General features: G+C 39.0%; 1 protein-coding gene and 1 long non-coding RNA gene across 5 annotated transcripts; one reads left to right on the top strand and one right to left on the bottom strand.

Annotated features, from left to right (window-relative positions):
- Nucleotides 1-71,029: 71,029 nt before the first annotated feature.
- PCMTD1 (protein-L-isoaspartate (D-aspartate) O-methyltransferase domain containing 1) lies at nucleotides 71,030-140,317 on the bottom strand. 4 transcript variants are annotated; one of them, XM_012790044.2, is made up of 6 exons: nucleotides 140,136-140,314; nucleotides 109,712-110,113; nucleotides 94,927-95,029; nucleotides 83,168-83,339; nucleotides 82,270-82,393; nucleotides 71,030-74,152 (listed from the first exon to the last, which is right to left on the bottom strand). In XM_012790044.2, the coding sequence occupies exons 2-6, from the start codon at nucleotides 110,016-110,018 to the stop codon at nucleotides 73,785-73,787; spliced, it is 1,074 nt and encodes a 357-aa protein (XP_012645498.1). In that variant the 5' UTR covers nucleotides 110,019-110,113; nucleotides 140,136-140,314; the 3' UTR covers nucleotides 71,030-73,784. The 4 variants fall into 4 exon arrangements, with proteins under 4 accessions (XP_012645498.1, XP_012645501.1, XP_012645499.1 ...); XM_012790047.3 differs by lacking the exon at nucleotides 109,712-110,113 and having other exon boundaries at nucleotides 140,136-140,317; XM_012790045.3 differs by lacking the exons at nucleotides 109,712-110,113; nucleotides 140,136-140,314 and adding an exon at nucleotides 102,562-107,766.
- Nucleotides 140,318-140,463: 146 nt separating this feature from the next.
- On the top strand, nucleotides 140,464-141,496 carry LOC109731089 (uncharacterized). Its single transcript, XR_002224392.2, has 2 exons — nucleotides 140,464-140,942; nucleotides 141,350-141,496. It is a non-coding gene; the product is annotated as an uncharacterized LOC109731089 (long non-coding RNA).
- The last annotated feature ends 2,683 nt before the right edge of the window (nucleotides 141,497-144,179 follow it).

The raw sequence follows: 144,179 nt of genomic DNA, 5'->3' as shown, positions 1-144,179 counted from the left end.
GGGGATCTAAACAATCCCTAATAAGATTCCAAAGAGAAAAAGCATCCACTGGAACCTTCTCAGGTCCGTGGGCTGAGTAATAGTCCTGCAATTTAACTCCTACTTTCTTCCATGTATCTAAATTTACTGTTCCTTCCTCGGGGAACCAAGGACATACTTCTTCTACAAAACTTAAAAAATTTTCTAACTGCTTTTTTCCTATTTTAACACTTCGGGCCCGAAGCATACTCTTTAACACTTGTACAAACAACATCCTACTAGTTCCTTGTCCCATAATTTCTTACTCCCGTCAATTACACTCTCTGCCCAACTCACCTTTCTTTCTGTCTCGGCCGGCCTTCCACGGGCAGCTGCCTTCACCGAATCCCCGTGTCACCAAGTGCCACCAAAGGCCCTCCTGGAGAGAGGGTTCCCCGTACGGGCCACCACCTGCCGGAGCCAGCCGGCGACGTGCGGCACCTGGAGTTAGGGGGCGAGGCTGAGAAATGAAGAGACAACAAAAAGATGGGGACGGGAGGACGGAGTCCTTGCTGACTGCCGCGCCTCGTTTATTTTAGTTGCTGTATTTATACAGATAAGAACAAAGGAGAAGCAAAATGCATTGGAACAGGTGGTGCATGTCTTCATTAAACCAGAAAACAAAACAGTTCTTGTTTCTTTTAACCTTACGTCACTTTGATAGCCCTTTCCCTCGCTTAAGCAGTTTTCTAATCTACAACTTAACTTTTTTCTGATATCAAAAAAGCTACAAATACTCAACTATGATCACTCAGACAGTTCAAGGAAAGAGCACCCAAGCGTAATTAACAATTCTGAGAAAGGAGTGTGCAGGGCCTAGGGGGGGCTATAAGCTACGAGGGCTGTGTGCACAGGATTACTTCAGTGACCTTCTATAACTGCTACTGTTATCTCCAGCACCCTCTGTGAGCTAGAAGAAAGGCCAAGAATGTCAGAGCTATGAGTTAAGGCGCCAGGTGCTGTGTCTCAAGGACCCCAGTGTTCCGGGCAGCAACCGCACTTTAACTCTCCCGTGTTCGGGACAGCTCCCAACACCTACCAATTTCAAACAAGTATTCCTCCAAACACAAGGCGAAAATACCAGAGAAAACCATCTGGTATTTTCTAGGTTGACACCTAATAAATCAAGCAAAGACAGTATTTTCTACTCTGCTTTTGAAAACCTCCGAGGAAAATTAAGACAGTGTTAAGTGAAGCATGCAGTCACTGAGACTCAAAATGATATTACTTGGCAAAATTAGAGCTGCCTGAATTTGAAATGATGAAAGGTAAATACAGCAAACCTCCTGGAAGTCTCACGTTCAAAACATTGAACTAAATAAACATTATGGGGTAGGAGAGATTGGGCAGATATTAGTCAAAGGACATAAAATCTCAGACAGGGGAAATAAATTCAGGAGAACTATTGTACAACATGGTGACTACAGTTAATAACAATGTATTGTACACCTGAAAATTACTCATAAAGTAGATTTTAAGTGTTATCACCACAAAAAAGAGGTATATATGTGAGGTAATGCATATGTTAATTAGCTTGATTTAGCCATTCCACAATGCATAAATATTTTAAAACACCATAGATATAAATAATTTTTGTCAATTTAGAATAAATTTTAAAATCAATTAAAAATTAAATATAAAATAATCATGTAATCGTTTCTTCAACTTGATAGCCTAAAAAAAGTTGTGACTATTTCTGGAGAGGTTTGGGGGTGGTATCCCCCAAAATGCTATCTTTCTCCCTACACACCTTCTACCACACCCTAAACCCAATGAATGTTAGTAATGGAAGCCTGTACCCTGAGGTAGCCGAAATTCCTTAACTGAGCTAGACAGGCTAATGGGTAGACGGGCACACCAACAGCCGGACTCAAGCATTATAAAAGCAACCTATGTAACCTAAAACATTTGTGCCCCTTTAATATTTTGAAATATAAAAATGATAATACAATTGACATTTTTTTCTGTGATTTTAGGTCTAAAACTAAGGGGAGGACTTCAAGAATATTTATTCTCCTCAAGAAACAGAGTTGTGAGAAGAGTAACGCACACTTGCACACAGCACACTTGCACACACAGAATGTAGCGTTCTGTGCACGTGCGTGCACACGGACCTGGCCACGCCAGCGCTGCCGCTCTCGGCCTTTGAGGCCCGTCAGGGCAGGTGTACAGAACAAATGCTAAGATCATCGTTTCCTTCATCCGGTATTTTGTTCAACAAATATTCATTGCTTAGCATCTTAACTGTAATAAAACCTTTTTGAAAGCAAGAGAGTCTTGAAAAAGATAAAACTAATGGAAGGAAGCAATTCAAAAACTTCTTTTGAGTGTAACTGTTTATGAAGTTTCAACTTTCCCACTGGTACTTTTAATGCTTAAAATGAAGTTTTTTAATCTATAAGAGTAACTGCTCTTTAGATACCAAAACAATTCTAAAAACTTAATTGGCACAACACAAGGGTTTCTGACTGATTTTCACAGTGTCCTGTCTGGGTTGCCCTTTCCCTGCCAAGGACGTGTCCCCTCTGTGCTCGTCTCCAGTCGTGACCTCTCACCGAGCTTCCGGCTTGATTTTCCAACTGCCATCAAGACATCCTCGTTTCTGACCCAAAGCCACTGTCTCCTTTCCACACTGCCCTTATTTTAAATAAAAAAGTAAAACTCTCCTTTTCTACTACTGGAAACATCATGTGTCCTCTACTCCAAACCTGTATAGTAGTTTTAGCTGTAACAACATTCGATTTTATTCCATTTCATCCTGTTCTTTTGTGATTTCCTATGTGGCAAACACATGTACCCAAACACGAGTGGTGCCACGCGAGACTCAGGCGTCCCCGCGGGCAACGCCAAGGCCGTCGTGTTCAGGCCCCAGGCCCTGCAACCGAGAGTCCGGACACCCAGCAGGCTTTCGTGGCGGGTCTGCAATGGTGGAGGGATGCGCACTGCTAGAGGCCCGCCAGCACCGAGCTCTTACTCTCCTCCTCCGCGTGCCCTGGTGGAGAGCTTCCCCCGCGACAGGCAGCAAGCCCCGTGGTCTTGACGGCTCCCTCCCTGGGTGCCAGCTCGTAGCCCAGCCTCACGTGCTCTGCCTTTGAGACATGCCTCCTCCTCCTCCTCCTCCGCCTGCCCTGCCAATGCCTGAAGGACTTCCACAGTCGGCCTGGTTGCCTTTCTGCGAAGTCCGCTGTCAGACCCCTCGGCACTCCTTTCTTCCCGACTCCCGTCCCGGATCCCACCAATCCTGTTGCTCTGCTACTGCGCTGTCTAGACGTGGGCGTGGCTAAGACTTGCCCTCCCTTAACACCTGCCTCCCCCGACTCGCCAAGTCCTCAGTGACCGACAGGGTACTCACAGCCCTGGCTCCCCGGCCCTCCACCTCACCCCCAGCCTCACTCCCCTCTCCCTCCTGTGCTCTGTCCTCTCGTCACACCGATGATGGAGTGGCCACTGGCCGAGGGTCTTGGTCTGGGAGCGGAGTCTGCCTTGCGTATTAGGCAGACAGACCGAGTCAGCTAGGCCTCTGCCCGCTGGACCCCACAGGGACCCCCAACGGGCTGCGCTCGTCCTCCTACCCACGCACACGACAGATACAGGGCCTTTAAAAGCATGTCTCATGGACCTTCTTCCTAAAATCTATCATTGTCTTCCCATTGCTTTTAGAATTGTTTTTGAAATGGAAATTTAATGTGATTCATGAGACCCTGCCCCTCCAAGCCAGCCCCATCTCCAGGCTCAGCTCACCTGGGCCCTTCAGCCAAGCAACTGTCTTCTGTTTTCCCAGTGTGCTCCGCTCTTCCCAGTGTGTGACTCTCGTGCATGCCACTCCTCTGCCGAGAGCACTTCGCTCGCCTCCCCGGGCGAAGTCCCCTTTCCCTCACGCCGTCTGGACAGCAGCGCACATCCGCACGCAGCCCGCGCAGCCCACAGGAACTCTGCAAACCACTCTGCGCTCCTAAATTTGACCATATAAAAGAAATGGAAGACTTCCTAAAGAAATCACAAACTACCAAAACTTGGAGATAAAATAGACAAACTAAGTGGTCCTGTGAGAAACTAATTTTGTATAACAATTTAGAAATTTCCAAGAAAGAAATATCCAGGACCAGACGGTTTCACTGGAGAATTCTAACAACATTTAAGAACAAATCAACACCAACGTTACACAGTCTCTTCCAAGACATAGAAGACTAGAGAATGCATTGCTACTCACTCAATGAAACCAGTGTTGCCCTGAAAACAAAAACTATACAAAGGTAGTACAAAAAAGAAAACTACAGAAAAGTATCTCTTATGAATTTAGACACAAAAATTCTTGGCAGAATATTAGCAAATCAAATCCAGCAAACTATAAAAAGAATTGTATGCCAGGATCAACTGGGATTTGTTTCAAGTGTACAGGGCTGGCTCAACATTAAAAAAAATCAATTATTATAACCAATTGCATCAAAACACTAAAGAAAAAATTATATAATCATATCATTTGACTCAGAAAAAGTATTTGAACAGAAAAAAATCCAACATCTGTTCATTATAAAACTCTAAGCAAACTACAAACAGAGAGGAAGTCAATGCAAAAAGAGCATCTATAAAAGTCCTACAGTTAACACAATGGCTAATGATAAGACTCATTCTCCTAAAATTCCAGAACAAGCAAAACATTTTCCCTAAGATTAGGAACAAGAGAATCACCACTCTTATTTAACATAGTATTAGAAGTTCTAACCAGTTCAAAAAAGCAAGATAAAGAAATAAAAGCATACACATTGGAAAGAAAAAATAAAACTGTCATTATTTGTAAATGACATGATTGTCTACATAGAAAATCCAAGGAATCTACAAACGAAGTCAAAAAAAAAAAAAAAAAAACACTCAGTATTGAGAAGATGGCAGACGAGAAACACCGCCAGACAGAGTGTCTCTGCAGAAAAGACAGATTCTAGCAGAAATTAGAAAAACGAAGCAAGAAGATGAGCACACAGCGGACGAGGGCCGGAAGGAGGGGTACTGGAGACCACACATGGGAGACTCCATGGGAGGAGGCTTCGGAGGAGAAGTGGAAGCTGAGACCGCCGGAGAAGCCCAGAGACGACCGGGAAGGGTAGGTGGATCAGTCACCTTTCCCCTCCCCTGCATCTGGGACTGCTGTTCGGCTCCCCAGCGGGTGGAGAGACGTGCGGACACCAGCCCAGAGACGGCCGCCGCCAGCGAGCAGTGAGCCTGCAGCAGACATGACACCAGGCTCCCGACTCCCTCGGGCATCTCTCTGTGCACACCCCGAGCCGCATGGCAGGAGCCATATTGCCTCCTTCTCCCCTCCCCCGACCCTATCCATGGCTGCCCAGAGAGACAATACAGCCACCAGCCGGAGGCACCTCCAGGGAATGGGACCTTCCCTTTTGGGGCCCTACAGCTGACTAAGGGGAATTAGACTGTGAGCTCCCTACCCACCAGCCCTCCCAGGTGCTGCTGGCATGGTGTTCCCAGGAGAATGGTGCAGACCCTAGGCTGAGAGACATAGACCCAGCATGGGCTCCCTGTGGGCGAATTGGCACCGGCACTCCTCTCTCTGGTGGGGATATAGTGTGAACTCTGGGGCCCAGATGTCAGACCTGCAGACCAGATCCCGTGCACCAAGGTCTCGCATTGCCCTGGGCACAGAAGGGATATACACGAACAGCCTACTGAGGTGTGTGTGCATTCAGGAGCAGATCAGCATCCTAGAGGGCAACCCTCCTCCCAGAAGGAGGCTGTGCCCCCAGCACATGTGGCGTTTCTGGGCAGGGAAACTCCCCGCCGGCATCACAGTCTGGGGAGGCCTGGTGGCGTGTGTCTGGCCTGCTGGCAGAGGCCCAGGAAGAGCTGCGTAGTTGGGGAGGGTGGAAAGAAGCAAGGCCCGCTCCAGACTGCGTGTCTCAGTCAGCCCCACCCCGACACACAGATTTTCTGATTGAGCTGGGCCATTAAAGCCCCTCCCTGACAGCTTTTCCTGGAAGCAGAGAACAGAACTTTGACCCCTGCTAATGACATTGGTGGTGCCTGAGGGCAGGCTTACCCAACCCAGCTCTGCCCAGACTCTCCAAGACCAGCCCTCACTGAGGGAGAGAAAAGGACACACCTGGAAGTCCCAGGACCCCACCCACCACCTGAGGCAATAGAGCGCCTCTCTACAGGAACAAGAGCTGATAACAGGATACAAAAACAACAGTGAAGCCTCTTCCTCCAAGCAAGTGCCATCTACTGACAGGGAGGACATCCTGCACAGCCTTTTCAAGACAACTAATGACTCATTATACAGGGAGTGGTCGAATCTCACAGACATCACCTACCAGATCAGAAACTAAAAAAGGCATGTGAATACCCAAATAAAAACCTAAAGAAAAGAAACAACAACTGATTGACATGGGAAGAAATCAGGGAAGGAACTCAGGAAATATGAAGAAACAAACAGAAAACACACGCCCAAAAAGGAGCACCAGCCCCCTAGAAACTGACACCAACTAAAATCAGGCAACCAAAATGACAGAAGAGGAATTTAGTATGTTGAGCATAAGAACACTCACTGACCTGCAAGAACAACTCAATAACCAACACAAAGAAACCACAAAAAGCCTCCAGGACCTAGAACAAAAGTTGACTAAAGAAATAGACACAGTGAAGAATAGTTTAACTGAACTAATGGAAATGAAGAATCAATACAGGGAACTACAAAATACAGTGGAAAGTCTCAAGAACAGGGCATATCAAACAGAAGAAAGAATCTCAGAGATTGAAGATAACACCCTCCAACTAAATAAAACAGTTACAGAGATAGAGCAGAGAAACAAGAGAAAAGAGAAAAGCCTACAAAAGAAGTGGGATTATGTGAAGAAACCTAATGTGAGGGTCATAGGGTTACCAGAAGGGGAAGAAGACAACACTCAAGGGTTGGACCAGCTATTTGAAGATATAATAGAGGAAAATTTCCCAGGCCTTGCTAAAAATCTCAATATACAAGTTCAAGAAGCTCAGAGGACCCCTGGGAGATTCAATGCAAACAGGAAGACGTAACGACATGAAGTCATCAGACTGACCAAAATATCAACTAAAGAGGCCCTTCTAAGAGCTGTAGGTTAAAGAAGCAAGTAACATACAAGGGAAAGCCAATTCGAATAACACCAGACTTCTCTACTGAGACTTTACAAGCAAGGAGCGACTGGGGCCCCATTCTCATTCTTCTGAATCAAAACAATGCCCAGCCTAGAATCTTATTCCCTGAAAAACTAAGCTTCTTATATGAAGGAAAAATAAAGACATTCTCAGATAAGCCAAGTCTCAGAGAATTCACCAAGACAAGACCAGCCCTACAAGAAGTACTCAAAATAGTGTTACGCACGGAACACCATAATAAAAACTCACGAATATAAAAACAACCAAAACTCAAAGATTAAAGGCCAGATATTACAATGGCTCAAGACAGAAATCAGAGCAACAACATCCAACCCAACAGAATAAACAGTAATCTACCTTACCTATCAGTTCTCTCAATAAATGTGAATGGCTTAAACTCTGCACTCAAGAGACATAGGCTGGCTGAATGGATAAGAAAATAAAGGCCAAGTATATGCTGTCTTCAGGAAACACATCGTACCTGTAAGGATGCATAGAGACTAAAAGTAAAAGGGTGGAGATCAGTATTCCAGGCAAGTGGAAGCCAAAAGAAGGCTGGTGTGGCAGTTCTAATTTCAGACGATTTAGTTTTTAAACCAACAAAAGTAGTGAAACACAAAGAGGGTCATTATATAATGGTGAAGGCCCACTTCAACAAGAAGAGATAAAAATTTTAAATATATATGCACCCAACTTAGGTGCACCCAGATTCATAAAGCAAAGCTTACTGGAGCTAAACAAATCGATTAATAGCATTGCATAATCTCCAGAGATTTCAACACCCCAGTGATGGCACAAGACAGATCCTCCAAACAGAAAATTAATAAAGAAATAATGGACTTAAAGAAAACTCTAGAACAATTGGGTCTGACTGACATTTATAGGAAATTCTACCACAAATCCACTGAATATACATTCTTCTCATCAGCTCACGGGACATTCTCTAAGATTGACCATATCCTAGGACACAAAGTAAACCTCAAGAAATTTAAAAAAATAGAAATCATACCATATATCTTCTCAGATCACAGTGGAATAAAAATAAAAATCAACCCTAACAGAAACTCACATATCTACACAAAAACGTGGAAATTAAACAACCTCCTACCAAATAAGCTCCATCAGGAAAAAAAAAGGAGATATCACAACTGATCCCAAAGAGATACAACATATAATTTATGAATACTACAAAAATCTTCATTCACACAAACTGGAAAAAGTGGAGGAAATGGACTAATTTCTAAAAACACGCAGTCTCCCTAGGCTCAACCAGGAAGAAATAGATTCCCTGAACAGACCAATCTCAAGAGCTGAAATAGAAACAGCAATTAAAAATCTCCCTAAAAAGCAAAGACGTGGTCCAGATTATTTCACACCCAAATTTTACCACACTTACAAAGAAGAACTAGTACCTATCTTGCAAAAGCTATTCCACAACATCGAGAAGAATGGAAACCTCCCCGACACCTTTTATGAAGCGAATGCTACTCTGATACCAAAACCATGAAAGCATGTGACAAATAAAGAAAACTATAGATCAATATCCCTAATGAATATAGATGCAAAAATTTTCAACAAAATCTTAGCTAACCGAATCCAGATGCTTATCAAAAAAATAATCCATCATGACCAAGTGGGCTTCATCTCAGGGATGCAGGGATGGTTCAACATACATAAATTTATAAATGCAATTCACCACATAAACAGAAGCAAAAACAATGACCACATGATTCTTTCAATAGATGCAGGAAAAGCTTTTGACAAAATTCAACACCCTTTCATGATACACGAACACTTAATAAAATAGCCATAGAAGGGACATACCTAAATATGATACAAGTCATATATGACAGACCCATAGCCAACATCATACTGAATGAGGAAAAATTTAAAGCATTCCCACTTAGAACTGGAACCAGACAAGGCTGCCCACTATCTCCACTTCTATTCCACATAATGCTGGAAGTCCTGGCTTCAGCCATTAGACAGGAAAGTGGAATTAAAGGTATCCAAATAGGGGCAGAAGAGGTCAAACTTTCACTGTTTGCTGATGATATGATATTATATTTAGAAAACCCCAAAGATTCATCCAAGAAACTCCTGGAACTGATAAATGAATTCAGTAAAGTCTCAGGATACAAAATCAATACACAGAAATCAGAGGCATTCATACACACCAACAACAATTTAATTGAGAACCAAATTAAAGACTCAATTCCCTTCACAATAGCAACAAAGAAATAAAGTACCAGGAATATACTTAACCAAGGAGGTAAAAGACGGCTACAGGGAGAACTATGAAACACTGAGGAAGGAAATAGCAGAGGATGTAAACAGATGGAAATCCATACCATGCTCGTGGATTGGCAGACTCAACATCATTAAAATGTCTATACTACCCAAACTGATCTACAGATTCAATGCAATACCTATTAAAATCCCATCAGCATTCTTCACAGATATAGAAAAAATAATTTTACTCTTCGTATGGAACCAAAGAAGACCCTGAATATCAAAAGCAATTCTAGGCAACAAAAACAAAATGGGAGGTATTAATATGCCAGATATCAAACTATACTACAAAGCTGTAGTAATTAAATCAATATGGTATTGGCACAAAAATAGGAATATTGACCAGTGGAACAGATCTGAGAATCCTGATATAAAACCATCCTCATATAGCCATCTAATCTTTGACAAAGCAGAGAAAAACATATGCTGGGGAAAAGAATCCCTTTTCAATAAATGGTGCTGGGAAAACTGGATAGCCACCTGTAGAAGGCTAAAGCAGGACCCACACCTTTCACCTCTCACAAAAATCAACTCACGCTGGATAACAGACTTAAACCTAAGGTGTAAAACTATTAGAATTCTAGAGGAAAATGTTGGAAACACTCTCCTTGGCATCGGCCTAGGCAAAGAGTTTATGAAGAAGTCCCCAAAGGCAATCACAGCAGCAACAAAAATAAATAAATGGGACATGATCAAACTACAAAGCTTCTGCACAGCCAAAGAAATATTCATGAAAGTAAACAGACAACCCACAGAATGGGAGAAAATTTTTGCATCCTATGCATCCGATAAGGGGCTGGTGACTAGAATATACTTAGGACTCACGAAAATCAGCAAGAAAAAATCAAATAACCCTATTAAAAAGTGGGCAAAGGACTTGAACAGAAACTTTTCTAAAGAAGACAGAAGAATGGCCAACACACATATTAAAAAATGCTCAACATCTCTAATCATCAGGGAAATGCAAATCAAAACCACAATGAGATATCACTTAACTCCAGTGAGAATGGCCTTTATCAAAAAGTCTCCAAAAAATAAATGCTGACGTGGATGCGGAGGGAGAGGAACACTCCTACACTGCTGGTGGGACTGCAAACTAGTTCAACCTCTGTGGAAAGCAATATGGAGATACCTTAAAGCGATACTAGTGAATCTACCATTTGATCCAGCAATCCCATTGCTGGGCATCTACCCAAAAGATCCAATGACACTCTACAAAAAAGACAGCTGCACCTGAATGTTTATAGCAGCACAATTCATAATTGCAAGGCTGTGGAAACAGCCCAAGTACCCATCAATCCAAGAATGGATTAATACAATGTGGTATATGTATACCATGGAGTACTATTCAGCTCTAAGAAACAACAGTGATATAGCATATCTTATATTTTCCTGGTTAGATCTGGAACCCATACTATTAAGTGAAGTTTCTCAAGAATGAAAAAACAAGCACCACATATACTCACTAGCAAACTGGTATTAACTGAGCAGCACCTAAGTGCACACATAGGTACTACAGTAATAGGGTATTGGGCAGGTGGGAGGGGGCAGGGGGGTGAGTATATACATATATAATGAGTGAGATGTGCACCATCTGGGGGATGGTCATGCTGGAGACTCAGACTTGTGGGGGCAGGAGGGGAATGGGCATTTATTGAAACCTTAAAATCTGTACCCCCATAATATGCCGAAAAAAAAAATACTCCTAGAAGTATAGATAATATCAGCAAGATTGCAGGATACATGATGATTAAACAAAAATTACTTGCATCTCTATATGCTAACAATAAACATGTAGGAAACAAAATTAAAAACACATTTACCATGACTCCAAAGAAAACTGAAATACTTAAATATAAATATGAAAAAACATGTAGAAAATCTGTATCCTGAAAATTCAAAAATACTGATTAAAAATATTAATAAATACCTAAATAAATGGAAAGATATACAGTGTGGATTGAAAGACTCAACATGGTAAAAATATCACTTCTTTCTTAATTATCTAGGTTTAATGCAATTCCTATCAAAATTCAGCAAGGTTCTTTTTATAACAGACAAGTTTATTCTGCAGTTTACATAAGAGGACACAGGATCTCAATATCTAAAAAGACAGTTAAAATTTTTTTGAAAAAGAAGAATAAAGTGTGTAGAATCAGTCTAGGAATATTAAAGACTATTGTGTAGCTATACTAACCAGACATCATGGTTTTGGAGGGGGGGATAGACATATAGGTCAATGAAATAGTATAGGGAACCCAAAAATAGATCCACACAAATACATCCAAATGATTTTTGACATCAGAATAATTAAAATAAAAAATTTTGGTAACACCAAATGTTGGTGAAGATTTGGGTGAACTGAACCACTCACATATTGCTGGTGAGTCTAAATTGTTACAATTCTGGCAAAGAGTGTGGCAGTTTCTCATAAAACTAAACATGCACTTACCATTGACCTAGCAATTGCTCTATTTGGCATTTTTGCTAAAGAAATGAAAGCATATGTACACAACAACACCTGGAAAATTCACAGCTGCTTTATTGAGAACACCCACTGGAAACAACCAAATGTGCTTTTGGTATTTAACCAAAGGGTTAAACCAATGGTGGCAGGCTCCTGCCATGGAATACGGCCCAGCAATTAAAAAGCACACGCCACACGCCACATGCCATAGCGTGGCTGGATCTCAAAGGAATTTGCTGAATCAAAATGCATGATTCCACTAATACAGCATTCTTGAAATGACATTATTAAAGAGACAAAGAACAGATTAATGGCTGCCAGGAGTTGGGGCATGGGCCGGTGAGTAGAAGAAGGAGCACAGGGATCCTTAGGACAGGACTGCTCTGTATTTGGACTGTGTGGTGATCACAGGTCTACTCGTGAAAAAAATTGAGTAGAACTAAATACACACATTGGAGTGGGGAGAATTGCCAACGTGTAAAACTGGTAAAGTCTGCATAACATCCACAGATTATGTCAATGTTAATTTCTCCATTGTGATACTGCACTATAGATTTGTTACATGTTACCCTTAGGGGATGTTGGGCCACTAGCATACCAGATCTCTGTATTATTTCTTACAGCTTCCTGGGAATCCACAATGATCTCACACAGTTTTTAAAATGTAGAAATGAAAGGGGACAACACATCAAGACATCAAGGAAATGTTTATATACACACACACACACACACACACACATATACATATATCTCAGAGAACAAGATGGCAGAAGTAAAATCAGATAGAGAGGCTCTAACAAGTTTCATGGACAGTGACTATTTGGCTTGCCACAGTAAGTAGCTCATCATTGTCACATGAAAATGAAAAGAGAATGTTTCTTGACAGAAGGAAATTTGGGCAAACCTGAAGAACTTGCCAGAAACTGCAGAGACAATCAAATGCAGAATGGTGAAAGATGACAGGTTTCAGAACAAGTGGAGTCTGTTGTAGATGCATAATTTAATGAAGTGTTTCCTGAAATTTAATAGATTCTAAAATATAAGTGGAACAATAGTCATTCGGTTCCAAAAAATATGTATACAACATTATCAATTCACAAAAGGGCAAAGGAAACACACAAAATGCTCTTTCCACTTCATTGAAATTAGTTTTTTGCAATTCCCTTAGAAATGAAACAGAAGTGCCTTTAAAGTTATAGTACCTGGGATCCCAAATGACAACCAAACTAGAAACAAGGAGACAACTTCCACTTTTGATATTTCCTATTTTTGTTTTTGTTTGTTTGTTTTGGGATGTTTTTCTTGATCAGTTGGGGCGATCAGGAATAAATGCTGGGGTCTTATTTTTTCAATATGTCAAGAGGAAAAGAAAGCAGAATCTCTTAACTCCAGATGGAAAAGGCATTTGCTGATCTGACACTGCTAGTTAATTTTAAAGACGTTTATGGCACAACAAAATTGTTGTTAAACCCAATTATTTGTTATTTTGTTTTCTATTATATACTTAGAGGAAATCCCAAATGCCTATAGGATAACTTTAATATAAAACTGTCTCTAGACAATTGTCATCTAATGTTAATAGAACGTATCTTACAGGATCTTCCATCAGTAGTTCAATGGTATGTCAAGGTTAAGCTTGTAGCTTCCAAAAAGCCTCAAACACCACTCAGTGCAGAATAATACAAAACAAAACAACCAAATGGGAGAAAGCCAATCAAACACACAGTGATGGCCGCAACCAACCCCTGACTCTGTTGGTCCGGCTCCTCCACCGTGCTTCTATTTAGAATCCGGTTGATGTCTCTAGCAAGGCTTTAGAAATAAGAAATTATCTTCAAATTTATATTCTTTTCGAAAGCTATGATCAAGAGGAGATCTGAAGTAAAATAGCAGATTCTTTCACCTCCAGATCATCTGATCTAAACCAGAAGGCCAAGTGCCCCCTGCTGCCAGAGCCACCCAGCACTGTCCCCTTCCTGACACACAGTGATGACCCCGGGCAGAGAGCACAAAGCACCGTGCTAGATACCAGCTCCAGGTAAAACTATTCTAAGCAACCACTCGAAAAGCAGACACCACCACCTCCCGCAACCACCTTAAATTCTCACACGGACTTAAAGCTGCGCCCTCTGCCCCAGCTGCTGCATCTTCTGTGTTGTGGCAGTTCATCAGCACAGAGAGGTCAGGCAGCAAAACTAAAATCGACACTCTATCTTTATCGACACAATCAGACTCCGTTACGGCACCAGAGGAAGGGCAGAAACTTTAAATAACGATGAAGAGGACGCGAGGCAGAGCACGGCACTTCAGGCACGCCGGCCTGCAGAGGGTCTGTCCCAGGGTGTGTGCTGAGACGTCACAGCCTCACAGGCGGCACCAATGCTGCTGCGATCAGCAGAGTTAATGTACAGGAACGTTCCTTCCATGACCAAATGCTATGTTATAATAATAATTATTATTAACTGAATAAAGATCCCCCAAAATGTCCACATCCACATTCCTGGAACCTGTGAAGAGTATGTTACCTTGTGTGACATAAAGGACTTTGCGGATGTGGCCGCAAGGAGGATCTCGGGAGGGGAGATCTCCCTGGACTACCCAGGCAGTCCCGGTGTACCCGCAGGGTCCTTACAGGAGGGGGTGGGAAGTGAGAGAAGATGGGGGACAGAGGCATGGAGGCGAGATGACACAGGCGCCGACTGTGGACACAGAGGCCCCGAGCTGGTGGCACACGCCTCTCTAGGAGCTGGAAGCAGCAAGCAGCAGACCCTCCCTGGAACCTCTACAAAGACCAGCTCTGCCAACACCCGACGGGAGCCCAGCAAAACTGACTTCGGACTTCTGCCTCGAGAACTGTAAGAGAATAAACGTGTTGTTTTAAGCCACTAAGTGTGTGGTAGTGTGTTATGATAGCAATTAATTAGGAAACTAATACAACGAATACTAATAATGCCAACAACAGCTAGCCCTTATAAAGAGCTTAATGTAGGCCAGGCATTGTGTTAGCTGCCTTGCCTGTATTCCATATATTAAATCCTCACAACAATCCTCTTGCTGCAACATGGATGAACTTTGAAGCCGTTATGCTTGGTGAAACAGGCCGGTCACAGAAGAACAGGCACTGCAGGCCTCGCTCATATGCGGTCCCTGGAGCGTTCAGAGCCACAGAGGCAGAGAGTGGAATGGTTTTGCCAGGGGCTGGGGGCGGGAAGATGAGAGTTGTTTAATGAAAAAGTTCTGGAGATGGGTGGTGGAGATGGTTGCACGAGAACATTAAATGTACTTAATGCCACCGAATTGTACACTTAAAAATACAAGGTGTCCCCAAAGTCTCCATACAAGGAAACATTTTGTAAAGTTTTGTAATGAATATTTTGTAAATAGAGATACATTTAGCTACAATTTTATTTTCCCTATGTATGGTAACTTTTGGGACACCCTGTGGTAAAGATGACAAATTTTGCTATGTGTACTGTTCCATACATTTTAAAATCCTATTATATAATGACATACTTTCACAGTCTAGGAAAGAAGATGCTGTGGAAAGGAGCCAGCTGTGAGCTGAGCAGACCAAGCCCCGTGTCCATGCGGCCACTCACCGGTCACCCTCGTCCCTTAACCCTGGGGGCCCCTGGTTCCACACCGGGAAAGTGAGGGCCCAGGCTAGAGCCAGCAACTCCCAAAATAAACCCGCTCATCCATCTGTGAGCAAATTAATAATGGGAAAACAATTGTAAAAACAGCCACCATTGTGATTATTATGTTTATTATTAATTATTAAACATATGTCTCTCCAAATGAATTAGCCCAACCCAAGGAAATGCGGTCTAAGTGAAAGATGGTGTCCTAATGGTATTCCCGGGAAGAACTCTTCCACGATCACAGTGTTTCCATGCCTCTATTGGAAATTGTAGATTTATAGTATTATCATGGAATTTTTACGCTTCTTGAATGTAAATTTGCCCAGCACTGTTTAAACGAGGCTTCTCTACAACAGAGCCCAGAATGGGGGGCAAGTCCTGGGGCCCGGGGCACCGCACCGCCCCATCACCCACGCCTCCCTGGGCATGTCACCCAGTGCTCTCCTTTCTAAAGTGGGCACAGTGAAGAACTTTTCTCATGAGTTTATTATGAGGATCAAATGAGTTAATACATATAAGGTTCTTAGATGACTGTCGAGCACATGATACAGACTATACATTTTTATTACTCTATCATTATAACTACTCCAAGCATACGAACCTATTTCCATATTATTTAATGCAAGTCAATGATGGAAATATATTCCATTAACATTTTAGCTATTACTAATTAATAGACAAATTAACACTGCTCAGTAAGTTAAAAGATAAAACATAGTTACAAAAGCTACTGTAAGATACTGGGCTATAAGGACAATGGACACCTTCCAGCTTCTGTTTACTGCTTGTTTGCCTACCGCAAGGCATTATGGGTACGTTATGGGATGCAGAGGAAAAAAACAAAGAACGCGGAAACCGGAGTCTCTCAGCTAGGACCCGGAACAGGTTGGAGCCTATCAGGGGCAGGATGAAGTAAGAATCACTGTGGGGGCGGATGCATGACCAGTATGTAAACAACTGAGTTATAAAAGGGGACTAACACACAAAGGAGGGTCCCTGCCCGGAGAAGAGGCCACTGCACTGGCACTCTGGGGGCTTGGACCCTAGCTTGAGCTAGACAATAAAACTCCTTTTGATAATTACAGCCTCGGTGACTCTGTCTCTCTGTCCTGCGGCCTTGTGAATCTCAAATATAACATTATAACATAAATATCTATAAAATATGCAAAAAGCTTCTAACCATCATTTAAAAAAATCAGAACAACTATATACCCAATAGGAATGAACTGTCGGGCTAGCAAAAGTCGGGATTGCATCAGCACTTTCAGGAAGATGCTGCGGTATCGGACCCAGGCAAAGCTGCACCACCTGGCAAGCCCCCAACCCAGGTCTTCCTATTCCAAAGGGTATTTTGCTTCCTTTCTTGTGAAATGAAATACCATCTGCCTCTAGGAAATGTGGAGCTGGTGCAGGTGTGTTGAATTTAGCTATTAAAATATTTTAGAAATACATTACATAAAGCCAACTTGATTTACAAATTCAGAATGACTGCATTGATAATGAATGTGTGTCTCCCTCTCTTTCTCTTCCCTTATGTCCTCTTCTCCTCCCAGGCAACGTCCCCTTAGGTGAGGATCCGTAACGCAGAACCGACTTGTTAAAAATATCCCAGGCCCTGCTGAGAATGACATAAAGTATAATATTGCCTCCAACGTACTTAACCAATCAAAGTTTATGCATCCTAATCACAACACCCTGACAAAGAAGGAGAAAATATACAAAGGATGCAAAGCAGAGGACATGTCAATGCCTTTATGAATATGAACCACATCAATATTTATGATCATAATTCTTTCCAGTTTCAATCTGCATTAGATGCTGCAAGTGGGTTAAATCACCCAGATCCAGCCTAGGGCATCAGCTTCCCAGCAAACATGACAGAAGAGCCAACAGAAAGCAGAATCCCTTTCACTGCACTGTCTCCTCAAAGTTCAGTTTTGTTGTTCAACATAGACACATAGACAACCGTCTCAAAACCACAGTTTGCCTTCCCCATTACAGTGGCCCCCTTACCCATGGCTTTGCTTTCCAGTCAACTACGGTCAACGCCACCCAAAGACAGGTGAATACAGCACAACGAGGTATTAGCAGAGAGAGAGGCCACATTGACATAACTTTTATGATAATATATTGCTATAATTGTTCTCTTGTATTATTAATTATTGTTATTAATTTCTTACTGTGCCTAATTTATAAATTAAACTGTATCATAGGTATGTATGTACAGGAAAAAACATAGTACATGGAGAGCTCAGGTCTATCTGCGATTTCACGCCTCCCTTGGGGGCGGGACCGTGCCCTGCGGGTAGGGAAGGCCACTGAAACAGGCAGCCTAGGCAGGAGCCCTTCCCTAGCCAGGGGCAAGAGCTGCAATTGCTCTGCCAGTTCTCAACTTTCTGCTAAGGCAGAAAAAAATGCAGAGTCTATCCAGAGTTAGCTAAAAAAAAAAAAAAAGTTTTAGTCTTCATAGAGAAGAAATGTTTTCAGATGGTTACAAAGATTTTTCAAACACAAATATCATTGCTCCTATTTTGCCAAGAAAACATTGAGAGACCTCATGATGGGTCATATAAACATGTTCTGGGTAGCAAAATAGTCTGCCTCAGTCAGACTATGCTAAATATGTAAGCAGATCTGCTGTAATCCTAATTGTTTGAAAGCTTAAAATTACTGACAAAATACAATTTACAATGACATGAGACAATATAGACGTACATCACCATTACAGACCATGTTTTTAAGATCGTATACTATTAAATCTCACTTTTCTGAGCAACTTCTTTATATATTTATTTCCTGTTGAAGTATCTTTTGTTTTTGTTCTAAATTTTTACAACTATTTCCAACGAACTGCCTCTCTGTGACACGTGAGTAAATGAATTGGGATGTTTCTTTCATACTGTGCTGGGCCTCATGTTTTCTCTAAGCTTCACTGCATGTATTAGATGACTCTGTCTGCTCCTAAGTAACTATAGATCCCAGAGGTCTGATAAGACAAAAAGAAAATTCGTATTACAGTATTTGGTCTAATTCAAAACCAAACCCTCCAATGACACCATCTTATCATGCCCAGAATCAACAAAGAACAAACTCTCAGAAAAAGACCCTGGGTGGGGGATGGGAGGCTTGCCTCAGTACTTTCTGACTTCCTCATAATTCTACCCAGTGCTTAATAATCTCAAAAAGAAAATAAAGGTTTAGAAAAGTAAATTCTTATTGTTAGGATTCTATGTTCACTCCAATCTCTCCTCTTTATCATCCAAGAGAAGTACTTTGGTATTTCAACTCAGGCAAAGAAGGGCTACTCGAACTCAGACCACGTGCTCCGGCGCTGTGAGCCAAGCCCCCTCACGCCTCCTGCCGTCTCCTGCCACCCGGGTCTTGGTGGATTTGGGTGGGCCCACATCTTCACAGTAAAGTCTGCTGTCACGTGGTTCGCTTTCTCAATGCCCACCTTATTTGACATTACCATTCATGCCTTCAGTGACACTTGTACTATAATAATAACGCACCAAGGGAATCTGCCTGGCCGTGAGGGAAAAATCTTGGCTTTGACTGCAGATAGAAGTTAATTTGGCGGTCACATCTCAGTTCCTCGTGAATACTTTCCCCGTTACAAAGGCTGCTGCTGCACAAAGAATGGGCAACCGCCACCATGGGGAGTACCCAGGGGGTGTCTGCAAACTGGGTAGCTGAGGTGGCCCAGAATGAGACAGAGGTGTCTGCCCGAGTCCTGGGGGAAGGCTTTGTAGTGACTGCCAACACTGGGCCGCCTCCAGCCGGTGCCACCAGCCCTTTGCATTGGGAAGCATTTGCCCATATACAGCTGAAGAGTAGATAAGGAATAGCACAATTATTATTCAGAGCACAAATCTGTCCCACAAACAGATTTCTCTTGACCATGTAAAATCTGACAGAGAACATAGTTTTCAGAGAAATCGAATCCCCTATCTATTGCCCATTTAAGTTCATCCAAAGCCATAAAGTGCTTTCAGCTATCTTTTTATAAAAAGATATTCTTGAATACTGATCACTCATTTTCCTCTTTAAGAGAACATCACATGATTTTCCAGGTAGGAAACAACAAATACCAGGTAAAATCCTTAACAAAGAATGTCTTCTTCAAGTAAAGAGTAAAGACCCACAGGAATTGTTATAATCCCTCTATTTCCACCAGTTGGAAAATGAGACTGTATTTCAAGTGTTCATACACTGACATAATTTCATTTAGAATTGCTTCTTAATTAAAAAAGAAGAGCATCTCTTTTATGTTTTCATTCCAGTCCCTAATATTACACAATCATCTGTAAATAGGAACGCAATGAAGTACTTTCAGCTGTATGTCTCACACTCAAAGGCTCATTGGTGATCGGGTTCATTTTTCACCTGAAGCAAGCAGAATAAAAAGAACAGAGAGAAATTCAGCTGAGCTCAAATTGGGAAGATTCCTTTACAAGGAAGGAAAAATGAAAAAGAAATAAGGCACTTAAAGGGATATAAAGCTTGCTGAGAAAATTATAGCAACTAAAAGCCGGTAGCCTACAGCAGGCAGGGCAAAAGTAGTTCCAAAAGCAGATTGACAATTAAATAAGCAAGGCTGAAAGATGCTGACCCAAGGCTGGCTGTACCGCAGCTAGGCTCCACACACCTCCCTCACACACAGTGTACTGTGAACCAAAAGAAAATCGTGAGTCCCCCAGCTGATTGAATGGGCCTCTTGGCCAAGGAGACCTCAGAAATACCCTAAAGCTGAGTCACCGGCCATGGAAGGGAGGTCAGACATGCCTGTCACGCCCCTCCCTTCTTGGACATATTCTCTGTAACTCCTTAACAGGCCTAAGGCTATGCAAGGCAGAGCTTAAACCACATCTGCAGCCCATCAATTTATGAGTTTAGCTAATGTCCTGTGGCTTGTCTCTAGTTAGCAGACATCCTTACCTTAAAACATTCCAAGCCTTTAGACAAAGCTTCATTTCTTTAATCAATTACAAATCAAAGAATCTTTAAACCCACCTACAACATGTAATTCCCGTCTCCATGAATGTATAACACCAAACTGTAGCCCAAGCTACCACACGCGTTTTCTCAGGACCTCTTGAGGCCATGTGCTCCGGGCTGGTCACACACATTCAGCTCAGAATAAACGTCTTTAAATTACTTGGCAGAGTTCGCTGTTTTCCCACTAATATACATTACTTTGTTTGGATTTATAAAAGACCCCCTTAACCTCAATCAATTAATACATGTCTGGCTCGAGAACTTTGTGTTTTTTTTTTTTTATTTCAGCATATTACAGGGGTACAGATTTTAAGGTTTCAATGAATGCCCTTTCCCCCTCCTCCCCCCACAAGTCTGAGTTTCCAGCACGACCATCCCCAAGATGGTGCACATCTCACTCATCATGTATGTATATACCCGCCCCCTCCCCCCTGCACAATACCCTATTACTGTAGTACCTATGTGTGCACTTAGGTGCTGCTCAGTTAATACCAGTTTGCTGGTGACTATATGTGGTGCTTGTTTTTCCATTCTTGGGAAACTTCACTTAATAGTATGGGTTCCAGCTCTAAACAGGAAAATATAAGATGTGCTATATCACTGTTGTTTCTTAGAGCTGAATAGTACTTCATGGTATACATATACCACATTGTATTAATCCATTCTTGGATTGATGGGCACTTGGGCTGTTTCCACAGCCTTGCAATTATGAATTGTGCTGCTATAAACATTCAGGTGCAGCTGTCTTTTTTGTAGAGTGTCATTGGATCTTTTGGGTAGATGCCCAGCAATGGGATTGCTGGATCAAATGGTAGATTCACTAGTATCGCTTTAAGGTATCTCCATATTGCTTTCCACAGATGTTGAACTAGTTTGCAGTCCCACCAGCAGTGTAGGAGTGTTCCTCTCCCTCCGCATCCACACCAGCATTTATTGTTTGGAGACTTTTTGATAAAGGCCATTCTCACTGGAGTTAAGTGATATCTCATTGTGGTTTTGATTTGCATTTCCCTGATGATTAGAGATGTTGAGCATTTCTTCATATGTTTGTTGGCCATTCTACTATCTTCTTTAGAAAAGTTTCTGTTCATGTCCTTTGCCCACTTTTTAATTGGGTTATTTGATTTTTTCTTGCTGATTTTCGTGAGTTCTAAGTATATTCTAGTTATCAGCCCTTTATTGGATGCGTAGGATGCAAAATTTTCTCCCATTCTGTAGGTTGTCCGATTACTTTCATGACTATTTCTTTGGCTGTGTAGAAGCTTTTTAATTTGATCATGTCCCGTTTATTTATTGTTGTTGCTGCTGTGATTGCCTTTGGGGACTTCTTCATAATCTCTTTGCCTAGGCCGATGTCTAGGAGAGTGTTTCCAACATTTTCCTCTAGAATTCTAATAGTTTCATACCTTAGGTTTAAGTCTGTTATCCAGTGTGAGTTGATTTTTGTGAGAGGTGAAAGGTGTGGGTCCTGCTTTAGCCTTCTACAGGTGGCTATCCAGTTTTCCCAGCACCATTTATTGAAAAGGGATTCTTTTCCCCAGCATATGTTTTTGTCTGCTTTGTCAAAGATTAGATGGCTATATGAGGATGGTTTTATATCAGGATTCTCAGATCTGTTCCACTGGTCAATATTCCTATTTTTGTGCCAATACCATATTGATTTAATTACTACAGCTTTGTAGTATAGTTTGATATTTGGCATATTAATGCCTCCCATTTTGTTTTTGTTGCCTAGAATTGCTTTTGATATTCAGGGTCTTCTTTGGTTCCATACGAAGAGTAAAATTATTTTTCCTATATCTGTGAAGAATGCTGATGGGATTTTAATAGGTATTGCATTGAATCTGTAGATCAGTTTGGGTAGTATAGACATTTTAATGATGTTGAGTCTGCCAATCCATGAGCATGGTATGGATTTCCATCTGTTTACATCCTCTGCTATTTCCTTCCTCAGTGTTTCATAGTTCTCCCTGTAGAGGTCTTTTACCTCCTTGGTTAAGTATATTCCTGGTATTTTATTTCTTTGTTGCTATTGTGAAGGGAATTGAGTCTTTAATTGGGTTCTCAATTAGATTGTTGTTGGTGTATATGAATGCCTCTGATTTCTGTGTATTGATTTTTGTATCCTGAGACTTTACTAAATTCATTTATCAGTTCCAGGAGTTTCTTGGTTGAATCTTCAGGGTTTTCTAAATATAATATCATATCATCAGCAAACGGTGAAAGTTTGACCTATTCTGTCCCTATTTGGATACCTTTAATTCCACTTTCCTGTCTAATTGCTGAAACCAGGACTTCCAGCATTATGTGGAATAGAAGTGGAGATAGTGAGCAGCCTTGTCTGGTTCCAGTTCTAAGTGGGAATGCTTTAAATTTTTCCCCATTCAGTATGATGTTGGCTATGGGTCTGTCATATATGGCTTGTATCATTTTTAGGTATGTCCCTTCTATGCCTATTTTATTCAGTGTTTGTGTATCATGAAAGGGTGTTGAATTTTGTCAAAAGCTTTTTCTATATCTATTGAAAGAATCATGTGGTCATTGTTTTTGCTTCTGTTTATGTGGTGAACTGTATTTATAAATTTATGTATGTTGAACCATCCCTGCATCCCTAGGATGAGCCAACTTGGTCGTGATGGATTATTTTTTTGATAAACGTCTGGATTCAGTTAGCAAAGATTTTGTTGAAAATTTTTTCATCTATATTTATTAGGGATTTTGGTCTATGGTTTTCTTTTTTTGTTGCATCCTTTCCTGGTTTTGGTATCAGAGTAATATTCACTTCATAAAAGGTGTCGGGGAGGTTTCCGTTCTTCTCGATATTGTGGAATAGTTTCTGCAAGATAGGTACTAGTTCTTCTTTGTAAGTGTGGTAAAATTCGGGTGTGAAACCATCTGGACCAGGACTTATCTTTTTAGGGAGATTTTTAATTGCTGTGTCTATTTCAGCTCTTAAGATTGGTCTGTTCAGGGAACCTATTTCTTCCTGGTTGAGCCTAGGGAGGCTGTGTATTTCTAGAAATTTGTCTATTTCCTCTAGATTTTCCAGTTTGTGTGAATGAAGATTTTTGTAGTACTCATAAATTATATCTTGTATCTCTTTGGGATTGGTTGTGATATCTCCTTTTTTGTCCCTGATGGAGCTTATTAGAAGTATCTCTTTTCTGCTTTTCAGTAGCTTAGCCAATGGCATGTCAATTTTGTTTATTTTTTCAAAGAACCAACTTTTTGTTTTATTAATCTCCTGAATGGCTTCCCTGTTTTCAATTTCATTTAGTTCTGATTTGATCTTGTTGATTTCACTTCTTCTGCAGGGTTTGGGGCTGGTCTGTTCTTCTTTTTTCCAGCTCTTTGAGTCGTTTCGTTAGATTGTCTATTTGTGATCTTTTTGACTTTTGGTTATAGACATTTATGGAGATAAACTTTCCTCTCAGAACTGCTTTAGCTGTGTCCCAGAGGATTTGATAATTTGTCTCTCCATTGTCATTTTGTTCATAGAATTTTTTTATTTCCATCTTGATTTCTTCATTTATGAAGTAATCATTTAGTAGGAGGTTGTTTAATTTCCACGTTTTTGTGTAGATATGTGAGTTTCTGTTAGGGTTGATTTTTACTTTTATTCCACTGTGATCTGAGAAGATATATGGTATGATTTCTATTTTTTTAAATTTCTTGAGGTTTACTTTGTGTCCTAGGATATGGTCAATCTTAGAGAATGTCCCGTGAGCTGATGAGAAGAACGTATATTCAGTGGATTTGGGGTAGAATGTCCTGTAAATGTCAGTCGGACCCAATTGTTCTAGAGTTTTCTTTAAGTCCATTATTTCTTTATTAATTTTCTGTTTGGAGGATCTGTCTTGTGCCATCACTGGGGTGTTGAAATCTCCAGAGATTATGGAATGCTATTAATCGATTTGCTTAGCACCAGTAAGCTTTGCTTTATGAATCTGGGTGCACCTAAGTTGGGTGCATATTTATTTAAAATTTTTATCTCTTCTTGTTGAAGTGTGCCCTTCACCATTATATAATGACCCTCTTTGTCTTTCACTACTTTTGTTGGTTTAAAAACTAAATCGTCTGAAATTAGAACTGCCAAGCCAGCCTTCTTTTGGCTTCCACTTGCCTGGAATACTGATCTCCACCCTTTTACTTTTAGTCTATATGCATCCTTGCAGGTTAGATGTGTTTCCTGAGGACAGTATATACTTGGCCTTTATTTTCTTATCCATTCAGCCAGCCTATGTCTCTTGAGTGCAGAGTTTAAGCCATTCACATTTATTGAGAGAACTGATAGGTAAGGTAGATTACTGTTTATTCTGTTGGGTTGGATGTTGTTGCTCTGGTTTCTGTCTTGAGCCATTGTAATATCTGGCCTTTAATCTTTGAGTTTTGGTTGTTTTTATCTTTGTGAGTTTTTATTATGGTGTTCTGTGCGTAACACTGTTTTGAGTACTTCTTGTAGGGCTGGTCTTGTCTTGGTGAATTCTCTGAGACTTGGCTTATCTGAGAATGTCTTTATTTTTCCTTCATATAAGAAGCTTAGTTTTTCAGGGAATAAGATTCTAGGCTGGGTATTGTTTTGATTCAGAAGAATGAGAATGGGGTCCCAGTCGCCCCTTGCTTGTAAAGTCTCAGTAGAGAAGTCTGGTGTTATTCGAATTGGCTTTCCCTTGTATGTTACTTGCTTCTTTCGTCTTACAGCTCTTAGAAGGGCCTCTTTAGTTGATATTTTGGTCAGTCTGATGACTGCATGTTGTGATGTCTTCCTGTTTGCATTGAATCTCCCAGGGGTCCTCTGAGCTTCTTGAACTTGTATATTGAGATTTTTAGCAAGGCCTGGGAAATTTTCCTCTATTATATCTTCAAATCGCTGGTCCAACCCTTGAGTGTTGTCTTCTTCCCCTTCTAGTAACCCTATGACCCTCACATTAGATTTCTTCACATAATCCCACTTCTCTTGTAGGCTTTGCTCTTTTATCTTGTTTCTCTGCTCTATCTCTGTAACTGTTTTATTTAGTTGGAGGGTGTTATCTTCAATCTCTGAGATTCTTTCTTCTGTTTGATATGCCCTGTTCTTGAGACTTTCCACTGTATTTTGTAGTTCCCTGTATTGATTCTTCATTTCCATTAGTTCAGTTAAACTATTCTTCACTGTGTCTATTTCTTTAGTCAACTTTTGTTCTAGGTCCTGGAGGCTTTTTGTGGTTTCTTTGTGTTGGTTATTGAGTTGTTCTTGCAGGTCGTTGAATTTTCTGATGATCCACATTAAAAATTCCTCTTCTATCATTTTGGTTGCCTGATTTTGATTGGTGTCTGTTTCTAGGGGGCTGGTGCTCCTCTTTGCGGGTGTGATTTCTGTTTGGTTCTTCATATTTCCCGAGTTCCTTCGCTGCTTTCTTCCCATGTCAATCAGTTGTTGTTTCTTTCCTTTAGGTTTTCATTTGGGTAGTCACACTTTGTTTAGTTTCTGAGCCGGCAGGTGGTGTCTGTGGGTGAGATTCGACCACTCCCTGTATAATGAGTCATTAGTTGTCCTGAAAAGGGTGTGCAGGATGCCCTCCCTGTTAGCAGGTGGCGCTTGCTTGGAGGAACAGGCTACGCTGTTGTTTTTATGTCCTGTAACCAGCTCTTGTTCCTCAAGAGAGGCACTCTAGTCCCTCAGGTGGTGGGTGGGGCTCTGGGACTTCCAGGTGTGTCCTTTTCTCCCCCTCAGTGAGGACTGGTCTGGGATCGAGTCTGGGCAGAGCTGGGTTGAGTAAGCCTGCCCTCAGGCACCACCAATGTCATTAGCAGGGGTCAAAGTTCTGTTCTCTGCTTCCAGGAAAAGCTGTCATGGAGGAGCTGGAATGGCCCCACTCAGTCAGAGAGTCTGCGTGTGGGGGTGAGGCTGTCTGAGACCCACAATCTGGAGTGGGCCTCATTTCTTTCCACCCTCCCCTACTCTGCAGCTACTCCTGGGCCTCTGCCAGCAGGCCAGACCTCACACCACCAGGCCTCCTCTGCCTGTGATGCCGGCCGGGAGGTTCCCTGCGCAGGAACGCCACCTGGGCTGGGTGCAGGGCCTCCCTTTGGGCGGAAGGTTGCACTCTATGACACTAATCTGCCCCTGAAGGCACACACACCTCAGTAGGCTGTTCAAGGATATCCCTTCTGTCCCCTGGGCAATGCGAGAGCTTGGTGCTTGGGATCTGGTCTGCAGGTCTGATCTCTGGGTCCCAGAGTTCAAACTATATTCCCACCAGGGAGAGGAGTGCCAGTCCCAATTCACCCACAGGGATCCCAAGCTGGGTCTATGTCTCTCAGTCTCAGGGTCTGCCCAGTTCTCCTGGGATCACCGTGCCAGCAGCACCTGGGAGGGCTGGCGGGTAGGGAGCTCACAGTCTGAGTTCCCCTTAGTCAGCTGTAGGGTCCCAAAAGGGAAGGTCCCATTCCCTGTAGGTGACTCCAGCTGGCGGCTGTATTGTCTCTCTGGGCAGCCTCAAGTAGGGTCGGGGGAGGGGAGAAGGAGGCAATATGGCGCCTGCTGTGCGGCTCCGGTCTGTGCACAGGGAGGTGCCCCAGGGATTTGGGAGCCTGGTGCCGCGTCCGCTACTGGCTTACCGCTCGCTGGCGGCAGCCATCTCTGGGCTGGTGTCCGCAGGTCTCTCCACCCGCTGAGGAGCCCACCAGCTGTCCGTGATGCAGGGGAGGGGAAACAGCCTATTCATACACCCCTCCCGCTGGTTTTTGGACTGCTCCAGAGGTCTCTGCTTCCAGTTCTCCTCAGAGACCTCCTCCTGTGGAGTCTCCCGTGGTTTCAGGTACCCCTCCTTCCAACCCTCGTCCTATGTAGGCTCGTTTTCTTGCTTCTTTCTTCTAATTTCTGCTAGAATCTGTCTTTTCTGCAGACACTCTGTCTGGCAGTGTTTCTCGTCCGCCATCTTGATTCCCTTTCGGAACTTTGCATTTTGATTATCAAGCCACTAAGGATCTGAGACTTATTTCTGTTTTTATCTGTTAGCTATGTTGATAACAAGCCACAAATATTTATACAGAAAGTTTTATAAAAACTGTTATGTATTTAATACAAGGTTAAATAATTTGCAGCAGAAAGATAAAAGCCAGTACTATTTCACGTATGTGGAGGGATAGAGATTTTGCTATAGGAATTTATTTATACTAGTCTCTTAGAAATATAGATTGTCAGTAACAACAGAAGAAAATGTAAAGAACACCCAGTGCCAGATCCTGTGGGCAGCTGGGAGTGTGGCCGTGTGTGCCCTCGGGGAGCTGCTGCTAGGTTGGGGGTGCTGGGAGCACACACAAGTGACTCCTGTGAAAATAAACAATTCCAAATTTTAGCTGTTGGAACGTTAATAAAATATTTTGAGACTTAAGAGAATGTGGCCACATCACCTAAACAGGCAGTTGTAACCTAGGCAGCCCATAACCTCTGTTCTCTGATTATAGACTCCTTTCTTCCTCACCTTCAGGAGCAGGTTTTGAAAAACGCTATAAACGACTAAAGGGCACCAGAGAAGACCCCTTCCCTCCTCGCTGTTGATCGTCATTATTGATTAACTTCCCTGTTACCTTTCTCACACAAAGACTCCATGACTATCACATTGTCTAAGATGGAATGTTAAATACAATAAATTGGAAAGGAAAAGAAAACAAACCGTAACTATGTAAATTGTTGTAACTCATAAGCCAGCCTTGTTCAAGAAATGTTATTACCCTACTAAACTTACTTGTTTTCTGCCTATATAAGCAAGACCTTGCCTTTCAACTTTGGAGCACAGAGCTTATTTCTCTAGAGGCTGTATTTTGGATGGCCATCACAGCTTTTCATCGGCCTGGCAGGGCGGATTGCACCTGTAATCCCAGCACTTTGGGAGGATCACTGAAGGCCAGGAGTTCAAGACCAGCCTAAGCAACATAGTGGTACCCCATCTCTACAAAAAGCACAAAAATTAGCTGGGTGCGGAGGTGCATGCTGGTAGTCCCAGCTACTTGGGAGACTGAGGAAGGAGAATCACTGGAGCCCAGGAGTTTGAGGCTGCAGTGAGCTATGATTGCACCACTGCCTGGGCAACAGAGTGAGACCTTGTCTCTAATAAATAAATAGATAGATAAATAAATAAATGCTTTTTTTAAAAAGAAAAAATCCCTTCAAAATGGAGTCTTGATCTTTTTTCTTATTTCAGGTTGACACCTGCTATCAGGTGCAGCCCCCATGTCAAGTCTACACAAGGGCATCGAGGAAGCAGGAACAGGCAATATGCATTCACTCGGCGAAGACTGACGAAGCGCTCACTCTGCACAGTTGCTGAGAACACGAGAGAGCGCACACTGGGGGTGGCGCTGCCTCCACTGAGGCGCCCTGACATCTGGACAGTCGGACAAAGGCACGAATGGATTCCACACCATTCATCTAAACAGTGAGACGTCGTAAACCAAACCGTAAATACAATATATTCTTCCCTCCTATCTTGACACGGCACCTTCATAACAGCACAACGTCCAGGTGGTAGAGACACGGTCCCATATAAATGATGATGGAACAGAACGACTGTGGCCAGTGTTGAGATGTCCCGTGATGTGCTTGTGACGGTGAACGAGAAGACGGACATCACGCGTGAGTGTGCAACTATTTATTCCATAGAAAGCATGTTTTACTTTCATGTCAACAAAATCATTAATTATGTGTTCGCAATCAAGATTTTCCACATAATTTTGCTCCTTGAAAGTAATGCCAAATTAGGCCTTATTTCTTAAGTCACTGTAGTTCTTAGAAATTTTTTTTCAGTTTGGAAAAATTTCATTCTGATAAGGTTGCAGCAGCTTTCAATAAAATTCATTTTTAGGCAATACTTAGACTCAGAAAAAAATGGATTTTACACATAGAATTGTAAGGGCACTTTGCAAATGAAAAATTATCATTATCCTAGAAAATACTACAACATTTTAAAATTTATAAGACAAATTTGTATTACATGTGTTATAATCTCATCATCTCTTAAAGAAATATCTGGATCTGCACAATATTTATTCACTTTTTTCAAATTTTTCTTTGGTGGAATATTTCATAGAAATCCAAAAAGAACAATATGTTTCTTGGTTTATTCAAATCTCTCTGTAATTAAGACATACCTCAATTTATAATGGTCAGAAAACAGTTTGAACAGAAATTAGTTTGGGTATTATTTGTATATGAGCCATCATCGGCACACAAATATTTCTGTTTCCTTTTTCTAATTTCCTTATATTTTATAGGTATGTTACTTTAGATGCATCACATAAAATACCTTTCAATATAGAAAAACATTTCTCTCAAATTTATTTTATATAATTTCTTCTCTTACTTCACTATGCATTAAAAGATAATTTCATTTTGACTTTATTATTCTATATATTTTTAATTTGTTTTATTTTTTCATCTATCATACCTGTTCAGACATTCTAACCACAAATTCCAAAACTATTTCTACTATACTTAGAAATTATCCATCAGGAAATATTAGACAGCTAAGATAAAAAAAAAGCATCATTATGTTTGACTAAATATTGGACATTTGTATTAATATTTTTAGAACATCATACCAGTGTTTTATATTGGCTATTACTTCTTTTTATTAAATAGTACTAATTGCTATGTGTTCAGAATTTTTTTCAGTTCTGGTAATTGTATAATATGTACTTTTCTCTTTGTTAGGGATTTTTTTATAGTCTCTTAATCAAGACCCTAAGCGCTTCCATCACAGATAACTTTGCTGCCCAAAGCTGGTCCTGAAGATTGGCCATAAAACCTGTAACAGTAGTAACAAGTACATAGTATCTTTGAATTTAAAATAAGGGCCAGCTTCTGTAGACTTGTTTTTCATCCAATAAAAAATTGCAGTCATTAATCTGAATCCGATCTTCTGTAGAAGCAACCCTCCTGACATCAAGGATTAAAAGGAATCCTCCAAGCCCTGCTTGCAAAAGACAGCAGAGCTTGTCCTGGTGCCCTGCCCCGCGGCGGGCGGGGGGCAGTGTGCCCTGCGTCTCACCGCCCGGCAGAGCTGCACCTGCTGCTCTGAGTTCGGAAGCTGACGCGAACACTTGTGTTATTGATTCTCATTATTTTGATCAGCATTTCCATCTTTACTTAGTAAAGAACATAACCTTTCATGGTGTTTATCAGACCTTATCAAATTGTGGATTTGACAAAAAAAAATGTCTTGCTCATTTTCGTTGTTTTGACCAGTAGTAAAAGTCTAAATAATTTGCAGGGTCCAATTGGCTTGCTTTCATCATTTTGATCAGTAATTAAGTCTGAAAAATGTGCCATGTCTCTTCGCAAATTTTATATAGATCATGCTTGACAGAAGCCTATTCTCTCATTGTTTCAGGATTTTTAAAATTTAAGCAGATTGCCTCTAAATGTTTCCAGTCTCTTCCTGCTGCTTTTCCTTCCCTTTTCTGAGCTTTATTTTTATCTTCTATTTCTAGCCCTATCTTGACAAGTGCTTATTCTTGGTGATCTAAGAATTTTTTTAAAATGTAATTGATTCAAGGACTACAAAATTTGAATATAGTTTTATAAAAATACAAATTAAGTGTAAAAAACTGAATAAATTATTTTTCACATGTAATTTGAAAAAAGTTATTTTTCTTTTCAAATAATCTAGACTGTCTAATAAAATTAAAGGCAAATGTAGGCCGGGCGCGGTGGCTCAAGCCTGTAATCCTAGCACTCTGGGAGGCCGAGGCGGGCGAATTGCTCGAGGTCAGGAGTTCGAAACCAGCCTGAGCAAGAGCGAGACCCCGTCTCTACTATAAATAGAAAGAAATTAATTGGCCAACTAATATATATATATATATAAAATTAGCCGGGCGTGGTGGCGCATGCCTGTAGTCCCAGCTACTCGGGAGGCTGAGGCAGAAGGATTGCTTGAGCCCAAGAGTTTGAGGTTGCTGTGAGCTAGGCTGACGCCATGGCACTCACTCTAGCCTGGGCAACAAAGCGAGACTCTGTCTCAAAAAAAAAAAAAAAAAGGCAAATGTAAATAACTGATATCAAATTTTAAATCAAATTTACTAAAATCAAGCTAAAATCTTTTCCTATTTATTAAGATGAACTCAATCTTATTAAATATTTTTACAAAAGTAAATCTATTTGTAATTAAACATTTGAGATCTATCTAGTCACCAGTGGAGGGAATCTGCATCACATGTCTCACTGTTAAGGCTAACCATGCATATATACGAATATTGTGAATTTGAGAATAAGACGAATTGTCTAATATTCCTAAGCCACCATGTACAACCATCGAAATTCCGTGCCGATTCATGAGTACTTTCAGAAGAGAAGCGTGGTTCACGAAGAGAAGCCTGGAAATGGATATTCAACGGTACTGGAAAATAATACTCTGCAAGGATTCGATGGTTTTCAAGACATCTGAAGCAGGGACTTGAGGAGTGAACGCATTTGCGTTTCCCTTACCTCCGCCTTTCCCCAGCTTAATCCTGCCCTGTCCAAAGCAGTCACTGTCCGGTGGTGTTGCCACCTGTGTCATTCAGAAATCCGGGCAGCATTTGGAAACTTAATGTCACCTTTTGCTCTGTGGACAAAGGGAAGAGACGTGGAGGAGCATTTCCTGGGGCGCGAGAGCAGGTGCAGGTACTGGCCCCGGGCCAGCACTCAGCGCCGGGCACAGTCGCAGGGAAAACCATGAAGCGCTCCACGGATATCGGAGGGAGAGACGGAGTGAAGGGGCTAGAAAATTCTCCGCAGGAGATAATTACTAACAGGTCACGTCTCCATTTAAAATTACCTCTAGAAATGACCGTTCACTCGTCATGTTTTAATAGCAACTCTGCAGAAAACTGAAAGAGAGAAAAGGCAGTGACAGCACAAAATTGCACTGTGCTTGCAAGTCCCCGCCCGCTCCGCTCTCCTAGACAGAGGTCTGAGCAATTAACTTAACCTGGCTTTTCGTGTCCTGCACTGTGGAACACCCTGCTTGGTGACAGGTCCTTACAGAGGTAAAGCAGCCAAGGCACGTGCACGTGGGGACCCAGTGCCCTTAGTGAAGCCTGCGGGTTGGGCGCTGCCTGCTGAGAGGGTCCGGGTGGGACCCCTACGCGCTGCTCAAACTTCTCTGCCAATTTTGGGGGCTGCTTTTCTTCAGGGAGAGGAAAAACTTAAATTTCTTAACATTTCGTTTGGAACTCAAGCCACTCTTGTTGCCATTCATATTTTATAAACAAAAATGCACTTTGATATGTTAACATTTAAAAGTCCATCAAACACTGACTCCTTGTCAATACTAATTTGGAAACTTCTCGTCCTTAACAAGGATAAGGAGTATGAGTGTAGACTTACAGAAGTACAGGTTAATTTTTGACTTTGATGCTCTAACTCCGCATTCCAGCTGGTGGTTTAGTTTGACTCGCTAGACCAGTGGGAAGGAATAAGAAAGTTAGTGAAGTTACTAAAGCTAATGAAGTTAGTATGATTTACTGAGCTCAAAAAAAAGTATGGTGAAAGTACAATAGATAGCATCATGTAGAAATAAAATGGGACTTTGTAGTAGGGTGTGAGACAAACGTGCACTGACTGACGTACTCAAAAGAGAACTCTGCGGTATGATGAGGTGCTTGAACTTTCTAACTCCATATAAGATTAATGTCTTGGAGTGTGATTTAGATCACCTTGGATTTGAGTAGCATGTCTTCCATAAAGTAGTTTTTATAATAAAGTGGGCCAGTGGCATTTGGAAACTTCAGCATTTACTACTCAGAAGCGCCAGTAGTGGGCGCCCATGGAGATCTCGGGTAGCTTTGAAATTCCCTTTGTCTCTTTACATAAGAGTAATACTGTGTGCTCTGGCTCCTGGTGAGCCCTTGTCCCCAACCAACAGCCATTGTTAGCCTGAAGGAAATCACTTCGACATTTCAGTAGGTCCTCGAATTGAGTAAGAGACAATACCTGATATTTACAAATGTCGGGGTTCTCTAAGGTCTCGGGGCGTCTGCTGAAAATGTATTATGAAGAACAGTTCCTAGAGGATAAGGGCTCTGTTCCTGCCACTTGCTAATCTGATTACTTTTTTGTTTCATTCATCTGTAAAATGGGGTGAGGAATAATTTCTGTTACACGCAATTCTTTTGAGGATTAAATGAAACTTTACACATGAATCACTGAGCTCATATCCATTGCTCAAAAACCGTCAGCCCATTATTTTTATTATTATTACCTCTAATAAATATTTAGAGTATGCCACACAGTAGTTGCATATGTATGCATAAGCACAGATACATATATTTTTTTATATATATTTATAATAAAAAGCTAAGATTTAAAGCTCGTAATAGACTTGACCATGTCAGAGTTAAAATTAAAACTCAGGTTTTCTAAGAAGTATTCCTTTTCAAAAATGTTCCTACTTCTATATGTGATGATGGTACTTTATCTGAATTATTTTCACTTATTTCAGTGCCTCTAGAATTTACTGTCTGAGAAGAAGCATTCCAAAAATACTTATTCAAAAAAATTAAATATAACAGAAAATTTTAATTGAAATCATTTCTTTTGCTAGATTAAAATGATTCCTTTACACTTAACACTCATAATGTATTGCATGCATGCACACATGCTAATTTTTAAATAAGTGTGCATTCTTTAGAAACTTTGAAATATTTGTATACTCTGCAGAGCAACTAGGGGGCAGAGAATCTTAGAGTGCAGGATTAACAGAGAACATGGGAAGTGAAAGTGAAGAACACACTGAGTGAACAGAGCTCTGCTTATAAAAGCGCCATTTCCAGACGACTTCACAGGCATGTGGCCATTGAATATGAGGAGCTGGAAGAAGCTATAGAGACAACCCAACCCTCTCAATCCCCCCATGAGAAAACAAAGGTAATGAAGAGAAGGCATAACAGCTTTATTGAGATATAATTTATATAAAAGTTCATCCATTTAAATGTACAATTTAGTGGTTCCCAGCATATGGACATGGCTGTGATGGCTGCACGACCATCACCATCATGACATTTTAGGATATTTCCAGCACCCCGTGAGGAAACTCCATATTCATTAGCAATAACTCCCCGTTTTCCTGTACCCCACCCCCTCACAGTCACTAACCTGCTTTTCTGTCTCTATGACTTGCCTATTCTGGACATTAATAAAAATGAAATCATACAATATGTGGTGTCTTGTGACTGGCTTCCTTTACTTAGCAAAATGTTTCCAAGTGCCATCCATGCTGTAGCATGAGCTAGTACCTCATTCCTTTGTACTGCCAAGTCATATTCCTTCCTCTTCAATTTCTTGGAAAAGCTTGTGAATAATTGTTATTAATTATCCTTTAAATTTGTTGTAGAATTCACCAGTGAAGCCATCTGGGCCTGGGGTGTAAATATGAAAATTCTTAAAAATTACTAATTCAGTCTTATTATATATCTACTTAGATTTTTAAAATTCTTCCTGAGTCTGTTTTGGTGGTTTGTATCATTCTAGGAATTTGTCCATTTCATCCCAGTTATGGAATTTATTTGTTCACAGTATCCCTTAAATTTTTTTTTTTATTTTTGTAAGGTCAGAAGTAATGTCCTCTCTTTCATTCCTGACTCTAGTAATTTGAGTCTTCTCTTTTTTCTTGGTCAGTCTAGCTAAAGGTTTGTCAATTTTGTTGATCTTTTTAAATAATCAACTTTTGGTTTTGTTGATTTTTTTCTAGTCCCTATTTCATTTATTTCAGCTATGATCTTTATTATTTCCTTCCTTCTGCTTGTTTTGGGTTTAGTTTGTTCTTCTTTTGCTAATTGTTTTTAAGGTGGAAGTTTAGGTTGTTGATTGGAGATCTTTATTCTTTTTACTGTAGGCATTCATAACTACAAATATCCCCCTGGCTAAGACCAGAGCTCCATCCCATAAGTGTTGCTATGTTAAACTTTCACTTTCATTCGTTACAAAGTATTTCCAAATTTCCACTGGGATTTCTTCTCTGACCATTGTTTATTTAGCTGTGTTTTCCTTAATTTTCACATATTTGTGAATTCCCCAAATTTCTTTCTATTATTGATTTCAAATTCCATTCCAGGTGGTTAGAGATCACATTTTATATATCTAATACTTCAATCATTTTCAATTTATTGAGGCTTGTTTTGTGGACTAACATACACACTCCCTACCCTACAGTATGTTTTGTGGCGAGAACGTGCACCCTGCTGTAGCTGAGTGGAGTGTTCTGTAGATGTCTGTTAGGTCTAGCTGCTTTAGGGTGCTGTTCAAGTTTTCTATTTACTTGATCTTCTGCTTAGTTATTCTGTCCATTTTGAAGTCTTGAAGGTTCCAACTATTATTGTTGAATTGTCTATTTCTCCCTTCAACTCAATCAGTTTTTGTTGCGTGTGTTTTGGAGCTCAGTTACTGGGTGTGTATATAATTATTGCGTCTTCCTGATGGATAAACCCTTTCATCATTTTAAAATATCCTGTTTTGTCTCTAGCAAAAATCTGTCCTCAATTCTATTATGTCTGATATTACATGGCCACTCCAGCTCTCTTTTGTTTACTGCTTGTATACTACATTTTTCCATTCATTTCCTTTCAACCTATTTGTATCTCTAAAGCCAAAGTGTATCTCAGTGATATCATATAGTTGGATAGTGACTTTTTTTAATCTATTCTGCCAATCTCTGCTTTTTGATTGGAGTGTTTAATCCATTTATACTAATAAATAATTAATAATTAGTAAAATTATTAAGGTAGGATGATATTATCCTACTTTATATTATTAATATTATTATACATAAGTAAGATAAGATGGGATTTAAATCTGCCATTTTACCTTTTATTTTCTATACGTCTCATGTCTCTTGTTTCCCTATTCCTCCATTACTACCTTTTAATTCCTTTGTTTATTCTTTTACTATATTTTGGAGTTATTTTCTTAATGATTACTCTGAGGAATACAGTTAACTCCCTAACTTAAAACAAACTACAAACTAGTTTGCCTTAATACCATCTTCATTTCAATAGTATACAAAAATTTTACTCTACAGCTCTGTTCTCTTCCTTTGTACTATCATGCAAATTTTACCTCTAAATATTATAAGCCCATCCACACAGTTTTGCAATTGTTTTATCTAGTTTTCTTTTAAATCAGATAGGAGAAGAAATGAGTTACTAACAAAAATACATTATACTTTTACCTATGTAGTATCCTTTGTGGCACTCTTTATTTCTTTGTGTGGACATTTCAGCCTGAAAATATCCGTTTATCATATTTTGTAGAGCTTCTAGTAGTGAGGAATTCCCTCAATATTTGTTTATTTTGGAAGTCTTTTAATTTCTCCTTCATTTTTGAAGGGAATTTTTCCTGGTAATTTCCTGGTAATTATTGCTTGACAGTATTTTCCTTTCCACACTTTGAATATATCATCCCATTGCCTTTAGTCACCCTGGCTTCTGTTAATACATACGCTGTTAATCTTATGGAATATCCCTTGTGTATGATGCATATTTTTGGTTTTTTTAAAGACTATTTGTCTGTGGTATTCAACAGATTGAGTATGGTGTATCCAGAGGTGGATTTCTGAGTTTATTCTATTTGAAGTTTGTTAAACTTGTTGATGTCTATAATTGTTTTCCATCAAATTTTGGAATTTTTGGCATTATTTCTTTCAACTTTTAAAAAATATTCTGTCCCTTTCCCTCCTCTCCTTTTAGAACTCCTGTCACATGCATGTGGGCACACATGTAGCTCTTTAGGCTCTGTACATTTTTCTTTGCTCTTTTTTTATTTTCTTCATTTCAGACAAGATAATTTAGATCATTTTCATAAACCTGTCGTCAAGTTCACTGATTCTTTATTCTCCCTGCTCAAAACTTATTCAGCTTCTCTAGTTAATTTTTCATTTCAGGTTTTGCATATTTCAACTTGAAAAAAATATATGTGGTTCTTTTTAATAATGGATATCTCTAGTGATACTCTCTAGTAAGACATCATTCCTATAATGTCTTCTAATTCTTTAGATATGGTTTCCTTTAGTTCTGGGAACATATTTATAATAGCTATTAATAATTTAAAGTCTTTATCTAGTAAATCTAACATCTGAGCTTATGGACAATTTCTATTGAATGCTTTTGGTTTCCCTTTCCCTGAGCCACAATTTCCTCTTTCCTTCCTGTTTCTTTGCTACCTTCCCTCCCGTTCTCCCTTTTTGAAAACTCAACATTTAACACAATATAATGTGGCAACTCTGGAAATCAGAGCCCCCTCCCTGGTTTTGTTGTGGTTAGTGATTTTCTTGGACTAATTTCGTAAAGTCTATATTCTTGCTGTGTGAGGCCACTTGAACTTTCTGCTCAGTTAGCTAATCATTAGTTAGCTAATGACTGGTCAGAGATTTTCTTAAATGCCTTTTTTTTTTCTTGAGACAAAGTCTCACTTTGTTGCCTAAGCTAGAGTGAGTGCCATGGCGTCAGCCTAGCTCTCAGCAACTTCAATCTCCTGGGCTCAAGCGATCCTCCTGCCTCAGCCTCCCGAGTAGCTGGGACTACAGGCATGCACCACCATGCGAGGCTAATTTTTTGTATATATATTTTTAGTTGGTCAATTAATTTCTTTCTATTTTTTTTTTTTAGTAGAGACAGGATCTCGCTCAGGCTGGTTTCAAACTCCTGACCTCGAGCAATCTGCCTGCCTCGGCCTCCCAGAGTGCTAGGATTACAGGCGTGAGCCACCGCGCCCGGCTTCTTAAATACCTTGAGCCAAGAAGTCTCCCACACTTCCCCCATGGGCCGCACACTAACCACAACAAAACCAGGGAGGGGGCTTTGATTTCCAGAGTTGCTACATTATATTGTGTTAAATGTTGAGTTTTCAAAAAGGGAGAATGGGAGGGAAGGAAAAAGTGATGGGGGTAGGTAAAGAAACAGGAAGGAAAGAGGAAATTGTGGCTCAGGGAAAGGGAAACCAAAAGCATTCAACAGAAATTGTCCATAAGCTCAGATGTTAGATTTACTAGATAAAGACTTTAAATGTGTGTGTGTGTGTCTGTCTTGAGGAGTGCCTTCAATACTCTGGCAGTTCATTACTGTGCTTTAGCCTTCACTTCCTGTTTTGCAGGGCCTCAAGGTCACCCACAGGTAATCTTTTTCAAATCTTTCTGGGACTGTTGCTTTTCAAGGCTAGGTGGAACTGAAGAGAAAGGGAGGAATAGAGCAAGTGAAAACCTCTCAAAGCAAAGACTTCACTTTGCATCACGAGGCAAAGCAGTGAATAAAGCCCCCTATTCCTGTTGAGCTTCAGTCACTTTTGTGTAAATCTTTCTTGGATTGTTGCAAGCCTTTAGTTAATTTACCAGTGTTATTGTTGCTTTTATGGAGAAGTGAATTTTGGAAGTTCCTACTCTGCCATTCCAATGGTGCTTCCTCTGGCCAAGAGAATTTAACTGACTTGTTCAAGGTCAAAGCCAGTTGATAATTGAGTCTTTATAAGAACCTGTGTTTTATACCAAATTTGGTGACCTTTCTGCTATATTAGAAGTTATAAGAAGTTAGTTTCACTCTATTCAAGTTTATATATGAGTGCAACTTCCAGGGGAAAAAGAACTTGAGAAAATTCACAATGTCAATAAAAAGCAAGTTTGGAATTTTCAGATAATTATGCTAATACAAGACTGGAACAGCTTCCTCAACATTCAAAACAAGCCACAAAGAATTTAAAGGATGAAAGAAAAAGGAATTTCTGAGTGCTAAGCTGAGTTCAGCCTTCCAGACACGGATATGCATAAACACACACACACTCCAATGATAACTCAAATGATAACTGCAAAATACAGAACTGTGCATGGCCAGCAACCACCATTCTATATATTATAAATCAGAGCAAAAAGAATGAATAAGAATGCACATCACTGGCAAACAGAAGAATTGTGAAATTAACTGCACATTTCCTGGTTGAGTCATATCAAAGCTCAAATAATATTACCCCATTCATTCATTCTGCCAAACATTTAATGGTTTACCAGGTACCACAGTTCACATGTGAAGAAATGCTGACTGCTCCTCAGAACTGTACTGGAGGCCAGAGCAGGTGGGAATGCAGCTTGCATCCACTCTAGTAACACTGGTTCAACAGTCATCATTTCTCCAAAAAGCAGCTCAAGTATTGGAAAAGCTTGATGATCTCAAAGCAGCTCTGGGCTCCTGCTACCTACCTTGACTCACGTTCCAACTCAGGACTGGATGAGCCACTAGCTAACTTCCCATCTCCGGATTTGTTGCTGAGCAGACTGTATTCTGGTTCAGGATATCTGGTGTTTGGTGCCGCCCTCACAGATCTCACCCCATTCTCTGGGTGGCCTTGAGTAGCCTGGGGTGACGCCTTCCTCCTTCTTCCCCCACCAGAGAACTACGAGCCTCTGCAAATCCCATCTGATCATGCCTCCTTCTTCAACACTTCCTTTTCCTGTGATACATGTTTTGACACTTAATAATGGATATTTTCATTAAAAGGTATCTAGAACCACCATGCATTCCTTCTTTTAACAAGCTTTCATTGAAAAGCTATCTATTATCAAGGTGGCAAAGACAGTCTCTGCCTGCACGGAGCTAATATTGCCACAGAGAAAACAGAGGCTGCAAGGACACTGGCTTAGCTGGGGGGGCCTCACGCAGGGGCCCGAGTGTCCTGACTTCTGCTCTGAAGGAGATTTTTCCTCTCGTTTTTTGCTTGTTACAGAATGTCCCTGGCTTTTCGCCCCATTGGTCGCTGAATGCAGGAGGAAGCAAACTCCGTGTAATCCTTTCTGTGTCTCCTGCTCTCTCCTCTGGGCTCTTGACCAGACACAGCGGGCCTGCAGCAGGCGTGGACAGGCCAACCACTCGTTCCCTCTGAAATCAAGGAGGCTACCCCACATTTCTGAACCAGCCAAAACACCCTTTTATCTTCAGTGAGGTAGATATCTTCACAGCAAATTAAAGGGGCAATGAATGAAAATGTGAAAGTCAGGGGAAATATTTTAGGATGCCTTGGGCCGGTGAGCTACGTGCTGATGCTCTCCACGCAGACGGGGCCACTCTGCAGCAGCTGCCAGAGAAACGCTGGCTCTTATGTCTAAGAGTAAAACCTCCGTGACCACGACCGCTGCTGCACACACCATCTCCCCCAAAGCAAAGCGCTGCTCCGCCAGCTGTTACAGGCGCGCGGGCGGCGGCAGCAGTGACTGCAGATCTTGGAAGCCTAAAGACAATGACATCCACTCGCTAGCAAGTAACTCTCAGTCTTGTCTCTGGAAGCCAAAGACAACAGCAGAATTAAGGAGTGTTTCAAAACCATGGCTTACATTTTGGTTTTCAAAAATGTGTCTAAAACAAAAATATGTCTAGCCACATCTCTCAAGTGACACAAGAAACATTCTGTGCTCCTGATAAATTTCAACACCACAGAGAATGTTAAGGGAAAGTCTCAAAACAAACAGAGCCATCCGCAGCCGTGCAAGGTGGCAAACACCATATGAGCCCACTCATTCACGGACAGCAAGTGAATTAGGGTGGTTACAAAGAACACACTTTCCTATCTACACCAGGGTCTTGCAATCTAATGAAAAACTACGCATGTAAGTAATGAATAATGACCAATCTGTCTGCTGCAGCCCTCACAAGGCCTGCGGTGGGAACACAGGCCAAGCGCCCTAAGAACACCAGGTGGCAGGAGCTCTCCCTCGGCCACCAAAGCCCCTAAGTTATCTTTGGGGACAGTTAAGGGAAGGAGACCTGCAAGTGTGTCACTGGTTCTGAGGACATTCCTTGAGCACAGAGGAGAGACAGAAGGAGACAGAAAGACAGAGAGGGTGGAGGGGGAGGGAGTGGGAAGGCAGGGAGGTGAGAGGTGGTGTGAGCAGAGGGGCGGGTCCCAGGGAGTGAGCAAGGCGAGGGGACCACAGAGGACCCTCCCAGGAGCTCCTGCGGGCTCTGCCTCCTCGTGAGCCGCCCCCTTCCCGCTGGACGGACCGAGCCGGTGCCTGTGCTTCCGGAATGTCATGTAGAGTCAGAGGCCTGGTGGGTTTTTCAGGATCTGATTAGCTTTTTTAAGAAGAAAATTCTGGTAGCAACTTGAAGGGCGAATGGGAGAGCCTGGAGCAAAGGTGGCCTCTGCAGACTCGGCAGCCCCAGGCGCGGGAGCACAGCGGCAGGAGCGGGAAGGCAGGGGCCACGGTGCCAGGCCCTGCCCCAGCAGCTGGGGAGGGATTCGCTCTGAGCAGGGGCCTGAGGAACGCGGCTTTGGGACTGGTCGCATGCTGCCCTCAGGCCAGGGCAGCCTAGCGACTTGGGGTCTTGTGAAGTCTGTGTAGAGGGCAGGCAGGGGAGAAGCTGAGGAAGTGGGGCCGTGACCGGATGGCATGGCCCTGTCCTGTAATGGGGAGGCACTGAGCTCATCGGGTTAGAGTCACCATGGAACCAAGAGGACCCAGGAACCAACCAGAGGGGTGCCCCAGGAGTGGAGGGTTCCAGCTTGGAAGATGGAGAGGTCACTGACCCCATTAAGGGCCATGAACAAAGAAATTCGACATTGCATTTATTGCACAGCTAATGAGCCTGCTATGGTTCTAGGAAAATGACACCTACTTTTACCCTTATGACAACCCAGCAATGCTCAAGGATTTGAAAGGTAAGATGTAGCCTGGAATATGAAGAGAATGGGCTAAGATAGCTTGGAATAAAGAGGATTAGAAACAGCAGGATGATAATAAAATCAACTGTTGATATACACAAATTCACACATTTGGAAACAAAAGCAATAGCTAACTTTTTTTCATGTGCCAGACGCCATGCTAAGCCCTCTACATATATTCTCTTATTTAATCCTCACAATGAGGTAAATACTTTTGTTAACCACCCCCCTTTCTTCCACACTGGAGGTCAGGGCTGGTAAGGCAGGGCGCCGGGGTTCCGGCCTCGCCTGTGGCTCTAGAGCCTGTGGTGCAGGCAGCGCAGCGCCCCACGCTGCACTCGGCCACCGGGCGCGGGCGGCGCGGCAGCGCAGGGCCTGGGAGAAGAAGGGCCTGCGCGGAGAAGGGCCTGCGCGGAGAAGGGCCTGCGCGGAGAAGGGCCTGGGAGAAGAAGGGCCTGGGAGAAGAAGGGCCTGCGCGGAGAAGGGCCTGCGCGGAGAAGGGCCTGCGCGGAGAAGGGCCTGGGAGAAGAAGGGCCTGGGAGAAGAAGGGCCTGCGCGGAGAAGGGCCTGGGAGAAGAAGGGCCTGGGAGAAGAAGGGCCTGCGCGGAGAAGGGCCTGGGAGAAGAAGGGCCTGCGCGGAGAAGGGCCTGCGCGGAGAAGGGCCTGGGAGAAGAAGGGCCTGCGCGGAGAAGGGCCTGGGAGAAGAAGGGCCTGGGAGAAGAAGGGCCTGCGCGGAGAAGGGCCTGGGAGAAGAAGGGCCTGGGAGAAGAAGGGCCTGGGAGAAGAAGGGCCTGCGCGGAGAAGGGCCTGCGCGGAGAAGGGCCGGCTCGCGGGGAGGGCACCACGGAGCAGTGCAGAGAAGCTGGCACCAAGGGCAGCCCAGGACCCCGCCCTCCTGGGAGCGCCTTCCAGAGGTTTCACGAGTTTCCATCCCAGGAAACAAGAAGTGTCTGTGTGGAGACTCTTCTGAGTGGTCAGAGGTAGCCAGATTACTTTGCTGTGGTTTTACAAGCTATTTACTATTTATTAAGTTACTATTTATTAAGTTACTATTAACTTATTTATTAAGTTAAGTTACTATTTATTAAGTTAAGTTATTATGATATTGGCAGAAATAAAGGAAAATAATTATTTATTTACACAGCTTTCCTATTCATTAGTATCTATCCGTCCACAAAAACCATTAGTGCAAACTTACCGATTACTAAATAAGATCCGATTACTCAACCAAGAAGACTAAGCAGTTTAAGAGTGAAAACAAAGCTCATGAAATTGTGTACTGTGTATCCTCAGTAAAGAAGCAGCAATGTGGAGAGTGGGTAGAAAATCAGTTATTTTAATATTTACTAACTTTATCATGAAATTAATCAACCAAAAAAAAAAAATACTAAAACAAACTTGGACTGCTCCATTCATTGCCATCCAAATGGGCACTGTTGTCGAGTTCCTGTGCAGCACATTGCTCTGTTCTTCACAGGGTTCATCAGTGTCACCTGACAGAGACTCTCTCCTTGGTCATACCTAAGATGACTCTCCTGAGTCCTCTTCTGAAGGAAGCTTCATCCTTGGGCCTTTTCAGAAGAGCATTGCCTGGTCCCACTGTAGCGAGAATGCCCACCAGGATGTCCCCCCTACGGACCGCCCAGGCTGTCCACCGGGCTGCTGCATGCAGCGTCCAGTGCCTCTCCCTCCTCTGCTGCCACAGTCTTGACACCTGCCACAGTGGTCCTGAACGAAGCCTTCGGTATGATTTTAACATGTGTCAAGATACTTTTTTCTTTAACTCTCCCCCTTCTCTTTTGTTCTGGTTTTAAACTGTTTGTTAGCCCAGGAACACATGTGGGCATAGACACTCCAGAATATATGCTTCTTTCCCCCTTACAGCTTGCAACTTAAGATATGTCACTGCAGGTTACACAGATCCCAATTCATACTTTTAATAGTTTTACATTAAAGTAAAAGTGAAGCAAATATATGAAGTGAACTACATTAATAACTCATTTCCTATATGATGTCTTATAGCTACATTCCCACTTTATATATGTGAAATGGATAATAGTCTCTAAAATTTGTTACATATCACTGTTTTCTACCAAGATGGGAAAAACTTCTGATTTTCCAGCATTGACCTAGTAGTATGAACGTAAGCAAATTCTCTCAGCCTGTTTCCACATTCCTAAGGCAGGAATAACATTATTATATACCTTATAAGATTGTTGTGAAAATTAAAAGTGTCAATATATGTCAAGTGCTTGGGGTGACACTGGAATGCAGTAATTCTCAGTAAATATGAGCGGCACAAACATGATCCAAAGGAAGAATCAAACTCATGGCTGCCATGCACTGCCACGTGCTGGGTTAAATACCATCGTCCATTAACAGAAGGAAGGGGCCAAATTTATTTTTCAACCTTACATTCTTCTCAAGTATCAGTTGATTGACTTTTTTTTTTTTTTTCTGCAGATTTAGTCAGAACCAAGCACACAGGCTTCATAAAGTCAGCCCAGATGTCTTGAGATTATTCTTTGGTGTGTATTGGGAACAGAAATCTAGAGGCAGGGATGAGAGCCATAGATATTAACGATATTCACAAGCTTTCAGTAAATTAACAAAGAAATGAAGCCAGTCTCACCTTGTCTTCCTGCACAAGAATTTTTCACTGCCGAGAATCTCACGATGTGTGTTTTTGGAGGCGGCTACCAGGCTGCTCTTGTGTCTGCTGCAGTGGCGGCTGCAGCTCCTCACTCGAATTCTCTGCTGTCACGGAATAATCCATCACATTGTCAATCTACTTAATATCCTGATTCTCTTCATCACTCTCTACACACATTTTTACAAAGTCACAATTTACTAGTTGAGTGGTTACTATGGATCAGATGCTCTCTAGGGATTTCATGTTCATTATTTCATACTCCCAACTTTTCCAGTTATTGATAGATATTATTGTTATTGTTATAGAGAAAGAAACAGGCTCCAAGTGGCTGAGCATCATGTCCTTAGTGATGGCTGGGAAGAGGCAGAGCCGAGATCCAAGCTCAAGCTGGCTACATGTCAAAACCCAGTGCGCTCTCTGCTTTGCAGCCTCCCATATTTTCACTCTTAAATGCAAGATAATGATACTTCCTAAAATACCTCTTAGGTCTTCTTCCTGGCATTCCAATCGCTGCCAGAAGCTATATTTTATTTCTGATTCAGTTCTTGCAAGTATTCTTCTTTTCCAATATTATGCTCTTTTACTTTCTAAAGAACATACTGAATTTGCTATTTACAAATCTGAGATTTTAAAACTGACAATCTAGGAAGAGGCTTCACGTTACTGATTAGTTTTCACTGGCTCTTGAGTTTATTAGCTTTTAGGAGGCATCACCCAGATATGGCTCAGATATGATTCTAAAACACTATATATCCACTTGTAATGAAAACAAAGAAAAATTTTAAAATAAATAACCACTAATAAAAAATGGGGGGTAGAGTAAAAAGATAATACTATAGTGAGACCACAGATAAATATTAATATGTTATGTTTATAGATTGTTAGTTTCTCATCAGCACGCAAGCTCTACGTAATTAAAACATGCCCTCCTCTGTGCACACAATAACCCCCTTCTGAGTGTCCTGTAGGCCAAGGCGTGAGCAAAGGAAGGCCACACATATGGCAATCTGGCAGGGCGGAGACACCCACCTGGACACCTGTGTGAGTTTCTAGCATGTCGGAGAGAGAACTGCTATCTAACCCAAATGGCTTCTCACAAAATCCCAGACGTAGGGGGCCTCTGGCAGTCAGAGTGAGGAAAGGAATCAAAGCAGGCCCAATGGAGACGGCAGAGCCCAGCAATGTGGGGGGTGGGGGTGGATCTGGGGCCACCTGTGGTCACCTGCCCATTACCTGGAGAAAGTCATGTGCCCAGAGAAGTGAGGCCCTGGCAGCAGGACAAGCAGAGATGGACAGTGCTGATGGCATAGAGCTCCAAGTTCTGGTCAACCAAATATGTGTACCAAAAATTCCATCTTGTGTGTTTTGCTTTGACAGGGGTGCTTGTCACCGGCAGCCAGAAGGCTCCCAGATAATAGTTGGCTGTCTGACCTCGTTTATTCGGCTGTGATCATTACAGCTGTGCAACTTGGATCAAGTGTGATCGTGCACAAACACAAGGCAGGCGGTGCTGTCACCAGGCAGCTGTGGGCTGCAAGGTGGCATCTCATGCCTCGCCTATCACAGCACTGTCCCCAGATTCATATCATTGTCATCGCCAGGGAGCTCGCTGGAAATGCAGGAGCTCAGGACCCCTGAGACTGACTGATCTAGACATGCTTTTTAGCGAGACTGCCCAGGAATCTGCATGCACAATGAAGCCTAAGAAACACTAAGGTGGATAGCTTGGAATGCCGTCAAAGTGAAAATAATATATATTTTCTCCAAGAAAATTCTCAGACACCGAGAATACATGTGTCAATCTCCATGATTCCAAGGACCTCAGGTGAAGAAATAACATTCTAGGAGAATGTATGCATTCCCATTTATCCTAAACTGATAAACCCTTAAAAATCAGGTGTGAGGATGTAACAAATCACCATAAATTGGGTGGCTTATAAACAACATCGCCTCTGCATCTTCACATAATGAAAGGCCAAGGGAGCCTTCTGGGATCTATTTTATAAGGGCACTAATACTACTTATGAGGGCTTTGTCCTCATGACCTGACCATTTCCCAAAGGCCCACCTCCTGAAACCATCACAAGGGGGGTTAGGAATTCAAAATATGAATTTTGGAGATTATAAGCACTTAGGGGTCTAGAACATGTAGGTTAAATACACTGTGGAAAGGAGACCTCTATACATCAAAAGGGTGTTTCCTGTCTTAGGAGTGTGGAAAGAGAAAGATGCAACCTCTCCTCAGCGAGCCCTGTGTAGATGCCTGGCCACGTACGTGCATGTGGCCTTGATCTGCTGTTTTCAACCACATGTCGAAAAGTGTTAAACAACATGTGCACACCTTCTGGGCCACCACAGAAGGGCTACTGATGCAGATGGCCCTGGACTGCAACGTCACAGCCAGTCAGAACGGCAAGATCCACTGGGACACACCCATTCTGGGGTCACATCTGCTTCCCTATGACTCTTCCTCCGGTTACATATCATTCAGTATCTTGCATTGGTTCACTGTACATTTCTTCTGATTCTCACTTATTGTCTTCTACTCATCCCTCCTTCTTAGTGGAAGCTCCCACTTCTGTTTAGTGGCATATAGTTATAGTCACACAAAATATGTCCCTTAGGATCCTCACCCTCCAGAGACAGGAAAGGGCCAGAAAAAACGTGTTGGCAGAGGGCAGACGTGGGGGGTCCCGCCAGGCAGGGCGCCTGCTGTCTGCTGCTCACGTGGGCTCAGAAACTCGTTGCTTCTTGCTTTTAAATCTCCATTTTCAGATCCTATCTTCTGATGTCAAATCCAACTCAGAGCAAGAACAACAGCAAGAACAGAGGTGCATGTGTGTGGAGGCTCATTGCCCCCGCCAGCCTTCCCTCTCTCCTGCTTGGTCACTTCCAGCACATCCGGAGCTGCCACCTCCTCACCAAGCGCGTCCCAGTTATCTACCGCTACATGGAGAACCACAGTGTGGATCAGAAATTCGGTGCGCTTGTCTTTGCTCATTGGTGTCTGGGGTCTCAGATGATAAGAGAAAGGGCTGACCTCAGGGGACCGTTGCCGGGCATTCCCACCCATGGCGTCAGGAGGCTGGGCCGGGCTCCAGAAGCAAGCCCTCCAGCACAAGGGCGGTGCCGCCCGCCTGCGGGCTTCCCCTCACCCTGTGGGTTAAAGCAGTCAGGGCACCTCCAGCTTCCAGGAGAGAGGCTCAGGTCCAGTGCTGTAGGGCACGAAGGTCAAAGAGTTAGCCACCGTGCTCCAGAGCCGAAAAAGAGAGGTGCTGTGCCCTGCCACATCTGGGCACGGTGCTGCTCCCGCAAGGCCCTTCTCCTGCAGGACTCGTCGCGGCCTCAGTGGGCCTACTCTCACTCTCTGTAGACCACTGGCTCCTTACACACTTACTCGTGGCTTCCTCCCTCGTTCTTGCCACAGCGCAGGGCTCGCAGTGCTCACTGCTCAGATAGTTCTTGAATAAATTGTCCTACATGAGAATATTGACCTATGGTTCTCAATCTCTTTCACATACATCGAATGATGCCAAATAATCTCTCTAGCATGTGCTTACGCATAGACTGTGCTCCCATAGACTGAAGAATTTCCAGCTAACGTCTTTAAGACATGCTGTATGTCTGGTAGCATATGTAGCCAAGATCACCCAACAAACTTCTGGGGCTTTAAAATAACCCTGCCCCATAAAATTTCCTTTACAAGCAGAAAATTCACTTCAGTGGTTTACAAATGCCCCGAATATGTCATACAATTTCCTTACTGAACATTCTCTCTGTACACAATTTAAGAAGCAGGACAATCTGAGATTTTAATATTAATAGAGCAAATTGACTTATAACAAAGGGTACAGCATTCTTGGATTTGCAGTGGCTGATGGTTCGGCAATCGGCAGTACCCGCACACATATGTAATTTTATAAATTTTAAGTTAAAAAATGCAGTATTGTATTATAATGGGTATAGTTTCCTCTTGGGTAAAAAATGTCAAGATAAGTTTAAAATTAGTGTAGGTTTAAGTTGGAGATCACTGGATTCCAGTTTCTTCTGCCCCAAGATGAGTTCTTCAGCCATGAGTAGCTGGTGCCTCAGCAGCTGCCACGTAGCTGTGCACGGCACTGACTTCACACAGGGAAGTGCCGTAGGACATTCACGTGATGTGTGCCCAGCCTGAAACGCCAGGAACCACGGGACATTGCAGAAAATCTCCTCATGTTGCGGAGTCCAATAATGCGTAATGTTGTTACTAATAGAGAATAAAGTGGTTTAGAATAGTTGTCCTTAGGGAAGATATATGTAATAGAACAAAAACTGAATAACTTATCCCTGCTAGATGCTTTTGATTGGCCTCCTGGAACATTCTTATTCCTATAAAACTTAGTGGAGTTCACCCAAGCAGTATGGAGTCAGAAGTCAAAAAGATAATGGGATGGGATACTCTGAACTTCAGGTTTTTTCCTATTTATGCATTATTATAACCACATCATATAGAAATATACTCTACTATCTTTGATATGCATAAAAGAGGGTAAACTAATGGAAAGCCATTACTGAAACATACACATCCGAACGTGGGGGAAGGAGATTTCTATGTAACCAGGAGAAATGCCATACGTAATAGGAATTCTGAACTAAAGGAGCTTAATTAGCAAAATAGTTGAGTTCCTAACACTAGCATCGCCACAAAACAATCGACGGTATGTTTAGTAAGGTTTAGAAGGAATCTCATTGGGAAAGAATTGTTAAAAATGGAATTGAAACATTTTAAATCAGTAGTGCTAAAATTGTGCTTTTTAGATAGATCTAGAGGTTCAGTTCTTGCAATTTTAAAGTAATGACTGCCTCTCTTTTCTGAAAGATAAACAAATTCTGAATAAATATTTTCTGTCTCAAAAAAATCAATTAAAAATGTAAATTATCAGGCATTTTTTAATAGATTATGGCATAATATAAATACTCAGAAATCTCTGGTCAACATACTTTTAGTTTAAACAAACTATAAAGTGTTATGAGAACGAAAGCACTAAAAGACTTTCCTTTTTTTCTAGCAAGAAGTGGACATATTTGATAAATAATTTTACCTTCTCTGTCAACTCCTGAGAAGATGTTTCAATGAGACATCACTTTCATATTTGCTAATATGTGCAAAATCCATGTAAAAACACTAAGGAGCCAAACTGTGTATGCTACCAGTCAAAAACTATTTCTCCTTGATAAATTATGCTTTTTTATTATTTTTGTGAATTCTTAACACAGATCAGCATAATACACTCATACTAGAATCTCAGTCATGGATTTGGTCTGCTTCTTTCACATTTGTTATAAGGGCAATGCAAAATCACAGTAAGCAGCAAAGTAGCCTTGGGGCCTTTGGACAGTTCATAAATATTACATAGAAAATACGACAGTTGGATGGCCTGGTTGGTGTACCCCTCTCATTATTGTCAATCTTAGCATCTTCCGTCTCTTTTTATATGAGCATTGCTCCTAATTTTGCATCAATATTGTAAAAAACAAGTACAGTATGCTTCTAGGAATAAAATGTAAAAGAATGTCCGAGCCCATATTAATGTATGCTTGTTCATCAGAGGTGCACATTTTAGGAGGCACAGAATTTTTTTCTGCAGTTAGAAACCATTATTCTGCATTGCTTCCCTTTACAATGTTCCAAATTTCATAGCATAGAATGATACATGTAGAAGAAAATATGTTTTACTATCTAAAACAATTAAAAACACAAAATGTTTCATTTAACCTCTCTTTTTAGTAGAAAATATACTACTATTAAAATTAAACTATCTTCATATATATTTTTTACTTCTTGGAATAACTTAAATACCCCCAAATATAATGTTTCTATGATCATAAAATTATAAATGAACAACCAAGGCACATTTCAAACGTCACCGATCATACATTTCTCTCAGGCAAATATTCTCCAGTGAAAACCCGGGCTTACCATCAAGACGTTTAGTGGAATTAAGTACTTTACACAAAACAATCTGTTTGTAGCATGTACTTGATCATATTACTTTATACTCTGCTAAACCCACCCGCACTTTAAATCCAGATTCCACTGTTTTGGTTTTAATACAAACAACATAATGCTGGTTGTTTGTACTGGCCAAAGAACGAATTCATTAGATGGTGCTTGAGGACATGCATGTTTAAAGCGTATTTCAAAGGAACAAAGTGGAATTTTATTATTATGGTTAACACAATAACTATCATTAATAAATGTACAGAGATCTCATTTTATTGCACTTCACTTTGTTGTGTGTGCTTCGCAGCTATTGCATTTTTTACAACTTGAAGGTTTCTGGCAACCCTGCATGGAGCAAGTCTACCAGTGCCATTTTTCCAAAAGCATGTGCTCACTTTGTGTCTCTGTGTCACAGTTTGGTAATTCTTACAATATTTCAACTTTATTATTATTATATCTGTTACGGTGATCCGTGACCTTTGATGTTACTATTGTAATTGTTTGGGGTCACCAAGAAGTACATCCCTCTAAGACAGTGAACTTAATCAAGCTTGTGTGTATTCTTCCTGCCCCACCAGCGGGCTGTGCCCAGTCTCTCCCCCTTCTTTGGGCCTCACTACTCCCTGAGACACAACAATATTGAAATTAGGCCAGTTCAAAGCCCAACAATGGCCTCTAAGTGTTCAAGCAAAAAGAAGGGTCAACATATTTTTCACTTTAAATCAAACACTAGAAATGATTAAGCTTGGCGAGAAAGGCGTGTCGAAAGCTTAATGCTTCCCCTGTTCTGTGAGGCAAATTCCAGGGTCTCCACAGTCCCTGGACAATGTTGTGGAGGTTGGCCTATAGCTTTTTCTTCTTCTCATTGTACCCAGTGTTTTTTCTGTGTTTTATGTTACTCATAAGATGGTTTAGTTTACTCAAAATTGGAGATCCTTCACTGATAAATATGTTAATATTTCTAGAAAAGATTTGTCCTCAGAATGCCCTGCCAGAGAGGAAAGTTTCAGTTTCTCTCTTTTTCCAGGAAGGATTAGCTTCGAGTTTAACAACCGCAGGTGGTGAACACAGGTGAGAATGGGCACGACCCAATTCTTCAGGGACGAGCAGTGGTCGGCATTCAGTAGCGCCAGGGCAGCTGCTGGGTACAGTCTTCATTTTATATAATAGATTGAGGGAAAAAAGAAAACCCAGAGGCTTGGGGCTTAAATGATTTGCCCAAAATCATATGCCTGCTTAGTGCCAGAAGAAAACAGGTATTCTCACTTGTGGCTTTCCATGATGTCACGCCTCTGCAATGTAAAATCACATCAGAATAAATCGCACAAAAGGAACCAGGCGCTACCATGTGCCGACAACCCTCTAGAGGCGAGAGCAAGAGACAGAACATTCTTATCAGCCACCTGCGTTCACGTGGTCACCTGGTATTCTGCCGGCCGCCAAGCGACCTGTGAGGTAACGCTCGCCTCAGAGCAAATATTAAATTGCTTTAAAAATTTGCCTTTAAATTCTAATGTAGTTTGTTAATACTTTGGCGAAAGGCTCTGCCACTTTATTACGATAAAGGAGAAAGCCTTTTTTCCCCTAAGGCTAGGTCCTGACTTGCCAGCCTTTTCTTGTTTCCTCTTCTCAAACCGGGAGCAGCGGGGACGACGGTCCCCATCATGCTTCCCACGAGGCAGAGAGATCCGGGCTCCTCGACGCTGTGTCCGCACAGCAGTGACCGAGGCCTGCTCTGTGCGCCGAGGCCGGCGGGCGCGCAGGGCAGGGCGAGGCCGGGCGCAGAGGCCGGCGGGCGCGCAGGGCAGGGCGAGGCCGGGCGCCGAGGCCGGCGGGCGCGCAGGGCAGGGCGAGGCCGGGCGCAGAGGCCGGCGGGCGCGCAGGGCAGGGCGAGGCCGGGCGCAGAGGCTGGGCGGGCGCGCAGGGCAGGGCGAGGCCGGGCGCGGAGGCCGGCGGGCGCGCAGGGCAGGGCGAGGCCGCGGAGCCGGCAGGCGAGACGCAGGTGGCTGCCGAGCCCCGGCGGAGCGCAGCGCGGGAAGCAGCGAGTCCCGTTCCTGCTGCGTGGCGTTGACAGACGAGACTGTCCCGGGCAGAGGGGCAAGAGGAGCCGTGGGGACCTGCCGCGGGAAGCCGGTGACGCGGGGGCAGGCGCGGACCGCGGGAAAGCTGCAGTCGGCTCTGCCCGGCCTCAGGGCTCTCCGCGCCCGGGCCACTTGGTCGCCTAAGCGCGGCTCCCTTTGCACTCAACGCAGCCGCCCACGCCACGCCACGCCACCCCTGCCTACGCTGCTCTCCTGCTTCCACCTGTCTGTCCTTAAAAGCGGGTCCCTGCGTGGCTCGGGTCCTTCACGTGGCTCAGCTCCCGCGGCCAGTACCCCTGCCTCGCCGCGCGCACGGAGAACCCGCCCGCCCCGCCCGGCCTCACAGCGCGAAGACCGCCGCCACGTCCTGCGCGAGACTGCAAGCTCCGCGGAGCAGGGCTTGGCATGCATGGTCCCAGCAAGGAGCAGATGCAAAGCTGAAAATCTAAAATGATAGAATGACAGAGACGACACCTGCCTCCCAGGGGCCGTGAGAACTGGCCCGCGCCTACGTCTCCTGCTCGCAGGCGAGCCCTGTGCATAGGAAGCACCTGCTGCAAGGAAGCAACGGTGGCGTCATTAGTGTCGCCAGACCCCTCACCTAACAGACGCCGCCGGGTACTCTAGATTCCAGACGGTTCATGAGCTGGGGACACAGTGCCAACAAAGACAGAGTGGTCCCTTCTTCTGTGGAGCTTAGAGGGCCATGGGGAAAACATTAAATAAGTAAATCCAAACGTTGATTAAAGTTGTCAGGAAGCAAGTACAGCATGCCACTGAAGCATACCGCAGCAGGCCCTAGCCTTTTAAAACATTTATGTGTGCTTTCCCTCAAATCTCCAGTCTGAGGGCTTCCTGCTCAGATGCAAACAGACCGCCGGGAGGCTGGCTTTCTTTGCAGTCTTTCTCCAGCCGCCTCTCCAAAGCTAAGGCTGGCTTCACTCCTCTCCTACACCCAAGAGATTTTAACTCGAAAGTTAAAACTTTTCCCAACTTTCCCCCTCTCCCTTGCTCCTGGGTACTTTCTAGATCTCCACGTTTCCTGGTCCTTTCTAGACCACCACACTATACCCCCCACCCCCGGGGGTTCTCTTTCATTTTTTAAAAACTCCAAAGCTCCAGGCTCCTACAGCTGTGTGTGCAAAAAAACCCAAAACAAACAAACAAAAACAAAGAAAGCCCCTGAAGATTCAGCTTCTTCCCCACACATATCTCCCAAGAGGAACATGAGGGGAGCCTTTTCCTACAGCACAAGTCTCAGAATCCTGACAAATACACACTAGAAATTGAAGGAAAAAATACAATTTCCAAGCCATGCCATTAACTGGTATGAAACTTCATCCAACTCCATGAAGTTCACGGCTAGGAGGACAGGACGGGGACCGTGCCTGTGTCATCAGCAAGGCCTTGGAGGATCCTCCCTCTCACTATTCACACAAGCTGCCTGCCCAAACATGGCGGTGGCTTTGGGCCACAGCAAGATTTATATCAAAATGAGTGTGACTCTATACCGGAAAAACCAACTCTCAGAATTCTATCAGAAGATTACCATCCCTTAAACCTACTCTCTAGGCTAATGATTTCATTCCCACATCTCTCTCAACCCTGTAAAAACCTTAGTTTGAGAAAAAAAATAACATTTTCTGAATATGAAATCATCAGTTCAGGCACTTAGAAATTTAGTAAAGTCATGCTAAGAGTGAGTGTTCCTAGTGCTTTCTCAACAAAAGTTAACATTTTAGTTTCAAGAGACAGTAGTGGATCATTTTTGTAAACTTTGCAAATGACATTTTGTTGTACCATGCCTTATTTTTGAAAAAGAGAAACAGAACACTTTGGAATTGACTACTTCCACCTCTGGGCTTTAATGGACATGATAATACTAGTACTAATAGCAGCAGCTAACATTTAAATAGTTCCTGGCACTGGTAAGTAAGCATTATTTTACAGAGGAGGAAACTGACACCAGAGAACTGAAATTCCGTGCCCAAGGACGCACAGCTAATAAACTGTGAAAGGAGATCTCAAGGGCAGGCAGCCTGGCCCTGGGATGTGGGATCTGAACCACTGGGCCTTACAGCCCATCTAGTTACCTAGATCCTGGAGCCTGAATGTTTTAGGCAAAAGTTAAACTTGCTAAGATCCCTCCTCTTACACAAAGAAACACCAATAAATCATGCAGTCATGTGCCTTTGATGGGATTTATTCTAAGCGGGCCTAGGCTCACATTCACAACTGTGTGGTCCAAACTAGCCAGGACTGTGGGTGTAAGTACCTTCCAAACTGTGCAGAGATGGCATGCAACCATTCGGGATGGCACCTTAACAAACACCTGCTCAAAGCTTGAAGGTCATAAAAGGAAAAACCATTCTGTAATGGTATGAGAATGCCCAGGGACCAGGGCAACCAAAGATAGCTGTGACACCTTTAGCCAGGTGTCTTTCTGCTGTCCCAAACCAATCTTGGTCAAATCCACTGAAGGAAAGAGTACAGAAGGGTACACAAGAAGTTCTGCACAAGTTATCCACTTCTGCACAAGTTATCCACTTCTCTTAGTGCCTACAGCTCTAAAAATAGTGTTCATGCAGATTCCCACTAGTAGAATCAGCTAGCTTCCAACTCTTGATACAGTTCAGGTTAGTACTAATCTTTCACTACTTTACTAGATAATGGCAAATAAAAATTCATAATGGATATGAAATCTTCAGGGTTTGATAATTAATGAGGGCTGTTAGATGTCGGATTTTTTTGCACAGGCTCCATCCTCAGAACTTTGTCGTCCAGGGACCAGGATTCAGCTACTGATTGTAAACCTGTTGATGTCACACTTAGAGAGAAAAAGGTATTCATTTCTTTTTACAGAATCTCAGTTTCTCTTCTTTTGCTTTCAAAAAGTTCAGAGATTAACCTTAGAAGAAAAATAGGATCAGAAATAGAACAAGTACAAAAAGAGAACACCAATGATGTAGAAAAAGTAGGTGGGAAACATTAATTTTTACCTTCTCTCTTAACTAAGAATAGCAATCCGCTACTCAAAATCTCTGCTGAACAAATGTGAGGTATAAGGACACAAGATGATTATCATCATAACGAATACTGGGAAGTTAGAAGTATAATTGGTGGCACTGTTTTGATGGGATGTGCCTCGACAGCTGTCCAGGATTCTCATGGGAACTGAGCTATAACCCTGCTTGGCGACTGCTTCTAGTTGACTTGGAACATTTTAAAAGTAAATACTCAACATGGCAACCGCTTTTCAACTGTGCTTGTCCTAGAGTTGGCCAAAATGTAGGCCACCGCAAAATCTGCCCTCGCCAACAGGGCAGGGGAGCCAGGAAAGGGACAGCGCAGGCCGAGGCGTTTTCTGCTCCAGGTGCGAAAACAAACCGCTCACTGTGCATCCGCACCTGCTTTAAACCAAGGGCACCAACTAGAGAAACAGATTTGGGGAAGTTCCTCCCTTCCTGCCCCGCCCCGCTCGGCATCACAGGATGAAGCACCCATCGGCACTCAAATCTTTCATGTCTACTTGTCAGAATATATCTGCCTTCTAATTCTCTCTCCTTTCCCTCAATTTCCCCAGAGAAGTCTGTCTTTGGGGCCTATTTTCCTCTCTGAGCGAGTACAGGCCACGTGCCCCAGGGGAGTGGGCGGCAGGTGAGGGTCACACTAAGGCCGGCGGTCCGCGGCCCTCAGCTTCCTCGCCAGCGGGCCCTGAGGGTTAGGATAAAAGATGCTCTCTATCTTCCCTGCCCTGGAGGGACCCAGTCTGTCGGGAAGACAAGTTAATAACCTTACCTCCATGTGGCACGTTCCCTGATGCGGATAGGGCGGGACAGGCGGTTCACCAGACCGCGAGGGCTCCCTGGGGGCGGGCTGGCTCGTCTGCGGGCAGGCGCAGGCAAGGGCAGACGGCAGGTGTGGCTGCGCTGCAGGCTCAGGAACCGGGACAGGCCCCTTGGCTTCCTGCACTTCTCGACTTTCTGCTGTGCCTTCATCAAACATGATCCACTCAGGTTCTAATTGTATTATGGGCTAGACCAGTAGGCACTACTTTAATAAGTTGACTCATTTGTCCTATTTTTTAATTGATAAGGGCACAACGCTCCTATAAGACGAAATGGATACCTTTCATGAGAGCCTCAGCTGACCTAATGAGGGCAGATCACGGCAGATGCCAGGAACTGTTAGCTGTTGGGAACCTAACTTTGGGGTACCTGTAGGGTTTTCCAAACCATGCCTGCAGGCAGCTGCCTTTTCTAACTCCTCATGGGGTCACACTCCAGGTGACATGGATAGACGAATCATTACCATCTACGTCCTTACTCTTGTAACTCACGTGCACAAAATATTATGGATGTCTATGATAGCCTATCTAACCATTAGCACTCTGCAGCATTTGAGATTAAATGAGGGGTTTTAGATTTGTTTGGTTAAGAAAAAATGAAGTTAGTAAACTCAGGAATTTTTAAAAGTTATCTTTATTGGGAATCATGTTCAAGTTTCTTTTTTAATTTTAAAATGCAAGCATAAAACAGTCATAATTGCACAGTTATTGCACAGTATCTGTTGTTTTTTACTATTCAGACAAAGAATCACAGGAGAGGACCCACAGTTATGAAACTAATCAGAAGGAACAGTAGAGCAAGATGGGGCTTAACCATAACTCCGAGTTTTTCCACTTCATGGTCTGGAGTTTGACAATAAATGTGCTCTGTCATTTGTTGTGGCTACTCTGTTGCCTTAAAAGAAAAAAGGCAAAACACTTCAGTGCTTTCATTCTGCACTTGGAAAGGGTCCTGTGATTCGAATTTGGGTCTGACATGGCCAGTTTTATGGAATAGCAAGGAGGACTGACCTGCCAAGCGCTGGAACATGAGCGCAGAAAGGACCACTCAGGCTGAGGAACGCACCAGGATGTGTGAGTTATATTGGTGCCTATTTGGTTTTGATTAACACTTAGATAACTCAAATGTAAGTCACCTTAATTTAACATGTCATTGAATAAAACAAAACGTTATAAATATTATTTGTAAAAGATGTCAATGAAGCAAAGGAATACATTTATGAAAACGTCTAGTGGCCAAGGCTCCACTAGTATTCTCCACGTTGTTCTAACATTTCTCTCTCCCTTCGGAGCCGGAAGCGCCAGCGTCAGACTCGCTCTCCCCTGGCCGGGACAGCTGTGCGGCAGCGGCGGCCTCCCGTGCGGGACACTGGGCGTGGAGGCCTCCCGCTGTCCTGCGGGCCTCGCTGCCTCCGGGGAAGGAGGCCGAGCCCTGCGCGGCGAGCTGGACACGAAGCTGCTCACACGGACTTCTTAGCCAGCACTCCTCTTTGCAAACTGCGAGGTCCCACAGAAAACCTGTCCATCTCGCTTCTCTCGTGTCCTCCTCCTTCCTGCACCACACAACACGTCCCTGTCCTTTAAAAAAATAAACAGACCAACAAAACAGCAGAATTCTTTTGACACTCACCTTCTCTTCCAGCTTCTTGGAGGTGAAATTTGTACTCTCCTGCTTCAACGTCTGCAGATTTGACCACCCTCCTCTCTCTTGAAATGGGGGTGCTCTTTTCCGCACTCCTCCGTGTTTGCCCCGTTCTTCTCTCCTTTCCTCCCAGGGCCGCCGCGTTGCGCAGTGGCAAGGGCACGGCCCACACGACTACAGGTGGCGGTCCTGGTGCCTGCTCTCATGTTCGTTTGCTTGAATGTGGGGCTTAGAGCCCTAGCCTATGTAGCCTTTGCTTATTCTGCAGGCGCCCTGGGAAACCTCATTTCTTCCCTCTGACGCATGCACACTCTTATCTCCATGGCTACCGGAGCTGCCCTCTTGCCTTTCTCTCCCTCCTGGGCTTACCGTATTTCTGAGCCCTATCCACCTGGCAAAACTCAACAAATTCTCTCAATTTTTCAAAATCTTTCCTCCTCTTTTGTCACTTAATTTCACTGTATATATTGCCCATCTAGTTGACAAACCAGGACATTCACTCTCCCGTCTCACTCCATACATGCAAAACAGAATTGGTCCTGCCCGTCACTCGGCTTGTCATGCACGTACCGGCTCTCCAACGAGAACAGGGCCCAATGCTTTGCTGTCTCTCTTCCCAAAGCTGTTACTGAATAATACTTCCCTTTTCCTCATTTACAGAATCTTCCACAGGGAATGGAATGCAGAACTTAGTGTGGGAAGCCCTGTTCTAGGCCACTAACTTAATCAGCTTCGCCATAGAAGCGCAGGCTGTTGTGGGAACTCCTGCGGCCGCCAGCGGGGATCCTGCACCGCTGACCTAAAGCACTTCACCTACACATCCTTGTTTCTCGAAGGATGACTTCCAAGTCCCTAGTGTGGGTCACACCCTGGCCAGGGGGACAGCCGAGGGCCTGCACCCCTCACCCCCTCCACCTGCCCGCTCCTCACCGTCCTGCATTCACTCTCCAGCTTGGACTCCATCAACACTCCCCTGGCCTTCCTTCCAGATCAGCCTCTCCAGCCCCCTCCCCAGGACTGTACTGGCCTGGCCGAGTCAGGAGCGTGCGAGGCTGTGTGCTGTAGCAGTGCACTCTGACTTGGTAGGAAGGCAGTTAAATAGTAAATGCAGTGCAACTTTCAGTTCCAATTCTGTGCCCGAGAGGTCAGCTGCTGGGGACAGTGTGAATGTTGGTACGGTTCAGCTCCGTTGGTACGGTGAGTCGCATTGTGCATCCCTTTAATAACGCCGAGTGGGGGGAGGTCCAGGGAGTTCATGCCTCCTTGCTCTGCTAAGTGATAACTCAGAGCCACTAAGTTATGTCAGTTACAAAAAAAAAAAAATCATTTCAAAGTCAAAGTAACCTCTAAGGGTTAAATTTTTTAAAAAATAAGCTAGAATGGAAACTGGAAAGAGCTGAAGGAATCCTGTATTCTTCTTGAACAAGATGAAATTTTTGTCAGCTGGATACATTTTTTCACAGCTGAACTTAAGTCATTTCCCATTCCCCACTCCTGCCTTTTCCTCCGAGTTTTGTCTTATTTGGAGGGCAAGGAAAGCTTTTTACATAAAGGAAGTGCCTTTAAATATTTAGAATTTCACACTATACACACTTTTGTATTTAAGACTTTTCGGGAAAGTCCTCAATGATTAAAACAGCCATAAGCTTAAAATGTCTGTACTGTAATTGATGTGCTCTTTAGAGTACGTTCTATTTGCAGTCCCTCCTCTGAGGCTCCATCTCCACACTGCTGAGAATTCTAAGAACATCCCATTTCTTAACCAGTAACTAAGGTTAGGAAAGGACAACCTAGTGACCCTGGGGTGAAATGGAGTCAACTAAAGCTAACCAAGTACTATTGCTAATTATTCAATAGGCTCCCTAAAGACATTGTGTTCACTGCTAGAAACTTCTTGTTTGCAAATTCCAAATTCCAGTTCTGAAAGATTTGCTTTACTAAAATACAGTGTGAAGAATGAGATTTTCTCAATGGTAGTAAATGATATTAGTTTTGAATATACAATAATATCCTTATAGATGGGATGAAATTAAAATTGGGGGAATAGTCATGCATTTTTCTAAACTTAAAACCCTGATCAACCATAATCAATCTTTAAAATTAGTAAAGTCTTCTTAGCTATGGTTCAGGAAAATAGTTTCAGTATTCAGGTTAGAATTTTTCAAACATGCAAAAACGAAAAAATCTATATTTTCATAGATACTACAACTAACATTCACTAAGCACTTCGGCTGTTTACAGTGCTAAATATGTTATTTACACTGTTTCAGGTTATGTTGACAATACATATATATACTCAAGTGTGATTTAGCAAAAGCTATGGACTCTGCTGTTAGGAAGAATTTCCAGCCTCCATTTACCTTAGCTTTCAAAGGTTAATTGACTTTTTCTTTTTCATTGTTAGCTTAATGAAGTCAGTCATGGTCCTTCATGATATTGCATACATAAAAAGGTAAATCCTATGTCAATGATTTTTAGCTCAAAAGGAGGACTGGTTTACATGTATTTCTCAGCTTTTGCACCATCTCCCTGAACAGAGGATACACGCTAAAGATCCTGTGCTAAAGGCACACTACAAGTATGTGTGGTTGGGCTTGTAAACTTTTGCCTTTCCATTTTTAAAATCTTAATGAGCTGCTAATATTTAAAAGCTAGGGGATTTTATTTTTGACTTCTGTATGTCCTTGAAAATATGGCCCAATTCCCAGAGGGCATCCGTAACCAAGCAGCCGCTGCCCCGTTAGCAAGCGGGGCCTCTGCCTTCCTCATGGTCTCCACACGCTCCCAGCTGGAGGCCAGGGCTCTTCAGCGTCCTACTCACACGGCAGTTTGTCCTTCGCCCCCTATCTCCCTCGAATTATTTTGCCGGCCAGGTCCTGGAGGTATTTGACTTTGCAGCTCTTGTCCTTAATTGTAGATGGGATACTAATAGCCAAAATTTCCATACTGTTTACCAGGGAGAGACAATTTTCTAAGTATGTAAAATGCATTAACCGATTTAATCTTCAAAATAATTGACAAGGTGAACGCTACTAGCATTTCAATTTTACAGATTAGGAAACTGAGACATCACTAAGCTGGGAACTCACCCAAGGCAACACACACTCCTGGCGCGGCGGCACCACTCACAGGCAGGGACCTGGCTCGGAGCCTGAGAACCCAACCGCCAGGCTCCCTTTGCACACACAGCAGAAGGCTCCTCACAACATTGACGATGTCCTTTCAATTCTGCTCCCTACCTTGAGAAGTGTGTGTCTAATGGGTGCTAATCTTTTCTTTGAAACAGCTACGAAATTTAGCAAAATTTAGGTTAAGGTTGGGCCTTCGGTAGCTCCGTGAACTTGATTACACACGCTCCCTGTTGCTAAAGCTTTGCTCTTATTTGCCAAGAATAACTGTTATTACAAAATGACAAATGGGTGGTTCTGAGTCTGATGGCAGCTCTACTTGGACAGCCATAAGTAACGGTACCAAGTTCAAGAATCTGTCTTTTTAGTTTTTACAGTAAGACTTTACATGCATATTAAATTAATAAAATGCTTCACACAAATGAAAATCTATAGATCGTATATTATTTTCTATGTAACTGCCACCAGCTTGGACTTTTCATTACCAAGCTAAATCCTCATTTCATGATTATGAGTGAAAAATCTATGGGTGATGACCCTTCTTAAACATTCTTATCTCGAAACTCCAGAAATGATGCTATTTCTCTCTGCTGAAGAATGGACTTGAAATACTGAAGGCAGTTCTGTCTTCCACGAACATGACATGATCCACAAAAAATTTATCATGGAGTAGTAAACTCCCAGAATCTGCATGATCTTTCAGCATTTTTCCTTTTCTTCTCTTGTGGCATAAAGTTTGCAAATTATGATAATAAAAGATTTGTTCTAATTATCTAATTATGATCAAATAGATATAATCTAGTTTAATCTACACATCAATTACATGATTCAGCTTTATCTCCATATTAAAGACAAGGAGGTAGGATTTGAACTCAGGTCTGACTCCCAAATTTTGGTTTATCCTACCATCCCATAATGCCTCCTAGATGTTGATTAGCCTGAATAGCTGCTCAACAAGGCTTTTAAGCACTCAAGAGCTCTCCTGGACACTTGAGGCCTGTCCTGGGCACAGACAGTGCTCTCAGTGCTGGGCTGAGGACATCACCCCCCGGAGGTGCGCACACTGGGCAGTCTGCCGCACAGGACCAACTGGAGCCACACCCCAAAGTTAAATTGGTTCTTTCCTAATGGACAGACACATGCTGACCAATTAAGAGTTCCAGAGGTTTGGGAGTAGAGGATGAAAAGGAATATACTGAGAACCTATGCAGGAAAATTACTGAAGGAAGAATAAAGATGAGAATTTTCAATGGTAAGTTCTGGAAGAGGCTGAAAAAGAGAACTGTACCCAGAACAAATACATTCATGTCAAGTCACCATTGCTCACATTTTTCAGTCTAACGGAACAGAGCCACGAAATTTTTTAAAAGGTGAAAAACCCCTTCTCTATATACCAGCAGGGAAAGCCTCCGGGACCCCAACTCAGAGGGCGGAAGCCCGGCAGAGGCCGCGGCACTCGCGCTGACGGGTGGGGCTGTGCGAGCTTGCAGGACTGGTCCGCCGTGGGGGCTGAGGAGCGGCCCAGTCAGGTGCGTGCAGCGGGCGGTGCTCCGAGCAAAGGCACCGCTGGGGCAGGGCAGCCCCGCTGGCACCGCCCCGCCAGGAGGAAGCCAGTGGCCCAGCGGAGAAGCTGGGGCTCCACCCGCCATCCGCCGCAGGACAGGACGGGTCCGCAGGAGGGACGCTGCAACTGTGACAGCTGCAACTGTGACAGGGCGGTCACCTCCTGTTGGCTGAGCCACGCCTGGGAGCGGTGGTGGAAAGCGGCTCCCAGGGAAAAGGCCCCCTGGCCAATCCAGGAGGGAGGTCACATTACAGGGCTGCACGACACTCCCAGGGATGAGAACCTTGTCAGTGCAAAAGCCTCTTTCCAAAACAAATGTGCTTTTTAGGCAGCCTAATACAAATATAAACTTTTCCAAAGTTGCTTCCACTGCACATTTCATGAAAACCCCTGCCTCCTAGCCCCTAGGTGGCCCTTCAAAGATCAAGTTGATTATTTATTGAAACCATGCAGAATAGCTTTTCTTTCATTTATCTGGTAACATTACCAAATCCTAAAGGGCGGGTAGAGTTATAGTTATCTAGGTGCACATATTCCTTCCTTACTCCGAAGTATAATTTGAAAAAAATGGTTCATTTCCTTCTATATATTCTACTGCTGAGACCCAACACACTTCAACTGGCTACTTCTGATTTCTTCCTTTAAATATTCAATATTTAAAACTGTGTGTTTAAAACCATGAACTCGTGCACCTACTTGTAGAGGGACAACGACGGGACAGACGGCCTGAGTGCAGCTCGGAAAGGAGAGCAGGCGGGGCCGCGGGACGTGGTGGCTGCAGCAGCCCCGCTGGTCACAGACCCTTCATCGGCAGTTGGAACTGGCCACATTTCCCCAAACCAGCGGCCCCTCTTAGGAAGCACGTGTAAAAACAGCACATTTCAATAAATATGCTTTGCAGTTAAACACCTACTTTTTGGTCATTCTGTAAGCAGGTATTTAAAAAAATATTTTTTTGTTTTATCTCTAAAGACTAACATTTTCATACAAATCTCTTTTAGAAAATATAATAGAAAAACAAATTAAAACTTGCATAGTCAATCTCGTATGATCTGACTGGGAAACCCATCCAGTGAGTAAAGAACTCGTGTTGTCAAATTTCTCAGCCTTATGAGGATAAAGTAAATTTATCCTTCTCTCTGCAGTAATGTTTTTGGTACCTTTACATTCTACTGTAGGTGAATACTGCCCTCTTTTGGCAAAATGATCACATTTAAATGTGATTTAGGGAGGATTCAAATACAAAATGATCTGAAGAAACAAATTACTTTCCATGAACAAGAATGATTTTAAATTAAACTTTTAAGTATGTTTGATATTGTTCGTGTGTCTCTTTCATTGTCTAAGGATCCCAATAAACCAAAAAAAAAAAAAAAAAAAAGCAAATTGCTTCCTTAATCCCATCCATTTGGTTAACCAGTGTCTGATTTGGAGGACAAGATAAAGACCTGCAGGTTTGTGCCTTATGTTTTCAGTTTAAAATATAAATATTACCTTATATTTGTAAAGCATTTTCCAGAAGGAAAGATGAAAAACTTTCCACTTTAGAAACCTAATGGATGATGAATGAAAAAAAAAAAACAAACTACTGATTACCACGGTGAATAGAGGGCCAAGAACAGCAAGGCACAAAACACCACGCCTGCGACATGGCCTGCTACTGACCGCAGGTCCTTCTGGACGATGCCTTAGGACAACACTCCAGCTGAAAACAACTGTGTTAGATAAAAACTAGACACACTTCTGTAAATGAATCGATGTGCCATGACTAAGGAAATTAGTAAGATGTACACAAATGTCCAAAACACGAAATGAAAAGAACTCAGCAACGTAAATAGTCACTGAAGGCTGGTTCAGCTTGAGATTATTTGCTTAATCAAGTGAGATGAATTTCAGGTGGTGAAGTAGCAGTACAGGAAGAAGAAAAGCCCTAAGGGGGAGTCTTATTTCCAACATCTCTTCAAATAAAGCCACAGCCATAATTTAAGGATGAAGTAGAAATAGCCTCCTCCCCACCCCCGCTTCTACCGCCACCCACCCACCTCTGCAACCCGGAGAATGCAAAGAAAATTGCCTATTTCAAAACTGGCTATGGGGAGGCAGGGAGCAAACCCTCCCTGGAGGTAATAAGGCATCTCCAATGTAGCCTTCACATGGATTTTCGGGCCATTCTACCTGATATGAAAAACCTTTAGCAGAGGCTTAAAGAGGTCAGGAGCTGGGAAAGCGCCTGGCAAAAACCACCCAGGCCTCTAATAATTCCCACAGATAAGGTTCTATGATACAAGCTCAGTCAAAACACACAAAATATAAAAGTAACAGTTACAAATGTTAGTCATCAGATACATCACAAGCAGCACTCCACCTTACAGAGCTTGGGTTCTGGAATCCAACATGGAACATAGGTTCAGTATATAATTAGGTTCAGTATGTTTAGAGAATTGAACATATTAATAAAGACCAGAAAACTATAAGAACCACGCAGATTTGAAAAAGCAGAACTCAAAAATATAGCAAACATTAAAACTCAATGTAAGGGTTTAACAGCAGATTTAAAGCAACTGAAGGGAGAATTAGTGATTGAAAGACACATCTGAAAAAATTACCTAAAACTCAATAAGAAATAAAAAATTCAGACAATATTTGTAAGAAAAAAAGTAGCCAAGAATTTCTAAAACTGATATAAGAGCTACAAGATGAATACCAGGTAGGATAAATGAAAAGAAATTAATACCCAGGCACGTTATACAAAACTACAGAAAATTAACAATATCAAGACAAGAATATTAGCAATGTCAAGACAAAATCTTTAAAGCTGATAGAAATAAAAGACAGATGACTTTCAAATAAATTGCTGTTGGTTTACTCAATAGCCACAGTGGAATGTAAAGAAATCCTAACTCTTGTGATTTAGAGAAAATCATGTCTATTTAAAACTGTAAAACCAGCAGACATATTTTTCAAGAACAAAAGCAAAATAAAACTTTTCCAGACAGACAAAACCAAGAGTTAGCTACTTACAGTCTTTTACTAAAACAAAAGGATGAACTTTAGGAAAAGGAACTTGGAGTGGTATAAGATGAAAGAATGAGCAAAACACAAGTGTAAATGGAAGTAAAACTATGCATAATTAGATAAAAAATAGTAATGGTGTACCATAGAGGCTTAAAATTTTATAATTAAAACTTAATACATAGCACTCTGGGAGGCTGAGGCGGGTGGATTGCTTAAGGTCAGGAGTTCGAGACCAGCTTGAGCAAGAGCCAGACCCTGTCTCTACTATAAATAGAAAGAAATTAATTGGCTAACTAAATATATATATATATATATAAAATTAGCCGAGCATGGTGGCGCATGCCTGTAGTCCCAGCTACTCGAGAGGCTGAGGCAGGAGGATCACTTGAGCCCAGGAGTTTGAGGTTGCTGTAAGCTAAGCTGACACCACAGCACTCTAGCCTGGGCAACAGAAGTGAGACTATGTCTCAAAAAAAAAAACCTCAATATACTGGCCGGGCGTGGTGGCTCACCCCTGTAATCCTAGCACTCTGGGAGGCTGAGGCGGGTGGATTGTTTGAGCTCAGGAGTTCAAGACCAGCCTGAGCAAAAGTGAGACCCTGTCTCTACTAAAAAAAAAAAAAAAAAAAAAAAAGAAGAAAAATTAGCTGGACAACTAATATATATTATATAATTAGCTGGGCATGGTGGTGCACACCTGTAGACCCAGCTACTCGGGAGGCTGAGGCAGGAGGATCACTTGAGCCCAGGAGTTTGAGGTTGCTGTGAGCTAGGCTGACACCACGGTATTCTAGTCCGGACAACAGAGTGAGACTCTGTCTCAAAAAAAAAAAAAAAAACCCTCAATATACTAGCACATAATTTTGAGGTGATGACTTCAGAGTTTATCAAAGTGTTCTAAAGTACCTTGTATCAATTACAATGAGGACAGGGAGTAACTTTTTAAACTTTGATAAGTTGAGTGCATTAAAATGTTGTGAATAATCACTAAGAGCAGAAAAATTAAGTGTATAACTTCTGAAATCATAGTGGAAAAAAAAGTAAAAATAATTCTTAAGAAAAAAGATGGAAGAAAAGAAAAGCATATTAGGTGTACAGCCAAAATATTCTATGGTAACATTTAAAGTGAATATAATGGATGCATTGCTTCAAGTAAAATTCAAAGATTGTCAGAATACTGTAAGAAACTCAGCTAAATGTTGTTTATAAGAAACAAGCCTAAAAATAAGGATACAAAAAACACTGAAAATAAGAACAGAAAAAAGATACACTAGGTTACTATTAACCAATAAACTCTGAGGCAAAGAATATGACTAAAGAGGGCTCCTACATAATGTTAAAGTTTCCAATCACCAAATGGACATAACAATCCAAAACAAGAATTGAAAGAACTATGACAAAGAACTGACATTCTATCATCAAAGCGAAAGATTTTGCCAAATATCTCTTGGCAATGGATAGATGATGTGGGCACACACACAGAATTTACTTACGCTGTATTAGATGTGGACAACATAGTCTTAAAACTTATTCAATTGACATTAATAGAACACTACACTGAATATCTGCAGAACACTTTTTTAAACTCAGCATGCCATTTATAAGAAATGACCATATAAAAGCAATAAAATTAGAAGTAAGGTTGCACCTGTTTATCACTTCTACGTAGCAATACACTGGAGGCCCCAACTAACACATCTGGCACAATAAAAAATAAAACTGGAATAAAAAAATAAATCTGTCTCAAATTTATTTAAAGATGTGATTTTCTACATAGAAAACCTAGAAGAATCATAACAGTGTTGGATTTGATTAATGTAAAGAACTCAATAAAAAAAGTACAATTTTAATAAACAGAATACAACAGCATTGAAAAACATAAAATATCTAAGAATAAATCTAACAAAAGATGCTAGACCTTAGTCAAATTGTATTAGGCTGGTGCAAAAGTAATTGGAGCTTTAGCATTGTTGAAATGTTTAATATTGGAATACATTCTTAAATAAATGTGGTTATGTTATACATCATTTTCTGTGCTTTTCTTGCTTTATTATTTTGCTAATGACTTATTATTTTATATTTATTTTAGATTATGGAAATGATGTTAGACAAATAGCAAATTTGAGCGATTTTCTCATTCAGGTTGTAAAGTAGCGAAGATAACTCGCAACATCAACATCACATTTGGCCCAGAAACTGCTAACCAACCCATACTGCAGTGGTGGATCAAGAAGTTTTGCAAAGGAGACGAGAGCCTTGAAGATGAGGAGAAGTTGCCAAAGTACTCAACATTGAGATTCTACAGTTGTTCTGTGTTTGAAGCAAATTGGAAAGATGAAAAAGCTCAATACGTGGGTGCCTCACGATCTGACCAAAAAAAAAAAAAAAATCATCATTTTGAAGTGTCATCTATCTTCCTTTAGTGCAGCAACGAACCATCACTCCATCGGATTGTGACATGCAACAAAAAGTAGATTTTATAAAACTGGCAATGACTAGCTCGGTTGTTGAATGGAGAAGCAGCTCCAAAGCACTTCCCAAAGCCACACGTGCATCAAAAAAAGGTCATGGTCACTGGTGGTCTGCTGCCGGTCTGATCTACTACAGCTTTCTGAATCGGGGTGAAACCATTACATCTGAGAAGTCTGCTCAGCAAATCAATGAGATGCACTGAAAACTGCAATGCCTGCAGCTGGCATCGGTTAACAGAAAGGGCTCAATTCTTCTCCATCTACAATGCCTGACCACACTTTGCACAAGCAAAGCTTTAAAAGTTGAATGAATTATGAAGTTTTGCCTCCTTCGCCATATTCATCTAACCTCTTGCCAACTGACTACCACTTCTTCTAACATTTTGCCAACTTTTTGCAGAGAAAATACTTCCACAACTAGCAGGATGCAGAAAATGCTTTCCCGGAGTTTGTCCAATCCCAAAGCACGGATTTTTATTGCAACAGGAATAAACAAACTTATTTCTCCTTGGCAACAATGTGTTGATTGTAGTGGTTCCTATTTTGGTTAATAAAGATGTGTTTGAGCCTAGTTACAATGATTTAAAATTTACAGTCCACAATTACTTTTTTTACAGTTATTGACTTTTACTATTATTTTACTTTTATTTACAGTTACCACAATTACTTTTGCACCAACCTAAATATTTAATAAGACTTAAATAAAAGGATAGAAAGACCATACAGATGGATTGCAGGACTCCATATCATAAACATGTTAATTCTTGCATTAACCTATTTATAATGTCAATATGATTCCCAAGGAACTCCCAAAAGAGTTGGTTGCTCGTGTGTGTGTGTCTGTGTCTGTGTGTGTCTGTGTAATCTAAGAAGCTGATTCTAAAATTTATATGAAAGTCTACAGGTCCAAGAATAGCCAAAAATTCCTGGAATATAAATTGAAGGGTTTTATTTTAGTAGATTAAGAATTACTCTAAATATACAGTAAATAAAACTGTGTAGTGTTAGCAAAGGATTATATAAATTGACTAATAACAGAAAAGAAGCCTAGACACAAAGCACAAATATATGAAAATTTATGATAAAGTTAACACTGCAGATGAGAGAAGAAAAAAGGAACTTTTCAAAAGACAGTCCTCAATCAATAAAGTAAAAAAAAAGAAAAATGCAGATTTAAACATTAAAGGCAAAAATCATGGAACTTCTGTAGGAAAATATATTATTTTCATGACCTTGGATTTGAGAGTATAGGAAGATGAATTTGACAATTAAGATAAAAAATGTCAATCGATCAAAAGACATCATAAATAGCATGAGAACAGAAACCACAAACTGAGAAAAGATATTTGCAACACATATAACTGACAATGAATTAATATCCAGACTACCAAAAAAATCCTATAAATCAATTTTGAATAAAAAACAAACTACCCAATAAAAAAGTTTACAAAAGACTTGAATGGCACTTTAGAGGGAAAAAATCCTAAAACCAAGAAACAGGTGAAGATAAAAAAACCTCCTTAACAAGTAGCTTTCTTAATAAGTTACAAAGTCTCTACAAAATACCTAATGCTACTAAATGCAAAAATCTCTGTCATGTGTAGGTGAGGATGTGGAATAACTGGAACATTTAAATATTGCTAGAATAAACAAATACTGTTAACACTATTTTGAGAAACAAATTTGCACCATCTAGGTAAAGGTGAACATAAACATTTTCTGTGACCCAGTAATTCCAGTCCTAGACATGCACCCTAAGAAGATTCTCACACATGTGAGAATCTTCACAAGATTTTACATTCACAAGACATGTAAAATGAAGTTCACAACTCAACCATTTGAGGGAAACAAAAAATATCCATCAACAGTAGAATGAAAAACTATATTGTGAACTGTGAGTGTAACATAACATACAACATGGATCAATCTCGGGTGGGTGACATGAACAAGCAAGCTGTGGAAGAATGCAATCAGAATGACTCCAGCATGCACGAAACCAAATAATATATTGTCTAGGAATACAAGCATATGTGGTTAAAATAACAGCAAAAAGCCAGATCATGATAAACACAAAAGGGTTACTCCTGAGAAGAGAGGGATTAAGATGGGATTGGGAAGGGGCACACAGGAGACGGTAATGCCATTTGTTGAACCTAATGGTAGGTACACACATGTACCTACATGTACACTTAATTATTATTCCTTACGCTTCACATATATTTTTCATAAATATCCTTCCTATGTACTGAATATTTTATAAAAATAAATTTTTAAAAATGCTATACTCTTCAGAGGTGGCAATAGTCAAAAGGAAGTGGTATGTTCAAATACAGACAACTGAATACCATAAATCAGCATATATCCATAGGTGTACTGAGATTATCTAAATTAAAAAAGAAGAGAAAAAAGAAAGCAGGCCACTGAAGAATGATGCTTAATTATATGGAATTGTTTATTTAAAATAATTTTCCAAGTCTTCCAATGATTTAACAGGCTTTGCTTTACTTTCACCAACTCAAACAACTAGAAATCAAATACGTAACACATTTTGTGCTTTAATCACTCTGTATGCTACTTTAATAACATTTTTCTTTTAATACTAGAATCAAATATATTGAACAATAAGCAGTATAGATCTTCTTAGGTAGCTATGATAGCTTAGGTATCACTGGCAGATTCTTGGGATTTATATGATGCTGAAAGCTGTTTCAGGCCTTTCTCTAACTAGGTGTATGTCTTAGGCAAAGCATGCCACCTCTCTAGGCCTGTTTTCTTATCTGCAAAATAAAGGCCTAAATTAGATGATACCTATTATATGGCTGTAAAATTCCAGGACTATATTTCCCCATTATTTTCACTTACTTTTATTTCATCTTTATTTGCTACTTTCTCCACCTATAAAGCATAATTTCCCATGCTCAAGTAAACATGAATTCATTAAAAAATAAACACAAACCCAAAATATTCTTTTCTAATATATCTGCATTAATAGATTAAAAGGCTTTCACTTGAATTTTCATTTTATTTCTATCTCTTATTTAAAGTCAATGATAAAGTCACAACTGTAAAATGAATACATTTAAAAACACAAAAGATACATTTCAATGACAAAAAATATACAATGATCATGAAAATCTACTGTACAATTTGCCAAGGTCAAAGAATGAAAGATGATATGAAGAAGTCAATCTTCAAATATATCCTTAACAAAACCCTCTCCCAAATAGTAAAATCATCACTTAAGAATATGCATCTTCACACATCTGGACACCAGCTCCAACAAAAAAGGCAAGGGAAAGGGGGCAGGTAAGATGATAACTCTCCCCTGATTTTGTAGATTAAAAACAGGTGGTCACCAGGAATTAAAGATTCAACTTCTAAAACAAACATTTAACTCAAAAGAAAATGAACATTTCTAACAGATGACAATAGTATGAAACTGATTTTTCTTTCCTAGATAGAAATGAGATGGGGCATTTCTTAATAATAACAGCTTGGTACTCATCTAAGAAGAAGTGTTGAGATACCCCCATTCTACCTTCCTAGTCACTGCTAGAAAACAAGTACCTTCCAGGAAATTATCTTTCACATTACTAAAATATCCTCAATTACTTGGAACAATTTCAGGCTTAGAATATTTCAAACACTTGTTTTTAGGTATGTAGAATTATTGGAGCTGAGATTTTTGAAACAATATATCTGACTTAGATAATAATCCTTTCACAATAGCTGACTGGGTCTCTTTAAGCAAATCTGAGCAACCACTGTAATAGCGATGCTGGTGGCAATAGGAGATACTCTCAAAATTTTCCCTTTAAGAAATATATAACCACATGACACTAAGTAGCAAATATGTTACACTGTACACTTTCTTAACAAGGAATGGCTGTTATCAGGCTTTACTAGGAAAAAAACAAACTAATAATGGCGTTTACTACCTATTTTATCACTGATAAGCTACAAACAAACTCAAGTGATAACTTTAAGTATGTGATATTAAGCAAAAAATGAAAACCATTATAATTTTACCAAAAGGAACATTTAAAAAAATATATGGGAGGAAGTTAAGTGAACATGGTGTAGGTCCCAAAGATTACACTATGATTCTGAATCATACTTTCAAAACAAAAGGCATCTACAAATAATTTCTGTGAGTATTTCTTATACCAGAAAGATCCAAAGCAAACATAGGCAAGCTCAGCCCTACCTTGTCAAAGATAAATACTCAGATAAACTAGAAGTTCCATCTGCTAAAGTGCATCTGCTGACCAGGTCTCCCGTGGCCCTGACCCTCAGAGCCATCCAGGAACGTAGCCATCACTCATGCTCATTCACTCACTCTCTGTTCTACCAAGAGTCACACACAACAATGGATTTTTTTTAAAGCCAAATACTTCATACAGTGAACTACAGAAAAAACAATCCTAAATATACTGTCTTTTAAAATTCTAGAGAGTTGAGATAACCTCATTTTTAAATACTGAAAATGTAAAGGGTCCATACTATAATAGTCACTTGCTGTGCTCTTAAAATCTCTATGAGAGAAGCAGATATTTGTTTAACCATGTCTTTTGGCAACAGATTCAAAAGCAAAAGTAGCAGGGCGGTAAAATCTCATGAAATTTGTGGGGATTTTTTAAAGCTACATTATTCAATATTTTGTATTATTATTGCACTCATATATTGCCCGGAATACATCTATAGCCACTCAGCAATAGTGATTGCAACAAAAGGTAAATAGATTTACAAAGCATTTGATTTCCTTATTAGATAACAAAGTTTCATAGAGGAAATGCAAACAACTACAATCAGATCAGATTATATAAGCTTAACAATTATTTAATCTTATATAAAATGAAATCTAACCTTCACCACTACAAATCTGTAAAGGAATCAGAAAAGGATTTATAGTACACAAAGTCTTGGCTACTGTTGCATTCCACTTTGAAATCACTGAGTTAAAACAGCATCTTTCCAAGATTTAAAGAAAAATATATTTTATAAAAGGGATTCTTTTTTAATCATTGAATACATCATTTTTATTATTGACAGGAACAAGTTATACTTTTTTCCACTATAAATTCGCTCTGATGTAAGAAATAATTCTCTCTTAACTCCTAACACACACTACATTTTCAAGACTAAAGGAATTATCAGTAGGCATTCTTTGTTCTTGATCTAAGTTATTTGTCTCTAAAATATGTCAAGTAAGCTTTTAAAGATTCAGGGAGGGGCAGCTTCATGATTTTTTCTCTCAGTAAATTTTGAGGTGGCTCCTCTGGCTTCATGGCTTCACTGGGATCTTTCTCTTCCTCTTCTTTGTTATCTTCTTCCATTTTTTCATCCTCCTCACTGTCTAGAGGCTGAGGAATAAGTTGATTACCCACAAATACGTAAGTGTTAATTTTCTGTTTAACTCTCTTTCTTTTCCTTTTGGGTGCAGCCCTTTGAGGAATCCCCTTGGCCTGCATCTCATCATTTATGAAATTTCTAAGTGTGCGTCGAATGTAAATACGAGCCAAGTCCTGTAGGTTCCTGACAGCACAGGGGGCTAAAAACAAACAAAACAAAAAGAAAACATAAAAAATAAAACATTATATAATGTTCATTTCTTCCCAGAACAAAATATGTTTCTTAGCAAATACTAGAAATCATAGAAAGTACAAAAACTCTGACCTTCATCTAACAAAGTAACACAGATTTGGGATACTTAATACAAGCTAAGCACCATTCTAAGTGCTGACGAGAGCAGACAGAACAGAGGTAAAAATGTACAGGAGAGAGAGAGAGAGAGAGAGAGAGAGAGAGAGAGAGAGAGAGAGAGAGAGAGAGAGAGAGAGAGAGAGAGAGTGTGTGTGCTGCCATTTATATGCATAAAAATTCTCTGGAAAGATAAGAATTTAGAAGCAGGATAAGTGAAAACTATATGAGAACTAAGTAATGAGGGAAAAAGAACAAGAGAAAGATTTTACCCTGAATACTTTTTCATATTTTTTGATGTTTAAATCATAAAAATGCTATCTATTTAAAAAACCCAAAAGCAACATTTGAATGACTACCCATCTGAACCCTGAACCTACTTTTACACACACACCTTTCTTTCTGTAAGTCAGTAAGTAGAACTGGTTCATGGCAAATGTTCATCAGAAATCATGCCACAAACAAATACTTCAATAGTCCAAAGAAACACCATAGATTTTTTTAAGTTACAGATGTTTACTTATATCAAATACATCACAGAGTCAGAACATACCTCCTATCTGCTTCACTCCTATCTCCCACAGACATACATATATACGTATAAAAGCAGAAACCCTAGAACTACACTCTTCTTCGTAGCCTGTTCCAATACTTTACACATAGAGAAATAAATTCCCTATGCCTTCTTCCAAAATTAATTTATCCTAGTTTCGATAACTGTGGAAATAAAACTATTACCAGGGATCCTTCTCAAATACCTAAAAATAAACAAAACGAAACAAAATATAACCCTCCTCAGTTAAACAGCATTGAAAATCTTCATCATTTATTTTTTTATCTCTTCACTCTTTTAATACTCTTTTCTGGATATCCCTCCTCTAAACTTTTTTAACATTTGAAATTCTGTTTTCTTTAGCTATTTGTATATTGCCCATCTTTGCCTTAGACTGTGAGCTCTGGGAAGGGAAGGACTGTGGCTGTTTTGTTCTTCACACTCTCTGAAGGGCCCTGCAGGTGTGAGCCACACACACAGTGCAGCACTGCACCCCTCACGGCGCGCTGGCTGTGCTTGTCCCACCAGCAAGTATCCTGGGCTCTGCCCAATCATGCATCAGACACACCCTGCAGAAGTAGCTATGTTTTTTCATAAACTTTATGAGACTTTGAAGCCCTATTCAAAGAGTAAGTCTTAGCACATATTGTTGTTGGTCTACCACAAAACTTCAAGCTGTCTTTTTTTTAACCCTGCTACTGAAACCTGAAAAGAAAAAAATTCCTAAGAGCCACAAGGAGCATACTCAGCTAGAAATCATTTTCTCTATTGGCCTTGACCTGTCCCCAACTACATGAAGTGGAAACCGAAACACAGAAATAGTTGAGTTCAAATCCTGCTTCCGCCACCAATTAGTTCTGAGAACATGCATTAGCAGCAACAGATGTGAGATCTCATCTCTTGTATGTTAGAATGTGTAAAATACCACCTACTCTACTTACCTTCCAAAATTGTTCACAAAGTTATTGAACATTCATTCAACAAACATTTGTTAAACTATATGCCAGGCACTGTTAAAAATCCCATTTAGATACAGCATGTGATTCAGACTACGAAGTCCGTACTCTCTGAACTCATGGAGTTTACATGTTTGATGTCAGGGTAGGTAAACAAAAAGCAATTATGAAAAACAATGGGATATAAAAAAACAAAACATCAATGATATGACAGAGAGTGTCTTGGGGTTATGGTTGCTTTGACTGGGTAGTCACAAAGGTATCCCTGAGGAGGTCATGTCCAAGCTAGGATCTACCTGGGGCAGAGGGAACAGCAAAACCCTAACAGGCAAATGAGCTTAGAATGTTCAAAGAGCTGAAGGCAGGCTGGCATAGATGAAGCTTGGGTCAGGAGGTCAGCTGAAACAGTTCAGTAATCCACATGAAATATGATCCCACTCTGACAGGGCGGGTAGCAGTATAGATGGAGAGAAATGGACAAATTTCAGATATGTTTTGAAGACAGGCTGGAAATGGATTGGCTATAGAGGATGGGGGAAGGGAAGAATCAAGGAAAACATCTAAGTTTTTGGCCTGAGCAACTGGGCAGATACTGATGTCAGTTACTGGTATAACAAAGGCAGAGAGGAAAATAGGTTGAGGGGAAGAAAACAAAAAATGTGTTTTGCTTGTGTTAAATCTGAGGTGTCTAGTACATATTCAAAATAGAGATTTCAGGAATAACAACAACTATAATATCATACTTGTCACCAATTTCAAAGCTTTACATATAATAACTCACTTAATGCTACTAAGTTACCTAACTCGCTTGAGGTTGTAAGTGACTGAGGTGGCACCTGGGTGCAGGTGTTTGACTGCAGAGTCTCTGCTGCTTTTCCAACCATAAGCAGTTAGATCACGACTCGGGAGCTCAGGGGCAAGGCGAGGGCTAGAGACAGAAATCTCATGTCATCGGCCCATTGTAACATGCAAAAACAGAGCTGGAAGACAGTGTCTGGGCGAGAGTGTAGACAGAGGAGAGGCAAGGCCTAAGCCTGAGAGGGCTCTGCAAAGGGAGAATAAATCTATAAAAACGTGTTTGGGAAAGTACAAAGGAGCGAGGAAATAGAAACTATATTAGTCTTTTCAGCTGGTCTTTCCTCTTGAACCTCTCTCACATTATTGGTATTCTCTGTCAACACCTTAATTATGTTAATAAATTAGTTCTTCCTCTGCCCACACTGTGGGCTATTCTAAGGATGAACCTTTCAACCCTAAACTGACAGGAGAATACCTGACCTTCATCAAGAACCAACCTGACCCAACATCAGAAAAATATTCAGACTTTACTTTAGTAGCTTCTAATACTCATAAGTCCTAAAATAACATCCACATGAGCTTCATGTACAAGTTCTTTTGAGTGACACATAAACTTTTAGATAATTCTCAGGCCTACCTATTCAAACATCTTCCATATTCTCTATTCCATAACACTCCCTTGTTTCTAATGCTTCCAGTTATGAGACAAGGATTTAATGGACAAGATAATATTAATCTTAACTGCCAAAAAAAATTATTTTAAATGTAAGCTTTCATTCCAAAATTGCAGTTAAGGTTATCTCTAACACACACATTTAAGCTCCATCTGTTTCCCCAAAGTTAGGCTCTATATAGATTTTATAGGGACTTAGGAGTCAGGACTTTCATTTTTATTTGTTAATAAACATTGAAAAGAACATTTTATTTAGGTTGAACCATACAAAACTGATGACTGAGGGCCTTTTTTGACCTACAAAAGCACCAACTTCACATAGTTCAACAAGATATAGTTCCATAATTCATGAAGTCTCTTCTGTCCTAAAACTTTGAATAAAATATCCTTATTTTCAGAATGTCTTCTACCCACTTCTAAAAAAACACAGAAAGAAATAGGACTTTTAAGTTGGCTAAAATTAATGATGAATCAGAGGAAAAAATTATAACTTCATTTTAGTAAGCTTTTTAATATGAGCAAGTTTTTGCTACAAGATATATTTGGCAAAGGATTTGCATGTGCTATTTTTAGGGTTTTTCTGTACTAGCGTTCTTTTTAACTTCCTATAATTAACAGAATAATGTCATCTGAACAGAAAGCTATTTTAACTTATTTCAACAGAAAAAAAAAACTTTTCTTATTCTCCATACATCCTACTAAATTTTGGCAAATATCAATTTTTAAAACCTTTTTCATTCTGAATATTACTATATGAAGCTTTTATTTTTCCTTCACATAATTCCTGAATCATTTTTATAAATTACTATTGGTTACTGGTGACTCTTTTTATTTTTACTGTAGAAACTTTCAGGTATAGCAGTCCCCCGCCCCCATCAATAGTTTCGCTTTCCATGGTTTCAGTTTCTTATGATCAGCCAGGGTCTGAAAATATTAAATAGTTAAATTCCAGAAATGAACAATTCATAAGTTTTAAGTTTTAAAATGTCATGCTGTCTGGCCTTGGATGTGAATCATCTCTTTGTGAACCATATCCATGCTGTATATGCCAGCGCCTGTTAGTCACTTAGTAGCTGTCTTGGTTATCAGATAGAAAAAAACACAGTACATATATATAGGGTTCGGTACTATCTGCAGGTTCAGGCATCCACTAGGGGTCTCAGAACATATTCCCCAAGGATAATGGGGGACTACTGTACACACACAAAAGAGAGTCAATGATATAATAATCCCCCATACACCTGACACCTACCTTCAACAATTACCAACATGGCTAATGCTATTTTATCAACACTTTCATCCTCTTTCTATCCCCACCCCAGATTATTTTGATGAAAAATTTAGACATTATCATTTCATCTATAAATATTTCAGAAGTATGATGGATTTTTTTAAAATTTGGGCTCCATTTTATCCTATTCCACAGTTATGTCATTGAACACAACCAATGACAGGTTTATTAGCTACTAAGATCTATTTGTATTGACATCCTTAAAATGCGGGAGAATGAAAGGTGCTCATTTATAGTATATTATCCATGCCATTTATGAATTACATTATTATAAACCATATTTACAATCAAGACTCTTCTGAAGGAAACTAAACTAGGAAAACTGTTAAGATAAAAAAGCAAAGACTACTGACAGAATTCTGAAGATTTTAAGTTAAACAGCGGCTGCACAGCTGTAAGTATTCTTATATAAAGACACACAGCTTATTTACAGTTAAACTGTCTAAGGCCACACTGTGTCAGAAAACTTTTTCTACTACTTCTTTTTCATTACTTCCATCCAGTTAGGGTAAACAAAGTTGTCATAAATAAACTATAATTCTAATGTTTAAAAAATAGGAGACAGAAAATAGTTTTACTTTGTTATTATTGCTGCTTTCAGCAAGCAAGGAGTTTAAGTAGGGACCAAATAACTACAGTACAGTCTTATATAGTAAAAATACAGTATAAAATCTACATCTACAAAGATGGTCCCTGACTAACAATGGTTCCACTTAGGATTTTAAGACTTCACGATGGGTTTAGGGGAGGTAATCCCACCTTAAGTCCAGGAGTTCCTTATGTCTCATGATGGGGTTATGGTTTCTACTGAATGAGTACCACTTTCATACCATTTTAAAGTCAAACCATCCTAAATGGAACCACAGTAATACACCATAGTAAGTTGGGGACCATCTGCCGGCATCAAATGCAATTTTAATTGAATTCACAGTATTTTCAATTTATGATGGTGAGTTTATCAGGACGTAGTCCTACCATAAGTCAAGGAGTATCTGTAGTCTACTAAAAGTAGACTTCATGGAAATAATCACATAGTATATGAATGCAAGTGACAATCACTTGATTCTGGTGCCAGAAAGAAATGCCCTGTACCTTTCAGTGTCCCATAGTATACCCAGCACATACCCCTTTTTTTGATTAGACTGGAAATTTAACATTTCAACATAGTAACTTAATATTTCTAATAGAATATGTCTTCCTTTTCATAATCCTTTGTTTTTCATCATTCTTATTTTTAATTTTCCTGTTTCATATGGAATTTTTTCGTCTCTACTGACTCAAATCCTTTTAGTAAGTAGCCAAAGTATATATTACCAACCAGTACATTTGGAAAAAACAGTTGAAAACATTTTCTGAATTATGAAAAGTTCAACATTTTTTAGAACTAAGTGCTTAATTTCTTTCCAAATGAGATAAAAAAAAAAAAAAAGCATGGGTCAGAATTTATGAATCTCACAAGTCTGTAAGAGTAGTCCACTGTCTCCTTTGATGGTGGTTCCTGTTAGAGCAGATTGCTCATAAAATACTTAGGTGGAGAAACCCTCATGCCCTTGACACTCCCAGAGAGCCACGCAGGCCTCTCTGCATCACCTCACTGATTCTCCCCCAGGGCTGGGTTGTAGCTCATACAGTTTTAGTGTCTAAGAGGGAACTGGCCATGTGTGGCTCCGTTGTTCCCTTCTCCTTTCCTCTGGGATTGGCCTACTTTCCTCTGGGATTCACACATACTGACTGGGCTCTGCTCATGCGTGTATTCCAGAATAAACTCCCATGGTAGGAGATTAGCCAGTGTTGCCTGTAACTGGATGGGTAAGTCTGTCTAATTTAAGGATCTGGAGCTAAGCCACATTCTCCCACCTACCCTGCTTGGTAACAAAGCTGACATTTCAATCTCTAGCTATTGGACCCCCAAGTACATCCCTTCATTTAGTAAGAACTTAAGCAGAGAAAAACAGGTGTAATTTACTGACCTTCTCAAAACCTTAAAACGACTTTTTATCAAACAATTATAATATGCCAGGCAGTATGCCAAGCACCTTACAGTTACTACTTCACATAATTTTCAAAACCACCCCAAAAGGTCCCAAAGTCACATAGCTCAAAAGAGCATAGAATGAATACTGAAAATAAAATTAAATCTCTGTATAAAGCCAGATGCCTATGAAATAAACACACTTAAAAAGAAAACTAAATTGGCCAGGAGTGGCGGCTCACACCTCTAATCCTAGCACAATGGGAGGATTTCTTGACCTCAGGAATTTAAGACCAACCTGAGCAAGAGTGATGCCACCTCTCTATTAAAAATAGAAAAATTGGCTGGGCATCATGGCACACACCTGTAGTCTCAGCTACTTGGGAGGCTGAGGCAAGAGGACTGTTTGAGCCCAGGAGTTCAAGGTTGCAGTGAGCAATGATGACACCACTGCACTTTACCCAGGCGACAGAGCGGGAGACTCTGTCTCAAATAAATAAATAAATAAATAAATAAATCAACAGGTTTATTTTTGGTAAAGAATTTTACTTAATGGTTAACAAAACTATGACATATGCAAAACCAAATAATATTACTCTCCTCTTCTTTCTCAAGGTCTCATTAGCCCCATAAGTTGATCATTCCCTTCTTGAAACTTTTCTTTCTTGATTTCAACATCTTGTGCACCCTGGTTTCCCTCCCCCAACCTCTCTGACCCCTCATTCACCAATCCATCTTCTTCTGTTTTATTTAATATCTCTAAATTTATTTGGTGGACCACAAATTCAACCCCAATACCTCTTCTTTATCTCCACTCTGTCCCTAAATGGTCTCATCCATTCTCACCGAATCACAGCTTAAAATGCCATCTTTATGTCGAGGATTCTCAATTTATACCTTCCTCATGGAGCATGTTTGCACCCACTTGACTACCTGACATTTGTACACTAACAGACAACTCACACTTGGCCAAAAGAAAATGTCTGATCTTTCTACATCTGTTTCCAAATTATGCCACTCCTAGTCTTCCCAACAACACCGAAGTTACCAGCACTCAGCTAGCCTCAAGGGAAAACAAATTCCTCTTTTTCCTTTACCCGCACTCCCCACATAGTCTGCTATTCTTCTGCCTTCAAACAACTCTATCTGCGATGTCAATAACTCTTTCCTTGGATATAAGAAAAGCCTCATATCTGGCCTGTTTCCCCTTTCTTTGGTCCTGTGATAATCCATCCTCCCCAACCCAGCCCATGAGCTTCTACCACCCTGGACCTATTCCTGGTCTGGGAATGACCAAACTCTTTTTAGTGTAAAGCCTTTTGTATTCACTTTCTCTCTGCATGGAAAATGCTACCACTAAATCTTGACATGGCAGGTTCTTTTATATCACTCTGGTCATAAGTCAGATGTTGCCTTGGCAGAAAGACCTTCCTTACCACCATACCTAAAGTAGATGCTCTTCCCCACAACCAGTTACTGTCTATCACAACATAAACTATAATTAATACATTCGGTTTTGGTTTGACCTGCCCCTTTTTTCCATGTACGCAGGTAACAGTGTGTGGCACAAGGTAAGGGCTTTATTTTTTTTTTAACTTGAATAAATCCATTAATCTTATTGGTGTAATTATTTACTTCTTCATAATCACATAGTCTTAAATCCCAAGCATATGAGTTGAACACCATAAAGCACAATTCAATCAGAATGTATGAAGAACTACTTACGGAGTCCCACAGAATCTGGTTTGCCATTATCATTCTTGCTTGGTTGCACAAGTGGAGCAAATGAAACAGCAAGGATATTTTTACTTTCCCAAGTGTTTTGTCCAGTTCGCATAATCTGTGTTAGCTATTTAGATAAAAAAGAAAAATAATAGCTTAATCTTGGCAATGTGATCACCTTATAGTCAAAATTTTGTTTTAAGGGAATAATTGCCAATAAGCTATATAATCACATTAGCATGCAACTAAATTACTTCCATTTAAATATTTACTACAAAATAATATAGAAGGAATTAAAATATTTGCTGTTAAGGTAAATATTTCAATACAAATGGGAGACCCAAATATGGCCAAGAGAGTCTGCAGGTGTATTTATGATACTTAAAAATTCCAAAACAAGGTATGAAAAAATTAATGCTCATAAATACCTGAAGAATATTTTCAAGTATTTATAGTACAGTACTAAATGAAGATTTTAAAATTTGCTTTATTAATGAAGATAAGTGGTATAAACCAAACCACAAACAGGATTTCTTTTCAATATGTTCAAAGAACTGAAGAATGCTGGAAACTGAGCAGCTGGCAGAGACCATCGCGTCCCACCGAGCGCCTCCGGGTGAGGGTACCACTGGAGGAAGCCGCTTGCCGAGCGCCAGGCGCACGGGGCAGCAGAGCTCCAGTGAAAGCCCAAGTCTTCTCCTACCACAGCACAGGGACCTTTGCTATGCTTACGCTGCTTAAATAATTAGAGTCTGGTTCAAGTTTTTTCTATACAGACAGCTCTGGGAAGAATACTTTTTCTTTAAAAATTACATGTGCCTTTCACTAAATAATATTTTTCCCATTCTTAAACAAATGTGTTTGCTACCCATGCCACTAAGCAAAAGACAGTAGAAGTTACCTGATCCTCTATAGGCATGACTAGTATGCCTCCAACTTTCAGCAATATTTTCATGTAGTTTTCATGGTCTTTCTGGACTCCAGCTCCACAATAAATTCGATCATACTGATGACTGTCAGAGGCTATCTGGAGGCAATTACCGACCACAAATGCAGGTTCACAGAACTCAAATCTACACAGAAAAACAAATATATTTTAATTCATTTAAATAAAACATTAGATCCAAAAAATTTACCATAATCCAGTCCTTTGAAATAATGAAGTTACCACTATTATCAGAATAAAATATGATTATAAAATTTTAAATATAATATTATTAAATTTAACACTAATCAAATGTATTTTTTATTATCACTGAATTTTTGGCCACAATGAAACTTCATTTAAGTTTTAAAAAAGGAATAATAATGAAAAGCTCATCACAACACCAATCTTGTGATGCCTCAAAAATAACATGATAATGATGAGAATTCTAAGGCTCAACAAATGAGAAAAGCCTTCATTTTCCACTGTCCTTTCCAAAAAAAGGCGAGGGGCCAGAAGAAATGAGAAGGGCTCATGCAATACTCCTCCCAGTTTGACATTTCTGAGGATAACAGTGGCAAAGCTTTGTCAAAAAAAGATACCAGTGTCCTGCCCACATACCCATGCAACCACTAAGATTAGGAGATGTTTCTAAAATATTTTGTCTGACAGCATTACAGTACTGGGAAAAAAAAGCATGGATACTGTTTTTCATACTGCTGCTTGTGCCCCTATGATCTCCCTAAGCAATGAAAAAAGAGAGAAGGTTTCAAAGCAAAGGTATTTTATCCCAGCTGCTTGTTCCTGCTTACAGTGTTGGTTCATGGTACATAGAGTTATGCTTCTACAAACTATCTTATTCAGATTTCTACTTTATCCCTTAAATTTGATAAACAAACTTTTGGACTCTACAACACATAATTAAAACCTAATGCACTATAAAGAAATGTAATCTTTTTATTAATTAACTCACATCCTTTCACTTTTAAGTCGATTTAAAGTTAATATGATTATATAGCAAAACACAGGCTGTTGTTTGAAGATGAAATAATTTCCATTAAAAGCTTTGGCAGGCAGTGAAAAATGAAACTGATTTGAATCACAATCATTTTTACTTTGTAAAACATATCCTGTCCTTTGGTAATTAACAGATTTATTACACAGTGAATTTCCATTGAAAGTCACTAAACAGATACATTATAAACATAGATTTAAGGAAGAATTTACCAGAAATTATACCCTGTTCCTTAACTTCTTGTCTTCTTGGTGGAAGTGAGTAAAAAGTAGGGTGGGGAGGATCTAGGGAGTTGGGGGAATAAACAGTATACACCCGTATTCTCCTCTCTACACCAATGCAGCCCTGCTATTTCTTTTATTGTAACTGCCACCTCACTGCTCATTTTTCAGGTCTCTCTTCCATCATCTTGCTCCCTACTGCACAGGGTAAGTCTGAGCTCCCAGGAGTGCCGTGTGGGGTTCTTTAAGATTCTACCATCAAGCTGGCCTACAAGACGCATAACCTGGCTCTGCTCCATGGTACATACTATACTTCAGAAAGATGAAATTATTTGCTTCTATTTCCTTTTAGGAACCATTACAAAGTATTTCCAACCCCTGTAGATATGTATGTGCTGTTCCTTTGACTGGAATATCCTTCCCCCTCCTTCTTCCCCTAATAAATGCCTGCTATCTCTGCAAGATATAGTTCAAATATCAGGTTCACAATGATATCTTACTCAACTCTTTAACAGTATCTCATTCTTTCTACTTACACAGACAAAGTGTAAACTTAATTAGGTTAAAGAATGATGTTCCATTTCTCTTTTATACTCAAGACTGGCACAATCTGATTGTCTAATGTATGGCCAAAACATAATTTTTTGACTTTTAATTAATTAGATACTGTGGATCATATGGTTTATTCGCTTTATCAAATTCATAGTAAACATCCTTTAAACAAAACAAAGTTAGACTATTTTCAATAAGGTCTGTCTAAAAATCTTCACTCTTAGAAAAATTCATTTTAAATGCTTTAATTTTAAAATATACATCAATGTTATAATTTTCAGGATGAATGTAAGCAGGGAATTTAAGTAATCAAAAAATTTTGAATTATAAGCTTTTTATCATCAAATCTGTTATATCAACTCAAATATATGCTTATCGTTTCAAAAGCTTCCTAACTAGTCAAAAATAAGTGGTAGCCTACAGAACTATTACCAAGGAAGATACTATTAAAGGTAATGACAACTTAAAATTATAATTTCTCATATTAGTGATATCTTACACATTTTTATCACAGCAAAATAAATTAGAAACAATGTAGTTCCTGACTCTAAAATCAAATGTGTGAGTCTGGGCAAGTTACCTTATACTTGTAATTGCACATACTTCCTTCAGTTAAAAACTATTTATTGAGTGTGTAATGACTGGATATACAACGGGAAACATTCGTGCCTGTATCTAGTAGAAGAGACAAGCAAACAATCCCATTCATTGAATAGAACTTACAACTGTGATAAATGCTCTAAGGAAAAGAATATGATCCCTTAAGATTGAGGATGAAACTAACAGACCTGGGGATCAGAGAAAAGTTCCCTGAAAAATGACAAGCTGTGATCTGAAAGGTAAGACAGGGTAATCTAGAGCCACACTATCCAAGATGATAGTCATTAGCCACATGAGGCTGCTTGAACCCTTAAAATGTGACTGGTTCAAATTCAGCTGTACTGTAAGTATAAAATTCACATGGGTTTTCAAAGACTTTATACAAAATACAACACTTAATACAAAAAAAGAATGTAAAATATCTCAATAATTCTTTTACATTTATATTAAAATATATACACTTTCTGTTTTAACAGCTACACAAAAGGAAAATACTAAACAACTACCCTTTTACTTATCACAGGTAAATAGTTGCTTCAAATACCTCTTAACACAATCTTCCCTTTGCAACATTTTCCTGGTTTTCTTTCTATTAATATCTCTTTTAAATATTTTTTTTCTGAATTGAATTGTATCTCCATCATCTATTACAGTCCTCAAAATACATTTATTAAATAAGTGAACCATATAAGAAATATAAATATTTTGTCTTAACTTTTCTACCTAACAACTTTGAATATGAACCCCAAATTGGCAAGTTAAATATGCTAATAATAAAAATTTCAGAGCTAGAAGAGAAACTTGCCTAGAAATAAGGTTACAGAAAAAGTATTTGCCTATGGCACTCTCTATAGTAATACAATGGCTCAATGTTTTACTAAATTGGTTACTATAATAACTGAAGCATCGTATTACAGAATACATGATTTTTTTCCCAAAATGCCAAAAAAGGCAAAACTCAAACAGCAAAAAAAACAAAAAACTCTTGCATTTAATGAATAATCAACTCTACTATAACTGAAGGGCAGGGTTTGTGTTTTTGTTTTTTTTTCTTTCTGAAGATCTCAAATAAACCACCCTTTTATTCTGGTAAATACCCAGAATGTTTTCCTTCCTAATGGAAAGCTTAACAAGTATATCCACTTCCTAAGGAGAATTACAATGGATGATTGCAGAGAAAAATCAAATCTCTAAATTCATAAATTTCTACAATGGAATATATACTTCTAACAAAAGTATACAGGGTCTTTATATTTCTATTTAACATATTTAAATTGATTCTCTTTACCAGAATACTCAAATCTGAAAGCTTACTTGAATTTGAGATAATATTCCAAAAGGACTATATTATATCTAAATTTAAAAACTAGTAAAAATTGAAGGGCATACAAAATAGGAGGGGAGTGCAATATTTTTATATGCTGGCACTAAGACATCTAGAACATAGTAGAGAAGTCATATGCCAAACACACTATTAAGAAAACCAAAACGTTATCATTTAGTAGTGACCAGAAAAATGTCTAGATATAGCAACCCATCTGAGGATTATTTGTTATATTTCTAAGTTTGGCTTAACCTTTTCTATCCATACTACATGAAACTTCAAAATCAGCTCTTCAACTGTATATTCTTTTCTTTATCTATAAAGGGATTATGGATTAATTTTCCTAATAAAGTACTTAAGATAAGCTCTGGTATTTCTGACTCAGTACACAGTTGAGAATCTTAGACATTTTGTATTCTGATACTAACATTATGACTTATTTTTATCATAGCATTTCATGTAAATAAATTCGTAATAATCAGGTTACAGAATAACCGAAATTCCACTGTTAATATTTTTTCAAAAAAATAACTGAATCCAGACATAGATGGTGGCTACCATGATATCAAATAGAATAAACTGCAACTCCTACTGCTTCTTCTAAGCTAAAGAAGAAAATACATTTTTCTTCCTAAGGCTCTTACTATCTTCTGAAAGCTGTATCTTACCTAAGTTTCCACCAAGCTACAGATGTAAAGGACATATCTTAAACCACAAATACAATTTCTGCATAATTTGGAAAACTGCAGCAATAAACTAACCAGAAGTTCTTAGTTTATTATGAAAAAGTACTACACTATTTATAAATTTACACACATAAAGTTTAAAAATAGTAAAAGAGAAAAATCTGAATTCTATCCTTTTACATCAACCACACAATGAAATATGTGAAGGAAAAAAAATGGCAAGAAGTCTACCAAAATGATACTTCATATGTGGTTAGAATTATTTGCAAAAAAATGGTTAATTTGTTCTTTCCCTAATTTTTATTCTTGACTTAGGGGTTCATTAAAATTTTATGTCTCTAAGTAAAATGAAAAGTAGCAATCATTTTTATTCTTTGAAGAAACTTTCCGAAACAAAATTTTTGAGATAGAGATGACTCATACTCCTAAATTATACTACCAAAAATGTTATCTGTATACAGAAAAAAAATTCAACAGTCCTGAGATGTGTATAATAACCACAAATTCATTCATTCTAGGTTTATAATCATCTATATTACACCTGAAGATGCAATGAATGTTCTTTAGAATCTCTTCTGCAGAGAGGGAAAAATAATTGACATACTCCTACCAAAATGTACACTGAAATCATTTAGGGGAAAGTATAGAGCACATAGATAATCTCGGTTTAGAACATGAACACTTGCCCAAAATAACTCCAGGATTCTAATCACTTACCTCAGAAGTGGTTTTCTTTATAGGTGCATGTTGGAACATCTTCACCTTGAGATGGACAGATGATTTCGTTCACAGCAGGAACCTTGCCAACTTGCCCACATAATTCTTTTGATAAGGTGCTAGGAGATCAGGGTGACCTAGCCTTGCCCTGTAGCTTCCCTCTTAGACGGATAGTCTAGGTCTAGGAGCTGACTGAGAGTAGAAAAAACAACATTCCCCTTCAATACGCTGTTGGAGTGGGGGCTAACAATTTGCACACCTAGTTTATCGTGTGCCACAGGATGCTGTCATCGAAGTTTTAGACAATTATTCCAATGGAATAAAGGAATTTCAAGGACATGGTAAAGAAGCCTACCTTATTCTCACACCTCATCCAAAACAACCTGCCAAATGAATCACAAAAATTTCTTTTTCTTAAAACATTTTGTCAAAATACACATTTAGAGTTTTAAGAACTATGACTACTTTGTTAAAACAAGACAAAACTTTAGACCTTTCCATTGAGAAGAAAACCAACGGAAATGTTAAACTCTTGACCTCCAAATATACTTGTATCATTCAAAGATTCTTACAACCAATAATGAAGCTATTGAATTAAAATTAAACAAAAAAACCAAAACTTTACCTTTTCAAGTATTTTCTCTTTCAAATGCATCAAATTCATCTCAGAATAATTCAAGCATTATTCACAGCAATGTGTTGAAGAATAAATACAGTAATGTTTCATTGAACAAAACATGAGAGAAATCCCTAAGACCAAAACAATCTCTAAACATTTTAGCAAGAAATGTGACAGGTAAGTCATATCAAGGCAAGCCTTTGTATACTTCAACAATTTCTTCTCCTAAAAATGTGCTTGAAGCGCATAAACTTTTCCCCATGCCATTTCTAACATATGTTATGATAGCCCTGATGACTATTTTCAAGGATTTATCTGTCCAAACATTAGAATGTTTGTCATAATTATGTTTACAATCTGTAACAATTGTTATAAAACTACTTATAAAACTACTTTTGAATGTTATTAGCATATCAAAATGTTCAAAGATCTGAGAAATATTGTGAAATAATGTTGAATATATAATCAATTATATATAGTAAAACTACTTCAAGCATACCATAATCCTCTTAAAGAAGAGATAAAAGTTGACAACATAGAAGCATCTAATTTTCAAATGTAAATCATGTGAAAATGAACATATAATTTAAAATAAGGATACTAGATACTGCCATACATCAATTAAAAAAAATCTTCTAAAATATGAAAGACAATTTTAACTCTACATTTAAAACTTATACCTCAACTAAATTTAAGGAATACGTGGCACCTCTTCCACACATCCCTGCCCCCAATAAAAATTCATGCCTTAGCTAAGTCTCATGAATGAGACTTAATGAACAGAGTAGGTGTGCTCTTTAACATAAATGCTATAGTACATTTAACCACATTAATATCATTCCTCAATTCTAATCTGAAGGAAATAATGAAAATAAAAGTGCCGTTTCAATTTTCCTATCTGATGCTAAGTTGCTGAGCTGTAATTCACTGATCGCAGCTCATTGCCGGGAAAAAATATTAGAAAAAGTCAGTGTTTACACTATCATATCCTAACCAGAACTAAGTAAAAAGACTCCCTGGCTCAGGTCATGACCTTCGCATCTAACCCTCCATTTTCCCATCTGGGGAAGGTGAACACTAATATTGCCTCTAGAACTGTGGATAAAGCATTTAGAATGTTTAATGGCACTTAGTGAGCAGACAATGCATGTTAGACGCTATTTTTTTTAATCGTCTCATTACTGTTTTCATAACTCATATCATGACTCATTTATATGGCAAAGCATATAGAGACAAAGGAATTCCATTCATATGGAATGAAAATTCCTAATAATTCAAAATACACTGCACTCATTTGGCTACTGATACTAGAGTATTTCCAAAATCATAGCTACAGTCACATTGGAGAGGAGGGATATAGATCTATTAACCTACTGCCTTACAAGGAAATGGCCCTCTCCAAAGTATGCATTTTAGGAAGCCAAATCAATGACATGCATATATATACATTACATAAATACATATATGTAGCTATAAATAAATAGTATGCTCATCACCAATTTAAAGTATTTATAAAGTAAATGTTTACAATTCAGGCTCCTTTAACTAACATACTCTTCCAAGTAACTACAGCTGAAGAGATTATTTTATTTACCGTACACGCACAAATACTGATTCATATAACTGACCTTCCCCAACCACCTCCTTCCCTTACAAAAGCCAGACAAATAAGGGCCTTTAAAAACAGGCAAATCTAAGGCCCCGAACTTGTCCAGCTAAAAACAAGTTGTTTCAGAGTGTATGTCAAGAGTAGAACAAGAGTCAACAGCAAACTATGAACAGCAAGCCAAATCCAGACCACAGCTTGTTTTTGTAAAGAAAAATATTAATGGAACACCTCCACGCTCATTTATTTCCATGGTGTCTATGGTTGCTTTTACATTACAAATGCAGAACTGGGTGGTTGGGAGAGAGACCACTTAGCCCAGGAAGCCTAAAAGATTTATTATCTGGGATTTACAGGCAAAGTCTGCCAATGTTTTGGAGGACCCTTGAAATCAGATCATTTTCATAAGAGATTTACAGTAAATTTGGGAATACCATAGATATCAAAAGAAAAATCAGACATAAGAGTTCCCCCTTCCCTCTCATCTCCAAGTACAGTAAATTCAGAGTAGCTTCTCCAAATTATTTCATTTGCTGATATAGTACTAAGAAATACAGAGTTTAAAAGTACATACATTATAATAAAAATACTTTTCTAAAGAAGGAATACTACTTTCAAGACCATGCTTTATACAATACAAAACATACATTTGTATTTTTTAAAAAGGTGATCTTATGATATATATTATAATGCTGATGAATTTATGGATTCCCCACCACCACTGTATTTGGGAGTTCATTATGATTTCAAATAGATGTAAGAAAACTTTAGAATGCAATATAAATCGTAAGTGACATAACAAAACTTTTGAAAAAGGACCTGATAAAAAAATATCCAAACCAACAGGATAAAGAAGATTGGAAGAGTATTAGGTTTTAGCTATTTATTCTTTCTATGTTACACATAATCAAGGAGAATCTGATACTAAGGAATACATAAAACAGCAATTAATTTTTCTCAGTTATTTTATATTTTGTTAATTAAAATGTATTTTGATGACCTGTACACAATTAAATAAAATAAAACTGCTTAGAAATGGGATTTTAACAACAGTGACTGCCACACTAGGAAAAATTTTTTTCCTAAGCCGATGGTGTTTTATTACAAAAACAAAATAAAAACTTGGAAAACAAAACATTTCTTTCTAATTCAATGAAAAATTAGTTATTTTTAATTGTTTTCTGTGTGTGAGTTATATGCAACTTGAAAAATAGTTCTCACGACTCCCAAAGTGAAAAGATGTTTGAGTTACATACGCTTCATGAGGCCCTGGGTTCAAAACTACAGTGAGTTAAATACAACTCACATGGCAGTTAATGTGTTAAAAATCACTTTGCACAGCAAGTTTATTAAAATTTTCTTAAAACTTGAAAATAAGTGGAAATATTATTCACAAATACCAAGAAAAATTACAAAAAAATCATCCATATTTAAGATGGGAAGAAAAATATTCTGTCTTTATAATTTGTCACAAAAACCAAATTGTATAAAAGGAATAAAAAAGAATCCCCTGAATCCAACCACTCACTACTTTATGCAAAATGAAACATTTTCTAGTATCTACTACCTCTTTGTATGTAAGGTACTTTACAATCTGAAACTATAACAGTAATATTTTAGTATAGTATTTGAAAATTAGGAAAATAAAATTTCCAAGTGTCTTTCTCAGACTAGTTTGTAAGAACCTGTTTCAAATAAAAGTGGTAACATTTTAGAAATAACTACAAGGTCCTATTAATTATTGTAACTAAAACAAAACCATTAAAGATTATAGAGAAACATTTAGATCAGTCATATCACTGTATTTTATGATTCATCATTTTATGAATAACAAACCTATATAAACAGCAACAACAAAAATAAAACCCAAGAAACATAAGCTAAGGAAATTTGTTCATTTTACAATTATATGAAAACAATTTTAGAACATTTAAAAAAATTGAGATACTTAAATATAGTCCATAGATTAACATTCAATTACATTAGCATATAAATGCTTTAAATCATGACACATTTTACTGTTTCCCAGGACTATACACTTGTCAGCAAAAAACTAGAGCTCCACAGATAACCTGAGCAGAGTTGCTTCAGTGATTCGAGGTTCTTCCTTGAGTATACTCTACCGAATTAATGACCCAAAATTAAATTATCTGCATTTTCATGTATTAATAGGTAAAATGTATTAACTAATATTTAACAGACCTTACAAGAGACCTTAAACATTTGCTTTTACTAATTTTACTTTTATATTTTCAAAGTTCAAATGTATTCAAAAGGCCTTTATATATATATTAAGTTTCAACATTAAAACAAATACTTACTATGAATTAAATTCAACAAAATTCTAATATAGTTCTAATAACTATATAAAAAATCTATGTCCACATCCTAAGCACTTACCACGCTAGTAATCCTAAGACAGAGAAATGATAAAGACAAAAAGGAATGCAAAAACTGAATCCCAATTTCTTATCAAATACCCTCTGTCAAATGCATTTTTCTCAGGAATAAAATATGAACACAGTAAGCACTTGAAAAATTATTCAAAATGTGAATTAAATGTTATTTATAAAGACAAGCATAAATAAGGTAAAGGATAGTGTCCAGCAAATTAATACAGAAAATTCAAGTAACTTGCTCAAATCCATTGAGTTCATTACAGAATAAAATAAAACCTGAGGATTTCCCAACTCCTCTAAGCCTGCCTGACTGAGGTCTTTAACAATCCAGTTACAATCACACCTAGGTAAAACACAAAACCTCACCTTTCCTGTAAGCACTGAACATTTTGCTACAGCACATCAGTGTTCTGTTCTTCAACCAATCAAACGCCATTCGCCAGAAGATAAATACAAACTGGCAATGGCAAAGAGGAACGAAATAAAAGTGCAAGGGGAAGGGGCGGAGGGGCAGAAAAAGGGAGGAAAAAGGAAAATACACTCCCCTGAAGATATTTACAGGGTCTTCTTGGGTGCTTCTCTTATGGCATTGCCCCTCTAGAGCAGCAATCTAGAGGGTTCTCTCAAGAGCAGCAGTCCCCAACCATTTTGGCACCAGGGACTGGTTTCATGGAAGACAATTTTTCCACAGACCTGAGGCAGGGTATGGTTTCAGGATGATTCAAGCACATTACACTTAGTGTGCACTTTATTTCTATTATTATGACACTGTAATATATAATGAAATCATTATACAACTCACCATAGTGCAGAATCAGTGGGAGCCCTGACCTTGTTTTCCTGAAACAGACAGTCCCACCTGGGGGTGATGGGAGACAGTGACTGATCTGACAGGAGGCAGAGCTCAGGCAGCGATGGGAGCAATGGGGAGCGACTGCAAATACAGATGAAGCTTCCCTCTCTTCCTGGCTCTCTTGGCCTCCTGCTGTGTGGCCCAGTTTCTAGCAGGCCACAGACTGGTACTGGTCCACAGGCTGGGGGTTGGGACCACAGTGCTAGAGGAAAGCTTTCAGTCCTGGTCCAGACTCCCCCATGTTTCTCACCTTAATGGTCACAGCCAGGGACTGAAGATGGGTGAGGGCCTACTCCCAACAAGCCAAGTGGGAACTCAATGTTTTTACACTGAGATTTTGTTACTTAAAGTGACTATGTTCTAAGCTGTGCGTCTTCTCCCTTTTAAGACTTTATCTCTTTGAAAATAAGATAAGTCATACACACACAAAAATTTAGAGATGAAAAAGCCCTCCAAATTTTACATAATTTCACTGAGTTTGTGGATTTCAACATAATAGCTCCTGCTCCACAGCATCACCAATGCACAATTTTAGTAAGATTACACACCAAATAGACTTTCCCTGCCATCCCAAGGGCCAAAGCCTCTGTATTATGGGAAGTATGAGTTCAAGACAATGCTTTTATAAACAAATTTCTCAAAAACAATCCTGTCACAAGATATATCAATGTATTTCTATGATAACTTCTTCTGGATATATTACAAAGTAGCTAAATATTTTAAAGAAAGTTCTTTGTATGATGACAGGCACCACCCTTAGTTTACAATTAAAGAGGACAGAACTACTAAATTATTATCCAAAAAGTATAAAACCAGTACTGGAAAAGTACTATAATCACAAGCATCTTTATGTTGTATCTCCAGAAAAGATACCTGCATGATGTTTAATGAATGGAATACTACTAATAAAGTGGCAGTAGCATAAAATTACTAAATAAAGGTTATTTATAATTTACTATAGAATGGCATGGAATAAAAATTATAGCACGGATTTTCTTAATTTTTTTCTCATTTTATAGTGCACTGATTTTTGCTGCATCAATTGAGCAATTTAGGATCAGTAACAATGCTGAAGAACAGACATGTTGCACATATCTATTTATTAAGTGCTTCCAAACAAAAACTATAGATATAAATACTTACTTATCAAAGCTATCGCTATTTTTGATGAAGCTCTCCAGTTTTTCCTTGGCATATTCCACCACATCTGAATGAAGCTCAATCCCATGATTTATTCCAAAAGGACCTGCAATTTTAGCATTTTTATAAAAAATATTAATGCTATGTCCTTACAGAGAGCTCTTTCAGTTTCTGCTCATTTACCTATCATAGGAGCTTACCTATCATATTTGAAAAGGGCTTGAAATATGCAAATAACCTGCTAGCCACGGTCTTAAAAGTTGAATGAAAATCTATGTACAACGCTTTAATGTAAGAAAGCGAGAAAAAAACCAAACAGTTCACCTGCATTTTCTATAAAAAGAATGCTATTATTCATAAGGTTGAAACCTATAGAGTTCTCTCAAAGGAGTAGCTTATCTGGCAGGACACGACTGCCAAAAGAATCATATTTCCATATCAAATTTAAGTTCCTTACCATTATTTTCATTTATGGTTTGCTAAAAATTTGTTAATTCTAAAATACCTGAAATCATGAGTTGACACAGATATATGACTCAGAGTATTTGTACTCCCGGACAGTAAGTGCTAAGTCCCTTGAAGGCCAAGACCTGTGCCCTCTGGAGCTTTCAGTGTCTAGCAGAATCTGACCCTCATGTTCCGGAATACTTCACACTTCTCCTTTGGTATTTCTTTTTACACAAGCATGGATGAGATAACCTCCCAGGAAAAGGGGAACAGGGGAGAGCTTTCTCAGCCCCTGGAGACGATATTGGGCTGGTGCTTTTCCCACTGTGGTAATAGCTCATTGAAAATATGAGGACTCATTTTCTCACTGTACATACTATCTGCCTCGTGAACCCGCAAGAAAGTAACACATAATCATATCTAGTTATACTAGTTCATTCTCAATTTATGAAATTGAACCAACCAACCATGTTTTCCACTTAACATTTTTGTTTTACTGTAATTTGAGATTGGCCTTTTAGGGAAAAGTATATTATTTATTTTCAGTTTCTTTAGGAAATACTTAACTGAATGTGTCCCCTACTAAATGTCTAAAAATATAGTACATACTGGAGTTGTTCCTACTGGCCACTAAGAACTTTAAAATAACCAAAAAAATCAGTCATAAATTATGTTTGAATATTCAAAGTGTACGTGAAAAAATGGTTTGCAGTCTAGAAAATATCTAAACTATAAAAACTTGACCAAAATGTTCAGGTATAATCTTCAAGCCAAAATCAGATAAGGATAATGCTTTAACCTACTATATTCCTATCCTATTTAATTAGTATTCATTTGTTTTTAAAAACTAATTTTCCTTGAAAAATGTACTCAGATAAAACAAGATATTTGATTTATCCAACCACAAAAGACAGAAGTATCTTCCTTTCCAATGTTTTTATACTTTATGAATTCTGATTGATGCAATATTAAATGCTTTGTTTCTCATTTGTTTCCTTTACTTACAAACTATTAGCCTTCATTGAAAACAGGAATATATTTAAGTTGGAAAATCATTTAAGACCCTCCTGTAATTCCTGATTACTATAAAATGAGTAAAACTCTCATTTTTTTTCTAAAATAAAGTGGCAAAAAAAATTAAACTCAGAAAATCATATGTAGTGATATCACTTTTTTATATATTAAATCTGAATATTCTGAGAAGTTAAATTTACATAGGGGTCAACACATAGAATGTTAGGAAAAACCAAATAAAGTCTCTTCATTTAAAAAAAATTCAAATTGAACTATAATTACTTAACATTATACACACAGTAAAAAAAATATTTTCCTATGAAATGAACCTAATTTTGCTTTTATCCTTTTAGGGTTATCCATTGAACATAAAACATTAAGAGAAATTTTTATATTTTCATTATCCATTAAGAATTTAGTTAAGACTAATCAGCCACTTTTATGAAAAAAGAGAAATAGGACTGCATAGATAAGAAATCAATATTAAAAAAGGTCAATATTGCTGGCATTCTGCATTTCTTATAAGATGAAATACATAAGCACAATAACAAAGGAACTAAGAATCTGGAAATCACAGCTTCTATGCCATCCTTTAAACTGCCTTATTAACAGAAGAGTCTGAATTTTATAGTTTTAGACTAAAAGAGACCATTTAGATAAGTTATTCCTCACTTAAAGATGCCACTGATTTTTTTCCATTCTTTTTTTCTGCTTTTTGTCTAAAACCAAAAGCAAAGTGGCAACTTTTAGAAATAAGGTTTAAAGTTTAAGAAAATTTTCTAATGTTTCTTCACATTAACTTTTCATAACATCTTGACGCAAAATGGTTAGTAATGAAAGATAAAGATAATTTCATTAACATATAAAGGATTTGTTTTTACAAACAATATAAATACACATGTAGAAAATATCTAGTGCAAACATCATTTATGATTTTTAATGAATGAAACTTTAATTTTAACATATGGAAGCATATCTTTAATTATTACTACTTAATATGAATAGCAATTAACATATTCAAAAGAAAAAATACATTAATAAAAGGCTGAATTTAAACAGCAATGTTACCAATATCTCATTTATTTAGAATGCATATACAACCAAAATACATTAAATGTACTATAAAAATGTAGTGCAATGCTGATTATTACAATTCATATCTGACATCTGTATTAAATAGAACAACAGGAAAATAAAACAGAAAACTGAAAAATCATACATAGCTGCTTCTGAGGAAGGGGACTGAGAGATCTAAGGTGAGAAGGAGACATTTTCATCATTATATGCTTTTGTCTAAAGTGTGTTTCAACCATATGCATGTATAACTTTTCCAATCAAAAAAACAAGGAGGCCGGGCGCGGTGGCTCACGCCTGTAATCCTAGCTCTCTGGGAGGCCGAGGCGGACGGATTGCTCGAGGTCAGGAGTTCGAAACCAGCCTGAGCAAAGTGAGACCCCGTCTCTACTATAAACAGAAAGAAATTAATTGGCCAACTAATATATACAAAAAATTAGCCGGGCATGGTGGCGAATGCCTGTAGTCCCAGCTACTTGGGAGGCTGAGGCAGAAGGATTGCTTGAGCCAGGAGTTTGAGGTTGCTGTGAGCTAGGCTGACGCCACGGCACTCACTCTAGCCTGGGCAACAAAGCGAGACTCTGTCTCAAAAAAAAAAAAAAAAAAAAAACAAGGAACTAGTGAAAGAGATGAAAATATAGTGTGTAAAAGCTCAAATAAACAATATATATATTTAATAGAAAGGTACAAGTTATCAATGCAAAAAGATGAAATTGTTTCCAAAAGATGTTAACAGGCCAGATGAAGTATAAATTTGACTTTGCATTCAATAGATTCCAATGTTATTTTGTATTTGACAATGCAAAGATTTTTTCCATAAGGGTTATTTTGTAACATATATTTTAAAAAAAGAAAAGAAAATGCTAACAGTTGGCCACTACCTTTAATAGCTAAATATCAAAGAGAAAATAGGAACATATACAGAAGTCAAAGTTTATTAAAACAAACAGTTTATTAAAAATACCTAGGTATCCTATATAATATTAAGAAATGATTTTTAAGGCTAGCAAAAGCCTGTTAATTGAGAGCAATAACAAATAAAATTCCAGTATAATAAAATCTAGAAACTGTTTTTCTTTTATAGTAATTAGATCTAATCTAGCTCATTTATCATCTACCAGTTAGCCAAAGCTTATCCGTAAAGGTCGATAATTATTAGATTTAGGTATGAAGTGTCTATGCAATACTTGTATTTCTAATTTACATCTAGGTCCACTCCATGTGATGTCCAACAGCTTGACAGCGTGGTGCTGACAGGCAGAAGCCTGTCCGAGGCAGGCCAAGGGAACTTGAGAACTTCATACTACATATGAATGTACTTCAACTCTGTCTTTTAGTATTTTGTTTAAAGCTAAGTTACAGAACACATGGGCAAAAAGTACTTCATAATACATAACTAGAAGAGCTCTAAAGATGAAATAATTCAAGATCCACCATTTTAGTCGAGGACTCTAAGTCAAAATATTCGTGTGGTGAGAAAGATAGTAGACTTAAGGTCAGATGTGTTGGTTTCCAACACTGGTTCCTCCTCTTAACTGTTGTAAAATCTGAGACCAGTTAACATTTGAAGATATTTCTCACTATATAAAGGGGTCCCTGGGAAAATCATACAAAGTATGTAAAAGTACTTCACACACTATAAAATACAAGATGGTTAACAAACCACTGTGAGAAATTATGGTGTGCTCTCTCCCCATAGACAGAAATGGTTAGTCTCCAGAAGATCATAACCTATATAATTGTTTCTTAACCCTGACTGCATATTAGAATTACTTGGGATTTTTTTAATTGAATTTTTAAAATAAATTAAATTTCATGCCAGCATTTAAGGAGGCCAAGGCAGGAGGACTGCTTGAGACAGAGAGTTCAAGACCACCCTGTGCAACAGGGTGAGACCCCATCTCTATAAAAATATTTTATTCTACTGATGGAGCAGGGAAAAAAAAAAGAAAAAATTAGCCAGGCCCAGCTATTCAGGAGTCTGAGGCATGAGGATTTCTTGAGCCCAGGAATTCAAAGCACAGTGAGCTAAGATCACACCACTGCACTCCAGCCCAGGCAACAGAAACAGACTTTCTCTTTAAAAAAAAAAAAAATTAATTAATTAACTTTAACTTGATTTAAATTGTAAATGCCTGGGTCCTACACCAGACAGGTAAAAGGGAATCAGTCAGATGTGAACCAGGAACTGCAATTAATCCTAACATGCAACTAGAGTTACCTAGCACTAGCCACACACTCCTAATTAAAAAGCCCAATCTAAACGATTTTGAAAATCCATCCTGGGCTATTCAAATCTCTATTCTCACTGATAAAGTAATATCAAGAGTTAATAACTGCAAGTAAAAGCATTATGGCTAAAACTAAATATTTACCACAAGGGGGAGTAAGTGAATAAGTTATTTGGTTTCTATGAAACAAGTATAAAGTCAATGAGAGCTAAAATATATACGTAAAAAAATCTTTCGAGAAATTACAATAGTATTTTATTACTAATTCTAGTTTATAAAATAAGGTATCTTTGGGAAGATTTAAAAGTAACTTTAGAATTATTCAGGACAGGAACAGGTAAAAAGTAGACAGGAATAGATTTCAGTCTTTCTTTCCATGGATATCCTGCGGTACAATGTACAGATATAAAATAGTCCAAAGGTAGGTAAGGGAAAGGGAATAAATGGAATTAGCAAAAGGCTAAGTAATCACTAATTAGATAATTAAGAGACATTGCTCTACTATTGCCATTTATTAAAATATATTTAATTTCTTAGTTTCTCCCATCCTATTATACTACACTGAAAAAGTATACTAAAGACAAATAGTATCAAACTTCTACTGAGTATATTGCCATGTTAGCTTAACCATTCTGAGCTAACAAAAGTAGAGACTTTTTTCCCTGCTCTGTAGGTTTGAGAAAGGCCTCATGACACAAGTCCTGGAATTTACTAGAAACAAGTTCCAGTCCTTTTATAGGCTCCTCTTAGTCTATGAGTATGTAAGTGCTTCTTTCTTTTCTTACACACGAATCTTAGAAATATGTTTACAGAAGATCTGAAAGTGTTAAACAGAATGTTTAAAAAGCTAATTTAAACAGCTTCAGATCTTGATCAAAATTATTTCTAATATAATCATTTTCCCTGGAAGTCATTTGCGTCAGCTCTTTCATTCCACTGTATATTTATTTGTGAAGTACCTGAAGATACTCAAAGCCAGCATAGTGATCAATTCATACAGATACTCAATAAATACCCACTAAACTAAATAAAGAACAGCCAATAAGAGTAATACCGTACCTCTACTGCTAATTCAGAAATAACATGTGCAATTTCAAGGGTGGGAGATGTATCCTGTGCACTACTATACCCTCAGCAGCTGGTACGGGATCTAATATAATCAATACTTCTTTAAAGAATGATAAAGTACATAAACATAGTTATGGTCTCAAATTTTAAGGGTTTACAATTAAGAATGAGGCAAATAATATATATAGGCATAAAAATGTATATTTTTCATGTCTTGATTTTAAAATATATTGGCAAAAAAATAAGTATATGTCAAATCTATTTTATCTTAGAGGATGAAACATTTCACAGAACTAAATAAGTACATTCCACTCAAAATTAGTTTCTTATTAATTTGTTTGGGCAGGCACAGTGGCTCACACCTGTAATTCCTGCATTTTAGGAGGTCACAGCAGGAGGACCACTTGAAGCCAGGAGTTTGAGACCAGCCTGGGCAACAGAGTGAGACCTCATGTCCACAAAAAACTTTTAAAAATTTAGCCATCTGATAGAAATCTTTTAAAATGCAATAAATATGTTTCTCTTATTCCTAAAATAATTGTTCCTCAGATTTCAAGACAACTATCATCCCAATAAGCATCACATGAGTATCATACAAAAATCAAGGTATCCTCAGAGTTCTTTTAAAGTTATTATCAGTAGGAAGATAACTAGACAACATGGAGGACAGGAAGAGGGAGGGAAGGAAAATATGTCCAAGTGTGCCTTTTGATACTTTTGAGTCCTCTCATGTCACCGATTCTACAAAATAGAATTAAAGAGAAAGGAGAGACTGATGCTCAAATTTCTGCCTTGAGTAACTCAGAAGAAAAAATACCTTTCACCAAGAAAGGAAACATAGGAGAAAAAAGAGAGTTTGTTGAACTTTCTTGTCTTGTGTGGAAGAGGGGAGGAAAGGACTAAGCTGGGGACAAGCTGAACTTCTGGAATCTTGTGCACACTGAAGAAATGACACATATTTTAGTGCCAGCTTGTGAGCGCAGCCTGGAAGGTCAAGAGTGTCCAGAGCTCAGCAGACAGAGGATGGAGGTAAGAATCTGAACCCTCTGTATGCATATGTGACTTGAAGACAGAAGAAAGATCCACCCTTCACTACAGGCTAAAGCCAAAGAAATTCCAAAGAAGGACAAAGAAAGCATTTATAAATGTAACACACTGACACTTGAAATCCAAGGAAAAAAATCCTTGCAAGGGTGTGGGAGGGTGGATGGGCTGAACCTACAGGAGCCAAACCCAGAGAGAATGCGAAGGTAGGTTCCAAATTGGACCAGGAAGTCCAGCAGGCCAAGCAGCTCTGCCAACTCCAGACTACCTGGCTCTAATCTAAGACATTTAGTCCAACACCCAACCCAGCCTAGGGAAGACCGCATCACAGACAATTCCACAGGTGCCAGCTCTTGCACTGGGAGGCAGAGATTCACAAATTATTTTAAACATAAGGAAATATTCAGAAAAGTTTAGTAATATACAGTTGATTGTCATTTGTTGTAGTGATGTTCTATAAAATCCAGCAAACACTGAATCAGCAAATACTGAACTACTGCATCTAGATGAAAGGACAGCCTTGGTAATAAACTAACAGATAAACTATCAAACAAAAAGAGGAATAAACTTGCAACACATAATTGCCCCTTTGAAGAGAAAACTCACAGTACAACTACCCCCTTTGTTTTGTTTGATCAACCACCTGAGACTAAACTCATTGTCTTTAAAATTAAAATTGTTTCATTTGGGTTTCAATTTCACAGCCTTGAAGAGCCCAAAGTGAACAGCAGGGGTATGATCTCCCTGTTCCAGTTCTTACCAGACAACATCCCAAGGACTCTGATAAGTCAGCCTCACAGACAACAGGAAAAAAAGAAAGAGAACAAACCAGAAACAGTTGCCAGCCGCCTCCAGTTATCAGTCTGCAGCAAAGAAAAAAAAAACATTTTTACCCTTTAAAAGCCTGAGCCACTTTTCCTCAGCTACTGGCATTTCCCCTCTACTTTCTCTCACTGCTGTGCCACTTTGCTCTTCTTTTCTTTCTCATTTTCTTTTCTTTCCTTCCTTTCCTTTCTTTCCCTTCCTTCCTTCCTCCCTCCCTCACTCTTCTCTTTCTTTCTTTTGAAAGTAAACTTTTTACTTCTTTATATCCTTATCTTTGTGTGAGAAATCTTTCTCAGCCCACATACGAATCCAGACCCTACACTAGGGGAAATATGTACATATATACACATCTCAGATTATAATCATAAATCCTAAAAACTCATCCTGATATATATATATTTTACAAAAGAGAAAATTTTTAAATTAAGAAATATTAGTGACTTGCCTGAGTCACCCCACAAATTGTTGCCAAAGCTGGGATTCAAGCCCTGTCAACTGGTCCCAGTGCAGTGTGGAGCTTTTTACACTGCCCTGGCCCTTCCATCTCCATACTATGGTCATCTCTGTACGACAACTGAGAACAGATGACAACGCAAGCTTCACCTTGGTTCCATCTCAGCTAGAAAATACACAGTGGAAGACTCAAATTTTTCACTCCTCTGTGCAAGCCCGCAAATAATAGCAAAAGCACTGTGAGTTTTCATTTGGAGGTTTACAAGTAAATCTTAGCAAATAGGTGAATTTTCAAAGACAGAATATGCAATTAGTAAGGACTGGCTATATTTACTAATCCTCAAGATGCACCAAGAACCAACCTAACCTAAAGCACTTCACATCACTGGGGAAAATTTCCTCATAACTTCTAAGAACACTGTTAGGAAATATAACCAGAAGAAAACTTTGTAAAAATTTTACAAAGTTTGTAAACTTTGTAAAAATTCCTAAAATCTGTATTGCTTCCTAATATTTATTTCCATTATTTAGTATTTATTGTCCTGTAATAATCAGCAATAACATTATCTATAAACACAAAATCACCTGGGTACTGATTTTCAAAGGCAGCATCAATGAAGGAGACTGTTGAGAGTAATGATTTCTACTCCACAACTGGTAGGAGGGGGAGAGGGTAAAAAAATAAGAAAAAGAACAGTGGTAGCAACCCCATACAGTGTACTAGGGAAGAAAAAAGATGCACAGAAGCCTAACTGGGATTAAGAAGTAAGAGTTTAAATAGTGAGGACTTTACCAATTTCATAAAATGTGATTAACCTAAAGAAAAGGTTGTTTCAAAACAGATTTGCTCACAGAGCCCAAAATAAATACCAAGAACAGATGTTATAATACCTAAAAAGAAAGAAAATTTTCTTTCAAAAAAGTAGAACATAGAGAAAAACCGAGCAATGTGTTTTATCTCACTCACCAAGAAGAATGGGAGGGCAGGGGACAGAGGACCTGGCCACTCTGGATTTCCCTAATCCTTTGGCATAAAGGAAGCCAAAAGAAGTACTTCAAGGAGCATGAGAAAACATTTGAAAATCCTATTTCTGATAAAGTCTTACATCCAAAATGTAAGGAATACTTACAACTGAATAACATCAACAACCCAACTAAAAAATGAGATAAAATGTACACAGACATTTCAGCAAGGAAGATACACAAACGGTCAACAAGCATATGAACAGATGTACCACATCATTAGTCACTAGGGAAGTACAAATTAAAACCAATGAGATACCAATGCAAATCCACTAAGACAGCTAACTAAAAACAAACAAAATAAGTGTCAGTTAAACATGTGGAAAAACTGGAACCTCAAACAACATTGGTAGAATGTAAAATGGTGTAGCCAATCTGAAAAACAGTTTGTTCATTTCTTCGTATTATTATTGCATTTTTTTGACAGGGTCTTACTGTGTTGCCCTGCCTGCCTTCCAGTCAAGTAGCACAGGATCAATGTTGCTTACAATAAAAGACTAGCAGAGGTGGAGAGGGCAAACAGCCTCCGTAAGTTCAGAAAATAAAATCAGTTGCACAGGGGCCAAAGTCTAGAAACCTATACTGAGCAGGAAGAGAAACAGGGCCCAGATGTGCACACAGGTGTCAGAGCCAAATTCCCACTGGGCACAGAGGCGGTTCGGGAACACCGGGTGATGTTCTGCCGAGGGTAGCATCTGAACAGAGTCCATCCCTGTCTCACAGGTAAGGTCAGTGTCATCATAGCTCACTGCAACCTCAAGCGATCCTCCTGCCTCAGCCTCCAGAGTAGCTGGGACTACAGGTGCACACCACACCGCCTGACTACTTTTTCTATTTTTGTAGAAATGGGGTCTCACTCTTGCTCAGGCTGGTCTTGAACTCCTGGCCTCAAGTGATCCTTCTGTCTCAGCCTCCCAAACTGCTAAGATTACAGGCTTGAACCACCGTGCCTGGCATGTCAATTTCTGAAGTTAAAACATTACCATACATTCCAGCAATTTCACTCCTAAGAATCCACCTAAGAAAAATGAAAGCATATGTTTACACAAAGATTTGTAATGAAAGCTCCTAGCGGTATTATTCATAACAGCCAAAAACTAGTAACACAAATAAATGTCCATTAACTGGTGAATGGACAAACAAAATGTGGTATAAATCTATACAATGAAGTACTATTCAACCATCAAAAGGAATAAAGTACTCATACATGCTACAGCCTGGATGAGCCTTGAAAACATAGTGGTAAATGAAAGAAGCTGGATGCAAAGGACCAGAGTATGATTTCATTTATATGAAATGTCTAGAAAAGGCTAATCTATAGAGACAGAAAATAGGTAAGTGGTCACCAAGAGCTAGGTGGAGACCAGGAGTGGATGCAATTGGGCATGAGAGATTTTTTTGGCATAATGAAAGTATTTTCAAATTAGACTGTGGTTGCATTTGCACAACTCTGTAAATTTACTAAAAATCACTGAACTGTACACTGAAATGGGTAAACTTTATGGTATATAAATCATATTTCATTAAAGGAAGAGAGAGAAAGTGAAAAAGTATGAATGAGCACACAGGGAAGAGAAAGCCTGAGTACCTGAGGTCAAAGACAATACAGATTACCTGAGTAAGGACTATTTAACATCCTTTTGTAAAGAGAAGTGTAGAGGTCAAACATGGCGGCAGCATATAGCTTAACTAACCAGCCCTTTTGAACAGTGAAGCAGGTGTAGGTATTTAAATATTTTGTCAATAAGTTTACGGCTTGCCAACTGCTTCACCTTTAGGAACAAATGTTCCTAAAACAAATGTTCCTAGCTAGTGGCAACCATAGTGCTGGAATGATTCTAACAGTCTCTTCAGAGTCACTCGTATTAACTAAGGAACTAGGCAAGAGACTAAAACTCAATAAGTGGGATGAATCTATATATTTTGGGTTTTATAGGACAGCTATTTTTTTTATTATGGGTTATATAAGAAAATGGGAATGAATCCCTAAACAAGAAAGATCAGGATTCAGAATTCCTACCTAAACCAGAGATTATCAGAATAACTTGCCTATGTGGTCCTGATATTTAATTCAGAATTCCTACCTAAACCAGAGATTATCAGAATAACTTGCCTATGTGGTCCTGATATTTAATTCAGAATCCCTACCTGAAACAGAGATTATCAGAATAACCTGCCTGCATGGTCCTGATATTTAATTCAATTATGGAAAGCAGTGGTAAAGGACTAGAATTGGGGGGCCTCTTTTCTTACACCCTATTTTTCAATAAAATTCCTTAAGAATGAAAAGATAGTACTGAGAGGAGAATCAATTAAGTACTAGATTCTGTGTGAAATTTTTAGTTCTAGGAAGACACCTAAGGAAACAGGAACACGAATTATCTTCAATTTGAAATTCAGGATGTCTCAATGAGACATCTTAGGTGTTGGAGTGATCTACATGTCCAGGGTAAAATTAAATTTGTGAATAACTGCTTCAAGTGTACTTAATCATAAGAAGGCTTCTGAAAAAAACCCTAACCTCCCCTCACTGAACAAAAGCTCTCTAACTACAGCCCATCCTCTACATATGTGTTTCTAGATGGAAGTGGAATTCCGCAAGGGGCACTTTCCTTAGCCATGTTACCAAACCTCAGATGCCGTGCTCTCCTTGCTTCAGCACAGATTCCTCAGGATTATATTACTGAGTACGTCTTCAAATAGGACCCACTGCCAAAAGTGAGCACCTGCCATCTCCATCTTGTGGCTGGGAGAGAAAAATGGCTGAGAGGCATGCTATTATAATGTTTTAATAAACAGAAAACTTCTGTTAATAAGGTCACTGTGAAGCAGTGGCACCAAATCTGATCCACTATACTCAATTACAGGGAGCACGTAAAAATCCTTCTTTGGATCTAGTCCTAAGGGATTTTTATGGATATATCCTCTTCCCTCTTTGACTTAAAACACACACAAAATACAAACCAAAAAAACAGGGCAGGGGGAAAAAAGATTAAGCTTCCTCAGAAGCTTGGTGGACTCAAGATTAGCCGTAATCATAGTTTTACAGACTGTTATTTCTGCCTTTCCTTCTTTAAAATGCTATCTTTCTCACTAAAAAAATATTTCTAATCAAAGAGGGTAACAACTATATCTTGGTCTTAACTGTGCAGGATTACACAAAGATAAATCCAGGAATAGAATCCAGGAGCCATAGTCATATACACATAACTAAAGATCCATGACTCCTCCAAGCCTTGTAACAGGAGGAAAAGAGTACATTGTGGATCACTTACACAAGGGTCTGTTACGCCACACTGCCCTATAGTATGCATTAAAAAGACATTCAAGATACAATAAAGTTTGACATCTGCCTACAAGTGCATCTGGCCACAAGAATCTAATCTCCTGCACAATGGGACAAGGCAATGAGTCTAAGAAGGTGACCTTGTTGCTGGCAAGATTGCTGATTATGACACAAACATCCCCTCCCCCAAGTTTGGCTAGACTGACCTCCCTCCACAGGAGGCAGCTGGCAGGTGCTACTAAAGTGGAAGACAGAATAAACAGGCACTCTGAAACTGGACAGACATGGTATGAGGCCAGGATTCCAGCCTAGAGATGCCAGAACTGGTCAAGAAATGCATTGGTTCAAAGATGGCAATTCTCTCTTTTTTCTAAAAAAAAAAAAAAAGAAAGAAAAAAGTAGCTGTCCCTAATCATCCCCACCCCCATCCTGGGTTCCTTTGATTTAAAGACTCTCAAACCCTACAGATTCTTTTTTCAAAGAGACTCTCGTCATAGAAGTGAAAGACATCTGGAAGTTTCAACCTACTGAGAAATTCCTGTCTCAGGATAAAGAAGAGCACCAAATTTAAAAGTAAGATAGAAATTAGTAATTTGCTGCCATTTTTAAGCACTAACTATGTGTCAAGGAAGTAACTCAAGTGTGGAATGAAGCCCCCTTTTTTAATGAAATAGATTACAGGTTCCATGACTAAGAGAGTAAGGGGCTACGTAGTGTGTAGGAAAATGGAATTTAGGACTAAAAATGGCTTAAAAGTCACATATGACTAAATAATTTACTATACAAACTGGGACACTTTGGGGAATGAAAAGTCATTATTAACACTGATGCTAGGACAACAGGGATAACCAGGACTGTCCCAGCACATTATGACATACAGTCACCCTACTAGAGAATGTTATTCTCTACATAACATTCTTCAAGGATTTCCTATCACTTCAGAATGAAGTTTACACCACAGTCTCATCCCTGTAACTTGAGCATATAACTTAACTAAAACATCTATCACACTAGACGAGAACTGTTGATTTTCTTATGTCTTTCAACCCCTACACCACCCCAGTCTGTTAACTCAAGGGCAAGAGTCTATGTCATGAGCCTTGATGCTCTACTTTAATGTTTGCCAAACAGGAGCACTCAGTAAATATGGCCGCCGGACTACATGGCTTAGTAACTTCATGGTTGTTCATCCTTCATCCAATACAATGTCATATAGATTTCTCTCCATCCATGCTTTTTCCACCCATATTCCGCATTTTCCAGTTGCCACTTCATAGCTATCTGACTTTAGACAAATTATTTAATCTTCCTGTGCCTTAGTTTATTAACCTATATAATGTGGTTAAGAATAGGCTGGGCATGGTGCCTCACACCTGTAATCCTAGCACTCTGGGAGGCCGAGGCGAGCTGATTGCTCGAGGTCAGGAGTTCGAAACTAGCCTGAGCAAGAGCGAGACCCCGTCTCTACTATAAATAGAAAAAAATTAATTGGCCAACTAATATATCTAGAAAAAAAATTAGCCAGGCATGGTGGTGCATGCCTGTAGTCCCAGCTACTTGGGAGGCTGAGGCAGGAGGATTACTTGAGCCCAGGAGTTTGAGGTTGCTGTGAGCTAGGCTGACGCCATGGCACTCATTCTAGCCTGGGCAACAAAGTGAGACTCTGTCTCAAAAAAAAAAAGAATAGTATGTATGTCAAAGAATTATTAGGATCACTGAACAATATTTAGCCCTCAGAGTAAACACCCAGGAAGGCAGAAATCTCTGTCCCTTTAACAATGCCTTGCAGGGCAGTCACTAAGTGAGCTCAAAGTTTAACAAATACATACTTCTCTCTTCTGTTTGTCTCCAGTCCCTCATTTTGCTCACATCCTCTATACCCCTACCCCACACACTCCTGCCTCCCCAACAAAAACCTGGCACAATTCTCTTACCATTTAAAATAGGACACTGATAACTATCAAACTTTATCTGCCAGCAGACAAAATACTTTACCTAAACAGACTAAATAATACCCCTGCATTTCCTGCCTACCACTTGCTCAATTTTAAGGACAGACAGTGACTGGTGGTTGGGGAACAGTTCCAAGAGCTATGGTAAGTCTAGGACTGCATATGGGAGCAACCATCAGGGTCAAGGCTGGGAATAAGAAAAGATTACTACCATTTTGTCATTTTGTGTTTTCACATTTAAGAAAGAAGGATAACTACTATGAGTATATGCATTCAAACACACCTGCATACAAAGTTACAAACTCTGTAAATCATAAATAATAATACCAACTCAGCTTTTTAAAAATAGAATTTTACAAAAATAAAATTACCTAAAATTAAGCCCACCATTGTACTTAAATATCCGGTTCCACTTCCCAGGTTAAGAAAAGACAATCCTGGCTGAAGTTTCAATGCTTCCATAACTTCAGAATAAATGCACGGTGCTGACAAGTGGATGTTTCCATGCTTCCAGGCTAAGTCTTTGTAAGCATTGTCTCTGTAGCCTTCCAGATAGTAATCTCCACGATCAATAGCTCTGAAGGCTTGCTCCACTCTTTCAGTGCGGATATACTGAGCTTCTTTTAAGTTATCAATTAAGTCATCATTATCTTCCCCAGCACTCACAGCGCCTCCCATGATAGTATTCAAATCAAATCATAAATTTTAAAATGTAATAAAATTAGTAGAAATAGCTTCCAATATTGCACTTGATTTCCAAAAATAAATTAATCCTGGAAGGGAAGAATAAAAACAGGTTTAAATTAACTCTCAAAAGGAAAATAATTCCAGTTTGTTAAATAGATGTAATTTTAATTAAGTACCATTTCTCAAGGACATATTCTGCCTCAGGTATAGGGTTAAACTCCTGAAGTATATTATTTTATTTAATTCTTATAACAACCACAAAAGGTAGCTAAAGTATGATTGCTCTATACAGATAGGAAAACTGGGACACAGAGAAATCACCTAGTACTGTGAGGCCCATTATGGTAGCCGCTAGTCACACATGGCTACCTAGATCTAAATTAATTAAGTACAATTTAAAATTCAGTTAGTCAACTAAGCCACATTTCAAATACTTAATAGCTACTAGTGTGGCTAGTGGCTGCCATACTAGACAGTGCTGCTCTGGAAAGTGGCACTGCTGAGACTCAGTGCCAGGTCTTTCAGATTTAAAGACCATGCTCTTAATCACTAAACCACACGGCTTCCTTATAGTAATGTTAGTTTAATAAGCAATTAGTTGACTGATTTAAAATGCCCAAACTGGGGATGGGTATATACAATCACAACGAGTAAGAAGTGCAACATTTGGGGCATGGACACGCTTGAAGCTCTTACTCGAGGGCGGAGGGGGGCATGGGCAATATATGTAACCTTAACACTTGTACCCCCATAATACGCTAAAATAAAAAAAATAAAAAATAAAAGAGATTGCAGAGAAAAAATAAAAAAAATTTAAAAATCCATATAAAAAATAATAAAACGCCCAAACTTAAAAATTGCTAACAATTCTAAAATGTGCTACATAAATTTAAGACATTAATACAAATATATTATCCAAACACTGAATAAAAAATGCAAAAAGAAAAAACCCAGACCTACATGTTTAATACACACACATTAAGACTGTTGTTTGGTAAACCTTGTTGTGATAAATAATGAGACCACAAATTTTATTAACAACTTTTAATAGTCCAAGTACTAGAACATGTTTTATACACACACACCCCTCCACAAACAATGAACTTAACTGATTAAGCTCAGCATCTTCGAATGGAACCGTAAGTGCAACTTGATAAACTAAAGAATTTCAACACATAGCACTGAATACACAATTTAAGCTTTATTCAACTATAGTTAGGTAAACATATATCAATTTCTGAATTAATACATCAGGAGACAAAGAAAGTGAGAAATGAAATACCCATGGCCAAAAACAAGAGTTATGACAACTAACTCTGGCAAAGCTGTACCCTCAATATGACTTTAGAGAAGAAAAGCCATCAGGGCTTGGAACATCTTCAGAACCCTGGCACTGAGCTCACCAGAGCCTGGCACATTGTCTTTTGTCTGTGCCCTCTTTGTCCTTTTCCTACGATCTCAAGAACTGTCTGAATAAATACTGTTAACACATATGACACTCATATTTTATTCAAACACACTTATACAAAATTGGCTGGTTCTGCCTCTCTCCAGCCCCAAAAAAGAAATAATTTTAAAAGCACAAGGGCTTACAGCACCCTTCTCCTCAATGAGCATATTTTGCAGCATGTAGTGCAATGGGAGATGTCAATCCACTATTCCTTAGGTCTTAATTTTGGCATCCTTTTATGCCTCAAGCAACTCGATTTGCTAAGTTCAGTTCTAGCATTTCAAGTTTGTTGTTGTTGTTTTAATAACATTGCCTCTAAGCACAAGTCAACTTTTTCACCTGGTACCCAAAGAATGACTCTCTTCCTATAGTGAAAGAAAAACTGGCGACCCCAGACTGGGAGATAGTCTATATCCGTATTCAGTGACCTGGTAAGGATTTCATAAGAATAATTTTGACTACAGACACATGTTTAACACATTGCTCTATAGTAAATGCCACAATGTTCTAGTCTGAAAAAGTATTCCCCTTGTGTTGGTTCTAGGGCTTAATACGGACCGGCCTGACCTTCTTAGGTCCTTATCAACTCCATTCTATTCAAAATTATCATAGCAAAACAATCTATCAAACATAGTCTTTATTACTTAGCTCACATTCCTGGTAAGAAAAAGGAAAGAGGAAGAATCAACTAAGCAAAAACTACCACCGTTTACTGATACTGTACTGTGTTATATATTATCTCATTAAAAATTACAATAGGCCTACGAGAAAGGCATTGTTATGCCCAATTTCAAGTGAGAAACCATCTGTAAGGAGTAGAGTAGTTAGTACAATACACAGGAGTCTAGAGGAACCCAAAGAGGAAGCTGGATCCAGGGATCAAGGACAGCTTCCCTAAAGGCACACCACAATGCAAAACAGTTAAAGGAGTGGGGAACTGCAAGTTGAGGAAACAGCTGGTCCTGAATCAAGAGAATAGATGGTGCCTTTGAGAAATTACCTACAGTTGGGTACTTGTTAGCACCATAATGGCCTAAAAGGCCTGGACCCTTTTAAGAATCTCACCAAATTTATGGACCTTCTTCCCTACTAAAAACTGAATGAATCAGCCTTCTAAAGTTTCAAAAGGCTCTTTAACTCCTAGAGACACAGGAGTCCATTCTAATTTAAGGACATCTACAACAGGCAACAGAGAGCCCGTCAGAAATTTTAACATCAGAACAATTCCAATTCCATCTTAGAGGGTGCATCCTGTGTGCTGTAATCTGTGTAGAGAAAGACCTGTTTTCAGATCTACCACAATGGGCCTGAGATCAGGTTTTTTTAAACACACTATTGGTATGATACTGCATACAGTATTCAGGACTTTCACTTAATAAATCTTAAGCATTTCCTCCTGCCAAGAAATATTCTTCCAAAATCCAAAGAAATGATATTCTACTGCTGTACAGACCAGGATGTGATCAATCCCCAAAAGGATTTTGAATTGATTGTAACTAAGGTACACTTGAGGAGCTTGTAAATTAAATTCTGTAGTGAATATTCTATGCTAGTAATTTAATAATCCTCTCACACTTGAAATATTACATAATTTTTTATGAGAGTAAAGCAACCAATATTAAAAAGCCAGCACAGCAGTGGGTCATGAAAGTGTTTGCCATTTGCTAATTCTGAGATAATCTTATTATAATCACAGAAAAGTACCAAACACAAATCAAGAGACCAAGGTCCAGCCTTGGTTCTATAGATAACTCTGCTGTATGGATCTGGGTAAATCTCCAGAATGTCATTTACTCATCTGTGAAATGAAAAAGCTATATTCCACAACTTTTAAGGTCCCCAGAGCTCCATGCTATTTTCAGCATTGGCCAAACCTGTATTTCAATACAGTGAAAGTTTTAGTTATCTAGGAATGGCTGTCCATGATCTCAGCATTTCTGTTACTTTGGTCACAATTTTTCCTATCCCATTCCTGCCACTTTTTTCTCCACAGAGAAGAGACAATTGTAGGAGTGCTCAAGTCCTGCATTATACAATAATGCAAAGTAAGGAATGTAAGAGAAAGCAGAAAAGGAAAAGACAGAAAAAGAGAAAGCATCAGAATAGAAGAAGGGACAGAATGGCTTAAGCAGTCGTGTCTGTTTGAGAAGGAAGTCATGATATTTATTCATGAAACACACTTTAGCTCCTTGGCATTTTCTGTCTAATGTGTGTTGGAATGGGGGCAGAAAATAGAGGACACATTCACATATACATAACTGAAATGATCTGCAAAGTGTTCCAAACGTTTCTTGCTATTCTTCCAAAATGTAGAGTTGTAGCTTAAATCTATTTGTTTTAGGGAAGAACTGCTAAAGATCCCATTCAGTATTATGGTGTCTTTTAGGCAGCTTAGTGGAGGGTTAAGTGCTAACAAGTCAAAGGAGGTGAGAAGCAGACAGATGGCAGGCAGATGTTGCAGAGTGGAGAGAGAAGAGAATGCATGCCAGCTTCTCTCCTGACACCCAGGGGGAAGAAGCCAATTGCTCCTTGCTGCTCCTTTCTCTGTGAAAGTGAAGACAAAGCTTACCCAGCTCTGGGGGGAAGCTCTCTCACCAGTGATCCAAAGGAGAACATACTGTTTGAGGGGATAAATAAAGAATGCTCCTTACATCCTCAAAGCTCTAGTCATGGGAGTCATGGACCAAAGCTGCTCTGAGTGTAAAGGAACTACACAGGGAAAACTTTTTCTGGACTAGACTGATAAATAGATACAATGAAACAATTACTGTGAACTAAATAAAATCATAAGCCCCCCAGCTGACTGAATGGACCCCTTTCTTGATGAAGAGGATTCCAGAAATACCCTACAGCTGAGTTGCTGCCCATGAGGAGAGGGGTCAGACATGCCTCATCATGTCCCCTCCCCTTCTTGGTTTATAACTCATTAACAGGCCTAAGGCTATACAAGACAAAGCTTAAACTATACCTGCAGGTCATCAATTTATTTAATAGATCACTTGAGTCTGGATATATGTCCACTGGCTTATCTCTGATTAACAGACTTCCTTATCTTAAAAGACTCTAAGCCCTTCAGACAAACCTTCATTTCTTTCACCCATCACAAATCAAAGAATCTTTAAATTCACCTATAACCTGTAATCCCCTCCCCTTCAGGATGTTGACTTTTCAGGCAAAACCAATATACGTCTTCCATGGATTGATTTGTGACTTTACCTGTAATATCTGTCTCCCTGAAATGTGTAAAACCAAACTGTAACCCAACCACAGAGAGACCACTTGCTCAACACTTCTTGGGCATGGCTCTAGGTCATAGTCATACACATTCGACTCAGAATAAACCTCTTAAATTATTTCACAGATTTTGAGTTCTTTTCCATTGCCATTATAAAAGAAAGAATGAACTCAGCTAAGGTTCACTACTCACTTGCCAAAAGCTGCCAATGAAGTCAGTAAGTTTGAAATGTCTGATATCCTTAAGTACAAAGTTTGACAATTGGTATCTCTGACATTTCACTTTGACACTTTTCTTTTTTTCCTGTTGTGAAGGTACATCTTCAATTTTTCAAATGCATATTTTGGCTTATGATTATCTTTCACATTTTTTAGAGCAATTTCATGAAACTGTGAATAAGTCAAAAATTCGTGTCATTTTTGAACATGAGCTCCATCATGGAACCAATGCTGTACAGACAACTCGAAATATCATCGAAGTGGCTAATGAACACAGTATACTGATGGTTTGAGAAGTTCCATTTTGGTGATTTTAATCTTGAAAATGAGCCATGTGGGTGACCTGAGACAAAGGTGGATAATGATGAGCTTCTGAAAGATGTAGTGGAAGCGAATCCATCTCAACCTACATGTGCATTAGCATCAAGATCTGATGTTACTATTCCAACAATACTGGGCCATTTGAAACAAATGGGCAAGGTAAAGAAGCTGGATAGATAGATGGGTTCCACATGAATTAAATGAGCATCAGAATCGTTTTGAAGCTTGCCTTTCTTTGCTGTCACGACATAAGGGTGAATCATTTCTATACTGTACTGTGATGAGTGATGAAAAACAGATTCTTTTTGACAACTGCAAGCACTCAGCACAATGTCTGGATAACGATGAAGAGCCAAAACACAGTCCAAAACCAAATATTCACACACACACACAAAAAAGCCAATGGTGTCTGTTTGGTGGTCCAGCGCTGGTATTATCTACTACAGCTTCATGAAACCTGGTCAATCCATTACAGTGGATGTCTACTCCAACAAACTGGATGAAATCACAAGAACGCTTGCGATTAAGCAGCTGAGACTGGAATAAAGACAGGCTAATCCTCTTGCAAGACCACATAGAAAAAACAATTCTGCTCAAACTACAGAGGCTGGACTTAGAATTAGAAATTCTTTGTCACCCACCGTATTCACCAGACCTGACACTAACTGACTACCACTTCTTCCAGGATTTGGACCACTTCTTATAAGAAAAAATGTTCACTTCTCAACAAGCTGTGGAAAACACCTTCACATTTCATCGACACTGACTCTCCTGGCTTCTTCACTGCTAACATAAACAAATTACCTGTAAGATGACAAAACTGTGTCAACAGCTTAGGTGCATACTTTGATTAATTGTACTGTTTCTTGTTTGAGATATAATATGCTAAACTTTTAATCTGAAATCAGACATGTCATATTTAATGACCTAATACTTAACTCTACAGATTCAATGATGAATAAAAATCTTTTTTTTTTTTTTTTACTAATGATGACATGACAATTTCATATGTGGCTACTATTATACATACCTAGCACTGGGCTCTAATTCTTCACCATACCACCATGAAGAGGCACTAACCTCATTTTACTGACAAGGAAGACCAAAGTTCAGAGAAACCGCATGAAGAGTTCTCACAGCTCTTGAATAGCTGAATCACAATTCAAATCCAGTCTGTCAAGCTATGAAACTCTCCTAACAGAACAATTTGCTCAGAGGCTTCTCATCTATAATTCTAAAGTAAACCTTTCATAAACCTTTAGCTGAAAAGATATTAAATTCAGCTCTTTCCATCTCTTTCATCCTCCCTTTTCCTCTTTTTCCTCCCTTTTAGTGCTCTGGGCTCCAAAGGAAGAAGGAACAGTGGCGGGGGTTGTTTAGTGGCCACAAGGCCTCAGCCTCATGCAAATTATTTAATCTGTGATCTTCAACTTCTTTATCTATAAAATGGAAATAATTACATCATAAATTTATGAAGATTAAATAGTTCTCTGCATATAAAGCTCCTAACATACAGATGTATGTTCAATACCAACTTTCCTTCATTTCAGTGACAAAAAGGGTACATCTAAACTTTCATTTTTAAACACAAAAGACTGAAAAGGAAAAACAAAGCACCAGTTCTCAAATCTAGTGAAGTCATCACCTAATGACCTCCTTAAGAAAGAACTAAAGAGTAGAAATGTAAGTTCTGAAGTTAGAGGTATCAAGAAGAAAAACCAAGGAACAGTATCCACAGAAGTGTGCAGAAGAATATACACATTCACACATAAATCGACTGAAAGAGAGAAATTAATGTGAAAAAAGAACACAGTGCCTTCTGCCATGTTCTGGGCCATAAACTGGGCTGATGAGCCTAAATCAAGAATTGTTGTCCTTCTATGCTCACTGGGAGTCTCAGAAGAAAGAGCTACTTACATGGGCTCAGGCAACAGTCAGATTCTGAACCTCCTTGGTTTAAGTTCCACCTCACTGGCTAACTTTTGTCCTTGCTAATTCTTTTTTGCTTCTAATGAAGGACTTGTTATATAATTTAGCAAAAATTAACTGTCTTGTACAGTTTAGGTTCTCTATATCTTTTCTGTCTAGACTGTAAAGTCACTGAAGACAAAAATAATGTCTTATACTTAATATATTTATCACAGTTGTATGGTCTTAGCAGCATTTAAGAAATAATTGTTGACTGAGCATAAAATGGCATAAGAGTAAGTTCTAGCGTTCTACTTTGGGAAGTTCTTTCAAGTGTGAATGTATCCAGTGGCTACAGCAAAGTGAAAGCATATTTTTTCTTCTATGTTCCCTTGACCTCTGGAAGCCACTCTCTCAAAATAATTCAAAACTATCTCCCTCCCCAATCCCTCTCATTCAATAATACAAATAAAGGGAAAAAAAGTACTCTTGGAAGTATCCATGTTATACATTTTGATATGTGACAAGTTTCAAGATGCCTATATTCATAGATGTAGTCTCTACCTTCCCCTATACATACTTATAATTTTCCTATTTTCATTGGCTTGAGAACAGTGTGAACTCAAAAATGGAGAAACGGGAGACAGGAGCTCTAGTATAGGATATGAAGTGATATAAGAATATAAAACTTTAATTAAAAGATATGACCCAGTTGAAGCTGGGTTATTTTGAAAGTTTTATTATTTTGCAAGTTACAGGATTTTGAGTACCTCCAAAAAGTCTCTCCTTCTCTTTTACTTAAAGATATGAATATATTATCATCTCTTCAAATCTGTATTACTACATGTGTATCCCAAAACACAACCCTACCTGCAAATTATAAACAACCTCTACATGCAAAATTCCATATATCTTTGAGCTAACAAAAGCAATCCATAGGCCGGGCGCAGTGGCTCACACCTGTAATCCTAGCTCTTGGGAGGCCGAGGCGGGCGGATTGCTCAAGGTCAGGAGTTCGAAACCAGCCTGAGCAAGAGCGAGACCCCGTCTCTACTATAAATAGAAAGAAATTAATTGGCCAACTGATATATATATATAAATTAGCCGGGCATGGTGGCTCATGCCTGTAGTCCCAGCTACTCGGGAGGCTGAGGCAGAAGGATCGCTCGAGCCCAGGAGTTTGAGGTTGCTGTGAGCTAGGCTGATGCCACGGCACTCACTCTAGCCTGGGCAACAAAGCGAGACTCTGTCTCAAAAAAAAAAAAAAAAGCAATCCATAGAGAATAACTGCCTTAGTTTTTAGAATCACTGCTTAACAATCTATGCATTTTTTTCAAGAAACAGAAGTACTATACTAACCAACCTTAACACTTTGAAATAAAAATATCTTTATGGGAGCTTTAGCCTACAAAAATCTTTAAAACAACAAAACAGTTGTTCATCTCCTCTAACTCAGCAAAGTCTAAACCAAAATACGTTAATTAAGCGACAATGTCCTTAGGACATACTGAGATCAATAGGTAGGCATGAGAGAAGCATACACATTTTTAGCTCCTCCTGGGTGAGGCTATCAAAGTGGGGCTTATTTTATTTTAAAAGTTACAAATATACAAGGAATCATTCAAATATAGAATATTCCAAAGCAAAAATGCACAATAGGGGGCTACTCATCAGTTCAGATCATCTAGATCTGTTCCCTGCAACTGGCATGTTATAAAATAAACCAAAACATGACCTCGCACCAAAAACATCTTTCCACAAAGTACCGTATTGTGAAATGCAAAGGCTGGCCTTGCCATACTATATGATTTTAAGCCATTATTTTTTCTGGCTTTGTTTTTTTCATCTGTAAAAAACAGGTCATTAAGTCAAATTATCTCGATGACTCCTTTAAGAATTTTCAAAAAGTCTAACCCTATTACACAAAAAATATATCAGAAGTTTCTGGCCTTATGAAATGGCATGTTTCCAAAGGCCAAGAAACTCATTTTATCTATGGACACTAGTAAAAAGTATGTAAACAAAATACCTAGTTAAGTATTATACTTAAGTTTCCAAAGCACTTTAACACCAATTCATAATTTTGTAAATACTGTAAGAACAAAGGCATGATAAGTGGTATATATAATATAGATATTTCAATCTTATTTACAGATCTTATGTCATACACTACTAACATTCACATTATCAGAAATAAGAAACCACACTAGAAATGTAAGCCATAGAAATACATATTTTAAAAAACGATACTATAGTTTCATTTCATTTATTGGAGCAAAAATTTTACAAAAAATTTTTATTTTAATTTTTGCTATATTTTTGCCAATGACACAAAGTTTAAGCAGTTCTTAGAAATGACCTGTTATCATCAGATGATGATAATGCTACCAGTTCTAAAGTGCTAGGAGGGTCACCTTAATTTTAAATGACAACTTATCATCACTGGCTCCTTGAGTCAATAAAACTCGTCTGGAGAACACCATCCAAACTGAGCAGTAAGAATGCTTATGAAAGCTTTTTAAACTACAGCTCAGTACACCTCTTCCTGGCTGCATTTAACAACTTCTTCACCATTGATTCAATAAGTTGAGTAAGACACAGGCACACTATGGAAAAAATTTCAGAGAATGGATGCAGTTCCCAGAGACAGCATTTGTTCAAGGAAATTAGTCTCTCAAATGGTTAGTGTATTTTCAGAAAAATATTTAAAAATTACTTTCAATTTGGTTGAAATGAATTCATGGAACTAAAGGCCTTTAATAATATAAGAAATTATTTCATACTAATTGCTCTTCAACCTCTATTAATAGTACCCAAACTGGGAGTAAAATTACCTTTATTAATAGTGTATGTTTAAAAAACTTAGTATTTTAAGCTCAACAAATGTTCTCAAGTGCTCTTTAAAATGCTCTCAACAAAAAGTTACCCAAAACAGTAGTAACTTGCATTTGGATATTTAACATATTAACTGTCATGTGAGTTGTATTTAACTCATGCTAAATTGTATTTAACTCATGAGCCCAGGGCCTCATGAAGCCTATGTAACTCATATCTCTTCACTTTGGGAGCCACAAGAACTATTTTTCAAGTTGCATATAATTCACACACAGAAAACAATAAAAAATAACAAATTTTTCATTAAATTAGAAAGGATCATGTTGTTTTCAGTTTTTATATTCTATTTTTCTAATAAAACACCGTGGCCCCAATGGAAGAATTTTTTTTTTTCCAGTGTGGCAATCAACGTGTTAAATTTTTAAGTGTTTTGCACAAAAAGATTTCATTTAATGATTTCCTCATTCAAAGAACAAAAACTGATCATCTGTTTATGCCTCAGAAACTATGATAAGTATGATAAGAATCATGAGGATTCAGAGACCATACTCCAGGAGCTAACCTCAATTTAAAGAGCTTTCTTAGGAGGTGAGAATTATAATTCAAATTATTACGTATATATAAAATGAATCCATATTTAGCTTATGGTAGTAAGTCACAACACTCAGCAAATGTAAAATTTCTATTAGTCAAAATTCAGTAGGATTTATATCAGCAGGGATGTAACTTAATTTTACTTTACTCAGTTGGTATTCCTTATAGGGATCATTTGTAGAACGAATATACCAAATTATAACTTTATATCAAGTTGTATGCACATTATGAGTCACATTCTAACAAAAAGTACTTTTTTCAACATAAATAAAAATTGCATTTAAATAAAGGGTCATATTCTACTCACGTGGGTTTTCAAAAAAGAAAAAAAAATAAATAAATAAATAAAGGGTCATATAATACAGCGTGAGTTGTAGGTTGGAACCCTAATTCTACAGCTTCCTAGCTATATGACTTCAGGAAACATAATCCACATCTCTGGGCCTCAACTGCTACCTGGTAAAAACAGTATTAATAAAAATTACTTCAGAAGTTAGTGTGAGAATTATATAATACATATAAACTGCCTCTAATAGTCCTGACACCTACTAAGTGTTCAAAAGATGTTTCTATTTTTTAATACAGAAACTACTTAATCCTCCCATAAAAATACATACTGTCATTTCAAGAAACATTAGTCAGACAGATATAATTGAAAGATTTTTGGTACACATATTAAATATACATAAAATACTTTGATTTTAGGTGCCAGTTTTCACCAAGATCTCAGTAGTTCCATTGGTGTCTCTGAGGGAAATCAAAGCATGCAATGATTGAGTAAAGACTAGACTATACCCTGTGATGTTGGATAGAATTAGAGGCATCAGTGAGAACATACAATCTGAGTTAAAATATGTATACACACACACACACACGAAGTAGAAAATTATAGAAATGTACACACATATACGTATTTTTTCTTGCTTATGAAGGCCTAAAATTCAACAGTAGCCATAAGAAACACATCAGTAATGATAAGGACATACCAGTAGCCATAAGAAAACCTAGCACCCAGATGGTGGTTTCTAAATACTGTTGTCCATTAAAAGAAATTACGGTTACTTGAGAAAATGGCTGAGTCCTGAATTGGGGCAGGGAAAATATGAGCCTGAAACATATCCTTAAGACAAAGTATGGAAGTGTTCAAAGAATGATGAGGACATGTCAAAAAGATATCAAAGCCAGCTTAAGGGTCTTCTGTTGGCCAAATTATATTTCAAGCATCTAAATTAATAATAGTAACTGACAGTAATAGTTATTAAGAATCAGTGAGTTCATACCTAAATGAATTAATAAATAAATAAGGGGAAAGGAAAAGTTCTTATAATAGAATGGCAATTAATAAATGTAAAAGAAATAATGGGGTTAAAGAAAAATACAAATGGATGCTAAAAGCAGTGTGTGAAAGTCTAGTGAGGAACACGATATTGACATAATCTCCAAGTATCCCTCTACGAATTACCAATTGACAAAAAAATAGTAACTTTACAATGGAGAAATTTGGTGAACATCATTTTAATAAAGTGGTTCACCAACACTGAGCTAAACCAATGCACCTACTGATACAATGCTCTGAGAGGGATACTACATAACAGTAATACTCTTGCGGAAACTTCAGACAAACCTTAGTTAAGAGACGTTCTACAAAATAACTAGATACTTTTCGAAAAAATGTCAAAGTTAGGACAATAATAAAGACTGAAAAGACATGATAAATCAAGGGAAATCCTGAACTAGACCCTACACTAAGAAAAAAAAATATCTGTAAGGGACATTATTAGAAACAAGTGGCAAAATCTGAATACAGACTATAGGTAACAGCAATGTGTCAAAGCTCCTGATTTTAATAACAGTAGTGTGGTTCTCTAAAAAAAGATCTTTGTTCTTATAAAATACACAATAAAGTAAAAAATTTAAGAAAAAAAACATACTCCAAACTACCCCCCAAGGACCAGAGAATAAATATGTATGTATATAATAAAGCAAATGCATCCAAATGCAAGCAACTGATGAATATAAGCAAAGAGTGTAAGAGAGTTCCTTGTACTATTCTGATAATTTTTCTTTAAGCTTGAAATTATATTTTAAAAAAAACTGCCAAATCTGAGCAAAGAGTATATAGAATATAATTCTTATATTAAGTTTGAAATTGTACCAAAATTAAGTTATATAAACTCACAAATTATGAGTTAAAATGTCATATGTGAGCAATCAGAGACATCAGGAAAGATAATTCCTTCACAGTATGTATTTCCTAAAGCTTACCCCTGGACCTGTCACTTGACAAAAAGGAAAAATCACCTGCTAATCCTAGTTCTTAAAGTAAGAGAAAAGTAGCATGACTAAACTAAAATGAAGTTGGAGATATAACCAGAAACTTTTAAGAGCCAAAAGCAATCCTGAAGAACCAATTCAAGTCATAGGAACAAACTGTAACAACGAATCAACAAAATTTTAAAAGATATGGCAAATTAAAACTAAAATCAGCATATTCATGTACATGATTGTCCCATCACACTGTTCTTTAAGAACCAGAGGCGGTCTATAGGAATTCATATATAAATCAGGTCAAAGGCCAGAAGCAATGGCTCATGCCTATAATCCTAGCACTTTAAGAGGACAAGGTGGGAGTATTGCTTGAGGCCAGGAGTTTGAGACCAGTCTAGGCAATATACTGTGATCTCGTATCTACAAAAAAATAAGAATAAAAAAATTAGCTAGGCATCGTAGCAAGCATCTGCAGTCCCAGCTACTCAGGAGGCCAAGACAGGAGGATCATGTGAGCCAGGAGTTCAAAGCCGCAGTGAGCTATGATCACACCACTGCACTCCAGTCTAGGTGACAGTGTGAGACCCTGTCTCTCAAAAATAAATAATAATGAAATAAAAAGATCAAGGAAAATACAGATTATTAGAAAATTTAGATTGTGTGAAAACAAAGTTATATAGGTCACCAGCTCAGTCACCCACTGCCTCTGAGCAACCAAAGCATAAAAATATAACCAGAAAAAAACAATTACGTATCTCATTTCACATATTCTAAATAAAAAAGCAAAAAGTGAAACTAAAAAGGATAGACTGAGGAATTTAGTTACATAAAAATGAAGTATTCTATCATCAGAATACGAACAACAAACTGGGGGGTAAAACTGCAACATGTAGCACAGGGTTAATACTCTATAAGGAGTATTTACAAATGAAAAAAAAAAAAAGGGCAGGCAACACAACAGGCATTTGCCTCCCAGAAGAATTACAAAACCCCCAGTAAACATGAAACTATGCTCAACCACAACAGCAATGAAAAATATGCAAAATTAGAGTGTCTGGGGCCTCTAAGGCTGATAATGATAAAAACAAAAAACAAACAAAAAAAAAAACTCTTGTTGGAAAAGGTATAGGAAAACATGTTTTGTATTTTTATTTTGTATTACATTTTCCTATTTATTAATAATCTCCCACCTCCTATCTTGAGAAAGTATCAATTCTCCCACCTTCATTGGACTCTGGCATCTCTAATGCAATTTACTCGGCTCCCCAGCCATCATCTTGGGCATCTTCAATGTACACGAAACAACCTATTCAATCTCCAAAGGTAAAAACTGCTAGTCCTTTAAAGACTAAGTCCTTACTTTCTTCTCCAACTTTATTTTACATTTAGTTTGCTCATTCTCCACCACTATACTCAATGTCACTAGTATTCTAGGATCAGCAAACTTTCTGTAATAGGCCAAATAGTAAATATTTTAGGGTCTGCACACCAGCTTGTGTTATAACTACTGAACCCTATTGTGGGGGAAAAGTAGCTTGACAACATGTAATGAAATAGCATAGCTGTGTTCCAATAAAATTTTATTTATGGATACTGAAATTGGAATTTCACATAATTTTCATGTAATGAAATATTTTTTCTAACCATTTAAAAATGTAAACACCATTCTTAGTTCACAGACCGTGCAAAAACAGGCAGCAGGCAGGTTTGGCTCGTGGGCCATATTGGCTGACACCTAATAACATCACTTTCTTCCCCAATCAATCTCATGAACACTGCTTCACTTACTCTCTGTTATTCTCAACCCCGCATTCTAACCTTTGGCCTCACTCAGCTTGCAAACTCCTGCTTTTGGACCAATCTAATAATTTCTATCCTCTGCCAAGTATATTATATTGTGAAATGTTACTTAAAAAAAGAAATCCAGCACTTGGATTGGTGCCACTGAAAATGCATGTTATTCAAGTTCAACTGGATTTTCAGTAATGCACACCAACACCTTTATTCACCTCTGGCTCCCATCCCCACAACAAACTTATCGCCACCACCACCATCAGATGGATCTCTCTAATTCAACAAAGGGTCAAGAGTCCTGCTTCATCCTCCACAGAAAATTAGGTCGTAAGAAAAAAATCCTCAACTTCCCAGACTGTTGTCCTAATCCCATCCCACTTAACATCAGTATTACTAATAAAAATATGACAGCATCTATATTTGCATCTATAGCCAGAGTGTAATGAGTTCAACCTTTGTTTGGAACCAAACAGATCTGATTTTGTCCACCTTATAACTATTACATTTAGCAGATATGTGGCATTCAACCAAGTATTATATAAGTATCTCTTAATTATTTCTCACAAAAAATCTTCAAGGTAGATTACAGCATACCTATTTTAAAAACAAAGAAACAAATTCAGAGTTGGGCTTAAAATCTTGGTCTAACTCCAAAGCCACACAACTCTGCTCATATCTGGGGCTCCATTTTTTTTCCCCATTTCAATAGTGTATTGTCTGATCTAAGCTCTGCATACCATTTCAGAGGCACCCCCAGTCCTATCTCTTCCCACAGCCTTTGTTGAAGTTCCCTTAACCACATTATGCTTTTTCATGTCTCCATGTTTTTGCAAATGCATTAAGCCTCTACCTGAAAACTTCTCATTCACTGAGATGCCAAATGAGTACTCTCCTCTTAGAAATCTTCTCTAAGCCCAAGCCCAGATTGCTTAAGAGCCTTAGTCTGCTCAGGTGGCCATAACAAAATATCACAGATGAAGTGGCTTAACATAAACTTACTTTGTCACAGTTCTAAAAACTAGAGGTCCAACTTCAAGGTGCCCGCATAGTCAGTTTCTGGTAAGGCCTCTCTTCCCGGCTTTCAGACATGACCTCTTCTGTGTACACATGCACAACACAAGAGCATGAGTGAGCTCTCTTTTGTCTCTTTTTAAAAGGACACTAATGCTATTGGATCAGGGCCCCAACTATGACTTAATTACTCCCTTGAAACCCCTATATTTCAAATACAGCCACACTGGGGGTCAGAGTTTCAACATGAATTTCAGGGGAAATAAACATTCAGTCCATAATTATGCCTTTCTTCAATGCTCTCAAACACCTTGTGTGTGTCTCTGTATCACCTCTCCAAAAGGTGATTATTCTCTTTCCCACCTTGATTATGGCCTCTACATGATAAGGTTCCACATGCTATTTACCTGTTTACTGCTGGCACTTAGCAGAGTGCCTTTTAACAAATAAACGACCATTCAAGACCCCTTCTAATGAGTAATTTAGTTTAGTTTCCCAGTTATTTAAGATATGAAAAGAAGAGAAGACATATCTGTACACTTGACAAATTATATACTCCACCATCTATTGAGATCAGGCTTCCTCTAACTACGGCCCGAGGGCCACATGCAGGTGTTTCTGCCCGTTTGTTTTTTTACTGCAAAATAAGATATGTGCAGTATGCATAGGAATTTGTTCATAGTTTTTTTAAACTATAGTCCGGCCCTCCAACGGTCTGAGGGACAGTGAAATGGCCCTGTTTAAAAAGTTTGAGGATCCCTGATTAAAACAGTCTGTTTGAGGTATATTTTATTGTAGAAGAGACAAAAGTCTTCAAAAACTCACTATTTAGTTGGTGATATTACATTAAAAAGCAAGAAAAAAACAGAGGAAAAAAGAAAGTCAAATACTTCAGGTGTTCAAAATCAAAGCAAATAAACAAGGACTAGCCAGATAGGATAAACCTGTGATACCAAAAGTATTATCACCAGATTATAAAATATTTAAACTTGTAAGTAACTGTCAATGGTTTGAATGAATAATACTATAAAGTAAATTAGGTAGCAAAGACAAATGCAGTAGAGATGCCCGAGTCGCCAATAAAGATGAAAGAATTGATACTTCAATGTCCTCAGGCTATCAGAGAGACAGACACACAAACATAGAAGGGGAGGAAAGAAATTCAACAGATTTTCTTCTGAATTATTAATATAATATTAAACCAAAGTAAATTTCACAGAGGAGCAAATATTTTAAAGTTTTATAAATACTGTAAATAAAAGGAGATACAAAAAGGTTGGTAAAATACCTAGGTTGTTTTCAGATTCATAGAGTCAACCTGAAAACAACCTAGGTATGCACACTTCATTTTCTAAATCATTTTTCTCTTGATGTACAGACCTACCTAGCATAATGTTACAAGAGCTTTTTTTGGCATCTGAATTCTCTGTAGTTGAATACAGAGTTGGCCCTGATCTTGTAGCATCAGTGTCCTTTTAAAAAGAGACAAAAGAGAGCTCACTCATGCTCTTGTGCATTGTACACAGAGAGGTCATGTCTGAAAGCTGGGAAGAGAGGCCTTACCAGAAACTGACTATGTGGGCACCCTGAAGTTGGACCTCTAGTTTCTAGAACTGTGACAAAATAAGTTTATGTTAAGCCACTCCATCTGTGGTATTTTGTTATGGCCACCTGAGCAGACTAAGGCTCATAAGCGATCTGGGCTGGGGCTTAGAGAAGATTTCTAAGAGGAGAGTACTCATTTGGCATCTCAGTGAATGAGAAGTTTTCAGGTAGAGGCTTAATGCATTTGCAAAAGCATGGAGACATGAAAAAGCATAATGTGGCAACAGCAATAAAATGAGGCCCAGTCAAAAACAATCATATTGTTTTGTTGACATTTAAAACCTCAGTCTAGAACTTTAAAACTATTTGCATCTATGAAAGCAAAGACATATCCATATTTTTGTGCATATAAACTCAAACAAAATATACCACTTTAATATTTGTGAAAAGTAGGTCAAGAGAAATAAATATAAAGAAAACCCTTAAATATCTGGTTTACCCTATGATTCATCAAACAAAACTACTCATTCAAGGGCATACTGACAGAATTCATGGCACCAGTGTCTTGAGTTTCTTTTCAATACATCACACGTTAAAAGCTATAAAAAGTTACATTTTTCTAATATAAAATATCTTCTTTTGTAAAACAACAAAAAATCCTTATATTGTTAAAATAAACTAGGGAACTGTGGAGTACCTCCTAAAGCTGTAGACAGAGCCCTTGATCTGAGTCAAGTAGCAAAAAGCAGCAGTGCCTAAATTTTGGTCGTGGACTATGACTCTACTTCTACATTTCAATGGCAGAGAACAAGAGACAAGCAGGAAATAGCCATGATCAGCTGACTTGGAACAACCAAATACAAAAGCAGGAATTAGTAAATCAAAAGGAGTCTATAATCATTTTAGCTACAAGAAAAGTTTCTGAAGGGCAAAGGGAGCAAAAGTAACGGAGATATGCTTCAAGAAAAGCCTAGTGCGGCAGGGATTAGGCACTGGGGGAAAAAATACTCTACGTCCCACTGGAGACTCAGAAAGGTGGGATGGTGGGAGAGGAGTGGGTGATAAGAAATTACTTAACAGGTACAATGTACATAATTCAGGTGATGGATACACTAAAAGCCCAGACTTTACTACAGGATATACCCATGTAACAAAACTGTACTTGTAGCCCTTAAATTTATACAAATAAAAAATATATTCTACTTCCTGTATCAATTCCAACTGACAGGTAATGTTTAGCAGACAGCCCTGGAGAAACACTGCAGGAGGGAAGGGCTTTGCTTCTTGGTCTGGTGCACTGCTTGCAGGTTTCTCCAGCAGCAGGATCTGGTAGTGCAGGACAGCCGCCTGCTTCACACAGCACCCTCTTTTGGGCAGTTTGCAAAAGGCAACCTCTAGCAAAATGCAACTCTATTGAGTATCTTTCCCTGGTACTCCAGAGAATTCCTGTAATTCCGTCAACTTCTCTGCCATCCAATGAGCCATAGATGCACCCTCTATAATGAAGCCTGGATCTCAGACCTGAGTGGGCCTCAATCCCCTAGATTTGACTTAAATCCCACTAGATCCCACAAACATTCCTTTTTTTTTTTTTAACTTCTAATTATTGAGGGATTTTATATTAGCTTCTTGGCAAAATTTTAAACACTTGTTACTGGCTCTTCTGTGTTAAGAAAGCTGTGCATGCTGAACGCAGAGAGAAGAGGTTAGATGCCTAACTAAGTGACAAAGAGTACTGAGAGAAGCAGCTACCAATTCTGCCATCTTTAAGTTATTGCCCAGCAAATCCAGCATATAGTCAAACTTTTAGACAGGAGGATGCCTTAGTGGCTTCATATACTAGAGTCAGTTTGAACAGAGCTTGTTAACTGAAACACATGCTCTTGTCTTCCTAGTGCCTTTATTTCTCTTCTATAGATTTATATGAACAGACCTGGAAAAGGACAAAAGAAAACCACTGGAAAATTTCTTAAATTTCATGTAAGCATGGTAGCCAGGATAAAAAATAAAAACTGACAAAGGAATAAAGGGACAGGAAAACAGCAAAGCCAAATTCTTGAAGCAAATGCCAAATTCTATAAGCAACAGTAAAGGTTACTTTTTCTCATTAGTGACATTTCAAATTGAAAGAGGAAAAGACCATCAAAAAAGTCATTGGAAAAAAGCAGTCCCAGAGTTCTAGGAACACAGAGGGAAAATCAAACATATAAATAGGCACTAAAGAATTCAATAAATTTGTTATATCATCTACTTAACAGAAAAACAATTTTAAAATAAAGCAACAGTAAATGACACTGAATAAATCACATACTTTGCTACTGTATTAAAAAGCAATACACTGAACACCACAAAAGAGTGGAAACTGTCAGAAAGACAGCCTTATGTCTCTACAGAGGCATGTGTTTTAGTTTGTGCTAGGTAGGAAGGTATATGTGTTTTGGAAAAACTACTTTCAAAGATAGCAATTTTTAGTAATTTGTGTTATCCACTGACATTACAATAATTTTTCTTTTTTTTTTAACAGCTAGTGAGCCTAAGGTGGAAATGCTTTCTTGTATACTTACAGTGAATGCACAGAGACAGTCTTTCCTACTGAGAACAAAGAATATGTACTATCACCTCAAGTACAAGGCTCATTCCCCGGAACTGGGAAGACTCCTTGTAGCAAATTCACAGAGATTCCAGCTTCTACCAGAAAAGCAATTTAAATAGCTGTTAATTTTGTTCCTTCCTTCCAACTTATTGCCTCAGAAATTTTAGAACAGGTACGTATTTCTCCTTTCTCCTGCTCTACTTATTCAAAATTATCATCCTTGTTAGCACAAATTTTCCAGTGCATTCAATAAGTTTCTACATTAATTTCATGGGGGAGTGAGGGTCCCACCATAACTTTAAATTTAGTGTGTTCGAAACCAAAACCTTCTACACAGTCCCTTCACCTTTCAGTAGCTACTCTCTTCAATTACTCCCATTCCCCTTAGTGAAAATTCCTGACACTATCCTTATCAATTTTTGCTACATTACTTTAACAAATTTCCAAGATGATCTTCACACCTATAGTTCTCCCAACTTCAGTGGCATCCTATAAACCATTTTGAGTCATCTGCCCTATATACTATTCTTATCATTGAAGAAAGAAATCCAGAAATTCAGAGGTATCTCCAGGATTTTGCAAAAATGAGAAGAAATCCTACCCAGTAAGGCTCAAGGCCACCCCCATTACGATAGCACTAGTTTTATCAGTTTTATAAATGGCACCTTAATATTTCATTGAGGGGGCTGCTCAGAAATTATTTCCCTAAGAAATCAAATGGTCAAAATATACTTACCTATATTAGTTTTCTATCACTGCCATAACAAATAGCCACAGACCTAACAGCTTAAAACCACATAAGTTTATTATCTGATAGTCCTGAAGGTCAGAAGTTTGATACAGGTTTCACTGGGCTAAGATGAAGGTGCTGGCGAGACTATTTCTTTTCCTTTCCAGAGGTTCTAGAGAGGAACGTGTTCCGCTGTATCAGTGTCTAGCATCCATCTGCTTTCTTTGGCTCATGGCCCTTCCCTCCATCTCTGAAGCCAGCAACATGAGGCTGGCTATGCTATCTCTCTGGTTCTCTCCCTCTTCCATTTTTAAGGACCATTGTGATTACAATGGGCTCATGAGGATAATCCAGGATAATCTTCCTTAAACTAATTAGCAACATTAATTCATCTGCAACTTTAATTGCCCTTGGCCATACATAAGGTCACATATTCACAAGTTCCAGGGATTAGAACACAGACCTCTTTGGGGCCATTATTTGTCTATCACACTACCCAAACTATCTGACCCCTTCTCTTTAGCGGAATTTAACACACTCTATCTTAAATACGTACACTGGTAATCCAAATCCATCACTGCCTCTCTCATTTCTCACCCAGGATACAGGTGAGGAAATAACAATATGGTAAGGAGGATCAGTAGCAAGAGATATGCTCTCATTATTCCTTGACAGAACTTGGAATTCATTTTCTCTTATAGATAAATAATGCATGGTCATATTCTTGAGGCATCCTAAAGTCCTCTAACAGAAACTATATATATACAGACTAACTGTACAAGAACTTTACAAAGACCCTGAAATTCAAGTACCACCTGGAAACACTGCAAAAAATAAAACCATTAACCTTTGGTATAGCAATTAATTATCAAGCCATACAATTATTTTTTTCTTGTTTAAGTGCATTAACTCATGTAAGTGTTCACAATATTTCATGTAATAGTATTATTTTCAAGGATGGGAAATGAAGAAAATGGATTAAATAACTTAAGCTTTCATAGCTCCTCAGAGGCAAAACTGGGGCTGTGTCTATCTCACACCAAACCCTGTGATGATTTATGAGTTCAATATCATCATTTAAAAAAAAAAAATAGCAGATTCAGGAAAACAAAGTCATTTTTGAGTCTCAGTTCATCATCTATAAAATGGGAATAACAATATTTGCCTACCTCTTTGACAAGATGGAAAGTTACATGAAAATGTTAAAGCACCAAATATAGCAAGGTTTCATACTGACTGCACAATTCCAGGAAGCACCGCTCACACAGAAAAAGTGTGCGTTTTCTTGAAGCAGTGCAGGGATGCCATTTACGTTGTAGTCTAAGTGAATGGTGCCTCCTGAGCTGGGCACCACAGATGACATACGTATGTGCATACATATGTGTATGTATATATACACACACAAACACACAATTTATTAGAATGTACATTCATTTTATCAAGTGCTATCTTGAGACAATAAACCAGTGATTACTAAATAGACAGTGATAACTGAACAAGTCCTTAACAAGACAAAGAAAGCTTATATAAAGACTTTTCATCATAAATAATGAGGTAGGTTCAACTACTTTAAGTCCACAGTTTTCTCACTTTCCTTTAAAGGAAAATCAATTGCATGAATGGTGGTAATACACAGATACTTATATAAATCACTGTAGAAATGCCTAAATCTTTCCACTTCTAATTTCTCTGGTTCATAAAAGAATAAAAGTTCAGGTTGCTGTATTTGCATGAAAAAGTCAAGCCCATTAAAACAGTTTAGAAGTACTTAAAGTAATTCTTCGAGATGGGATTTACAATGCTTGTTAAATCACTATAGACCACTCACTCCACTCCAAGGCTGCCTCTTCAAACCAGTCAGTATGAAGACTGACCAGGAATTTTAAAATCCACTCTAGTCATCAAAAAACTATGATGCAAAGATGAAAACTGAGAGTACCAAGACTTAAAGAGGAGTCACAGGAATAAAATAAACCATCCTTCTAAATATTGTAAAACAAAGACTGTTTTGCATTTGATTTTTGAGCTATGGCATTTCTAAATATTTACTTCTAAACTTAAGGCCCAGTATTTTAAAGATGGACTACAAAGATACAATGATACATAATCAGAACAAAAGCTCTACACTATCCGGTATCAGTGATAGAGATACAATGAATGATTCACCCACCAATGGCTCCCATAACAACAGCTAAACCACCTAGTGCTGGACCATACAGGTGCAGAAATCCTGACATGTTAATAAGGCCTTACTACAAACTTCACTACAAAAGCATCACTTCCTAGCAGACAAGCATCCAGGTCAGAAAAAACTCAAGCACTCATATTTCCCATACTTCTATCACCAAGCCAATTTGCTTTATATGCCAGCAGGACTTATACAGCTGGGCTTTTCTTGTTGGTGTTTTCATTAACAGAGGTCTCTCAGAATTAAATGATATATCATTCCTAGGTGGTAACATTCCTGATAATCTGTTCCTTTTCTTTATCCATATTTTGTAGTCTTTCTACAATGAATCCTCACTGCTATTAAATAGGGAAGAAAGCAAAAACAAATAAGTGAGCATTTATTTATGCTCATAATGTCTAATAAAGTATAAGTGATCAAAAGAGAATCACAGGAGCTCAGAAACGGTCAGTGCAAATGAACCACTGTTTAAAAAAAAAAAATCTAAACCATATGGACCTGGGCAGCATACACATACCACCCTAACAAAAAGGTGGGGGAAATGACATATTCAGCAAACATCTAAAAACAAATTTTTTGATGCCTATCAAGAAAACAATCCCAAATTTAGGACAGAATGACTGGACAATAACAAAGAAAAGAGAATATATCACTACTGAAAAGAGAATATATCATTTACTGAGTAAATCATATGCTACTAGTTAATATATAGCTTGAAAAACTTTAAATAACTTGTTAGAAGTAATGTGATAGACCAACTACAGAGGCTGAGTAGCTGTTTCAGTTTACACAATAATCTGTATTTATAGCTCCCTTGGTGTGAAGAAATCAAACACTATTTATTTACCTTGTATTCCATCATCACCTTATTCATTTGTCCCTCAGTAAGATCCTGATTTTCACCATTCTTATCATTTACTTGTTATTCAACAGGATTCTGACATTTTTAAGACACACAAATACATAAAAGTCTTAAAAGATTCACACTAAACTGTTAAAAACCATTACCCCAGCAAGCCATGAAGAGTAGACATGGATCGGGAGAAGCCCACGTTTAACTGCATTTAATTCAGTAGTCTAAATCTTATCTTTGAACACTGATATTCAATCGATAGCTGGAGCTATATAGAGCACAGAGATTGCAAATTTTTTAAAAGAATGAAGTAGTTCTTTATGTGTTAATATGAAATGTTGAGCTACACTGTTGAATGAAAAATGTAAGTAAAAAATGTAAGTAAAAAAAGTAAGTAAAAAACTTATCTTAATGTAAGTGTAACAGACATTCCTTCATATTTACTTGTACACACACAAAATAACAGGGTTTTTATGTCATTTCAGAGATGAGAGGCTACCTCCCAGTAGGGAAACTGGAAGGCTGAAGAAGAGACATCATCTTCAGCAGGCATCTTGAGGATCTTCCAAATGGAAGTTCAGCTCTGCCTCAGAGAACCTCCTTTGCACTAAATCAAGAAACACAATCTTCAGCTTGTTAATAAGCCTTACATCAGAATTTTATAACCCATAGATTGAAGTGGTTAAGTACTTCATTGACAAATGAAGTTTGTCTATTTTTTGTACCACTTAAAATTTGAACCAGGTGACTGTATTATCTATTTTTAAAGTCAGTGAATTATATTTTTTAAGACTTGTATCTTCAAAGAAGTATTTGTGATTAATACTTCATAAAGCTGAAGGCAGGCTGACAAATTGGTTATCAGTTTCACTCCTTTATGATCATGCATTTAAGCAGCCCCAAAAGAAAATGTCTCTTCCCATCACCATCACCAAGATGTCCTACACTCAAAATTTTTAACAGCATTATATTTTTAATAAAACAAGAATTACTTATTGAGTAGCTAAACCGTAACACAATATAGCACGCAAAGACATATAAGAGAAATATAAAATTATTAACTTCTTCATGGTAACCATTAACATCTATAGATTACTTAAGTCAGTCTGAAATTTCACATGAACTCTTCAGGAATCTAAGAGCCATATATAATCTGCATGAGGGCATTTCAGCTAATTGTACAGTCGGAGCTTCCTGATATCACCAAAAGAAATAAAACAACACTGTAGTACAAACATAGTTTTATTCCATCTTTCATATCCATGTAAGCATAGAAGAAATTGTGAGGTCAGAGAGCTTATTAGAATATTGCAGCTCATTGGAAAACTTGCCCAACTCAGCAGCATGGAAAAGAATTCAAATGTCAAAACATTAATTTAAAAAACTTTTATATACAATGCCAAGAATGCAGACATGTGTACATGTAAACACAAAACCAGTTTTTAAAAAAATAAACTTATCATAATTACCTCATTATCTGAAAACAAAGAACTCATGATATACAAAAAGAAAATCTGGTTCTGTTACAGACACAAATTAAAACTCCAATGACCTATGACCTATTATGTTTGAGGGTGAGGAGAGAAGCTAAAAATCAAATATACTGTTTAAATGACAATTAAAGGAGTTTACCACTGATCATTTCCATACTTATTTACCTGTATTTCCTGAGCATCCACTAGAAGACAAAAGGAACAATAAGAAATGATTTTTGCTTTCAAGCATCTTATAATCCAATTACAACTCTTAAGAGTACTCGATAACAAATTCAGAGTAGGAAGTATTATGACAGATTAAACAGCTGTATGAATGTGGAGGAGAGTTACTACTACACAACAAAGAAGATGGAGGGCTCTAGGGAAATACAGTATATGAGCTAGCCTTTTACATGGAGGACTTCTAAAGACAGAGATGGGAAAAGAAAAAAATTTCAAGAAATGGAAATGCATGAGAAACAAAAGAAAGTAAAGTAAAATTTAAGTTTACATTCTTTTTGGAACACAAAGAATGTAACAAGTTTGACTGAAACAAGAAATAAGTTCTTCAAGGTACACTGGGGTCAAATAATACTGTTTTGAAAAGCAACACTGAGGAATCAGGACTTGATTCTCCAGAGTGGAAAAAGGGCCACTTCGCAGAAGCAAAGTGGTCAAAACAAAGACTTGCAAGGAAGAGGGATTCAAATCCTAGGTTTTCCTCCCCCTAGCAACTCCTTCAGGCTCATGAAGTCTTAATTTCTTCATCTGTAAAGTGGAGATAATGATACCTACCAACATAAATTATGAGGACCAAATGAGAACAAAGCATTTAGCATAATGGCCAGTGTTTTGGATTTTTTTGTTTTGTCATCAAGCAGGGAATATGATCAGGTCTCGATTTAGGACAATTAATAGCAGTATGCATGATGAATGGCAAAACCTAGAAATTAAGTCTATCTCTTGTTATATACATGGTTGCTGGAATAATGGAAAGAAGGCAGGAGAATCGGGAACCATAATGCAAAAGAATGACAAAAAAAATACTTCTGAAAAAGAAAAGAGTAGAGAATCAAAGGTGACCCTTCGATTTTGAGCCTAGAAGACTAAGAAAATGTTAAGGTCATTAACATAGACAATAAAAAGGGGAAGAAGAATTAAGTTTGGAAAAAAGTTTAATTCTGAATCTATGACTCAAAATACCAAAATGACAGCCAGCAAAATTTTATCAAGGAGAATAACAAAAGACAGACAAATCTGGAGCTTAGGAAAGAAGACAAGGCTGGTGAGACAGAATTGGGAGCTTCGCCAAAGTGAGGGGTAGGGGAGGAATGAGCAGCTTAAGACCATGGGTCTATGTGGCATTGCCAAAGGAGAGAACAAGCTCTAAAAAGAGAACTAAACCTAAAAGAACACCTATATACTTAAGGAAATGAGAGGAAAATGAAAGGCCCCAAGAAGGCTGAGTTGGAGGTGCTAGCTTGTGATAGTCACAGAAGACAGACCTTCATAGCATTTCACATTCTACAGCTCTTCAAATGCTCGTTATAACTTTAGATTACAAACTGAATTGACTTATGATAACGAGATTATTATAAAAGGTTTATAAGAGCCTGCAAGTTACTGAAAAGTGTTAATTATTCCAACTCAACCCCCAGCAGGACACAGCTAATAAAGGATAATTATAATTAGATATTTTTTCAGTATCTCAAAGCTCAAATAACTAAGTTCTCATCTTTCTTGACATCCATCTACTCTACCAAGTACCATGAGAGTACCTTTGAGAACCCCTCTCCCTTTGTCTACTTTGACAGCCAGTTCTCAGGTTTACCCCCTCTATTTTGGCTTCTCTTTTATAATAACTGCTTTCTCCGTAGAAACTATCAGGAAACAGGTCCTTTATGTAATGTCACAGTAGTGGTTTTATACAAATTAGTTTTAAATCCCAAAAAATTTTAAACTAGAGATCATACCTGATGCTTTTTTTGTATCATCCATAGGACCTAAATAGTTGATTTCTGGATATTCATAAATTTATGTTCCCAAAAGGATTTTCAGGTTAAATTGGAAAATAAACTTTCTATTTCTTCCCATCAGCAATAGGCTCTCTCTTAATTTTTAAAATACACACACACCCCATTTGATTTCTATCCCCTCTCCCCACAATAGCTGAAAAATCAATAAACTTTAATGTATTCTAAAAAGGTCTTTTGGGGCTGAAATATTTGTGTCACACACTATAAAACCCACTCAATATCCAATGTAAAGTTGTACAAGAGATAACTGATGGGAGATACACCACTTAGATATGAATCCAATCATCCTTAACTGCCAATAAAAGCTCAAAGTTTCTCCTATATGTGGGTTTATTCTCAAATACATATTACAACTGATTTATTAATTTTAGTATTTGCCTTATTTCTTTAAACTACACAGTTGTCACATACGGTGGAAAACTAAAACAGATTAATATACCATAATATTGTAACACCCTATTAAACAGTCATGATGCAGTTTAAGGGACTACCAAAAATGAAAAAAAACACCAAAAATGATATAAGCAAGTTCTACTCTTTTCAGGCTTCTTAGAGCTCTCTTTTCAGCATATTAGTTTACAAAAAGTTCAAGTAGGTTCATAAAAATAATGCTTAATGAAATGAGATTATCCTTCCAAGTTTGTAAGGAATAAGTAGCTATGAGAGCTACAATTTATAATATCCAAATTTACCACAGCACCCAGTAATGTCCTAAGTAACACAATCCTCCATCTCTTGGTTAACAGCATAAGATCAACAAGTTTATTATTTTAATAATAAATCACCAGAAACCATACCTAAAAAGATACCATTATAGTTTCACACAATTTACCCTTTAGATTGTTTTCAATGCGTATATTCATGTCTCTAATTTGTTGGGAACATTTCAAAGAAAGGAGAGGAAACTAAGATCAACAATCTTGTAAGGCAATTTTCATTACCAGGAGGGAGCAAGGCAGGGCCAAATACATAGGTCCTTGGATTAAGCACACCGAAGTATAAGCAAGTACCACTATTAAAAAAAGCAAGGGGATCTTGAGCACTTTAGTCAACGTGGCAAAACTTCTGTTTATTATTCTATAGAAATAGGAAGAATGCCACTTATACTATTATGAGAAATCTATAACAGTATATTATTAAGAAGAATAACTAAAATGCCATGGATATTTTTTATTTCTTTAAAGCAGTTCCCAAACAATAAAATGCTACACAATTTTGCCTAAGATTTCAGGCTATATATGTTCAGAACCAGACTGTTGTTTGTGATTATCTCACTCAGCACTGCTTTCACTAGAATCTACCACCAAGATGAACACACAGTATATCTTTAATACAAGTTAGTGATTAAATCAACAAAGCCTACAGCTCTTCTGCACACATAAATACAATACGTAACAGGAATTTGCTAGCTCTCTTACTTAATAGAAAGCAATGAAGTATCATCCTTCCACTTCCAGCTTACTCCCTATGGCTTACTTATCAAAATATTTAATTCCTGATGCTTTTTTTGTCTGAAAAACAAACTTCTGGGTCACTACCTTTCTACTTTACCTCCTCCACACACATTAGCCACTTGTTGTTTAAAACATTAAATGTTCTCAACTAACCACATGGAATTTAAATTTACTTTGAAAAATGCTCTCAAAAAACAAATAGAAAACTATTTTAGTAACCTGCTTTATGAAGTCAACCAGCCTCATGTAAACTACCATTAAGCTCTAAGTAAACGTATTACTCAACCTGGTTAATACCAAAGAATCCTGTCTGGCACTAGACATTCTGAAAGTTTTATCACATTAGGTTTCAAAATATTGGTTTGTAGCCCTTTTTACAAGCTACTGATTATCGAAAAATTGGAGCAAGAAATTTATTTCAGCAAGAAATAAATATATAGCTATGCTGCTTTTAAAACTAAGGAGGTACATAATAAAATGGAAAGATACCCGCGACGCACTGTTGGCTAATAAAAAGATATACTGTGCTATATGTGATCCCAATTTTGTTTTTAAAGCATACTCATTATATATACAGAAAAAAATCCTAAACAGCTACACATCACACTTGAAGACTGGTTACCCTGGCTAGCAAGAAAGGGAAATATGAAAGGGGGTGGGGGCGACAGAGGGCAGGCCTCCTCATTGTTTGGCTGGTTAATTTTTTCTTAAAGAGCACGCAGTACTTTTATCATTAAAAAAAAAACAAAAAAGTAACAGAGGGAAAATAACTATTGCTAAAAGTATGCTTTCTCCTCCGTACCAAAGTTCTTCTGATTTGTAATGTTAAAAACTAGCTATGATTTCCCAATTTTAAAAAGAGGACCAAAAAACAAAATAATAAAAGTTAAAAAAAAAAAAATCTTAGATCTGCAAAACTAAACCGTCAGGTTCTACTCAGGGGTCCTCTCCACGCCGGTGTTTGAAATTCCCCAGTCCGACGGGCACTGCACTTACCACAAACCGTAGTAAACGCTCAAACAAACAAAAAAAAGAAAGAAAGAAAATGATAGCGCCTGCTCTAACCTTTTCCATCTCTTCCCAGCCCCCAGGCTTTCCCGAGCCTACGGAGGTTGGATTCCCTCCCTTCAAAACCAAAACAACAGAAGTCACTGGGTGGATGTGAAAAGGCCCCAAGGGGCCCGCGGGCGGCCGGGGCTCACCGGTCCGAGCCAGGTCAGACCCGAAGGACCGGCCTTAGGACGCGGCGCCCCGGCCTCCCTCGGGCCACCGGCCTCCCCGCACCCGGCCCCCCGCCCCCGACCTCCAGGCCCCCGGACCGCCCCCGCGGACTCCGGACCCCTACGCCCGCGGGCCCTCCGGCCCCCAACGGCCCGCCCCTCGGTTCCCCAGCCCACGACCGCAGCCCCTCGGACCCCGACCCCTGGACCCCGACCTCCGGCCTCTGAGTAACCCGTGTACCCCCGACCCCGACCCCAGGTCCCGGACCTCCCCAGCCCGTGGGTGGCCCCGGCCGCGGGGCGCTCCCCTTTGCCCGCCTGACCCCAGCACACTGGACACGCAGACCCGCACGACCCCGACCCGCCGGCGGCGCCGTTACCTGTGGCGCGGCAGTTGGGCTGGCCCGCCGCAGCGGCGCGTAGGACCAGGCGCTAGGACTCGCCGGGGTCCGCGGCAGCCGGCAGCCGCCACACCACCACCGCCACACGCCACCGCCGCCGGGGGGAGGGGCGGGGCCGGGACCCGCTACTGGGGCGGCCGGACAGTCCGGGCCTCAGGAGCCGCCGACCGGGCATGCGCGGAGAGCCGCGGGCTAGCGGGCCGTTTCGCTAGGACGACAAAGTCAACAAGGCCCGGGGACGCCCCCATCTGGCTCCGCCCCCTCAGGGCTCGCTCCGCCCCCAAGCCCAAACAACGCGAGGCCTGACTGAGGCCTGGAGACGACGGTGGCCGGGGGAGATCCCGCGAGAGCAGGGTCTCAACCTCCGTGACCTGGTTTGGGCTCTCTCTGGCACACCTGCTCCGTGCGGTGTGCATTTGGTGGTTTTGGAGCTGCAAAGGGTGGGGGCCTTCCTGCGCGGTCTCTGCGGCGCTCAAGGACAAGGTCTCTAGGCGTCGGAGCATTTTTAGGTGCTTTCCTGCGTTGGAGGCGACCCCCTGTAGGATAAATCTGCAGAGGCTTTTGTGGAGGGGGCGCACCAGTTTATCTGAAGAGCCAAGAGTTTTTCTCAAGATTGTGCCACTTCAAAGGGGCCACGTAGCGTCCTGACGCTTCCCTAGCGCCCGTAGTAAACACTCCTGCCTCATTTCATAAGTGTCAGCCTGTCCCTACGAGCTGTGCTGACTCGGGACATGGGCTTGTACATCCCACAGCTGAAATGTGCTCTATTCACTCAACAGATTGAAGGTACTGTGCCAAGAAAGTTTCCCTTTGCTTGTTTAACCATCCTGTAGCCCGTTGCCAGAAGGAAAGGTTTTTGAGGAGGAGGGATAGAAAGTTGCGGGAAGGAGACATTGGGTGAAGCGAGCTGGGAAAATAATGCCACTGGTGATGCTAAGCAGTAAACATGGTGTTCAAACTTATAAGACTTTAACAAACTGCATTTAATTTTTTTTTCAGCGAGTTTTAGTATGCATAAAACGCATTATGTTTTTCCCAAACACTAATTTTTGTCCGTGTTCTGCTTTCCTGTTAATCTTTGTGCATCCCACTCTAGCCCGCTCATAGGTTGGAGCACGATTTGTTTGCATTGCTTGAATTATTTGGTTTTGGTTTTCAAGTATATTAACAATGATTGTACTCTACCCTTACAGGTTACCTAAAGTAAATTGGAATTGGAACATTCTGGATGCCCAAGTTACTGCTTCCCACCATAACTGAGCCTGTGCATGTGTTTAGGACCAACACACCAGCAAGGTCAAAACTTCAAATCACGAAATAAAAACAAAATTGCTGCTAAAGTGTTCTGTCATTCAACTGAACAACTTCATTTTGGGAGGATTTTAAGTATGAATGCTGTGAACTAAAATAAATTTTAAGGCTGAACCCCCCTCCCCCACTGGTTGACTAAATGGACCCCCTCAGGGCCAAAGGAATATCCTAAAACTGAATTGCCAGGAAGGAGGTCAAACATGCCTCATCATGCTCCCCTCCCTTCTTGAGGAAGTCCTTTGTAACCCATTAGCAGGCCTAAGGGTATGCAAAGACAAACCTGCAGGTCCTCAATTTACACAACAAATCTTTGTCTGGTGGCTTATCTCTAGCTCCTATGTTAAAACATTCCAAGCCTTTAGACAAAGCTTCTTGTCTTTAACCAATTACAAGCAGAAGAATCTTTAAACCCACCTATCACCTGTAAGCCCACCTCTTCAAGATGGCCCACTTTTTCCGGCCAAACCAATGTATGCTTCCCACGTATTGATTTATGACTTTACCTGTAACCCCTGTCTCCCTGAAATGTATAAAACCAAACTGTAACCCAGCCACAGCAAGTCTACTTGTTCAAGGCTTCTTGGGAGTGGCTCCAAGTCATGGTCCTCAAATTTGGTTCAGAGTAAATCTCTTTAAAGTTGTTTTATAGAGTCTGGCTTTTTTTCCCTTGACAATGCATATCCAGTGGACGTTTAGCTCCAGACTATTCAAACTCTCTATATCCATCTGCATTTAGGAGTAGAGATGAGAGTCACATTTATTATCTTTGGCTTTCTGCCTGGGCTCAGGGCACTCCTAACTGTGATGGGATCATGTAACAATCTTACAAAATTAGTTTTCTGCTATTCAAGCACAAATTTGACACTTGCAAATATCTTACCATAAACAAAAAAAGTACAGATGGTAATAATCAAAGTTAGGAAAATAGCTAAAATCATTAAACAACTCTTATGGCCTTTCACCTGTTTTCTCTTTATTCTTTTACATATTTTATTTCTTCCTTCTGCTATGGGAATTTTTTAGTGTTTTGGACCTTTTATCCTCCTGCTGTGGGACCGGGTTCATAACAGGCCATGGACCAGAACCAATCTGCCGCCCAGAAGCCTTGTTATATCAAAAATGCTTTATCATTTGAATACATAAGACATTCAACAAAAGTTTATTAAACTGAATGGCATTCAACATAGAAACTATTCTCACCATGCCAGGAGTTCACATTTCCGACATGCATGGCATTTAGCATTGTTGCATGTTCTACTCAGTCTCAGAATTGGAGGTCTCCATGTGTTGCCCAGATTACCTTAAAATCTCTAGTTATTTCCTAACATCTATGTTGTATAATAGGACTTGTTTGTGGTCTGCCCTGTGAGACCTGAAAGAATTTCCTCCTCATACCTCATTTGGCCTGCAATGTCTGGGAAAAACCCAGAACTAAAATCCTGCTAAACATGGAACTAGTTTATTCTGCAATTTGACTTTCTTGTACTATTAATATATTCAGTACTGTATAGTACAGTACCATCACCTCTCCCACACACACAGAAAAAAAAAACTAAAAGCAAATATTTCTCTTATAGAGAATCACCACTTTATTTTTCTCTGAAAAACAAAACAACACATCAGCATTTATTGATTTTAAGAAACAAATTTAGTTTGTGGGAAAGATGGTAATTGTCTTAATCTGTTCAGGCTGCTACAACAAAATACCATTAACTGGGCAGCTTATAAACAACAACCTATTGATTTCTCATAATTCTGGAGGCTGGGAATTTCAAGATCAAGGCATCAGCAAATTCAGTATCTGGTGAGGGCTTGCTTTGCGGCCGTGTCCTCACTTGGTAGAAGGAGCATGATAGCTCTCTGGGGCTTCTTTTATAAGGGCTCTAATGTCTCTCAACAAGTCTTTAAACCAGTGATTCCAAAATGTGGTCTGGGAACACAGGCTTAATTAAGTCCCAAGGAAACAGAAGTATAACACAAATTATACTTTGGCACCTCCCCCAATTTTGACAAACCCTCTGGGTAATTCTGGTACATGCTAAAGTTCGAGAACCATTGGTTCACACCATGAACCATACTTTTCAAGTATATTCTTTATTTTTTGTAAAGTACATGATTCACAGATATGAAATTGGGTAGAAATAGGCTTCCTTTGGTGAAAATGCTACATTTCAAATTACCAATGTCTATAATATTTCTTGACTACAGAAATTGTACTCAGTGTTCATGGACCTACTCCAATTATCTCTTCCATGAGCATTTCTCAATCCCGTGTTGTTGTGTTGCTACTGTTGTGGTTGACAGCCTCAGATACTATTCCTGTTTGTGGATGTGACCAAAAAGACTGCACAGCAATCCTTTCCACATTGGAAGATTGCCCTAAATTTCCACTGCTGCTGCTTTAATGGGTCTTAACCTTTAGTAGCTCTTATTTTTTCCTTCTGAAACTGCTCTACAAGAACACCAAATTGATCAGCAGACTCTAGTGGTTTCATAGCATTTCATAGTTATTCTATATTATCTGAAACTTATTAATACTTTCAAATACTATGACAAAACTCTATGTAAAGTTATTTTATAATGAGTCTTTAAAAAAGAAAAACCTGGATCTTCAAAGAATTCAGCTCTTATGAGACAAAGAACAAATGTAAATAAATATACATACTCGCTGTAGCCTACAACCTCCCTCTACCCAAAGGTATTAACAGCAAA

The sequence above is a fragment of the Microcebus murinus genome, chromosome 7, assembly GCF_040939455.1.
Source record: "Microcebus murinus isolate Inina chromosome 7, M.murinus_Inina_mat1.0, whole genome shotgun sequence".
NCBI lineage: Eukaryota > Metazoa > Chordata > Mammalia > Primates > Cheirogaleidae > Microcebus > Microcebus murinus.
Note: the sequence above shows the minus strand (reverse complement) of the source record. Positions and strands in the feature narration are given on the sequence as shown.

What these genes read in the sequence shown, in the direction of transcription:
- PCMTD1 (XM_012790044.2), bottom strand. Translation starts at nt 110,018, where the DNA reads ATGGGAGGCGCTGTGAGTGCTGGGGAAGATAATGATGACTTAATTGAT. An exon ending in AATGGTGGGCTTAATTTTAG is followed by an intron (nt 95,030 to 109,711) that starts GTAATTTTATTT and finishes CTAAAATTGCAG; the next exon opens with GTCCTTTTGGAATAAATCAT. An exon ending in AATAGCGATAGCTTTGATAA is followed by an intron (nt 83,340 to 94,926) that starts GTAAGTATTTAT and finishes TTTTCTGTGTAG; the next exon opens with ATTTGAGTTCTGTGAACCTG.